Source organism: Rhipicephalus sanguineus, chromosome 7 (assembly GCF_013339695.2).
Source record: "Rhipicephalus sanguineus isolate Rsan-2018 chromosome 7, BIME_Rsan_1.4, whole genome shotgun sequence".
Taxonomy (NCBI): domain Eukaryota; kingdom Metazoa; phylum Arthropoda; class Arachnida; order Ixodida; family Ixodidae; genus Rhipicephalus; species Rhipicephalus sanguineus.
In genome coordinates, this window is record NC_051182.1 from 124,566,591 (window position 1) to 124,704,143 (window position 137,553).

The 137,553-nt window shown below is 47.2% G+C and overlaps 2 protein-coding genes and 2 non-coding genes across 6 annotated transcripts; 2 read left to right on the forward strand and 2 right to left on the reverse strand.

Annotated features, from left to right (window-relative positions):
* The first annotated feature begins 13,780 nt into the window (after positions 1-13,780).
* Positions 13,781-18,679, forward strand: LOC119398982 (basic proline-rich protein). The gene is made up of 3 exons (XM_037665797.1): positions 13,781-13,929; positions 16,866-17,097; positions 18,173-18,679. The coding sequence occupies exons 1-3, from the start codon at positions 13,781-13,783 to the stop codon at positions 18,677-18,679; spliced, it is 888 nt and encodes a 295-aa protein (XP_037521725.1).
* A 36,801-nt stretch (positions 18,680-55,480) lies between these two features.
* Trnap-agg (transfer RNA proline (anticodon AGG)) lies at positions 55,481-55,552 on the reverse strand. Its single transcript has one exon. It is a non-coding gene; the product is annotated as a tRNA-Pro (tRNA).
* A 297-nt stretch (positions 55,553-55,849) lies between these two features.
* LOC119399834 (poly(A)-specific ribonuclease PARN) lies at positions 55,850-115,327 on the forward strand. 3 transcript variants are annotated; one of them, XM_037666693.2, is made up of 20 exons: positions 55,850-55,993; positions 56,103-56,180; positions 56,250-56,317; positions 56,536-56,603; positions 57,737-57,818; positions 59,603-59,663; positions 60,455-60,617; positions 63,756-64,092; positions 70,495-70,629; positions 82,491-82,577; positions 89,836-89,911; positions 90,987-91,094; positions 92,770-92,836; positions 93,663-93,718; positions 95,046-95,132; positions 103,591-103,665; positions 105,306-105,489; positions 105,744-105,805; positions 108,723-108,784; positions 115,142-115,327. In XM_037666693.2, exons 1-19 carry the CDS (start codon positions 55,975-55,977, stop codon positions 108,734-108,736), a joined length of 1,827 nt encoding a protein of 608 aa, XP_037522621.1. In that variant the 5' UTR covers positions 55,850-55,974; the 3' UTR covers positions 108,737-108,784; positions 115,142-115,327. The 3 variants fall into 3 exon arrangements, with proteins under 3 accessions (XP_037522621.1, XP_037522618.1, XP_049273817.1); XM_037666690.2 differs by lacking the exon at positions 105,744-105,805; XM_049417860.1 differs by lacking the exons at positions 105,744-105,805; positions 108,723-108,784.
* Trnas-aga (transfer RNA serine (anticodon AGA)) lies at positions 66,186-66,259 on the reverse strand. The gene has a single exon. It is a non-coding gene; the product is annotated as a tRNA-Ser (tRNA).
* Positions 115,328-137,553: the final 22,226 nt, after the last annotated feature.

Sequence of the window (137,553 nt, forward strand, 5' to 3'; positions counted from 1 at the left end):
ACGCGCCGCAACTTGCAAGTGCAGCGAATCTCATACGACGTTGAACTCGAGTTAAGTTTTACGAGGCATGCTCGCGCGATTAACGACAGTGCATAAACGAAAAGATTGCTGTTAAGAAAGCCGAAATCATTTGCATTACACGACGAAACGGAATCAAGAAAGGTCCAGTGACGAAGGCTAGCCGTCGGCGGCCCGAATGAGCGCATTCGCGCCGTGTGCCGTTTTCTGCCGCAATCAGTCGCAAACACACTTTTTCCCCATGCACGGTCGTAATTTTCAACATTTGCTTCTAGGGAATTCGTCAAATTCTGTCAGCGTGCGGTGGCGGTCGAGAAGCGACGGCGCGCAATGTTTACAGCCGGCTGCTTCCAGCGGCCGGCTGTAAGCTGCCGGAAAAATCGTAGGCACATACGCAGGGTGGCTCATGGCATCGTTTTTCTCGTTTCCCACGAAATGCCGGCTGCATATCCTCGTGATCGCCGTCGGCAGCCACGGCGTGCCGTCTGGACTGCACACAGGGAATATATATACATATATAAACGCGTGCACGCGCGTACGAAAAGTAATCAGCACGTTGCGTTGCAAACCACGTTTTGCTCGCGTACTCACTTCACGCGTCGGACAGCACGTATCCAGCGGTTCCGTCGCTCCACTTCGTACGGCTTTCAGGGGAACCAGTAAAACGGCACATTAGGATCCTTACCCCCACTTTCGAGGCAATTAACCACGCAACAATAACGGCGGCGACCGCGCTTCGGGACCGCGCGCTGCTCAGAACCGTCGCCTGGACCACCTGCTTTCGGCACGGTTTGTTGAAGCAGGGATCGTTCGTCAAACATGTCAGACTCTGCAGGCATAGCAGACAAGTTCCTGCGTACGTTTTAAGCACTTTTTGAGTCTGAAAACTAGGCGCAAAATTAAGTAAAACGCTCAAAGCAACTGAGACCTGCGTAACACGCCGGTCGGCGTCCATTTTTGACTACCCAAGCAACTTCGGCGCACGCCACCAGGCTCCGCCACAGTACCCAAAACTCCAGCGCGTCAGCCCTATACCGACGCGGAGGTCATGGCTGTAGATTCGCCTACGCAGCTGTGCAGAGTTGATCGAGAAATAGAGAGCGACTATACTCGGGGACAACTTTCTGTGGCAATGAAGGGAAAGCTACGGGGGCGGAGCGTCTGCACATGTACTGCTACGCGCAGTATAGTCCGGTTTGACGCGCGTCTCATAACGCCGTGGAAAGTGGTGGCTAGCGTTGCATTTCGACGCAAACGCTGCTTAGCGTCTAAGGTACGGGTAAAAGGCGCGACTTTTTCAAGCACGCAAAAACGCAAAGTGACAACGTATAAAGTAAAAGAAATACAAATATCTGGCTTGTGTGCGCTGCGTTCCGTCTGAAACAGCTACAGGTAGAAAATGAAGTAGTATTTTATATATCTCACGCAGAAAATACGGACGCAATTGTGGGACTACATTCATTAGCGGTAAAATACGGGCATTGTGGTTCTGTAGCTTTCCCTTCAATGCCACAGAATGTTGAAGAGCACGCGCAGCCGCGCACACACACCACCTGTGTCCTTCCGAAGGTTATGCAACCTATCGGAAGGTTATACAGTGGCGGGAATTTTTCGCTTTAAGCATGGCACCCCGCTTTTGCGCGGTGCCATGTAGCCAAGAGAGCGTTCTGCAAAAGCATTGGTTAGCCTTCGATTTGCCGTACCAATATGTATTACCATGGTAATATGTATTACCATGCTTACGCGACCAATGCTAAGTAATTTCCAATAACGTATTGGTTATTGGTCGAACATCGATTAGCACGTCTCGATTCGCTATCGGTTCGCTTATGGTATCCTTTCACATGCATGTCGAGGCATTTGTAAGCAATTTGCACAAACTTATTAGTAATTGATAGATTATCGATTCGCTGTTGGCTTCAATATTTCTATTATTCTCTCTCTTTCTGTTTTCTTCTTTGCTTTCGTGCTCTCTATTTCTCTTTCGATGCTATGCTTTACTCTCTCCCCTCCTCCTTTCCCTCCTCCTCACCTTTACTTCCCTTTCTCACCCCCTTGCTATATTTTACTATACAATGATTCTAATCACTCTGGCGTTCGCATTTCGATTTTCCAGATGCCCGTTTTTTGTGGGTTCAACAGTGCATGCGTCCCTGGATTTCCTGGAAGATGTTTGCTAATAAAGCACAGTTGATAGTCCAGCCTAGTTTTGTGCTACTTCTCTCATTTGTCCGTCGTCTTATTGACCTGTCAGGGTTATTTTGGCGTCACTGGTTCTCGGTATGAAACTGCAACTTCCTAAAATTTCAGGAAATTTTTCGACAACACTGCTCAGCCAACCGTCATATTTTAGGTATGGACGACGACACTTTAATTCTTAATTTGTATAGTGATTGCTTTAAAAGAGAAAATGCCCCTAATTTAAGAATGACAACCATTTAGCACAACTCTGCTGCACACATAAATGACAGGCGCTCCACAGTTATGGAGGCGGAGTTAGTATTTATTGTTAGGTTGAAACCGACTATAGGAAACTCTATGACAGCGGCCTTGCCTGGAACTTTGCTCACGGGCGGCATCACCACGGCGTCTTCTTGATTCTAACTTTCTTCAGCGACTCGAACGACCCAAGGGAAGACCAATTCCGCGATCGTCGATACGCGTGTGCGGAGTTAAATTTCCGCAATGTCTATATTTCTCTTGTGGCTACAATCCTCTGTGTGCAGCCTTTACATCTTTCCCGAGACAGAGCTCTTATTCCACGACCACGACATTCAACGAAGCCTTCCCAGAAAGTGTTCTCCTCTAACATTTCATTTATAACACCGGTACAAAGTATTCTTATGGTTCAGATGCATTCAAAGTTGCAAGAGACTGCGCTCTAGTGCTGCGCTTACACCGACAACAGGTGACCGTCCAGTGGCCGCAGCACTAACGCGCAGACAATGCAACTAACTACATGCCGCTTTTGTGGCAATTCTATAACTGCAGTGGACGTTACACCATACCCGGACCTAGAGCCACTTTATGTGCTAACTTTAGGTAGCAGGATTTCGCGCCGGTCTTCCAAACGCCGCAAGCAACCATTCGTTGTGGAGAAGCTGACACTCAGGCTTATTTCTGTATTTCACGATGCCGCCGATGTATGCGGTCAACTGGATTGACACGAGTCATCGACACGCCAAAACATGTAGATCAGCGACACGTTAGCTGTGTCATCTGTAAAAAGAGAGTGTGCCTTCGCTGTATAGCTCTGGTTGCTATCCATTACCTAAAAGTAGCATATACGAGCAGAGTAATCCCATCCGGCCTTAGGTCAAGCACTTCGCCAACTCCGAGCAACCAGTCATCGTGGCGGTCGCCCTCCGGACTTACAAGGGTGGATACATGAACCATTCCACCGACCTTTATTAGCCGCTGTGGATGAATTAAGCTTATTTGTTTACGCGTGACGCACCTCTTGTGATAACATGTAAATATGTTACGCCTAAGGGCCTCTCTCGAACAAATAAAAAAATGTGGGGGTATTTAACCCAGTGGGCCAGACACCCGCTGCTGAGCCTGGGGCCCAAGGATTGAATACCAGCACCGCCAAGAAATTTTGCTTTGTTTTCCACATCATTTCTTGATAGCGGTTCGTATCACGTGGCAACGGGACGCACTGACGGACACGCAGTTTTCGCGTTGAGTCGACATAGAAACTGTTACCTATTCAATTTTGATTTGTTGGCCACCTTTGATTTCACTTCTTTTGAACTTGTATACTTAGTCGGTCTAAATACCTAATATATTGTCACGTAGTCTTGCGACTAGTGCGGTAGGAACCCGAAAACAGTCTGGGAGGCAACCACTTTTGGTTGAACATGTGCCCGAATTCCTCGGCGGTAACGTCGACAGGCGCGGCTGTTGGTAGGCGTAAAGAACACTGCACCTCGGTGCTGCGCGCTCTTTTAAAACAAGGCGTAGGCCATGTGTGACGTATCTTATCAGTACGTCAAGTGATACACAAAAAGAAAGCGGTAACATCATTAAACTCCGACACACTGCGCGCTTAGTTCTACGCATGCAACGAAAGGAACATATGCAACAAATGATAAAGATAGCGCGCCTGCAATGACCAACTGCATAGCTCACGTGGCATTGCCCCCCTTTCAAGTGACATCGTCCCGATGTTGAAAATAAACATGAAACGCATAATTGTAAGACAAAATGGTGCGAAATCTAACATGAACAAAGAAAGAAGAAGTCGAATATTAGTGTGTTGGTATCAGCGTTCATGGTAAGGCTTCATGCGGACGACATGGACCACCTCAGAGCGTGGCCGACGTCGCTGTGACGAGGTGAGGTCGTCAGGGACAACCTCGTAATCCAAAGAACCTGGTCCGAAGTAGCGTCGCAGCAGTATTTCACTCAGTCCTCGTTTTCGAAAGGGAGTCCATACCCAGACGCGGTTGCTAGGTTGATACTGTTGGTCGCTTCGGCGCAGATTGTAGCATCGGGCGTCGGCTTTTTGCTGGACTTGAATGCGTTGACGGGCCAATTGCCGAGTCCCTTCTGCTCGCTGCATGTAGACAGAGGCGTCAAAGTTCCCTTCCTCGGTCGTGTTTGGAAGCATGGCATCGAGCGTTGTCATGGGTTCTCTTCCGTAGACCAATTTGAATGGCGTCATCTGTGTCGTTTCCTGCACTGCGGTGTTGTATGCAAAAGTTACATAGGGCAACACGGCGTCCCAGTACTTATGCTCGATGTCTACATACGTAGACAGCGTGTCGGCAATGGTTTTGTTCAGACGCTCAGTAAGACCGTTCGTCTGAGGGTGGTAAGCCGTTGTCCTGCGGTGGCTTGTGTGGCTGTTGTGCAGGATTGCTTGCGTCAGGTCAGCCGTGAACGCCGATCCTCTGTCAGTAATAAGCACCTCGGGCGCCCAGCACCTCCACCAGATGTCACGTAGTCTTGCGACTAGTGCGGTAGGAACCCGAAAACAGTCTGGGAGGCAATCACTTTATTGGTCGAACATGGTGCCCGTATTCCTAGGTGGTAACGTCGACAGGCGTGGCTGTTGGTAGGCCTAAAGAACACTGCACCTCGGTGCTGCGCGCTCTTTTAAAACAAGGCGTAGACCATGTGTGACTTATCAGTACGTCAAGTGATACACAAAATCACACCATCTCCCGCTAAAGGGGACGAGGCGATGCGAAGCAGCGTTTCGGCATGTCGAGCCCGCGTATCAGAGGGGGAGGGCAGTGGGAGGGGAGATGGGTAGTGGAGTGGGGGAAAGGGGCGAGAGGAGCGGGAGGGGCAGTGGATAGGGGGAAAGGGAGAGGGGGAAAGAAGTGGAGAGGGGTAGAAGAGCAGTGGACATGAGGTGTGTGGAGAGGGTTTGCGCATTCGCAGTAAGGGTGGTCACGCCGCACACCACCGGTTTGAACTCCGCCATAAGTTGCTTCGCATCTAAAACGAAATCAGTAACATCGTTAAACTCCAACACACTGCGCGCATAGTTCCACGCGTGCAACGAAAAGAACAGATGCAATAAATGGTAAAGATAGCACGCCTGCATTCACCAACTGCATAGCTCACGTGGCAATATCGTCATACTCGCATAAAGAATACAAATAAAGGGCAACGTACCTTGAAGGCATTTGTCCGGCGTTTAGTGAACCGACAACGCTAATCAGGTGATGTGAAAGAAATTAGCGCTGTACGCGGAGAAATGATGGCGACTTTATAAATAGGTTGTGTTAGCAACTTGAAGAGGCATTTGACTCCATCAACGGTGTCAGCTATCCATGTGCGCTGCATTTAGCCGTCCCTTATTGCCGGGAAGTGCACTACCAATTGCCTCCTAATAACTACCGTTCTGTAACAGTAGATTACGTTATGTTTCATTAGAACCTAGTAATAACTTTGTGATTTTACCAATTATACGTCCCGAAACCCCGAAATGACTATGAGAGACGCAGGCTACAATCTAAGAAAAGGAATCCAGGCAGAACTCTGTTTGGGACCTTACTTGTTTTAGTGATGCGTAAGCGTAGAATTTTATTGCCGGTTGCATCCATCCCTGGAACGTTGCTTTCGGGCGGCATCCTCATGTCGCCTTTCATCTTATCTCTAGCGACCCGAAAGACCTCATGGCCGGCGCATACTGCGTCCACCGAAACGCGCGTTTACACTGACATTTCGGAAAAAATTAATAATAAGCTATGGTTAAACAGAAATCAAACACACGAAACCAGTCTATGGTGTCTGTGGAACGTTCAGATATCCCGCGTATTTCAAACATGTGTTCTTTCAATATGTTCTTGAAGGCGAAAGCCTTAGATATCCCGTCAAACGCCAAAAGTGAGCGCCAGCGTCGGCGACAACATGAGTGATGCAAAAAATCATCATGGTTTGGTGCCATCACCCTATGACGTCAACATGGCGCCACAGACTGTCAAATTTGGTGGCGTCATGATGACGTCACTTCGGCGTTACGTGATGAGGTCATCACATGACATCACCGTTTTGTGAGATGGGCCGATTCCGTAGGCAGTGCGAAAACACGATGGGTGCAGAAAGCTTTCGGGAGGGGTGTTCAATTCAATGAACTGAGAAAAACAAGAAGAATGTGGCTTTCGCCTTCCAGTCAGCATAGGCTAATGCAGAACGGACCATGTGACTTTTGTTGATCGTGGAGGTTCAGCATTGCTATCTCTCAATCGTGCTCTCCAGAGACTATGCAGATCAAGTTGGGATGCAGGGTCCATCTGGGAAGTACTGCGGAAATTGTTGAAAGAAAAGCTACTTTAAGATTAACTCTATTAGTACCCCGCCCCTTGGCTAGAGATGGGATATTAAATATTTTAATCTATTAACGATTAATCCTTCACTTTTTTGCCATTAATCCATTCAATCGATATAGGTAATGGTTTTTTCCTCGATTAATTGAATAATAGAAATTTCTGACGGGCCAAAAGGCGTAATGTCGTTTATTGTTCATATTCATTTATTTTACATTCTCTATTTAATTGTTAGATGGGCCAAAGATGAAACATACAAGCGTGCTTTATTTTGATAAATGAGGGTATTTGTTTGTAGAATACTAAAAGTAATTGGTGCTAATAGCTAGTCCAAGGATAAACAACGTATTGTATAAAAGCAAAGAACGCATAAGTCCCGGGACACCCTATATTGACACTGTAAAGTACGAGTGTCGGACAAGGAACGTTCCTGCAATGTTATGGAACGAGGTGCGAAATATATTTATAAAAACGCACTTATTGAGTGCCTATGTTGAGGTTGAGTGCAGAGAAACGACGCATGATGACGGAAAACACGAGGAGTCAGCACTGGGTCATTCTTGTGTATTTCGTATAGTCCTGCGTCGTTCCTCTTCGGTAACCAACAAGATATGCGGCACCAATTAGCCCACCGGCCTTTTTAGTGGTACTTTTTCAGCAATACACTGCAGAACTAAGTAAGAAATACTAGAAAAAACGACGCTAGTTCAAAATGCCAAACAATTCCAATGTGTAAAACGAGAACTAAAGAAGTTACAGGCTTGGGGTTTCGAACCACATGCTCATTTCAGAAGAACTTCTTGTTGGGCGAGTTGGTGCATCATTATGAACACAGGAATACAGGAATACAGGAACACAGGAATAACGATGTAGACAGAAAGAGTCTACATCTACTTTCTGTCTGCATCGTTTTTCCTGTGTTGGTCCGAGCTTTGCACACATACCCTACAATAAGTCATACAATAGGTGTCAACTGGCTGAGACCATACAGTATGAAACTCCGTGGCTGAGTCGTTCCATACGGCGTGGCCGCGCCTGAGCACGAGCACTGTAGTTTGGATGACAACCAATATAACTGGCTCTTACAACAACCAATTCATTCCCTTTGCATCCCATTCCCCTTTCATAATGATGGACTGCGCCAAGGGATGAGGTTCAGTTAACTCGTGAAGTTATCGAAGCTGAGTTGATAAATAAGCTGGGTGAAAAGTGTGTTAGCGCACCGTCTATTGCGCTTTCAAATAAAAAATTTGATTACCTAGCTCGGCTTTAGGGCATAGGTAGTTGTATGCTCGAAGCACGTCAGGTGATGTGGCGATGTTGTTATGCATTTGATTTTAACTTGATGCAAGTTGATCGACGTTTGGCTCACGCATGCGCTACCACTATTCTCTATATACCATGCCTCAATCATCACGCGCGTTTCGTCTTTCCTATGCCGGTACGAAACTGCGCATTCGTCGAATTTTGGCGTGCACTTACACTCTTGACAGTGTAAAGATAGATTACAAGGTGAGCCTCCGGTTAGCGATCTCTTATGTTCCAATAATCTCTGTTTAATGCAACGGCCCGTCTGTCCTACGTAGAAGCGGCCGCAGCTTAAAGGGACCTCATACGCCACACTTGTACGGCAATCAGTGAATTTGTTGATGTGTTTTACGAAACAAATATCGGTCCGCTTCTTGTCCTTTACTCGCTCATACTTTCTCTGCACGCACAGCGGCACAAATCTTACCTAGCTTATTGGCAGCCGTGAAAACAACATTAACGACGTATCTACTTCCTACTTTGTTTAGCCTGTGAGGTATGCAATGAATTTACGGTATACCTACGACACGTTTCTTCCCATCACTTTCCGCAACCATGCTCGGACTAAACATAATGGACTTCTTTAAACGCTCAGCGACAGTGGCCACAGCATCACAAGGATAACCTACGTTTAAAGACGCGTAACCTGTGCGTTGAAGCTGTCGCTCATTTTGTGCTCACACGACTTGGTGAGGGCATAATTCAGGCAAGACATGGCGATACCGTTTTTTACAACGCTCGAATGCTTCGACGGAAAATTTAACAGCGGTTTTGAAGATCTAGGAGAATACTGCCAGCATACATGGTTCTTCTGAAACGTTAATTAAATGTCTAGAAATCGTATTCCTATATTCTGAGGCATCTCTTTAGTAAAGTTTTAAAACGATGTTTCGCATACATTTTATTGCAAATTAATCCGTATACGTGACAAATCAGGCCTGCATGTAAGCCAAATCCTAAACAGGACGGTGCAATACAACTGCTGCGGCCTTTTACATAGGTCCTTTTCATGACATTGCAAATACTTTCATTGGTGTTATTTAGCCGTACCTGACAGTACGACTGTTTCCAGATGCATTTTAAAAAATTCACATTGCCATTTTAAGCGCAGTGAATGTATGGATGACTTAATTTCTGGTCATCTCGTGGCATCAGTTCATGCAGACCATGGTTAGCTTCACCCATATGTCCGGCAGAACTAAAGCGATATGACGCCTAAGTCAGACAAGTCAGCATTAAATTTTCTCATATATTTGCTCTGTACCAGTAATGACAACTCAGGGGTTATCTTGTGGAGCACAAATATATTTGCGTACTGCAACATGCCTACGCGACATTCCAGTTAAACCATTGTTTTCAATGTTGTTATCATATTGCGCTGAGAAATAACCATCAAAAATCTTTTGCTACTGCGCATACAACTTGGACCTCCAGCCTGGTGTTGCAATTTATTGCTCGCGATTACTAACAGAAACTCAATCTAGAATACTGGATCTTGTATTGTGCATCCACCTTGATCCCTTTTGAAGCAATCAGCCTCATCTAAACTGCACCTATAAGATGTGGGGCTGTGAAAATATTTTACAATTTCGAATCACGAAGCGATTATTATTCTATTTCATTCAGTACTTGAAACAAATGCTGCAAATTCAAAATACCGATTATTTTTCGAAAACTTTAATCAGCACCGTCGTGAAAACCCCAATGGAACGAAACGTTGAACGGCTAGGGATCATTTTTCTTGTTTTAAGTATTGAATTGCCAACATACATTCAGCTCAAGCTTTGAAGGGACTATTGTTGCTATATTGATCAACGGATGAAGGTGTTCTTGCATCGACAGTGGTTTGTTCTCACTTCACTATCACAATCATGAAATATTTCATGCTGATTCATGAAACGTTGTCCTTTTTAGCTCTCAGTTTTACTTAAAAATTGGTGACAATGTATCGCCTTAAAATTGAATTAAATGCCGTATTCAAAGAACAGTTAGAAAACATGTAGAAGGCTCTCGTCACTGATGCTTACCTCAGTTAACATAAGTGCTGCCCATTTTGTTGGTTGGAAGTAACGGTAACGATACCTTGTTAATGTTTGTGAATCTTTCTTTCAAATAAACGTGGAATTTTAAGTCTGTATTGAAAATGGTTGCCTTACTATTCGAAAGCTATTCGAATAGTATGTTTTGCAATTGATTCGGTCCTAAAATTCGCTACTCGCACGTCCCTGTAAAATAGCAATTGTATATGATAGCTCCAAGTGAGCTGAACACCTCAAGGACAAGAACAAAAAATAAGGGATAAATATCAAGAGACAATGCACAAGAAGGCGTTGATTTAGTTCAAGGGTCTCAAACACGCGGCCAGGAGGCCCTGCTAGCGGCCCCCTATGGCTCGGAGCTACGTCGACAGGCTACTAGGGCCTACTTGGCGAGCACTTGTTCTCCCTTCTGAAGGTGACCAAGTCAGGTCGATGATAAGCACCTGCGATCGACCGTGAGGATCGACTCCCCACAAGAAGTTAATCCGGACAGTTTAGATGAGAAGCATCTTATAGCGGAGTTTAATCCGGTGGTGGCGGTGTGCGGCATGACCACCCTTACTGCGCATGCGCAAACCCTCTCCACACACCCCCTCTTCCCCTCCCTCTCTACTCCACTCTCCCACCCCCTTTCCACTTCCCCTCTCCACCATCCCCCTCCCCTTCTCCTTCCCCTCTCCACCCCCCCTCTCTCTCCTTTCTCCATTTTCCCTCTCCCCTTCCCCTCTCCACTCCCCCTCTGAAACACGGGCTCTACATGCCAAAACGCTGCTTCGCATCGCCTCATGGTCCACTTTAGCGGGAGATGGTGTGGTTTCTTATCTCGTCGCAGCTAAGCGTTTCCAGGCATCAAGTCAACGCGTTCATAAACTTAGCCGTGCTATTGGGCTTCACAAGAAATAAAGTTTTTGGCTGCTAAGTGGTACCCGCATTATCTAATCAACTACTGCGATTAATAACGCTTTAATCCGGCCAGATACACACACGTGACTGGTCTCAACCCTTTTTTAACATGAAAGTGCTTTATGCCGGGGTGCACAAAGACTTCACTGACATAATTTCCGTGATGGATGTGACGTCGATAAAATCCTTATCGATAAAACCCTTCTCATCGGCCCAGGTATCACACGGACCGAGGAAAACAAAAACGAGACACAAAATGGGGTGATGCGCGAGAGGGTTATCTCTCGTTTTTTTTTCTCGAGCTGTGTCCTACCTGGCAGCGCATTCCAAGATGAAGACGTACCAACTAGCCCCTCTTGCAGCCTCATTAACCCTTATCCAACTTCATCGCAGCTTGATTTTAGCTGCTTGTAATCCTGTACAGTGTCAGGAAGTGGCATCCCCAATGTCTCAGGCAGCAGAAGCATCAGCAGAGATGCCGGGGCACTGATCACAGCAAAGGTCATCATGGGTACAAAGTCGGTGTTGTAAATTCCTAAGAAAAAAATGGCTGAGGTTTAACTCCTTTAGTAAAACTATGTATCACGTGCAAAATGTGTGTTTGATTGGTTTACCAAAGACAGTGCATACAATGTTTCATTAAAGGGGCCCCTAAACCACTACGAGTTGAAAGACGAAAGAGTGGTTTCTTTTGTCACCGTCACTATAACCCTCACACAGGTCCTAGCTCCTCCTCGCCCCTTATTTCTTCATAAAACACGTGGACAATGTCAGCATTAAGTGTTCAGCTCACGTCAAAGAGCATGTAATGCACAAACTTCCCCTATACTTGCATTGGTCGCCAATTTCGCCTATTTCATGCATAATTTAAAAAGAACACTTATCCTTCGCTTTCTGTCCGTGTCCACAAGTCACGGTAAATGTCTTGCACAAGCGCCCACACCGTTCACGCGTCCCATCCTTGTCTATGCCTCTGTCGTTCCGGAGCTCTCGAAAAGCACGTCCTTCCATTAAGCCAACTAAACACCCTTCCTCAAACAAGTGAACAGTATTACCGATTATATCGCGTATAGCGCAACCGCCGCTGCCGAAATCTGAAGCTCGTAACGCGCTTCTCTTGACAAGGCCTCGTTTAATTTCGTGATGGTGTAATGATATCGCGCTGGAAGACAGTATGTAGAGATGACATGGCAGATGCCACACATGTGGAAAATACCCACTTTGCGAAAATTTGAACTAAAAATGCGTTTACCTGGTCAGGGGATGCGCCTACCATGGGGCCGTTCCAGACGCTTACGAACGCTAGAAAAGTTATGAAAGACGGCACACCCATTGCGCCCGAAAACAATGTTTTAAGGATTGCTCCAAACTACGAGAACGCTCTACCCTCATGCATCAGTTGGATCACTACCAAGGAAGATTCTTCGTGTATTTTTAATTCAGGAATGTGAACAGCGAGGGAGCCTGGTTTCAGATAGATAGATAGATAGATAGATAGATAGATAGATAGATAGATAGATAGATAGATAGATAGATAGATAGATAGATAGATAGATAGATAGATAGATAGATAGATAGATAGATAGATAGATAGATAGATAGATAGATAGATAGATAGATAGATAGATAGATAGATAGATAGATAGATAGATAGATAGATAGATAGATAGATAGATAGATAGATAGATAGATAGATAGATAGATAGATAGATAGATAGATAGATAGATAGATTCAGTTCAATTTCATAAAGTTACATGAAAACAGAAAGCTAAATATAGAATATTCTCTCGTGGTCTAGTGTCAAATGCGCAAGAAATGCGTTAGCATTACCTTTCAGGGGCTCCAATTACGTTCTCATTCACCTTTGAGGGCGGGAGAGAGTGGGAAAGGTATATTTTAAGCATCGGCCCAGAACCTTGTCTTCGGAGGCGTAAGCGTGAGATTTATTCTAGGAAACTCTATGATATGGCCGCCTTCCCTGGAACTTTCATTTCGAGCTGCGTCTACGCGGCGGCTTCCTACTCGATTTGAGCATTTCCCGTTGCGTGCAATCTGTCGAGTCGAGGCCGATAACGCGATCTTCAAAATTCGTGCTGGCATGGAATTTTCTCGTTTTCCTTGTATTACGAAACCCCATGTCACCTTAACGCCTTGCCCTAGGGATCACTTTTATCACACGATCCCAAAATTCAACGAAGACATGACAGAACATGGGCTCCTTTCCGAGAATGTAAAATTACTCCTAAAGAGTAATGAAACTACATCGAGAAGCGGCCCGCTGCGCGTTGAGTCGTGCACCTCAGGACTTACAATAAAGTTTCGCATCCATCCATCCATCCATCGAGAATTACAGCTGGCGGAACATAATAAAATTATATCACTATTACTTTTAGATCGTAGCTCTTAGGCACCCGTCCCAGTGTTGAGTGGCGTCGCCGTCGGTAGCGTAACCGCGCGAGCGAGTACGTACCACAGGATTCGGGCAAGCCCCACTACCGCGTCCAACGAAATCGAAGTATGTGCCACAGGAACTGTGCAAGCAAAGATGAATACGTGCGTTCGTCACAGGCGCTCTGACATAATTTAAGAGTTTTCATTAAAACTACCCGGTTCTTGGCTAGCGTGGGTGTGTGCCATGGATACAAGGCTCTACTCTACCTACTTTACATTTCGCCATCGCTGTGCAAAAGAAACACTTTGAGAGCCTCCGAAACAAGTACCAAACCATGCACCAGGCCCTGGAAACGACCACCTCTGATTCAATGACAGTGTTCTGGGAACATCACAAAGTCATGGACAAGGGAGAGTACATTTTGGTTTTCCGAGCAGGTACTCCCCGTCCCACCCTCATGCTACCCCGCACCGTGCAGCAAAGGTGGGTGAATCACTTTAACCCGTAAGTGGAGTCTATCCAAGATTGAAACATGGATCTTCAGATAGTGCTTGACAGTTACGCATGTGCAGCTTCCATCCTATATTTACATTTTACAAAAGGTCATCGTTCGAGCACAACTCATTTACACTTTCCTCGCGACACATATACATTCAAAACACAGTGTTCTTTGTTCAGATTCTCCACGCTTGAAGATTGGCGCGGAGATTGGCTTGTCTTTCGTTACCTTTCTTTCCATTGTCGGTCATATTTCGATGCTGTAAGGAAAGCCAGCATGCTATGCGAAAAGTATTTGGCGAATCAAATTGAGTAAATGCTTCGAATTGCTTCCCCGAAGTAATTGCTCACACTAAAAAAATTCCAAGCCACCGAGGCAGTTTAATAGGTGACTCAGTCCACACAAATATAATTTTTAAATTGTATTGTCATTACTGTACTTCCATTACTGTAGACTTTGGTTCAGTAGTATTCACAGTTGCAAGAGTCTTGGTGTTTAGCCCAGTGGGCAAGACATTCAACTTCTGAGCGTGGGGCTTTAGGATTGAAACCAAGCTGCACCAAGAAATTCTGTTGTTTTGTAAATTCTTTCACAATAGGGATTCGTCTAACACGACTATAGGACGTATAGATGGAAGGAAATGTAATTTTCTCTTGGAGTAGTAGTAGTAGTAGTTGTTGTAATAGTAGTAGTAGTAGTAGTAGTAGTAGTAGTAGTAGTAGTAGTAGTAGTAGTAGTAGTAGTAGTAGTAAGAGTAGTAGTAGTAGTAATAGTAAGGGTAGTAGTAGTAGTCGTAGTAGTAGTAAGAGTAGCAGTAGTCGTCGTAGTAGTAGTAAGAGTAGTAGCAGTAGAAAATAAATGAAGACATCTTCGCACCAGTGGCGTCAAGCCTGAGCGAAGTGCGGAGCTGGGCAGCCTGCCTTGTTGCTGTTTATTTTTTTCTTGGTAATTCCTCTTTTTTGGCTCTCTTTATTTCTATTTCTGTTTTTCGCTCTTTATCTATTTATTTCTCTTTCTCTCTATTTCTATCTTTCTTTCTCTTTCTCCCCCTCTATTTCTCGCTTCCCCTTTCTTTCGACCTTTCTTTCTCTCTCTCTATTTCTTTCTGTTTCTTTCTTTCACTTTCTGCCGTTCTTTACCTTTCTGTTTTGCTCTCCCTTTTGTCCACCTTGTTTTTGTGTCTGTTTCTTTCGATATAGTTCTCTCTGTGTATATTTCTTTCTCTCTCTATCTCTTTCTTTCTTTCTTCCCTCTCTTCCTGTCCATTTCTCTTTCGTTTTCCTATTATCTCTCTCTTTTCCTCTCTCTCTGTACTCGTTCTCTCGCCAACCGCAGTTAATGCATCCCACGCCGGACAAACCGGCGCATGTTTTTGGAAGTGGAGAAGAAGACGAAGAAGAGGACGACGAGAGTGCGCGCTGGTTCATGATGAGGATAGTTTTCGGTTCGCTATGCACAAACTAACGGCCGGCTTAAACAGATCCGCTGTTAAAAACTTTATTTGTACAGAAACCGAATAAGCTCCTACCTCAATGCACCGCAGGGAATATGGAAGTGAAAAAATCAGTTTCACAACAAGGGCAAAGCAATGAACACCATGGCAACAAACTGTAATTTTACACGAATTAAGGCTGGGTGCTAACTGTTTTAGATCCAGTCTCGCGTGAGTTAACGAAATCTTGGTGAGAGAGAATACGACCGCTCCAGGGATAGAAGCTGATGTTGCACAGTCCATTCGCGTTGAGAGCACAGCACGTAGAAGGGTATATGAGACGTCCGCTCATGTCTGCCGAGATAGCCCGTGCGCCAGCGATCGCAACCACACCCTTCTAATCAAACTTTACAACTTCTGCTCGAGTGACACCTCCCACCCACCCCCCACCCCCGCGTGCCTACATGCTCCTTCAAGGTGGGCTTCAGTTCCAACCGACGGGAAGCCTCCGAGCGACGGAGATGGGACGGTTCGTTTGATCTCTGCTTCAGCCGCGTTCGTCGCCCCCGCTCGCGCTCTTTCACCCGCGGCCATAACATACAATGGGTGGTGGGATGTTATAGATTTGGACTTTATTCAAAACATTACGGCGATGGCGATGGCGACGCCGACGGCAAAAAAATTCACAGCATATCCACGGAGTGAATGATGATGAGTGGGCAAAGCTGCGGAGGTTCATCGGTAAACCGTGAATCTTCCGTGAATTCTGCCCAGCACATCATCACCGACGTGAGATTGGGCGCGTTTATACTAAAGGTTCGATGAGAGTTATGACGACTTGCAGCTCACTTTAATTTTACATGTACGCTGTGAATTTTCATTGTTTAGAAAACCATTGCTTTAGAAAACATCTGGCGTCTTTCGTTAAGCAGCTGGCGTCTTTTCGTTTTGCTTTAGAAACAACTGGCGTCTTTTCGTTTTGCTTTTAGAAAACATCTGGCGTCTTTCGTTGGTTTATTTCATCAATCCACGGCGTTTTGAACAAAAAATTTTTTTTCTTTAATCACGCACAGGAGAAATCTCACCAGGCCTACCTTGGAGGTAAACAATGGCTGGTAATGGGAATGAGAGACAGAAGAAGTCGGCTTTTAGCTAACACTTACACTTCTACTTCTACTAACGTTTCCTACTGGAACATGCCAATGGCTGCTAATGGGGAATGAGAGACAGAAGAATTCGGCTTTTACTTAACGCGCATGCTGCGAATTTTTCATTGTTCAACAACGCACAGGAGAAATCTCCCACCGGCACCACCTTGGAGGTCATGATATGGTACTAGCGTTAAGACTGGTTAAGCACTACGACGGGGACGAACGGGTGCCGCTTTAAGGAGCTTCGCCCGATCGCTTCTCGGCCGTTTTCTCGCGCGAGTCACCAAGCCGGACCCGGGGTCACGTTACACCGACCCCACCCCGGGTTCTACTCAAGGGAGAAAGAGAGTTCTCGTGGCACCGCCGCCCCGCGCGCGCGACCACCGCCTCCAGCTTCCGGGCCTAGCAGCCCGGAGACCCACCACCACCCCTATGCCAGGAAGCATCAGGATCCCGGTCCGCACCTGCTGTCCCGGAGTCCCCTGCTGCCCTCCCTGGTACCACCTGCTTCCGTGCGGCGCCTGCCTCGGCTGAGCCGCCCCGCCTACGAGGGTGCAGAGGAACTGCACGTAACCTGACCCACCAGATACGCCCCCCAGTCTCGCCGGCGGCCCGCCAGCGCGACACGTGGCAACACCCACCGAAATGGCAGCTTCAAGTAACCTCCCAGTGAGGGAGAATTGTTTTTTGTTTAATGCCCCTGAAGGGGGATGTGTCAATTGACGATGTAATTGATGTTGTTGAGGAGACCGCAGGCGACAACAGCGTACTAGTGCTGCAGCACATGGGGGGCTCTAAGTTCCTCGTGTGTACCAGGAACGCCAGCCAAGCTACGAAGTTAATGGTTGCTGAAGGCTTTAAAATAAACCGCGAGCACGTCGCTGTCGAAGCCGTCGGTCCCCCGGTTACCTTTGTGAATGTTTACCGGTTTCCCGCCTACCTGCCCGATGAGGTGCTAGCTAATGCCCTTGCCCAGTACGGCAAAGTGAAAAGCGTCTCATTTGCTACTGTCGCAAACAGACAAAACAAACTCAACGGTGTTCGGGTAGTGCGAATTGAGATGAGCAGACCGGTCCCTAATTTCAGCACTATTGCCGGGCACCGCGTTATGTGCGAATACCGGGGTATGCGCCGAGTGTGCGCTAGGTGCAGCAGGGGCACATGGCATCAGCCTGTACCGCCGTGTACTGCAAGCGTTGCGGGGTCTTCGGCCATGAAACCGAGGGGTGTGTGGAAGAGTGCAAACGGTGTGGCGGGAGGCACGGCACGCGCGAGTGCTTCCGTAAGCGCTCTTACGTTGCCGCGGCGCGTGGCTTCCCGTCCGAGACGAGGACCACCACAAGCGCTACACAACCAGGTAGCCCGCGGTCTCTCACGGCCGCGTCGTCGTCGTCGGGGCTACAAGTGCTGAGGCCGAGGCCACGCCCCCTTATGCCAATGAACGCTCCCGATTCCGAGGTGATCCAGGCTACACAGGAGAGAAACGACATCCGCCTCTCCCCCACGTCCCCCTCACCTCCGGCCGCTGGTGCTGAAACCAATGACGAGACGAGTATGTCAAGCTCCGAAGGCGACAGGGATTAATCAAGTGGCCTCGAATCCGGCTCCCCGGAATCCACGCGTGATTCTTGGGACATTTCGCAGGCACCGAGCTCGGAGCAAGAACTCCCCGAAGACGAGCACGCCCCATCCGACAACGCGGCGACCCCCCCGGGCCTTGATGACGTCAACTTCCCGCCGCTCGCGGCTGCGACAACCGCCCCACCCAATCTGGACGAAGCGCCCATTGTGAGCCGCGGCTACTACCCACTATCTGACTCTGAGCACCCCCCTCCGGGTCCGTTACCCCCCGCCGTGACGCAGACACCTGGCCCAACTTCAGGAGACCCTACTCCCGCTGCCACACCCATGGCACAATCAGGCCTCGTGAGGCGCGACCGTTCGCGCTCAAGGTCCCCACTAAGAGGAGACACCATGGCAGCCACCGCTGAGTCGAGCCACCCCCCGAGCCTTGACAACAAGCACCGCCGCTCTAAAACACACGACCTCAGCAGCGACAGTGACGCGCCTTCTACCGCCAAGTCCCAGAAGCTGGGTACACCCCCTTCGGGGAAAGGGCATCCACCGCCGGGTGCCGGCGAGAAACGTTAACTGGGCTCCGCGACCGGTCGGCCCGCTCGCCCCCCTCCCCCCTTTTTTTTCCGCCGCGGCCCCTCAGGATATGTCGCTTTTTACGTTCGCAACATGGAACATCAGAGGCTTCCGGGACAAGGCCAAACAAAGGGATATCCTAGCTTTCGCTCAGGCCCATGGCATCGATATCCTGTTCATCCAGGAAACTAACTTCCGTTCCCCCCTGGACGTCTCTAGCTTCCGACGCGAGTTTCAGGTAGACGCCTTTTTCTCTTTAACAAATTCGCGGGCTTGCGGCGTTGGAGTCATTTTTGTTTCAGGTCGTTACCGTCACAAGGCGTTCTGCACCTTCGGCGTGAACGGCAGAACACTCCTGCTAGACCTCTTCATAAATGGGAAGCGATGTCGTTTCGTGAACGTTTACGCCCCGGCAAAGAGGGCTGACACCAATCCTTTTTTTCAAGCGTTACGCGCGTACCTCTCGGAGCCTCTCCCACACGTAATTCTGGGCGATTTTAACTGCGTCATCGACTCGCAGCGGGACGTGAGGGGGCCGGGCCGAGGCGGGTCCACTTATCACGCCAGAGAACTCAGGAAGGTTTTGCCGCACTTCAGCCTGACGGACGCCTGGTTGCACACGCGCGGCGATGTTTTCGTCCCGACACGCACCTCCCAGCTATCAGCGAGCAGACTAGATCGGACCTACCTGCCCGACTTCCTTCTCCCTTCGGTGGTCGCGTGCGAGGTCCTCTCTCCCCCCGCCGATCTAGCAAGCAGATCAGATCACCTCCCGCTCGCAACCACGCTGAGCGGGTCCCCCGGAGCCAGCAGAAGCGACCAGGGCTGGCGCCTCGACGCGGCCTTGTTACAAGATGAGGAAAGCGTCGAGCGTATTAGAAAGCGACTGCGGGCATCTGTGGCGACTGCGCCGGGCATGACCCCACGCACCTGGGACGCCTTAAAGGTGGAGTGGAAGGCAATCCTGCAAGAAGAAGGCAGGGAGAGAAAGCGGCGTATCACGGCCAGGATAAATGAGACGTTACGCAGGATTAGAATCGTCAAAGGGGCTGAGACACTTACGCTGTGCATGCAGAATTACCTCATCACGTTGGAAGCCGAGTACATCCGATTATTACAACAGCGAGCGGATAGACCGCCGGGGGGGGGGGGGGCAAGGCACCCAACCAGGCTGATGAGTATCTTAACGAGGTATGCGGCAACGGCAGCGTACGCATCACTCGCGCGAAACGTCCGGACGGCTCACTCGCAACCAATCCGGACGAGATTACCGAGATCTTCCGAGATCACTTCGCGGCCGTATTCCGGAGCGCGGAACCAGACGGCGGACCGGGTGGCATGCGGAGCACAGAAGAGGTCTGCCGGAACCTCGTGCGTCTGAGCGAGGAGGAAGTCGCACTGCTTGACAGCGAAGTGCCTGCTGAGGAAGTATTTACCACCATCAAAAGTATGCCCCCCAACTCCGCCCCTGGCACTGACGGCCTAACCGCCAACTTCTACGCGACCTTTTTTTATGAGCTTGAGGGCCCTCTCTTGGAAATGATCAACATGGTGGTCACGCGCCAAACAAAGCCAAAGTCATTTGGAGAAGGGAGAATTGCACTGCTGCTGAAAGAAGGAGCCCCGCAGGAGGAGCCGTCGGCGTGGCGGCCCATTTCATTGTTAAACGTCGACTACAAGATTGTAGCTTCCTTGCTAAACTCACGCCTGAAACTCCTCCTGCCAAACATCATCTCCCCCCAGCAGGCTTGTGCGGTTCCAGGACGTTCCATGTACGCTAACTTGACCGCAACAAGGGACGTATTCGAGTATATGACAGCGAAGTCCCTCTCGGGAGCCTTTGTTTCCCTAGACCAGGCGAAGGCTTTCGACCGGGTCAGGCATCGATACTTGCTCGAAGTTTTACGCCACTTTGGGTTTCCGGCAAGCTTCGTCGACCTCATTTCGTCCCTATACAGCAACTTGACGTGTCACGTGGTTGTGAACGGCAACCCAACACACAACTTCGCCTATGAAAGAGGGATCCGTCAGGGGTACCCGCTGGGACCCACCCTCTTCATTCTCTCGCTCGAGCCACTCATAAGAAACATCGAGCAAAACGAGCATATCAGAGGCTTTCCCCTGACTGGTGAGGGCGAGGTCAAGGTAATGGCCTACGCTGATGACGTTTCCTTGTACGTCAGGGACCCTGCAAGCCTCCAGAAGTTCTGGATAACGTTCGCATCCTATGCGGAGGTCTCGGGCGCGGAACTGAACAGGGGAAAATGCAAGGCACTACTGTTTGGCAAGTTCCCTCACGAAACCCTGGGCGATCTCGAAATCGTAGACGTGGTCAAGGTGCTGGGCATATACTTCTGCTGTGGCGGCGTCGCAGAGACAACGTGGAAGCGGGCAATAGAACGAGCACGAGCGGCAATTGCGCGTCTCAGCTTCAAGGACCTCACACTTCGTGAGAAGGCCGTGGCTGCGAAGACCACCATCTGCACCTTCGCTTACTACGCTAGCAGGATAGCAGTTATGCCCACCAAAACGGCTTCACAGGTGACAAAAATGCTCGGGTCTTTCCTATGGGAGGGCAAGCCAGCACCCGTGCGACGCACTCTCCTGCAACTCCCAGAAAGCGAAGGCGGCCTCGGCCTCACTCACGCACTAACGATCAGCAAAGTCCTCGCTCTAAAAACGGCTAGAGCCCTCTTTCGCTCTGTGGGGAGACTATGTGGGGAGAGGCCTCATGCGCTACTGGAGCAGTACGAGCGCAGCCTTCCTCGACGCCGACCGACCACTTGGCCCTCTCGCGGAGACGCCCTCGCCTTTCTACAAGGCAGCCGCGAACACGATGCGGATGCTCCAAAGGGAGGCCCCCGACTGCGACGTGGACGAAGTCCCGCCTGCCCTCATCGCGGAGGAGGTCGCGAGACACCAGATAAGCGATGAAGAGAGGCAGATGTCTCGCAAATGGAAAAAGAAAGCGTCCAAGGACGGGCGAGGAACACCCAGGTTGGCGCAGGACTTCGCGTGGCGTAAAAACTGGGGGGTGTTACCAACCCGTCAGCGGCTTCACAAGTTCGGTATAGTGCCGTCGCCCCGCTGCCCGAACTGCCGGGCCGACGAAACGCTGGCGCACGCCCTGATGGAGTGCCCCGCAGCCAAGCCTGTTTGGCGACTCGTAGCAAGGGACTTCAAAATCCACCCCCCTCCGGCGCTCAACAGGAACAAGGGCGCGTTCGCCAAACTGGTCGTGATGTGCACCTGGTTCTCCATTTGGAAACGCCGCTGCTTAGCCGAGGCGAGGCGGAAACCTACGAGAGCGGCCTACCCAACCTTGTCCCGTGTTCGAGAGATGATCTGGCGACATCTCTCGGAACAACTTGAGTCCAGCGGCGAGGAGAAGTTTCTCCGCCGCTGGCACACATGGTTTTTTTTGATGCGGCAAGGCAAGCTGCAAATCCCAATTTTAACTCACCCACTTCTACTCCCCCCTCAAGTCAGACGGGTGGGAGCCCCAGAAGCCTAATGATACCAGTTTATCCTTTTAGTATTATTCCCGCCCCGGAGCGGCCGGGAACGATCACCCTCTACCCCCCCCCCCCCTCCGCCGCCTTTAAGGGCTCGCTAGCGGGACTCAAGGAGCGCAGTGGCGCGCTAACCCCCCCCCCCCCCCCCATCCCCCCGCGTGCCTGGAGTTATGGGTGCACACCCAGGCCCCGATTTACCCTGACGGCGTATGCTTATGTAGTGAATGAACACAAATTCAATCTGAATGTACATAGTTTTTATGAATAATCTGAATGTATAGGCATTTCAAAATGCATATTGAACAAACTTTGTATAATGATGTCGCGAGTGTCTTACCACCGTTGTACGGCTCCCGCTTCTTGCTCACCCTATGTTCACGCGTTTCCTGCCCTTCAGTTCGGGCGCTGTGTTAGTATAAGTTACAAGGTGTCCAGGCGACCCTGTTATGTGTAACCATGTGAAGAGTTACTTGTCAATAAAAATTCCCTTTGTTCGCCCCTAAAAGCCGTCGACAGTGTCCATATAATTGGTATCGCCATCAAACGAAGTTTGTCCGGTAGATTGGTGCCCCTATTCCAAAACCTCACTGGCACGGGCGATTCGTTTAGCTTGTTGGATCAGTGGTAGCTGACCGTTAAGTCAACACCGGAATGGTTACTGAATCAAAATTGTTGTCCTGGCCACATTTGAATTGACTTCTTTTCAAACTTATAGGTACTGGTGCTGAATACTTATTATTTTGACATATTCACATAAAGGATGCAAATAAAGGAGAACGTGCGTTAAAAGCAATCGTTCGGCGTTGCGTGAATCGACAGTGCTAATGGGCTAATGTGAATAAAATTAGCGCTATACCCTGAGAAATAGTAGTGGTATTCTAGATAGCTTTTGTTAGCAACGTGCAAATGCTTTCGCCTCTATAGACAGTATTATCCAGGAAGGGTTGATCATTAGGACAGCTAAGCCCATGGTTCATTCAACGCCTCCTCTGTTTTTTCAGTGCCACTGCAAACGCTCGCTCCTCAATGGGAACCGCTGGTCCACCTTATATACTTCAGGGAGTGTTCGTGGTGCGACACCACGTAAAGGGTACAACTGCTTGCGTCACACGAGCGTCTGAGCGTGTTCCCATGGAGCTGCGGCAAACGCACCGTCCCTCTCCTATATCATGCGTCTGTCAATTTGTTCTTTCATACTCCTTCCTTTGTCGCTCAAAGAAATGCCGTCGGTGCCTCGCAGCGCTCGTGTGGCATATTTAAAGCCAGCGCATGCAGCAGCTTTACAATGACGCGTACCCGTTGGTAGCCCGCATAGCTCCATGAACGGAGACGCGCCATCTCAGAACACCGCGTCTCTCAGAGAGCTTAGAGAGTCAACGTAAGAGCCAATGTAGCATCGTGAGGGACGCAAGACACTGCCTCACGGATCTGAAAAGAACTGAACGAAAAAATACCGCGTCTTATATCCGTCATGAGGCATCGCCTAAAGGGTCCTCTCCCCCATGAACGCAAAGCAGGCGCGAAAGCTAGCCCACGGGGGAGAGAAAGAAAGGTGGATAGGAGAGGGTGGTGAACGGCCGGATCGAGCGCATCTGGCTGGCACTGAAAAAATAGAGGAGGCGTTGGTTTAGTGCATAGCATTACGAATCGCTTACCAATAATAAAAGTTCTGCGACAGTAGATTGCGTAGTATTCGTTAGAACCTCCTATCGTTAGACTTCCGTAAAAACCTAATGATATTAACAATAATACACTTAAGACGAAAGCCTTATATGCCTCATGGAGCGTCAAAATTGACCGCCGGCGTCGGCGCCGTCAACACATATGAAGCGAAATGTCATCACCGAGCGATGACGTGCCCGCATGACATCATAATGGCGTCACAAATCGCCAGGTCTTGTGACGTCATCATGGCGACACATTGCGTGACGTCACATGCTCACGTAATCACAGGACATGACAAACACGGAAGTTTCAGGTAGCTTGCAATGCGTCGGGTCATGGAGGCAGTGCAAACCCCGCTAGGTGTTGAAAACTTTTGGAAGGGGGACGGGTACGATCAATACATCCACCGAGCAGGAAAAGTAGAAAAGGTATTTCGCCTTCGAGTCATCTGAGGCGAATGCATAGGGGGGCTTGTGCGCTTTCGTTTTAATCTTATGTCCCAAAACAGCTATATGTTTTTGAGAAACGCATATTAAAACCTAAGAAACGAAATCCACGTCGGATCGCATTCAGTTTCTCATTACAGTCGTTCAGAAATGTGGGTGGATCGCGAGACTCGCAGTAGCGCTTCATCTGGGTCGTTGTGTCATGTCAATGGCGTAGGATTCTCCCTTTCGACATAGGTCGGTCGTCTAACTGTAGAGCCTGTGTGTATGCCTATTTTTGTTGTGGACTGCAGCTTTCCCTGGAGCGTAGCTTTCAGGCGGCATCGGCATGGCTCCTTTAATCATCTCTCTAGCGACCGCAACGTCCCCATGGCCGGCGAATCCTGAGACCAATTGAAACGCGCCTTTTGCAATAAGTTAACACCAAGTAGGAATTTTACCGATTAGTACAATCTTCTATGTCGGCTTTACAATTTGTGCTAGAGGAGGCTTTTCATTACTCCACCACAAAATTCCAACACATCACCATAGAAAGTGTTTTCGTTTTGCATCAGTTTTGCACCCCGGGTACAAAGCATTCGTATGCTTCGGATATATACGCAGTGGCAAGTGTTGGCGTTTAGCCCAGCGGGCAAAACATTCGGCATCTGAGCGTCAGGCCGTAGCATTGAAACCCAGTTACGCGAAGAAATTTCCGTTGGTTTTAGCCCGCAGTACAGTGTACAGGGACTACCCTTTCCCACAGGCTCTACAAGTTAGACGACCGACCTATGTCGAAAGGAAGAATCCTACGCCATTGACATGACACAACGACCCAGATGAAGGCCCTACAAGCGCTACTGCGAGTCTCGCGATCCACCCACATTTCTGAACGACTGTAATGAGAAAACCCTTCCTGTTTGTGTTTTTTTTTTCGACTGTGTGTATTTTTCACTCTATTTCTTTGACCTCTTTCCGACCGCTATTTCCCCACACCAGCCCAGGGTAGCAAACCGTATTCTAATAGCTGGTTAACTTCCCGTCCTTCCTCTTCATCTCTCTCTTGGATTGTTTCGTACATTATTCTTTAATTGTGGTAAGTTAGACGGGACCGAGGGGTGGTGGACACGCAGTCTTCTCGTTGAGTTGACATTAAAAAAAAAAATTTACCGAATCAAAACTGGATTCGGCTACCTTTGAGTTGACCTCATTCGATCTTCTAGGAAGCGGCACTTTGTGTTTGCTATTTTGTAATATTCAGATAAAAGATCCAAGTCAAGGGTTGCGTACCTTAAAATCACTTTTCTGGCGTTACGTGAACCATCAATTCTAATTAGCTAGTGCGTAGAAAATTAACATATTACCCAGGGAAATGATGGTGGCTTTATGGATCGGTTACGTTAGCACCGCTTATATTCGTTTGGCTCCGTCTGCAGTGTGTCACTGTCGTTCGGTCAGCTCTGGCTAGTGCAGAGCTTAGCACCACAAATGGCCTCACTTTAATTACGCGCATGTGATAATAGGTAATATAGTACTCTGTTTCGGTTACAACCTAACAGAACGAACGAACGAACGTAGAATCGACTTTGGCACCTATGCGTTGGGACCTTAGTTGCCTATGTAATGCGTAAGCGCATAGTTTTATTCTGGCTTGTATCCTTCCCTGGAACGATGTTTTCGGGCGGCCACAGGTCTTTCATTTTCTCTCAAGCGTGCTGAAGGGCCCGTTGGCGGCGCATCCCGCGACCACCGAAACGCGCGTCTAGTATCAAATCATCCCAACGTTGGAATTTTACTGATGTGTACAATCTTCCATGAGTTTTCCATGTTAAAATAGACAGTTTTAGCTTCACGTAGGTAGTTGCTTTGCGCACGCAAACGGGAAAACTCTGCGTACGTTACGCTGCACGCGGCCGCTTTGTTTATAGTTTCATGCACGTACGCAGATGCAGCGCCACAGAGCTTCCGCATACACGGAGCTTTCGCGTACGTAAGGTTATTGCTTTCACATGCCTTTCCGTGCTCGTCGGTGGCAGGCGAAGATACTACTCCTTAAGCTGAATAAATTCTAGCTGAAGAAGCATGTTTTGGTTTCAGGATGAGCGGCGCAGATTGTCGCATAGTGCTGCGGATTGGCGGCAGAACGACCGCGGGTAGTTGATTAACGCACAACCAAGGCGCAGGCCATAAGACAAATGTTCCTTTTAAGTGCGAATGCACTTTATAAGCGACCCTGAATCCGCCGTCCCATAGCAACGGCGCGAGGAGCGGAGAGGAGCGTCTGTAGCAACGGCGCAGCGACGTCACGCCCCACGTGACTGCGCGCGCTCCGCCCTCCGCTCCGTGGCTGCGCGCGCCCCGCGCATTGCCTGTGGTGATGAAGGCCGGCGGCGAGACGCCGAACGAAAGCGTGCGAAGCGAGCCGAGCACCCCGAAGCCGATCTGGCGCGGGGACGCGCGATGCGTGAGCGAGCGCGGGCCCTCGAATTCGATCGGCCGGACGCGCGCTTCAAGCGAGACTTCCTGGACCGCAGCTTCGGATATAGCTGCGCGGTGTGCGATCGACTGTGGTTCGATAACAACCTGAGCCCCATCTCGGGCGTGCGCAACGCCGCCAACAAGTTGAACGCGTTGCGGTCTTTGGAACGAGTTCGGAAGACAGATCATCATCATCAGTAAAAGTACTTTGCACTTAAAAACGGCCAGACCTCCGTGGGTCGGCTGGCGCGTGCTCTCTCGCTGCCGTCTCCTTCGCTCGGCTCTGCAGTTTAGTCGCGCGCGCCCCCTCATAGCATCACCCCGTGCTTCGCACTTCCTCATACTCCCCTTCGGGGAAATGTGGGTTTTTTTAATCTGAAACGCGCTTTTTGCGCTTTTCTTGCCCGATCACGCCCGCCAAGAAGCAGAGACCATCGCCGAGCGGGAGACGCTCGGTCCCAGGCTGAGCCACGTTGAGGGTTGGACACTCAGTGCGCAGAAGTAACACACGCAGGAACGCGCGTAGAGACGCACGGCCGACTTAACGGTCGCCTTGTACATTCCAACAGAAAAAAATCACAGCATATCCACGGAGTGAATGATGATGAGTGGGCGAAGCTGCGGAGGTTCATCGGTAAACCGTGAATCTTCCGTGAATTCTGCCCAGTACATCATCACCGATGTGAGATCGGGCGCGTTTATACTAAAGGTTCGATGAGTTATGACGACTTGCAGCTCACTTTAATTTTACATGTACGCTGTGAATTTTCATTGTTTAGAAAACCATTGCTTTAGAAAACACCTTGCGTCTTTCGTTAAGCAGCTGGCGTCTTTTTCGTTTTGCTTTAGAAACATCTGGCGTTCTTTCGTTTTGTTTTTACAAAACATCTGGCGTCTTTCGTTGGTTTATTTCATCAATCAACGGCGTTTTGAACAAAATTTTTATTGTTTAATCACGCACAGGAGAAATCTCACCAGGCACTACCTTGGAGGTAAACAATGGCTGCTAATGGGAATGAGAGACAGAAGAAGTCGGCTTTTAGCTAACACTTACACTTCTACAGAGACAGAAGAATTCGGCTTTTAGTTAACGCGCACGCTGCGAATTTTTTATTGTTCAACAACGCACAGGAGAAATCTCCCACCGGCACCACCTTGGAGGTCAAAGGGTAAGACTTGTTACTCACTACTACGAGCACGACGAGGGACGAACGGGTGCCGCCTTAAGGAGCTTCGCCCCTAAAACACCTCGCAGCGTACACTGTGGCCTGCATTTGTTGTGAGCGTTCTCTTGGGCTGGTATTGACGACGTCCTCATAGAACGACCTCGTAGAAGAGACTACGCAGAAAAGTTATTTCAAGCTAAAAAATGTGTTCTGGGCACATCAGAATGATACGCGCAGTTTCGTAGGATAATAAGCCCGACCACATTTATTTATTTATTTATTTATTTATTTATTTATTTATTTATTTATTTATTTATTTATTTATTTATTTATTTATTTATTTATTTGGTAGGACGTTTATGCCCCGTGAGCTGAGCTTTCGCGTAATGTGAATACACTAAAAACTCGTTACTTCGACCCTGTATATTCGGAAAACACGTTAATTCGGACGTGTTCCCTCATCCCGACAAGCATGTGTATTCTTTAATGACATCAAGCTCTCGTTAATTCCGTCATGTTTGGCCGTCACCCGGTTAATTCGGAGCGCGCAAAGCACGAAGCGCCGCAAATGTGCACCGCAAGGGTGCGTAAACAGCGTTCGCGAACAACCGAAACGGTCGCGGGCGTTCAGAAGGGCGGGGTTACCATCCATGATACTCCATTAGCGAGCCACGTTTATCAGCAGCAGATTCGGTGCTCAGCAGTTTCGTTTCGACTCTGGACGCAGGCGGCGCTCGTACCTTAAGTGCTGCGCAGACGCTTTACAAAACTGTGGTCTTTATAGACCACAGATTTGCACACTTAGTAGCTTCGTCTGGGCTTCGAGCAATGAACGCGCAACGTCACAATACCAAAAGGTGGACGAAGCTGTTGAAGATGAAAAGCTTCAGCGGCGGTCCGCATGCCGGCATAAACTCGTTTGCCGCATTCTGGTGGAAGGTCCCATGAAATCCTCTCCCGTGAAATGCGATTTAGCGGGTTTCTACGGTATATCTCAACCATGCGAATGCGAATAACCGCGGTGCAGAACAAATACAAAAGGAAAATACTTTCTCTTAAAGGCTACGTTGGATTTCGCGATGGCCGAATAAAAGCCCACTCTAAGACAAGACTTAAACACATCACGGCGCATTCGACGCATAAGGTAAATGCCGACTTCGCGAAAATTTGAACCAAACACTCCTTTCTGTGGTCACGGGTTGCATCTTCCACGGGGCCGTTCCATACGCTGACGAACGCTGGAAAGACAACGAAAAAAACTATGTCATGCTGCCCGAAATCACTTTTCTAGGGACGTAGGGGTCCAACCTATAAGAAAACTGTAGGTTCACGCATCAGCTGGATATCTCCCAAGGGACATTTCGCGTGTATTTTTATTATTGGAGCGTGTACAGTGTCGGGGCATGGGTTCAAATAGATAGATAGATAGATAGATAGATAGATAGATAGATAGATAGATAGATAGATAGATAGATAGATAGATAGATAGATAGATAGATAGATAGATAGATAGATAGATAGATAGATAGATAGATAGATAGATAGATAGATAGATAGATAGATAGATAGATAGATAGATAGATAGATAGATAGATAGATAGATAGATAGATAGATAAGAGTAAACAAAATGAAAGGGGTCATTCCATATCAAGTGTACCAGGTAAATTTTAGACCTTCTCCAATCATGCTGAAATAAATTGGGCTGGTATGTGTGAATGTGAGCTGTAGTTATTGAGGCGTTATATTTCGGGGAAAAAATTTGTGTTGCCTAGAGAGCGCTTCGAACTTGGGGCACGGAAGTGAAACTGTGTCGTACATATCAATTTATGTAAAATTACTGGATTAAGCCAGTACAACGAAACAATTTTTTTTTCTTAATTTCAAGGCGCTACACTTTCACGACTATGATAGTTTATTCATTTTTGTTGCAACTTTCATTATATTTGGCCTTGACGAAGAGTCGCAAAATGCAGCATGTTTACCATTTCTTAGAAAATGCACCGATTTTTCCGCGAGTAATATATTCACATTGGGGGCTTTGTAGGTTCCTATAGTAAGTTATAAAAATACTGCGGGATCGAAAAAAGAAGAAACGTTGCCACACTATAGTGACAAATTTTGGAAAAATAGTGTTTTGACCCATATTGTGGCTTCATTTCCACAAGGTAGCGGTCCAAGTAAAAATATGACATTTGCATCGTAGTGTAGTGTGCTTTGTGTGTATGATGTGCAGGCAGCTTGAAAAGAGTACTTTTTGTTTTAAGGGAGAAAAAATTTTTTTAACTGAACAACCACAAGGTCGTACGAAGTTTTCCTTTCCCTGGCCTTCACTGCATAGCACGTCAGCGCAGTGTTCCAGCGGGGACTTTTCTTGCAGCAAATAATGCAAGTCATGCAACTGCTCGCCACTTCTTTTAGTAATGATGATGATCAAATAAACTTTTGATTTGGCGAAACAGTGTTCCCAAGGTCGTAAGCTCGGGGTCACCCTAGGTGGGAGGGTCCCTCAGTCCAGGAATCCTCTGACCGTGATCGCCTCCCGGGCCCTAGCGACGAGTCCTCGTTGGTCGTCTAGGGCCCACGCGGAGATCTTGGCCTCCCACGTCCCGGCGAGGAGGTTGATGCGAGCGTTCGTTGTGGGCTTCCTATCTTGGTGGTGCCACGGGCACTCGAGTATGAGGTGTGATACTGCTGTATATAACGTCAAAAATGGCATTAGTGCTAAAATTATGGAATGTTACTACCCCCCCTGGACCATCAAAGGGCAGGTAATATTCAACCGCTTCATCCTCCAAAGGGGCAGAATTATAATGTAGTCAATGGCCTGTAGAGCTATTCTAGGGCGTCGTGTTTGGCTTCTGATAATTAGGATACATGGTCTTACGCAATAGTTAACGGCATAATTAAGCTAGAGTTTGCTTAACTTGTTTCTATAATCTTTCACGTATAGGGAACGCGTTGGCTTATACCTGAAAGATCATAAAAACAACTTAAACAAGCTCTAGCTTAGTTATGCCGTTCATAATTGCGTAAGACAATGTATCTTAATTATCGGAAGCCAAACACGACGCCCTAGAACAGCTCTACAGGCCATTGACTACGTTATAATTCTGCCGGATACAAAAGGCAGCTACGCTGACCGCGTTGTACTTGAAACATCAAAGTCTAGAACTCTCACCGGAGAAGTACTGCCTTGTCGCGTTTACACGCAAGACAATGCGGCAGTACACAATAACGATCAATGAGCAAGCAGTTGCCCACGACCGGAAGCACCGCTGGGTGGAAGGTCGTGGGGCAGATCAGAACGGTCTATGCTGCAGCTCCACAACGCCTTATTTCTAGGTTTTGTGAGATACAGTCTTCCTGTGATGGGAAATATCTGCAAAACAAATTTGAATGCACTCCAAGGCCTGCAAGCTCAAGTTCTAAGGACTTGTCTCGGTCTTCCGAAATGTGCGTCTACAGCGGCAACAATCGTCATTGCAGGAGACCATCCTATGTCAACATACGTAACAACTCATACCCTCAGGGCGCATATTCGACACCTTGCCCGGGTACCTTCGCACAATCTCGCATCTTTACCTGCAAAAAGGCCGCATACAACATTCAGCCACATTATTGCTGCCCATAGTACTTCTTTGCCATCGAACTATACGCCTGCAGCAAGACCGTCCTCGCCTATATGGTGCCTACATCGACCCGAAATGCGCCTTACCATACCTGGAATTACGACGAAAAGAAGAATGTCATCGGTTGCCCTTAAACAGGCTGCACTACTGTATTTACATGAGGTGTACATCGCTCACACCCATATTTACACTGATGGTTCAGTTATGACTACAAGCTCAACCGCCGCCCTAATAATTCCAGCAAGATCTATCACAATACAGTTAAAAATTTTACACGCAACCTCAACTACAGCTGCTGAACTAGTAGCCCTCCATGCTGCTCTTCAATTCGCCATAGAGCAGACACCTAATTCGTGGTCTATCTTCTGCGATACCAAAGCAGCCCTCCAAAGTTCACCCACCGCTTTACGTCATGGCTCACATGAGCAGCTCGTCGTGGAAATTAGGCAAATCCACCATGAAGCAATAGAAAAAGGGCAACGAGTAATATTCCAGTGGTTGCCTAGTCACTGTGGCATTCAGGGAAATGACCAAGCGGACGCAGCTGCGCGGTCCGCTCACGGCGGTGTCAGCAGTATCACCATTCCCCTGTCAAGATCGGACGCCGCAAGAGAACTTCGTGTGCTAGCCCGTCGTATAACGTTGGACTTGTGGAAGTCATCATCGACATTTACAAGTGCACGGCTGCATGCCATGGACCCTGATCTTGAACTACGCATCCCGTCCACCTTATCACGACGTCACTGAACCCTTCTGGTCCGTCTATGGCTTGGAGTGGCCTTCTCAAATGCCTATTCGTTTATTATTGGAATGGCTGAGAGCCCGTCATGTGAAGTCTGCGGGTGCAGCGAAATAGTCGCGCACCTCCTCTGTGAGTGCACCCGCTTCAACTCCGAAAGAGCGGCCCTCTCAGCCGCATTAGGCCAGCTGGACAACCGCCCTCTCACGGAGAACAAAATCCAAGGGCTCTGGCCTACCCGGTCTTCAGCACGAGCCGCTCTGAAGGTGTTGTTGCGGTTTCTATAAGCAACCGGACTCAATGTCAAACTGTGACTGTTGGCACAAAATGTTGCTATGTAGTACTTGGACTACGGTCATGACATTGCTTTTTTGTTGTTGTTGTTGTTGTTGTTTTATCTTGTCGCGTGTTGTCGTCACATCTCTTCTTCTTCTTTTTTATTCTTTTACATCCCCTTTCCCCTTCCGACGTGCAGGGCAGAAAATCGGAGAATTCTTCTGGTTAACCTCCCTGTCATTCCTTTCTCTCTCTTCTTTCTCTCTGCCCCTTTGGACGATGAAGCGGTTGAACATTGCCTGCCCTTTGATGGTACAAGGGGGTAGTAACGTTCCCTAATTTTAGCACTATTGCCATTTTTGGCGTTATATACAGCACTATTACTAAAAGAAGTGGCAAGCAGTTGTATGACTTGCATTATTTGCTGCGCAAAGGCCCCCGCTGGAATACTGCGCTGACGTGCTATGCAGTGAAGGCCAGGCAAAGGAAAACTTCGTACGACCTTGTGGTTGTTCAGTTAAAAAAATTTTTCTCCCTTAAAATAAAAGGTACTCTTTTCAAATTTCCTGTACGTCATACCCACAAAGAATACTCCACAACGATGCAAAAGTCATAATTTTACTTGGACCACTACATTGTCAAAATGAAGCCGCAATATGGGTCAAAACGCTATTTTTCCAAAATTTGTCACTATATTGTGACAACGGCTCTTCTTTTTTCGATCCCGCAGTATTTTTATGACTTACTATAGGAACCTACAAAGCCTCCAATGTGAATATATTACTCGCGGAAAAATGCGTGCACTTTCTAAGAAATGCTAAACATGCTGCATTTTGCGACTTTTCGTCAAGGCCAAAAATAATGAAAGTTGCAAAAAAAAACGAATAGACTATCATAGTCATGAAAGAGTAGCGCCTTGAAATTAAAAAAGAAAAATGTTTCGCTGTAATGGCTCAAACCGGTAATTTTAGATAAATTGTTATGTACGACACAGTTTCACTTCTGTGCCTCAAGTCTGAAGCGCCCTCTAGGCAACAAAATTTTTTTCCCGAAATATAACGCCTCAAACACTACTGCTGACAGTAACCAGCCCAATTTATTTCAGCGTGATTGGAGATGGTCGAAAATTTACCTGGTACACTTGATATGGAATGACACAAAGCTACTTCCTCGTTTTCTAGCGTCAAATGCGAAAGAAATGCCTTACCATTGCCTTTGATTGCTTCGAATTACCCTCGCCTGCACCCCCTGAGAGTGGGCGAATGTGGGCAAGGTGTACTTGAAAAATGTCCACGTAGAACCTCCTCTAGGAGTTCTCTAAGTGATGCCTAACTTTCGAAATTTTTTCTTGGAAACTCTGTTGTGGCGGCCTTACCTGGAAATTTGCATTCGGGTGGCATCTTTTATTTTCGCCATAAACCATACAATACGTGACAGAGTTTTCAGCATGAAATTTTGGCGTTTTCCTTGTGTTACAATCAGCCATGTGGCCTGTCCACGTTGCCTCAAAAGAAAGATTTAATTCAACTACCACGAAATTCAACGAAGCCTTTAGAAAAAAGTAATTCCTTTTACGTTTCATACGTATTCATATGGTTCAGATATATCCATTGGTATTCAGTGCAATGTTCGAGCCTGGGGCCTTAAGATTGAAACCCGGCTCTGCCAAGAAATTTTGGTTTGTTTTGCACGCTATTTATTGGTAGCAATTTCTCTAACGTTGCAGGGAGACGGACGGACGCATGGAGGGGCAGTTTTCTCCTTGAGTCGACAGAGAAATTATCACCGATTTAAAACTGCGTCCCTGCCATCTCTCAGTTAGCTTAGTTCTAACTTATATATACCAGCATTTAATACATCCAAGTTCGTCATTTTCACATAAAGAATGCAAGTCTAGGGCAACGTGTCTTAAGAATATTTGTCTGGCGCTTTGTCAACCAGCAAATCTAATTAGCTACTGTAAAGAAAGACGACGCAATACCCAGAGAAATAATGGTGCACATAAAGATAGCTTATGTTAGCAACGCGTACACACATTTGGCTCCATCGGCAGTGGCCTTGTGCATGTCTCGGGAAGATTGATAAGGAAGAGCTGGAGTGGAAGTAATGCCTCGGAAGTGAAGACGAGAAGACGCCGTTTTGCCAGTGGCCAGACAAAACGTTAGCATCTAGGGACGAAAGAGCAGCCATTTTACTCACAGGCCCTACCAGTTTGATAAAGGTAATAGTTTGGCGCAGATAGTGCTCGACACGTGCATTTGTGTCACAATTTCCTTGGGATGCCTGAATGTCTATAAAAATTTGATTGGATATCAAGTCATCAATACTCACCTCGATAGGTTGCTTGCATCGGGAACAACGATCTCCTATTTTATATTTAATCTAGCGTTTATATTAACAGAGGAACACTACTTTATTTCTATGTGGGCATAAAACGAAAAGAGCATGTTTCCGAGATATCTGTCTATCTACCTATCTATCTATCTGGCCGCCTACATCTGGATGCTCTCGCGATCGCCTCCTTAATTTGGTGTTGAGCGAAATTGGCATGAGAGGGTAAGGTGGTTTGACGAATATTACTGTCTGGTCATGGCATGAATAACTTGAAAATCCTGTCGCGTACGTCGTCAAACCCTTTCCTCCAGACACGTGTAGCACATGCCCGTATACCAACGGGCCGTGGTGTACGGGGATACGCCACAGACGATTGTTTCATATCTACCCAAGAACGGCGAATACAAACATTGAAGGAAAGAAGTGTTAATTTTAAGGGCTCGTTTTCGTTTGTTATACACAATATTAATGAGCACTAACAGACAATAATGCCAAGGTAAGTATAGGAGATGTTTTTTAGTAGTAAATGTGAGGTAAATGTGAAGAAAGAAAAGTGGACGAAAAGATAGCATGCCGCGGGCAGGGACCGAACCTGCGACCTTCGAATAACGCGTCCGATGCTCTACCAACTGAGCTACCGCGGCGGCCATCCCCCCGTCCACTTTATAGGGTATATATGTACATTTAAACGTGGGAGCGTCAGTCAGCGCCGCCAGTAGCCATGAAGGCGAGTGTGGAACACTTTTACAGCGAAAGCTGTTATGAGATCATTTCACCGGCCGTTTTTGGCGCCGTAGTTGTCCGCCGCCGCCGCTACGAAAGTTGGGCATGATCACAATATAGTGCCCCAAGTTCACTTCGTTTTGATAATACAGACGGCTATTCTCTAGCGTGAGTGTTGATACTACATCAGACCGTAACTTACCATTTATACGTTTGTGTGGTCGGGCTGCCTGGTAAGCCCACGATGTGCACACAACTCTTCCATTTACAAAAACACGTCGATCCACCTCGTAACGCTTCGCTCAAGGCCAAAAAAAATGCAACAGAGAACGACCGGCTGCCCGCTTCGCCTGAAAGCGATTCCCACAAGGCGCGGGAGTCTGCCGAACTTTCTTCTTAATCCTCCTTGGTTGTCCCACATGCTATGGACACCTGCTTGTAGCTCACGGTGCGTAGTTCTACGAATTTCCCACAAATAATCACCGACCTGTGATATTATTCTATTGTACAATGTATTGTCGGTTAGAACTCGTGAAAAGAAATTCACGCAGATTCGCCTTTGGCCCCTATGCTTTGAGGCCTGTGTTGTCTAAGTAATGCTTCAGCCTATAGTTTTATTGTGTGTGTTACCTATCTCTGGAATATTGCTTTCGGGCGGCATCGACATGGCGTCTTTCATCTTCTCTCTAGCGTTCGTCAACGTGCGAAGCGGCGTCATGGCCAGCGCAGGGGCGTAGCCAGAATTTTTTTTCGGGGGGGGGGGGGGCGCTCAACCATACTTTGCGTATGTTCGTGCGTGCGTTTGTATGGGTGAGTGTATATATACGCAAGCAAAACTAAAACTTTCGGGGGGGGGGGGGGGCGGGTTTGAACCCCCTGAACGACCTGCGACCACCGAAACACGCGTATGGCATCAAATTATCGCAAAGTGGGGATTTTACTCTAGACAGACAGACAGACAGAGAGAAAGACAGACAGACACATAGATAGATAGATAGATAGATAGATAGATAGATAGATAGATAGATAGATAGATAGATAGATAGATAGATAGATAGATAGATAGATAGATAGATAGATAGATAGATAGATAGATAGATAGATAGATAGATAGATAGATAGAATCAGTTCAAATCAAATGAGAAGAGGAAACACCATAAAACGATTTCCTTTTTCTAATGTCAAACAAGAACGAAATGCATTAGCTTTACGTTTGGTTGCCTCGAGTTACCTCCTCATACACCTTCGAGGGTGGATGAGAGCGGGCAAGGTTACTTTAAAAAAGCCCACGCACAATCTCCTCTGGGAGTTGTGTGAGTGATGCGTAGCCGACGAGTTCTATTGTGGGAAATTCTATGATGACGGCCTTTTTTTTATTAAATGTGTTTAAGGAGAGGTTGGTGCCTATACGTGGCCCCGGCTACTCCTCTTCCCTCTTTGGAACGTTATTTTCTGGCGGCATCGGCACGGCGTCCTTCTCGATTCTAGCGTTCCGTGCTCTCCTTTTTATGTTTACAAGCAGAAGGAGAAAGAAAGAAGGTGGCTTTCGCGTGTAAGTTTCGACTTCAAGTCGTCTTAGGCGAATGCGTGAAGAACCCTGCAACTTTTTTTGTCGTTATTATATGTGAGTGTCTTGCTCGTCCGAGTGACCGGTGTGCCTTCGATCTCGGTCGAGTACCAAGGTGTGTTTGAGCTAGGAAGCTATAGTTTAGTGTCCGTAGCACGTAAATAGAAGCCTTGCCGTATGGAAACCGTTTACACCATGAAACATTGCTTCCGGACGCCATCGGCACGGCGTCGTTCTTCTCGATTCTAGCGTTCGTCAACGTCTAGCACAGCCCAAGGCAGGGCCCATCCAGAGGTCATCAAAATGCGTATGTGGCGTTATATTTTCGCTATTTTATTTGTTAAAATCTTCCATGTCTAACTTCATAACTTGCCCTACGGAGGGTTTTTCTTCCACTACAGCGAAATTCCCCGACGTATGAATGAAAGCGGGCTACCTTTACACTCAATTTGTACAACCGGTACAACGTATTCATATGCTTCAGATCACGGATGGCAATATTGCTCCTAAGGAGTAGTGAAATTACGTTACTAATTACTTTGTAAAGTTTTCTTTAATGTAATTAAATTACATTGCAACTTGCAGCATGCCGAATGTATTAATATTACATTACTATGACTTTTAAAATGTAATGAAATTACATTGAAAGTTCGTTGTTCATGCCAACTCAATTACACTTTGTTTACCATACATGTGCACTGCAAGAACAGAGGTTGATATTCCCACACTCTAAGAAAAAAGAGAGTCAAAAGAGGGTCATGGAACCGTGACTCTCCTCGGGTGTCCATCTGACCCCTTTTGGAAGGTACAGGCAGAAAAAAAGAGTTCGCATTTGGGAAGGAGTCACTGGACCCTCCTGAAGCGCGTTTCGATTGGCTTCGGTATACGGAAGAGCCGCCGTATACGCCATACATATCGCACGCTCGCCCTTTGGCGCCGTTGTGGCGCATTGCTCGGCGACGCAGACGGGGTTGGCGCCGGGGTGGCGCGCCGCTCTCCTCTCTCAGTCGTCTCAGTCTCCTGGTCTATTGGAATGCGTTGCGTGGATGAGTTGGTTGCGCGTCTTCGGTGGTATTGACGCCGGCTCCGTGCACGAAGTGACGCTTGGAGGGCGGAATATTCATGGAGCTGTGGATACGGACAACGGGCGCCAGTTAACGGTGAGTGTACTGCTTTCGTAGGCACTAATTATACAGCTTTAGCTGGGCGTCTGCAGCAGCTCTGCGGAAGTTATCTGCCAGCCATTTCCAACAGCAGCCTGTGCCCGCGGGGCTGTTGCGGATGGCCAACTATAGCTGTCAGTTAACGAGTTCCCACCGTTATGCGCGTTGCTGTACAAGCTCCCATAAAGTGAGCGATGCAAACAATAATCGAGAGTCATTTCTTGCTGATCGCACGTCGTGTCTGCACTACTGAAGGTGCAAGATGTCGTTTTGAGAAGCACTTAAGTCTACTTCATCATAACATTTCTATCTACCTTGAGTGTGCAGCGTGCTTCCGCGCGTGGGAACGTGAAAAAAAAAAAGCCTGTGTACATAACGCTCAGACGCACTATATATAATGGTTTTTGTTGGCTTAAAGACGGTAGTTTGAGGTGCAGATATAGTACGGTGGCTTCCAGAACGTACGCGGTAGTCATTCAAGTTGGACACGCCTCGCCGGTAAAGTGAAAAAGCTCTAGACATTCGACGGCGCGCGTTGTTGCGGCCGCGGGCGTGCACTCTTTTCCCTCGTTTCTGTTTGCTGTTTTCGTTGTTTGCATACACTGCGATGACGTTGGGCGCTATAACAGAATCGAGTGAGTGTACGTGATTGTGGAAGTTATGCGCGCTAATTCTAGCATATGACATGTCTGATCTCGACGTAGACGGCGTACGCACGCGCTGGGTGTCGTTCGGGCCCTAGTACTCGCATCTGTTTATCCGAGTATTTAAGGATGGGTTACGTTTGTAAAACATGCGGCCAATAACCGCTCACGGCATGCCCCTGGCTGCCGGAGGATGTGCTTTGTTGTTTTGTTGTTAGCCTTTATTATATCTGTGTGAACCACTTATTGTGTAGGTTTTGCAAACCTTTACTGCAATTTCATTTTCTCATCACAATATCACGTTCTGCTTTTCAGATACCGTTTTTCATGGTGCTCACGCTGGACAGGAGCGACAACCTAGCACCCACAAGTCTGATGCCTGAAGCCGTCACCACTTTTTGATTTATTCTTAATAACAATGAATAAATATGGAAACATGATGGCGATTTCTGCTGTTCATTTAGCACCATATGACACTGTGCATATAAGCATGTAAATGAGGAATACCCAAACTTCTTAATTGGAAATCACAGACCATCCTATCGCGCTTTCTATATAACTTTGCTGGAAAATATGTGTTGTTTTGACGAGTTTTATTAGAATAATGCTAAATCTGAACTATTATTTTTTTACAGTCGCTGGGCAGAACGGCAAGTATTATTGGACTTGCTTAAAATGAATACTCCACTATTTTCAACAGTAGTCGCGCAAAAATAGAGCAAGGATCAAATGAGTAGCTTAAAATACTTGTGGAGTCGCTTGATGCTTCGGTGTGGGTCCCTTGACCCCCGTAGGAGCGTTACCGGCAAGAGTCGTCTGACTCCCTATAAGTGGTAACGTGATCCTCTGGACGAGAGTCTTTCCACTCTTCCTAGAGGGTCAGGGGACTCTCCTACAGCGAGCCGACCCTGACCCACCAAGAGAGTCACCGTGACTATTTAAAGAGAGTCCTATACGTGGCAAGTCAGAACTCTCCGAAAAGAGTCACGCATACTCTTTTTTTTCTTAGAGTGCACGCTTAAGGATTGGCTCTCAGATTAACTTGTCTTGGCTAATTTTCTTTCCATTTTTGAGTAAGTAGGGTGCCATAAGGAAAGCGCACATGCTGCGCCAAAAGTAACAGGGAAAGCGTTCAGTAATTTTCTTGAAATTCCCTTGAAAATGCATTGAAGTAATTAGGTATCTTACAAAACTACCAGGCCAGAAAAGTTAATTTATTATGCTACTCATTACAACAAAAAAGGATTCATCCCCATAATGATCAGAAGTGCTGGCTGCTATGTTGCCCGAATGTGCCGATTCGATTCAATGCTGACCAGTGGCATTACCAGAGACACCATTTATTGCATTTTTGGAATTGAAATTTCGCAATGCGTATATATTTTCATTGTGTCAGAATCATCTATGTCGCCTTTACATCTTTCTCTAGAAAGAACTTTTATTCCACTGCCAGGACATTCAACGAAGCCTTCCCAGAAATTGCTCTCCTTTAACATTTGTTTGATACCACCGCTACAAAGTATTTTTATAGTTCAGATGTATTCACACTTGCAAGACACGGCGCGCCAGTGGTGCGCTTACACCGGCAGGTGACCGTCCAGTGGCCGCAACACTAACGCGCCGACTATGGAACCACATGCCCCTTTTGTGACAGTCCTATAACTGCAGTGAACGTTACACCGTGCCCGGGCCTAGAGCTACTTTATGTGCTAACTTTGGGTAACAGGGGTTCGCGTCGGTCTTCCAAACGCCGCTAGCAACTATTCGTTGCGGAAAAGCTGACAATCAGGCATATTTCTGTATTTCACGATGCCGCCGGTGTATCCAGTGGACTGGATTGACACAAGCCATGGACACGCCAAACATATCGAGCAGCGAGACGTTAGGCATGTCGCCTGCGAAAACAGTGTGCGGCTTCGCTGCATAGCTATGGTTACTGTCCATTACCTAAAGGTAGCATATATGAGCAGAGCAACTCCACGCGGCCTTATTAGGTCAAGCGCTTCGCCAACTCCGAGCAACCAGTCATCGTCCCAGTCGCTCTCCGGACTTACAAGGGTGGATACATGGACCATTTCACCTATTCTTATTAGCCGCTGTGGATGTTTGTGTACGTGTGACGCACCTCTTGTGATAACATGCAAATATGTTATGCCTAAGAGCCCCTGACGAATAAATAAACAAAATGTGTTGGTGTTTAGCCCAGCGGGCCAGACACCTGGGTGCTGAGCGTGGGGCCCAAGGATTGAATACCAGCACCAAAAAAATTCAGTTTGTTTTCCACATTATTTCTTAAAAGCGGTTCGTATCACGTGATAACAGGACGGAGCGACGGACACGCAGTTTTCTCTTCGAGTCGACATAGAAACGGTTACCTATTCAAATTTGATTTCCTGGCCTCCTTTGATTTGACTTTCTTCAAACTTGTAGCTATAGGGCCTAAATACTTATTATTTCTTCAGGCTACCATAAAGGATGCAAATGAAGCGTAAAGTATCTTAATAACATATTTCCGTCGTTTAGTGAACCGACAACGCTAATTAGGTGATGTGAAAGAAAGTAGCACTTTACCCGGAGAAATGATGGCGGCTTATAGATAGGTTGTGTTAGCAACGTGAACAGGCACTTGGTTCCATCGACAGTGCATACACGTTCATACCGGGAATTTAGCTGTCCCTTATTGCAGGGCAATTCGCTACCAATCGCCTCCTAATAATTACCGTTATGTGATAGTGGATTAAGTCGTACTTCGTTAGAACCCGGTAATAATTTTGTGATTTTATGTCCCAAAACCCGAAATGATTATGAAAGACACAGGCTACAACCTAAGAGAAGAACTCCACGCAGAACCGTGTTTGCGACCTTAGTTGTCTTAGTGGTGCGTAAGCGTACAATTTTATTGCCGGTTGTATCCTTCCCTGGGACGTTGTTTTCGGGCGGCATCGGCGTGGCGCCTTTCACCCTTCTCTAGCTACCGGAAAGGCCCCATGCCCGGCGCATACTGCGACAACCGAAACGCGCGTTTGGCAACAAATCATTCCTACATAGGAATTTAACTGGAGTGTGCAATCTTCCATGTTGACTGGAAGATCATGGAAGATCATCATATTATATCAGAAGATCATATGGTCATTGGGGGCTTTTATCATCATTAATTCATTAATCGCTATAGGTAAAGGTTTTTTCGTCGGTTAATCGATTAATCGACATTTTTTTTACGGGCAACAAGGTGTGTTCGTCGCTTATAGTTCATCCTCACTTATTTCACTTTTTCTATTTGTTTGGTATGTGGAACAAACATGAAAAACACAAGCGTGTTACTTTTTGATAAATGACGGTATTTTTAAGTTGAATACTAAACGTAATTGTTGCTAATAGCTAGTTCAAGGTTAAACAACATATTGTAAAAAATCAAACAACGCATAAATCCCGGTACACCCTATTGACACTCTAAGGGACGATTGTGGAACAAGGAGTGCTCCTTGAATGTTATGGAACGAGAAGTGAAGTATATTTATAGAAATGCATTTATTCAGTGCGTATGTTGAGGATGAGTGCACAGAAACGACGCATGATGAAGTAAAACACGAGGACTGAGCACCGGGTCATTCTTGTGTATTCCGTATAGTCCTGAGTCGTTCCTTTTCGGTAACTAACAAGATATGCAGCACCACTTAGCCCACCGGTATTTTTAGTGGTACTTGTTCAGCGAAACACAGCAGAACTAAATAAGAAATACCAAAAAAACGATGCTAGTTCAAAATGACAAACAATTCCAATCTGTAAAACGAGAAAGAAAGAAGTTACAGGCTTGGGATTTCGAACCACTCATTTCAACGGAGCAAACAGGTGTCAACTGACTGAGGCCGTACAGCATGAAACTCCATGGCTGAGTCGCTTGACACGGCGCGGCCAGGCTTGAGCACCGACACTCTTGTTTGGATGAAAACCAATACATCTGGCTTTTACAACAACCAATTCTCACCCCCTTTGCATCCCATTGGCCTTTCGTGATGATGAACCGCGCCAAGGGATGAGGTTCAGCTAACTCGTGAAGTTATCGAAGCTGAGTTGATAAATGAGCTGGGTGAAAAGTGTGTTAGCGCACCCTCTATTGCGCTTTCAAATCAAGAATTTGATTACCCAGCTGGGCTTGAGGGCATAGCTAGTTGTACGTTCGAAGCATGTCAGCTGATGTGGCGATGATGTGAGCACCTTTTCTTTTCTTGTCTTGCCCCCTCTCCCTTGCCTTGTATTTAAGAACTTTTTATTGGAATAAAACCTGTAGGAAGTCAGCGCTCTTTGCCTCTATTTGTCTCCGTCGCCTTCCACACCTTTTAGGCGCTGTTAACGTTTCGCAAGGAATGATCATCTGAATAGAACAGCAAACATGCCGCCAAACTACAAGCAACTCGAATCGCCAAACAAACAGTTCGTGAGAAAGGCCGCTCGGACGCTGATGATATCCCTGCGATCGACAACTCCATTGTTATAGATACGGTTGTTCGCACCAGAGTGTAGGGGGCGCCTATTCTTTTATTGCGATAGCAAGTTTATTGACACTCTCGGCAGGGTTCTGCCTTCACCGTCATGTTCCGTTTATGTATGTATGTATGTATGTATGTATGTATGTATGTATGTATGTATGTATGTATGTATGTATGTATGTATGTATGTATGTATGTATGTATGTATGTATGTATGTATGTATGTATGTATGTATGTATGTATGTATGTATGTATTAAAACGTAAGGAATTTCACAGTGCGGAATACAGGATGAAACACTTGAAGAAGCACACACAGACAGCGCTGACCGTGTGTGCTTCTTCAAGTGTTTCGTCTTGTATTCCGCGCTGGGCGATTCCTTACGTTATGAATCAAGACCAACTAGCCCGACTTTCCGTTTTGTACTCCGATTTTAAGCACACTCATCCCCTGCTCGTTTGTATTGTCCCCACAGGGCTGGTAGTTCTAGTCCTTTAAAAAAAAGTCATGCAAGACGTGTGTACAGAATGTCAATTGTGCACCAACGCAAGAAACTTCGGTCATCCTGCACGGAATGATTTCTAAAGTCAACAGATTATTCATTATTCTCAGCAGATATAATTTAAACGGGTTCTTTCTCTGCTTACTTATATTTCCATCTAAAGGCTCCTCAATTTAGTCGTTTAAATAAACACGTCGACGCTGTTTGCACACGGCGGTGGCTACGTTTGGCTGCTTTTACTGCCTTGGACTCAAGTTGGCTACTTTTTGGCTAATTTTTTCTTATTTCTTGGCAATTTTCTGTCTTTTAGACCTGGCAACCTGGTGGGGGAGGCGGCTTTTGTGCTCATCTTAACGGGGGCGCCAATTCCGCCCCATAACTTTATTCAGTCTGGCTTTTCATTCTATATTTTTTTAATGTTCAGCGTTATGGTGACGCATGTTTTTGGCGATATTGGCGACCACGGACCGCTGACGTTGCATTCAAGTATTTGATTACTGCCGACCTTTACCATTTCTATCCGGCGCCTCCCCCCCCCCCCCCCCCCCCCCCTGGCATAATGGAGGACCCTGCGCGCGTCTGCGGTTACATTACTCCAGGGCGCATTTACATATTGTCCCTACAGAGAGCTTTCATTATACTACCACGAAATTCATCGAAGCCTTCACAGACACTCGACTCCTTTTTCATTTTTGTACCACCGGCACGGCGTATTCGTACGATTGAGCTGCATTCACAGTTGCGAGTGTGGCTGTTTTAGCCCACTGGGCAAGAGAGTCGGCTTCGGAACGTGGGGCACGGAGGAAGGCAAATTTCAGCGCTGTCGCATTTTCAGCTTTGTTGAAACAGCGCTCACTAGACGACGACGAAGTAAAAGAAGGCACAGGACAGGCAGCGCCTGTCCTGTGCCTTCTTTTACTTCGTCGTCGTCTAGTGAGCGCTGTTTCAACAAGATGAACGCATACCAACTCGCTCAAGCTTCCATTCTTATGCATTTTCAGCGCAGCTTAAGAAACTAGGGTCCTTAAAATTACGTATGTAATCATTTTCTATTAAAGGAACACGCCACCTAATACTTACCTAGTGATGTTGCACCTCAGATATGCATGATATTTACTTTTTTGATCGACAACGTTCACAAGTATGAACAGCCGTACCAGTTCAAGACGGCTGGCCCTTGGGCAAGTGGTTCAACTTTGGCCGAGTGGCTGAATCGAGGGACGTGCCGACAAACAGAAAGAGACAGACAGACAGAAAGACAGACCAAAATTTCTGCGTTTAGGTTCCCCAAGAAAGACTATCGTCTTTAAAAAACGCCAGGCCTGCGCGAAAAGCGCTGCGCAGTCACAGCGAAAGCTGGAAGAGCGGCATTTCTAAAGTCCGTTGTAAACTATCTAGGGGCTACAAAAACAAGTACACATAAAGGTAGCCGCTACGACATTTTTTTGTGAAGTTGAGGAGCACCCAATACACCGCTATTCGTCATTCTGCGGAGAAGCGAGGTACCCGCTTCAACCTGTAAGGCACTATGCGCACTTTGTTGATGCGGCTGCTGATGACGATGAAGAATTATGGCTGATCCCATAGTAATGGGTTGGATGCTTTAAATGACCCACTAGTTATGTAATTAGCATTGTGTGACGCACGGTCGTTATTGTACTCTCCTGCCACACTATATTACATATGTTAACAGGAGAAACAGAGATAGCGGGAAAGAACTTTATTGAGGCCTTGTGGAAATGAACCATGGGGGCCTTATGGGCTTCCTTGGCAACCAGTACAAGTGCACTTGCGAGGTATACTACCTTCGGTAGAAATAATCATAATTTTTGTGAAGTACGGAAGCAGCCCCTATGCCATTTTTCGACATTCAGCGGAGAACCGTGGTACCCGGTAAACAGCTGTAAGGCATTATGTGCATTTTGTTGATGCTGTGCCTGATGACGACGAACAATTATGGCTGAGTCCTTTGTAATGGGTTGGGAGCATTCAACGACCCACTCGTTGCGCAATTCGCATTGTGTGACGCCCGGTTACAGAATTCGCGTTTGTGTGGCGCCTGGTTGTTATGTTATTCTTCTACCACGCCATATTACATATGTTAATGTGGTTCCTTCCCGACATGAAGCCTGTATAGGGTCTTTTAGATGCGAAGCAGCTTTTGCGCTGGGCTGCGTCCGTCCCTTGGCGACCGTCCCACCTAGCATAGCCACCTAAGCGCGCGCTCGCACCAAGGAGAAGTCTTCTTCCTCTTGTTCTTCGACCGCCTTATATATGATGATTTAGTGGTCTGGGCTGCCGTATGCTGTCCTAGCTTGGCGTAACGCAGACAAAACCACGTGTACTGGCACGCGCTAGCGCGGGGGTGGAGCGGGGGTTGTATGTCTTGTGCTTTCTTCCCCGTGATGTCCGCGCTGAAGTCACGGAGCGTACGAAGGTCACTTCGCTCGCTGCAGCGGCCGCGTTTGCGAAAGGAGCGCGCTGTTCAAACAGAAATAAGTAACAACTGCGACATTTAGTTCGCGCTCGTCCTGTGTGTACCTGTTCGTTCGTTTCGTGCGTCCTGCTTTATGTTTCAGCAGTGCGCTTCAAGTATCGAGCTGTGACGCATAATAGTTCGCGCTCGTCCTGTGTGCGTTCTTTTCGTGCGTCCTTTGGGCTCGAGCGACGCGCTGGCAATTTCGAGCTGCTTTCCGTTCTTCGCGCTACATTCCAATTTGTTGCTATCGCATTCATTGCCTCGCCGTTGCGGCGAAACTGTGACTTTTTTTTCAAATAATCAAGGCCTTGAGCAAGTGATCTCCCCCCCCCCCCCCAAAAAAAAAAAACAATACCTGGCTACGGGCCTGGTAGCGATACAAGAATAGATAATGGATCGCCGCATCCGCCTACGCGCAGTCTGACATTCGACGTTCGGGCACTCTGTTCTTTTCGACGCTGCTGAGCTGTTCGTTTTGGCTTGCTTTTGGGCACAAGTTAGCCCAGTGAACTACCTTTAATTTTATTGCCGTCGTAGTATGCCTTTCTGTCTGTCTCTGCGCAGGCCACCTCGCCGTCACCTACGTGACACTGTTCCCTGTACCAGACATACCATATTCATAACTTCGCTGGCTTCCATCTTTACAGGTGGTGGAAGGGCTATGAATTAATTGTACATCATTTCTTAATTGCGATTCGTATTACGTGACAGACGGCCGTGACACGTACTTCTCTCGTTCAGTCGACACAGAAATGCTTACCGATTCAAAATTGGATTCCTGGCCACGTTTCAATTGTCTGCTTTCTAACTCATAACTACTTGTGCTTAATTTTTATTATTTCGTCACATTCACATAAAGGATGCAAATCAAGTGTGTCGTATCTTAAAGGCATTGGTCCGCACTTTAGTATACAAACAATGCTAGTAAGCTACTGTGAAAAAAAATCAGCGCTACATCCAGATACACAGTGGTGGCTTTATAGATAGATTAATTTAGCAACGCGTACGGGGATTATGCTCCATAGACAGCACTGAGTACCGTCATCGCGCGATCCTGGCTCTTCCATAATACAATGCAAAGCACTAACAATTGTCTCCCAATAATTACCGTTCTGTGATGGCAGACTACATAGCGCTCCGTTAGCACCTAATAATATTTTTGGGATTTTGCGCCCATAAAACCACAAAATAAGTCCACGCAGAATCGCCTTTGGGAGTTGTCTTGTGTGATGCGTAGTTTTTTTTTTGTGTGTGTGTGTGGGCTGTATCCTCCTCTGGAACGTTGTTTTCGGGCGGCATCAGCATGGCGTCTTTCATCGCCTCTCTAGCGACCGGGAGGATTGTGACGTTCCGGGAGGGTTGTATGACGTCTTTCATCGCATGACGTCTTTCATCGCCACTAGCTACCAGAGGATTGTGTCCTTCTCTGGAACGTCGTTTTCGGGCGCCATCGGCATGACGTCTTTCATCGCCACTAGCTACCAGAGGATTGTGTCCTTCTCTGGAACGTTGTTTTCGGGCGCCATCGGCATGGCGTCTTTCATCGCCACTAGCTACCAGAGGATTGTGTCCTTCTCTGGAACGTCGTTTTCGGGCGCCATCGGCATGGCGTCTTTCATCGCCTGTCTAGCTACCAGAGGATGTGTCCTTCTCTGGAACGTTGTTTTCGGGCGCCATCGGCATGACGTCTTTCATCGCCACTAGCTACCAGAGGATTGTGTCCTTCTCTGGAACGTCGTTTTCGGGCGCCATCGGCATGGCGTCTTTCATCGCCACTAGCTACCAGAGGATTGTGTCCTTCTCTGGAACGTTGTCTTCGGGCGCCATCGGCATGGCGTCTTCCATCGCCACTAGCTACCAGAGGATTGTGTCCTTCTCTGGAACGTCGTTTTCGGGCGCCATCGGCATGGCGTCTTTCATCGCCACTAGCTACCAGAGGATTGTGTCCTTCTCTGGAACGTTGTTTTCGGGCGCCATCGGCATGGCGTCTTTCATCGCCACTAGCTACCAGAGGATTGTGTCCCTCTCTGGAACGTCGTTTTCGGGCGCCATCGGCATGGCGTCTTTCATCGCCACTAGCTACCAGAGGATTGTGTCCTTCTCTGGAACGTCGTTTTCGGGCGCCATCGGCATGGCGTCTTTCATCGCCACTAGCTACCAGAGGATTTTGTCCTTCTCTGGAACGTTGTTTTCGGGCGGCATGGCATGGCGTTTTTCATCGCCTCTCTAGCGACCAGAGGATTGTGTCCTCTCAAATGTTGTTTTCGTTCGGCAAAAAGGTCCACGCACAGTCTCCTCTGGGAAATGTCTGAGTGATGCGTAAGCGTCGACATCTATTAAGACCTTAGATTCCTCATGAAACGCTAAAATTCAGCGTCGGCGGCGTCAACGCGAATGACACGAAAAATCATCACGTGATGACTTCATCACATGACATCACCATCATGACGTCACAAATCACCACGAACAACGTCCCATAACGTGACTTCCCATCACATGAACTCGTCGCTTGGTCAAAGGTGGGCCGCGGTCACGAAGGCAATGCAAAACCAGGTGACGTGTAGAAAGCCTGCAATGCCTCCGAACCTGGAGGTAGCGCAAGACCACGTTAGGCGCAGGAAAGCTTTTGTGGGTGCATTGGGGGGGGGGGGGGGGGGGTACATACATCGACTGCGAAGAAAAAGAAGATGGTTTTCGCCTTTAAGTCGTCTAAGGCGAATGCGTAAAGAACCCCGTGAGTTCCTTGTAAGAAACTCTATGATGGCGGCTTTCCCTGGAACGTTGTTCCCGGGTAGCCACGGTAGGGCGTCTTTACTCTTGCTTCTAGCGTTCGGCAGCTTCTAGAACGTCCCAAGGCGAGGCGATCCCGCGTTCATCAAAACGCGTGCTTGGCATTAAGATTTCGTAATGCGTACACTTTCCTTGTGTGTTCAATACTCTGAGACGTATTTGCATCTTGCCCCTGGACTGAGTTGTTATTCCACTACCGCAAAATTCTACGATTCCTTCAGAGAAAGCGGTCTCCTCTTTGTATGATGAACTTTATTCTGGTTCTGAAGATCAACCCTTAGGTTGATGCTGGCGGCTCTACATTTCAGAAGTGTAGATAGCTGGGCCAGTTGGTATGAATCCATGCCAGTAAGCAGTGCGAAAAGCAAGACGATGCCTTAATGCGGGGCGGTGCCTTAATGGGCGAATAATTAAGGGAGCATTACAATTCCTTGAAAGGGGCGGCAAGTTCACATTTATCACTGTATTGCCGCCAGTGTGGGTGTACTCCTGTTTTGATTCTACGTCCATTTTGTACAAACACAGAAGCCAAAAAGCACGTGAACTTGTTGAGGCCACACACATCTCCAAACTGCCGCAACCATGTGTCAGTCAGGCGTCGGTGACATGCACTGCATGACAAGGAAAATTTCATATCTTGGAATAACATGAAGCATGGGCCATGGGTGTGCTTTGATTTTTGAGCGAGAGAGAAAAAGAAAGTCTGAAATTTTCTTTGCGCGTGCACCGTTCGGCGGTGTGATGTTTATATGTTTTACTATCTTATTGAAAAAGCGTAGTTGAATGCCAGCGATTGTTCTTGTCATTCCTCCCGGTGTGCGACGTCTTGCTTTTCGCGCTGCTTACTGCCTGGCTCTACATTTGTTTTGTAACGCCTGTAGAACGTATTCATATCGTTCACAAATGTTCAAATTTTGCAAGTGAGTATATTTAGCCCAGTGGGCTAGACAGTCGACTGCTGAGCGGGAGGCCCAAGGATTGAGACCCAGCCCAACCAGGAAATTATGTCTTGTTTTGCAGAGAAGCTGCATGTGTATGGGTTCTGGTGGCTGTGTGACATTCTGCCGCTAGTGAAAACAACACACACAAGACACGAACACGACGACATGGGCGGCAGAATGTCATACAGTAAGCAGTACCGACTAGGCCAAGAAGAAGTTCTCCTCAGGTACTGGTGGAACGCGTCCGCGGACAAAACACGCGTAGAACAACGATTTTCGGTGAACCGATGAACTCGACTAATCAAGCGTTTTTGCGTCGAAGAAAAGGACGGGGCTTAAAGGTAAACTAAAAAAAAATTGGCCGCGTATCTGCGTGCTTCGCTGCAAATGTCGTCTAAAGACGATAGAAGAGGCGCTGCGTGAGATATGGGCCATCTGGCAATACGTCGGGAAACATGAGTGCTGTGTTGCGGGCTGGTAGTCCCGGCGCAGCGGCAGGCGAAGACCGGCGGTGACCAACGCGACCGGTGGGGACGCCGGCCAGGCCGAACACGCTGTTTGGCGCGATGCGCCGAAGGAGAAGAAACGTCCGCACTCAACGAGTACTCTCCACAAACTTTACACGTCGCCTGGGTAAAACAGGAATGCCAGAGCGGCGCCCCTGTCATTCGTACAATGCAATACTGAACCGAAACCTAAACACAACATGAGCTTGTGCAGAGGGCACGGAGGAAGACAAGTTTCAGCGCAGTCGCATTTTCAGCTCACCTTAAGAAACTAGGGTTGTAACATTGTAGGGCGAGTAGGGCCAGGAGGACCGTCACGACGAAAACCTGCCTCCTCAGTCGTATTCGCCTGAAACGTTGGTGTGGCTTCGCGTTCCCTCCTCCGCTCCTGGCCTTTCCACAAAGCTACTGCTTGAGTACGAAGGCCCCTACCGTGTCCTACGTCAAGCATCCCCAGTTAACTATATGATTGAGCCTGTTCAATCATCTACGAACCGCCGTCGTCGCGGCCGCGAGACTGTTCACGTCGATCGCCTGAAGCCGCATTATGACCCACCAGTTGTACCTGTTCCTTAGGTCGCCAGGATGGCTCCTTTTCCGCGGGGGAGTGATTTGTAACATGGTAGGGCGCAGACAAGAACGCCTGCGAAAGAAGAAGACGAAGACGGTTGTTGTTGGCGCTCGCGCTTGCTCGGCTTGGACCGCTGATCGCTTCAGCTGTGGCAATCTTTTAAGTCTCAACGTTAAACGCATACCATCAAGGTCTTTAAAATTGCGTATCTATGTATTTTCTGTTAAAGGAACACACCGTCTAATACTTACCTAGTGATGTTGCGCCTCAGATATGCGTAATGTTTGCTTTTTGATCAACAATGTACACAAGTATGAACCTAGTCAGCCGTTCACGATGGCTGGCCCATGGGCAAGTGGTTCAACTTTGGCCGATGCAGTGCTCGGCTTGGACCGCTGATCGCTTCAGCTGTGGCAATCTTTAAAGTCTCAACGTTAAACGCATACCATCAAGGTCTTTAAAATTGCGTATCTATGTATTTTCTGTTAAAGGAACACACCGTCTAATACTTACCTAGTGATGTTGCGCCTCAGATATGCGTAATGTTTGCTTTTTGATCAACAATGTACACAAGTATGAACCTAGTCAGCCGTTCACGATGGCTGGCCCATGGGCAAGTGGTTCAACTTTGGCCGAGTGGCTGAATCGAGGGACGTGCCGACAAACAGAAAGACAGACAGAAGGACAGACAGAAAGACAGACCAAAATTTCGGCTTTTAAGTTCCCCAAGAAAGACTATCGTCTTTAAAAATATCCCCGAAGGGACCGCTGATGGGATGCAAAGCACCAGCGTTGCGCACGGGTGGCGTCACGGGTTGAACGGCGCTAACGCGGGTGCTGCGGTGTGCGCTGAATGATTCGTTTGAAGCGAAACTCGGTGTAGCGTTTACTGGTGTAAACGTTTGTTTGAAACGCAGACACGGGAGGCAGCCGGCAGCTGCGGCGCTCCGGCGGGTCAGGGAGAGACTGACGTACGAGCGCACCTGCGAGGGAAGCGTGCGAGGGGTGCGTCACGTCAACGCCCAGCTGCGGCGTGACCTACTTGGCACCGCTCCAACACCTGCGCTGAGGGAAGCGCGTTGCCTCGCGTTTGTGCGCACGGACGGACAGCGTTACACAGGCTAGTCAAAGAGCTGCTACGCATCTAAAAGTGTATGATTTCGCCAATATATGGCAAAATGGCGCGAAACAATTGTGCCTCAAGGACAATATCACTTGAGTAGCAAACGAACGCCATGCCATTTTTGTACTTTCGAAGCAGCGGGGTTTCTTATGCACAACTGGATTTCATTTTGAGATCGACGTTCGCCGCCGCTGATGAGATATTATGCGTTACAAGCGAGATAACGCCGAGATCTCTGAGTGTATACCTCTTTGTTCGCTCAAAATAAATATTGATTATATGTAACTTCACTATAGCAGTATTCACTAAAGCGCACCAACCAAAGTCAAAGCTTCGTTGGCTTCCACGTGTCATGGTTGCCCTACCCTGGCGTCGCAGCTCCGCTATTTGGCGCAGGTACCGGCGGCGACTCTGGACAATGTGCGTCACTTCTATGAGAAGAGCGTTCCGAGAGCGTTTCTTTCACCTGAAGCCAAGCTTTTTCAGCATCCTCTGCATCGTCGTCGTGGACACGGTCGGTAGCGTCTCGTCTTCTTTGAAACGCTGCACCACTTTAGCGATTGTTGGAATTTCGCCGTTCTCAAAAAAGCCGTGCACCACTCTTCGCAAGACGCTGAGGTCAAAATCGTCCAGTTTTTTTTTTTTTTTTTCGATCACGGCCTTTCCCACAAGAACGCGTCTTCGGTGGTAGGACTTCCCTTTTCCACCGATACAGCGTTCGCTCGCTCACCTGGGTCAGTTTCGCGGTCCGCTTGATAAGTGCATCCACACTTGCACTGTTCCCGCGCTCGACGCGAAGCCCTTCAAAAACATTTAAAGCTATCTGCTTCGCCAGCTTGGGAAAACCGCGCACATTCTAAGGATGGCTCGCTGGTCGCACAGCTTGAGAGGCATCTTGCACAGACACAACCAACTCGGGCGACGCCATGATTCCGAAAGGCGGCGCATCACCACCTCACAACAAGCCTCCGCAGAGATGCGTCCATGCGGGCTTTCTTTTAATTCCACTAATGATAAAAACACTCTACACGCTTTGAAAAAGTGAATCCTAACAATATTTTCAATTTGTGTGAGTGTAGCTTGCGAAATAGAACTGGATTGATAAAATATTTCAGGGACTATTTCCTGTGCCCCTTCAGCCCTGATTGGACGAGAGAGCTCTACCTCTGGCACCATACTCTGGCTGCACTGCCAACAGCTTGTGAAACGGAGTATAGCTCCATGGACAGTAATATGTAGCCGTTTGCCATGATATCGACAGGTGCTCGTAGCTTTTCTATCATGCAGAGAATAGTGCTACAAATGGCCTCCCATTGATTATTGGGATACATAGTGTTAGAACCTAAGAATTTCTCGCCGAATCGCCCTTAAAGGAGTACTGACACGATTTTGAGACATCGCAAAAGGGACATTTTCCGTTTCCTTGGTATGCAGTGTCAACGCTGTCCACACACCGGTGTCGGAGAACACGTATAAAATATTTTAATTTGACTTTGAAGTTTTCGTCGCTGAGCATCTGCAAGCCAGCCCCACTGCAATGGACATTATCCCGACGAGTCAAGACCCCGAGTTTGCGAGTTGCAAGTCCTGCATGCAGCCTAAATCGCAGAAATCACTGTCAGGTTCACTGGACGACAGTTCACTCATCGTTGTTCATGTGCACCACGAGCAGATGACGGATTTGCCGCTAGTACGTCGCGAGTTTCTGTATCCCCGTGACGTCATACTGATATGAAACGTCACTGAGAAGCCGCCCCCTCGATATCGAAACCGAAAGTGTCTTTTAAGGCACCAAAATACTCGTTTTAGCTTTCTCAACACCAGTATTTTTATTTAGAGCAACAATCCGAAATTTTTTTTTAAATTCGTGTCAGTACTCCTTTAAGAACCTAGTTGTTTGAGTGATGCTTAATCGTACAGTTTTATTGTGCGCGTTATCCTTCCCTGAAACATTGTTTTCGGGGGCCATCGGCATGGCGTCTTTCACCTCTTTCTAGCGTTCGCCAGCGTCCGGAACCCCCATGGCCGGCTCATACCGCGACCGCCGCAGCGCTTGTCTGGCATCAAATTTTCCCAGTTTAGGAAATTTAATTATGTGTGTATAATCTTCCATTGGTCTTCCATGTCGGCTTTAAATGCTGTGTTAGAGGGACGCTTTCATACATTACCGCGAAATTTCACGGAAGCATCATAGAAAGTATTCTCCTTTTATTGAACAAGGGTGTCAGTGCAGGCTAGCTGGTATATTTTTTCGTTAATAAATTTGTTTAAGGCGAGGTTGGTGCCTATGTATGGCTCCGACCACTCCTCTTCTCTGCATAATAATTTGCGTCACGAAGTTATCAATCGCAATAAACTAATATAATATACACGCACGAAAAATGTCCATTCACAATAGCAATGTTCGCATGTCATAAACAGTGTCCACGCGTCAACAACATTTTTCACACACTAGAAACTTCGCGCTGAACAGAAGCGGCATGTCATGATTTTCATGTTACCACTGTCACTTATGTTCGCCATATCACTCTTGTCACGGCCTATCAATTTTGGTGTATATCAATTTAACGAAACGGCCGCAAGAGCACCCAGACCGTGGCATGTAAATCATGCTGTACATGACAAGCATGTCACGATTTTCATGTTGTGACCTGTCATTTATGCTCGTTGTCGAAACGGCCAGGAGAGCACAAAGTCGTAGGCGGATAGATAGATATATTATAGATACCCTCAAAGTCGCAGAAGTTTTGCCCTTAGAGCTCACTCGAACTCAGACTCACCAAAATTTTCCTAAACTGGACTCACTCGGACTCAGATCCACTGAAATTTTTCTGAGACGGACTCACTCAGACTCAAGCTCACGAAAATATTAGTCTCTCGGGCTTACTCAGACTGACGGCTCGATATGAGCCTGAGTCAGAGTGAGTCGACTCATGAGTGAGCTTGCCGACCTATGACTGTAACGCAGGAAAAAAAAAAAAGTTAACAACTCGGTAGGTCCGGGATTAGACGCAACAAAATTACTCGGGAGGTTCTAAAAACAAAAGAAAAAAATGTAAGTAACGTAAAAAAAAAGTGGGCTCGTCCGGGATTTGAACCCGGGACCTCTCGCACCCTAAGCGAGAATCATACCCCTAGACCAACGAGCCAACTTGTCCAGTTGAGAGTTTATTTGTCGTTAAATGCCTTTTTGTATTAAGGTAAATTGTCATGGTCAGATAATTCTTGTAATATACCTTAAACTAGCGTGCTACGTAACCAGTAAAAAATATATAAGTGCCTCTAGAAAAATTTTGCGTACGTTTCTGTCATAGCAACTCGTTGTTAAAATGACGACAACCGGGTATCCCCGAGTATTAGCTTCAAATCTCAGAGGCTATGCTTTTATACGCTGCGAACGCCGTGAGCTTGAATTTTCGTAGCCGGAAACGCGTCACGACCGCCATGTCTTCGGCACCCGTCTCATTTGTGAAAATGGCGGCCGCCTGAAATCAAGCGAACGGACTTCGACAGCGCGTAGCCGTTGCGGTGTTTTTTCGTTGATGTTGCGCCGTCCCCGCGAACGAAGACCATGGAAGTGACCGCAGAAAGTGAGTTGCAAACTCGGTCATCTACGAGGCGCCTTTCTTTTTTCCAGTCGTCGTGTCTTTCTTTATCCTTAAAAACGCCGGTTTTTTTTCTCTTGCCGAACCCCTGAAGATTTTCAGGAGCAGTTCGGCGTGCTGAAGGCAGCTCTCGAAAATGCCTCGTTCGTCGCAATCGACTGCGAATTTACGGGTAAGCAAGTCGCTTCGAGGCCAAGTTAACGCTGCTCACAAGTGCATATCGGTTTTTATTTATTCGTAGGTCTGGAGTTGGAAAGAAGTACCCACGCGTATGACACACCAGAAGAACGCTACCGAAAGCTGAGAGAGGTTTGTTTGTATTCTCTCGTCGTTTCTCATGCTTGTGTTGTCGTTCGCCACTCGCTGCGTCAACTGGTTTATGGCAGATTACGTTTTTCTGACGAGTGGTTCAACGTGCCCCATCGTGTAGTTGTGTCAAAGCTCCCCGTAGAAAAACGAAACTTCGATCGTATCTACGCGATCTGTCTGTGCGTGTCTGTTTATATTGATTGCCTTTCCGGTTGTAGTCGTCTCTAGATTTTCTGGTGGTGCAAGTCGGCGTGTGCGTGTTCCAGCATGACAAGGAAAAGCGCGGGTGAGTTGATCAACACCGCCCCTGTCTTGTCTACGTGCATTATAGCCATAGGCGTGCGCAGGGTTCCCCATCAGGGGGGGGGGGGTCGAAGGTTCATCGCAGCGCCCCCTCCACCCTACTAAGTCAATGTATGGGCAGATTTCGCCCCCCCCCCCCCCCCCCCGCCTCTTAGGTGACTAGAAGGGTCAATGTACGGGGCAGATTTCGCGCCCCCCCCTCTTAGGTATTAGGGGGGCCGCCCCCCCTGCCCCCCCCCCCCCTTTGCGCACGCCTGTGATTATAGTTGTGAGTTTTGCTAGCTGGTCTGTGTTCGTTACAACTTGGTGTGACGATATAGTAGTCCAGTTGGATCGTTAGGCCCAGATTGAACGATCGGGACATTGAGAGAGTCTTGATACTTAAGGTGGTCCACTGTGCCAGCAGGTGTCATGATAACCAGCCCTGATAACCACCTATGAAAAGATAGCTGTAACTTCCATTACCTATTCGACCTAGTAGGTCTATCACGATTAACAATGAACCTCGTCTTGCTTATCTGCAATCTGATCTCCAATTTTTTCCGTGTCGATCACCCTCCTTAACCGATTAAGTCCCGAAACCTCCCGGTTTGCTTGTGCGTCTTGCGTAGTGTGGTCCTAAGGTCATTTAGTTCTAATCAAGGCACACTAAATGAGTTTTTCACCCGTTTCTTTAAAGTTCTTGTCCCTTAAAACCCTGAAATGACACCGGCCATCATTTAACTGCAAAACAAACGAGCCATGACTGACCTGGGACTATATAGGTTCAGCTGCAGACGTAAAGTAATGTATTAGTTAGCTGGGTCGTTGAAAGCGGCAATTATATTAAACCGTTTAGATCAGAGACAGTTGCATATGTTCACGGTGGTTCTGTCACTCAATTTGGACTTCACGTTTAGCCGTTGCCGCAACGCTCATCAATTTATCGCCACATTCCCTATCCAAGGCTGCGTACACCCAAACGCCGACACTCAAGGAAATAGTTTTTCTTTAAACTGATTTGTGATTGTGTTTTTTTTTTTGTATTGGGGGGCGCACATGTGTCAGACTCTGCTGTGTTTAGGGGTGTGAAGTGTTTACACGACCTCTAACAACAGCGTTCGGTTGTGGTTCCAGGTACACGTACAAGGCATTCAACTTCTACGTTTGTCCGAAGCAAACGGTCAAGGGTGCGCCCGACAGGATGTTTCGATGCCAGGCAAGTCTTGAGGAAGGTTTTCATGTTGCCTAATTTGATTTTACGACAGTGCCTTATCGCAGTGGAGGGCGGCTGGTGCTAAAAACAGTCTAAACATGTTAGAGGGTTAACGAATATCAATATTTGAATATTAGATCAGCCTTTCCGATTAAACATTTAGAAGAAAATATCGAAAGAAAACAATAGGAAAGAAAACAAAGCAACGAATTTTCTATGTCCTCATGTTGTCTGTTCTTGTCATTTTCAATCACTCAATCATGTGCATGCACAACACATACAAAATTAAGAGTTGTAGTTCAAATGTTTGACGCTGCGTGTGTGCAGTCTTCCGTGTACCCGTTCAGTCGCTCTGCATTCTATTAAAGGGGCAGTGAAAGCAAATAGCAATTTATTTCGGAGTGAGAAGCCAATGTTTGAAAATGTGTAGAATGCTAATCGTATACGCAGCAATGCTTTCGCAATTGAGGAATTAAGGTAAATGTAGGACATGATTTGCGCCACCGGTGGGACATTCTGGAGCAATATCCTGATTATGTAGTAGGGCCTTCGTTCAACCAATCACAAGCACTCAACCTACCCATGACAGAGAGCAACATTTCAGTGTATTACAAGACAGAATAAAATGCAGCTAGTGCATTTTAGTGTGATTTGTGCAAAAGGGAACTTCGTGTTACCCTTGAGAACAACACAAATTCCATTTTCACTGGGCTGTGCTCCGCTAAGCCCACTCGCTCCGCTGCGCTGCAGCAGTCGGCTGTCGAGCAGTACGGGCATGTCAAATGCTACATAACAAGGCCGTTCTCTGAGGCGAGTGGTTTGAATTGCGGTAACAATATGTGGACCACTGAAACATCGTTTCTTTTCAAACTAAGCATTTCCTTGGCAGGAAACAAGCACTACGAGGTTTCTGGAACACTATCTAAACAACCCACGTCGACTCAATGTGTGCCTTTAGTGTCCCTTTGATTTGTGCTGCTGGTCTAGGGATCATGTGCAACCAACCGGCTCTCTCGTACCTCTCGACGGGTGATACAGTGGAGGTCGAGGTTATGCATGTTCACACTAAATGTGGGTGCTAGAATAAATTAATCCGGTCCGTATGCAATGATTTCAGCTATGTTAGAATGGATTGCGAACAGAACATCCGTATGTAATTACATGAACATTCTTCTTTAGTGCGTGCTTAACTTCGATGCTTTCTCTTGGAGTGAGCTTCTTTCAACGCACTTCCACAGCAAGTTGTTGAACCGTTTTGTTTCGTTTGTGTGTACCATCGAGTACACATTCACAAATGTGTCGTAGCAGCTGACGTATTATAATAGCAGCGGGTTATTTTCGGTTTCTTAAGGCTCATTAACACCTGCGACTGGCGCTGGTTGTGTTGACCATTTCCAAATGGCAATCAAAATGCAACTCTACACAGCCAGTGTTCGCACCTGCACGCGACCTATAACCGTACCCGCACAGAATTCAGGTCTGCTGGCATTGCCAGTGCCCAATAAAATAAGCTGATGTCCTGTTCCTGCACATTTGAGATAGGTTCAGAGACTTGTGACTGCAGTCGCGTGACTGAAAAATCGAGCAGCAAGCAACTGAGCAAAAGCAGTGGCTTTATGACCAAAGCGGCCATTTGCAACTTTTTGCAACCAATTGCTTTGCGACTAACTTGGTTGAACAACCGGTGCTGGTCGCAGCTGTCAACAAGCCTTTACCATTTCTTGCTTCTGTAACTCCCCCCCCCCTTTTTTATTTTGCTGATCGTCTATGTCTTTTGCCACACGCAGGCTAGCAGTTTACAGTTCCTGAGTCAACACGGGTTTGACTTCAACAAGCTCTTCAGTCACGGTCTGAGAATTTTTCTTTTCTTTCATTTTTCTTTTCTTTCATTGCAGTGTAAGCCGTGATAACCGCTGTAGTGCACAAGCTGCAGTGTAGAGTCTGCTAGCATTCGTAGCGTTTGCAGCATGACCGTGCTGTGCCTCATTGATGGCATAGTACCTTTCTAATGCTTCCTCAAAGCAAACACAATCAATTTTCCCAAAGACTGTCTGACAGAAACTATGTCTTTCTGCATTATTAGATATTTGTGTGGCAATGAATAAATCCATTAGGTTCATTACTATACTCGGTTACAAGTCGAGAGCTGTGTAGCTTGCCTCCATCAAAGGATACCCTCCAGCCAATGGTGCCGCCGTGTCATCGTGACTTCGCGGCCGACCACCTTCGCGCCCAGCTCACAAGAGGAATCACGAAGCATGTTCTCGCGTGCTTACAGACCTCACCCGAAACGGTCGTGTCTGCTATTTGCGACAATCCGTCGGTGTCGTCAGTGAGATCACGCTCTCGCAAGCTGATTTTAGTGCCATTCTTTCGTGTCCCAATTTGAATTCCGCGAAAAGTCTTGCTTGTGTGTTGTGTGCAGTGTTCGGTAATGATGATCGCCGTTGGTGTTTTGTCTGTTGCGCAAGCGCTCGGCGCTGCCTAGAAACAGCCACCAATGCCTAACCTAACCGAACCTAACCTAACCTAACCCTAGCGCTTACAAGCGCTAGGTGTCCCAAGACTCGATCCTGTTATGGTATTGTTTTTGCGGGGCGTGTCTTGGTCTCGTGCAAGCCCCCTACATGGCATTGCAGGTGTCTCGTACCTGAGGACCGAAGAAGCCGCGCAACTGAGCCAGGCTTTGAGCGAGCGGCAAACCCAGCAGCTCAAAGAAGTTGGCTCGCCCAACAACGGCCCGTCCAAGATATCCAAGGTCGAGGTGCCCAAGGACACCCAACAGTTCATCGACGACGTCCTGTGAGTTTCTCTCCTTCACTGCGACCACGCTTATGGGAGTGTGAACGTAATGCCCATCCTGTCTGTGTCTCTCTTTGTGTTATTTTTCCTTTGCGTGTATCAGTTAAGATGTTTGAGGTCAGTTGTCAACAGCTAGACCAAATTTCTGCGTTGAATTGACAGAGTCGCTGCGATGACTTTGCCTGCGCTGTAGTGGCCACTACTGACTCCATCAGCTGAAAATGTATTTGCGAGTGATTTACAAGCTTCATCGTTATGCTGAGGCCAGTGACAATCTAGGAAGTACACGTTGGCTCTGCTATTATAGCCAACTGCATGCTACAAAAATGAAAATTAATAGTAATAATAAATAATTTTTATATGACAGAACTATGGTATGAACACGAGCAGGCCCGTAGCCAGGAATTCTTTTCGGGGGGGGGGGAGGGGGGGGGCACTTGCTGAAAACCTTGACTGAGAAAAATACCTATGTTCATTATTCATTTTTGGTAAAAACACCTACATCACCAAATTTCAGGGGTGGGCCCCTAGACCCCCCCCCCTGGCTATGGGCCTGAACACAAGGCGCTGTAATGGGGGAATCAACGTTAGTATTTTTTGCCAATCTGGGGTTCTGTAATGAACACCTGAATTCAAGTGCATTGGTGTTTTTATATTTTACCCCCCATCGGAGCATAGCTGCCTATGGCCGGGAATTGAACCCATGACCTCGAGCTTAGCAGTGCAGCACATTAGCCGCTAAGTTACGACAGCAGGTACCCTGGAAAAGCGGCACCCCCCCTCACTATTCTACGTTATTGGTTTCCTATTATTTAATCTCCTGTTTCAACTGTTCTCGCTTGTTCACCACCTGATAATCTTCTGCCATTTTTTTTTTAATTCACTTTTGTTGTAGTTTTAACTGAGGGTCCCGCTTTCAGTATTTATACTCTGGGACCCTCATCTGTATAAAAGCATTATGTAACTGAGTTTTAGTTTATTCAAGCACATGACACGTGGTTGAATAAACTAAAATAAAGCTTATGTAACCAATAAACTCAAATTGAACTGAACTGAGCCCTGGTATTGGCAACGCTGAGCTGGCACTGACGAAAAAGATGCAGTAGAACCCGACCTATAGATTCCTCACATGTTTTTTGTGTACATCTCTGGCATCTGGTCCCAGTGAAGAACCTTCAGGCACCTATGTATCTCCTTTCCACACATTGTTCGTGCAGCTTTCCTGCCTGATACAGTATGAAGTGTCACTGCGTGAGATGTGCTGAGGAGGTATGTCAGTGAGTTTCACCATGTGGACTGCGACAAGATTATACATGTGCTCGAAAAGGATCCGGTTCTGGCAGAGGTGCAGAAGAAACGCCTGATTCCTTTAAGGGCTTGTCGAAGCCGTAAACTGACGAATAAATTCTTCTGAGGTAGAGCTGTGTGCAGTCCATCTGCTTTATTATTTAGCACCACTTGTTCACAGTTTTAACCGCATGTTTTCATTATACGCTTCCCAGTTGCTGGTTTTTCTCTTTTCTGCAGTCCCATGAAAAAAATGGATTGGAAGAGTTGTACCTTATATAGGAGGCTTTCCTAACATGAAATCGTAACACATTAAAACCATACAGCCAACAAGTTAGCCTGTCCATGATGAAACTCTTTATTTGGCCGAACTTGTGGCCGGGAAGCGGAAATCAAACTACAGCAATACACACTGTACACTGATAGCGGCGAACAGAGCGTCGGCTGTCGATAAAACTGATAAGCGGTAAAGTGTGTCGGCTTCGAACATTCCAACGTTATCGCTGGTGGCGGCGTAATCTCTCGAAGAAACTAGACTATGCGCGTCCTGCGCGCAATCTTAATGGAATGAGCTAAAACATTCATGAAGCTTCTGAAACACTGCGGCGCGGTCTGCGCGGAGCGTTGCAAACAGTCTTTGTGGGTGAAGTCCAAATACACCAAAATAACACGCATGGCAATATACAGTAAAAGCTCGTTAATTCGGATTTCACGGGACCGGAAAAAATGTCCGAATTAACCGAATGCCGAATTAACGAATAAACAGGAAAAACAACATTAAAATCAAGTTGCAGAGGCATACTTTTATTTGCTGAAGTATTTTGTAATGGTCGTCTGCGTTTTCGCGCAGATTCCGGCTGACATTACAATTTTTCTTAACTCTTCCAAACGGCCAGCAGCACATTACAATTTTTCTTAACTCTTCCAAACGGCCAACAGCACGCAAACTGTTGCAAGTGCTCAGGCAAACGTCCTCTAATATCAAAAGCGCCTCCGAGACTTCCCGTGAGGTGCGACGATGAGGTCACGACATCATTAATAATTTCTTGATCGGGCAGGAGACCAGTCGTGGCGACACAATCATCAATCGCGATGTAGTCTTGAAGGGTCATATTTGTGGGAAGGACAGCATCGAAGGTCGGACAGTCATCGTCGGTGGACTCGGCTGATAACTCGTCGATGCCATCGTCAGCTACTGCCGCATGCTCGGGCCTCACATGTAAACACGGTCACAACGGGGAAAAATAAGAGAACTCCGCGAGGAGAGACGGTGCCGACACAACACAAGGGAAAATGGCGTCGGAGGCGCAAGAAAGAAGACACCGACGTTCGGTGACGCTGCGATCGCCCCCACTAGTTGATGACGATGGCGATGTCACTCAGGTTTCGGTTTCGCTCCAGTGGTGCCAGCGATGCTTTACCACACTTTGGTGTAGCGGCAGCCGTCAGCATTTGTCCAAATTAAGCGGTGCGGAGCCCAATTCTGACGAATTAACGAAGGTTTGGTCCCATAGATTAACATGCACTTTGGCCGGGACCAATAGAGCCGTCCGAATTATCCGAATTTCCGAATTAACGGGTGTCGAATTAACGAGCTTTTACTGTAATGGCTCTACCTGTTGTCGATCCGCAGGGACTCGGTCTTGATTGGTGACTCGAAGGTTGCGGGATCGAATCCTGTTCACGGCGGCCACATTTTGATGGAAACAAAATGCTCGAGGCTCGTGTAGATTTAGGCGCACGTTAAAGAACACCAGATGGTCAAAATTTCCAGATCCCACCACTATGGCGTCCCTCATAATCATATCGTGGTTTTGGGACACTAAAAAACCCCAGCAATTATTATTACAGGGAGTCGGTGCAGAAGTTCCTGGACAGCGCATCTGGCACGGAAGTCGACATGGAGGAGGAGGACGGCGTCGGGAATGCCACCTCGAAGCAGGACTCGCCCGAGGACTTGTCGATGCGCGAGGCCAGTCCCAAGAAGGACGGCAGCGCCCTGCACCTGTCCGAGTGCAACGGCTTCAAGCGCAAGCTCATCTACCAGGAGGTGAACGCGCGCTTCGGCGACAAGGTCCAGCTCAACACGGAGTCCGATGCGGACGGCATGCTCCACATCGCCGTGCGCATCACCGGCACGCCGGAAGAGCAGCGGGCCCGGCTCGAGCTCAGGCACAAGAAGGAAAGGGTGAGGGCCTAATCAGAACAGAAAACTAGATCCATAAGGTAGCGAATTGGGTGAGTTGGAAAATGTTCGTGACGGCCAGCGCAAACTGAACACTGATGAACATGGTGTCGTCGTTTTTCTCGTCCGTGTTCCGTTTGTGGTCTCTGTCATGAGTAGGTTCATAAGGAGTTCTCAGGTGGTCTAGTGGTTTCATGAACAATATGGCAGAATAGCGCTTCAGACTGGACAGTTATTCATGGGTTACAGATACGTTCATCTTTTACAACATTGGAAGGGAAAACTAGATTTGTGTCTTAGGACACAAAATGACGGCGACGCAGAAGTTGTCCGTTTTTCTTGCTTGTCTCTGTCATTTCACGCTTTAAACATTTCTCCGTTCCTTTTCATTTTGCTATCTTTAAATATCTTTCGCTATCTTGTCTCCAATGCAACTGATTATTCTGTTTTTTCTTGCAACGGAGCGAAAACCAGCATAGTTAAGCACATTTACAAACTCAAACTGTGCGCTTTGTGTACATTTTCAACTCGGAATTACCCTATATTGCCAATTATAAGCTGACGTTCTTTTTATAAAATGACCTTCCAAAGTTTGGGGGTCGACCTATACGCGGAATCGTAAAGTCGACTTCTCTGTGGAGTCCGACGAAAGGTCATCGTCCTCGGATTTCCTGCTATTCGACGCATAGATAACATCAGCCGCAGAGGCAGCGGAGTTGCGGCAACAGCTATCTCCCAACGCGCGCGCGCCACTTCCGGATTCGGACATTTTTGTGATCTGCCACGACGATCGCGAAACTATAGCGAAACCACGCGAGGCGAAACTACGGAGCACATTTAAAAATCACCGCTGTGTGGCATTAATGCGAACTGCTTGGGAAACACGTTCTCGAAAGCAGCAATTCAAACCTTTGATAGAGGGCGAACGATGCTCTATGAGTAAAGAGGAATTTACCTTGCCATGCGCCCTACAGTTTTGTTTTCATACGATAGAAACGATTCGTTGACAAACCATCGGCGTTCCACAGAAAAGCTGGCAGCGCCGTGTGGGCTGGCAACACTTCGCGGGAAACTAAACCACATGACCAGGCACATGCGCCCACAAGCGTCTTCGCGTCTTTTTGCACTCACGCCTGTTCGCGATTTCTGCATTTCGCTTCGCTTGCGAGCAGTGGTGTACGCGATTTGCGACGCTGCCAAACGGACGCCACGATTCCACCGCTATGCCTGCAGCAGTACAGCACTGCTTTCAAGAGGCAAGCAATCCTCTATGCAGAGTCGGAAAGCAACGTTGAAGCAGGGCGCAAGTTTGATGTGTCAGAAAACTGCGTGAGGGAATGGAGAAAACAAAGGACCAAGATCTTCACGTGTGCTGCTACATGCCGTTTCTTTCGCTGACCAAAGTCTGGACGATACCCTGTCGTTGAGGAGGCAGTTCGAGATTGGGTTCACGACCACCGGCACCCGTTCCGACAGCGAGCAGCAGCAGTGGCTCACACGTTGGCAGTGACCGTGACTGCGTCCTTCTCTCAAGCGACGACGAGTCGTAAGCAATATTTCACGAGCAAATAAATGTTTCTTTGCATCATTCCCTCTTCTGAAAAACTTATTGGTGAGCTATGGCTGCAGCATGAGGCTGTGTTCGGAGTCAACATTTTTTCCCCCTAGAAGGGGTTGCAAGTTGGGGGGTCGACTTATAATCGGCAATATACGGTAATTTCAATTTTGCTGCCCCTAATCGCCTCTCACTCCCCAACACCAACCACCATTTTGGCATAGCTTGTTCAGTGTCAAGAAACGCGAACCTGCTACGTTGTCACATGGTCCAAAACAATTAGAACCCACCTGCGGGCCAGGATGAGAAGGCGCATCCTTATTCAAATGTTATATGTACCACCCAATAAGTCTGCATTATTTCCATAATTTTACGGAGTACGGTAAAACCTTGTTACAATAGATGCTCAAAGCCCGGGAAACGTGTCTTGTAACCAAATATTAAGAAAGGGAAAACAGACAACCACCCTTTTGTAGCATGAAGCACAAGGGAATCTATATGGATTTCTCAGAAAGAAAGCATCTTAGTTGCCGGAAAATCCGTCCTGGTCCGGGGTTCGAACCCGGGACCAACGCCTTTCTGGGGCAGTTGCTCTACCAATTGAGCTAACGAGGAAGATAGCAGATGGCGGCGCAAGGGCGAATTCATCGACAACTCGAAGCAACTGGACACATAGTAATGCAAATGAGCTCACAAACGGGTGGTTGTCTATTTTTCCTTTCTTAACACTTCCACCATCTTGCGGGATTTTGCAGAACTCATTTGCATGCATTTCCGGTGCTTATCCGTAAAGACTTCGCTGCACTGGCGCCGTGACAGTAGCCCTCTGGATTCTCAGTATGCTTCACCGCATAGCAGCTTGTCATTGCGGCAAAGCTGACTTGAAGTTTACTACGGCTGCAAAGTGATCAAACGCTGGTTCAAACCGGCGAGATAATCAACGCAGAAGTATTGGTGGCTTCGATTAATGCAGTTTTGAACCAGCAAATTTAGCAAAAAGTACTAAAAATCAGGCTTCGACGAGTTTGAGCGTCCGAAATTTAAGATGTTCTTATACATTTACTCTTTTGGGCTTGTGGCGGTGCTGCGAAAGCATTAGAATTTTCACGCTTGTCCAAGAAATCGACAGTTGTTGCCTGCGTTTCTTTTTGTACACGCTACGCGTACCGTTCTAAAGTAAGGCCGCTTTTAATGTATTTCTTGACCTTACCGTCTCAACCACGCTGTTTCGTCACGAGCTTTCTTTTCTTAGACGACAGACCAGCAACTCGATGTTGCACTCTCGCTTCAACTCGGTCGAGACGTCGTCACAGTGGCAACACAGTGCCCGGAAGACCGAAAGTCTACCCGCCCGAGGAAAAAGATGCGGCAGGTGACGATCTTTAGGGGTGGCAACTTTTGTTTGCAGCCGAAGCGAGGGCAACACCATGCGTACGGGGTCGAAAAATTGTGCGCGGAAGCATGTTACATCTTGACATTACATTTGCCTTTGGTCGTACAGCTCTGCCATGGGAAAGACGAATTGTCCATGTGGTTTCGTAAAATTGGTCAGTGACTTTCACGTGTTCAGTGTGCCATCGGCCTCTGGTAATTTGGAATTGGGCTCGTTTTCTAGGTCTCGGCAATAGACCTAAAAAATGAGCAGGGGCATAGCCAGAAATTTTTTTCGGAGGGAGGTGGGTTCAACCATACTTTATGTATGTTTGTACGTGCATTTGTTTGTATGTGTGCGTGTATATATATGCAAGCAAAACTGAAAATTTTATGGGGGGGTTTGACCCCCCCCCCTGGCTACGCCCCTGGAAATGAGCACCTCTACATTAAACTATCACAATCCAAATTCGATCACTGAAATTACAAATTAGTAGTGCACCCAAATGACAAACAAGAATGAAGAAGTAAATACTGGTTCAGTTTTCTGGCGGGCAACTTCTCAAATGCTCTTCTGTTAAACTGCCAACTAATCAAAGTGTTGGAGGTCCGGTACGGATCTTCAAGCCTAAATCTTCATTGTCATAAGGGTGCAAAGTATCTGACCACACAAGAAATATTCGAAGTAGACCTTTCTTGTGTCTTTGTCTGTGATGTGCCTTAGGCCGCAAGCTCCAAAGATGCCACGCAGGTGCCCAACTTCAGCATGATGTGATGCATGATGATTCGGGAATTGTGAGCTGAACTGTGCTTATCTATGGTGCCAGATTGACAGGTTATGTAATTTAGAGTATGTGAGGCAGAGCTTTTTAAAGATCGTGGCTCATTTAAAGGACCCCTGCAACACTTTTTTCAGCATGTTCAGAAAACGTTGCCAGTCGAAAGTCGAGGCTCCTGAGAGCATGTGAGCCAAACATTATAGCGCAGCCTGTGGCCGGGAATTTACAATTTTCAAACTCAGCTAGAAATCACTCTCTCTTCTCTCGACAAATGATGCCATAAACCCAAACGACTGCGCTGTAAACCTAAAGTCGGTGCCCATTGGCTAGTTACCTCTGCTGCTGCGTGCCTGTGATCGCGCTCGGGATCACACTGAAAGTAAGCTGCGCGTTCAAAGAAAAAAAGAAACTACCCAAGGTCATGACACATGCTGAGGAATGGACGCATCTTCTTGCCTCCTTGTCATCCCCCCCTCACCCCTCCCCCGCTGCGTAGCTCTCAGCGTGATCGCTGTTACGAAAGAAGAGAGAAAGCGCTGAAACCGTGCGACAGATCCCTGTAACTCCGCTCGTACTCGATAGATTCTAAAAATTTTTGCGGCTGTTGATTCATGAGGCAATAAGATCCTGTAAGCACCCCTGTAAGCACTTTCGCCCTGTAAGCACTTTCGCCTTCGTGCAAGATCTTCATTGTAACGTTTGAAGATTCCTACAGGAATCCTCAGACTGGAACGAGTTAAAACTGGAAGCGTTTGCTCGCTGCTTATCCAAACGAGGTGTTGAAGAGCTCCTGTAGGTGCTCGTGGCATGCTTGATTGTAACGTGTTACTACTGCATTCGCCCATGGCTACCCACGGGCTCTCTTTTTGTTTCCTTTGTGCGTCTTATCTCTGTGCGTACCGTATTTGCTTAGATTCAGGCCAACCTTGATCCTAAATTGACCTTTGAAGTTTGGAAGGAAAGAAAACCATAAAACTTTCCTGTAATGGTAACTTTGTTGGGAACATTCATTACAGTAGTTTTTGACGCCCGTCACGAAAATCGACTACAGCGTTGACTCCCCAGCGTCCTCAATTGGTGACGAGCATTGTCACATTTGCGGTGCTCTACAGTGTCTGAGGGTTGTAGCCAGAGTGCATCTGCAAATATGAGTTGACACCAAGTTTTGGTTTTAAAATTTTTCTCCTCACTAAAGTCTCAGTCTGTATTTGAATAAATGTGGTACCTTTCCATCCCATCTTCTACACGTTGTCTCCTGCTCTTTTCATCACTCTCGTGTGATACTATCTACGATTGTGTTCCATGTTAGCAGTTCAATGATACAGTAATGTGACCGCAGTCAATGTAGGCAATGCAACTTTATCAGCGCTAACGTTATTCTCAGAACTGTTACTGACAGCTCATGGCCCTTTCGTGTCGCGCTTGGCAGTCCACCAATGAGACGATGCAACTGCTCTAAATCCTCATGAAAAAGTTAGTCATTCAAAAAGTTGCAGCCATTCAGTGCAATCAAGCCTTCTTAATTGCATTGAATGCAAAAGCGCATTATGTGGGGCGTGATGACTATCTTGATGTCCATACTGTTTCAGCGTCCATGCCACGTGACACTGTTACATGGTATCGACGTTGTATCATTGTCACATGACAGCATCTATATCTTTGTAATTTGCCATGTGCCATGGCCATTGATGCCCTAATGGAGTTTGACGTCATCATGTGGCATGATGGCATCATGTGATGGCGTAATGTCATCCATCACTTTGTTACATGATGTTATGACATGGTCATGTGAGTTTCCTTGCCATCGGGTCTCAACGCTGCTCGCTGGACGAACACTGGATTTTTTGCTTCATGGGGTATATAACACTTTCACGTAAAAGGGACACTAAAGCGAAAAATGAATTTTTTTTTTTGTTTAATAAATTACTCTTTCATGATACCAAAAAGCCGTGCTTACTGCAAGAAGGCGCTTGGTAAGCGAGAAAATGCGCAGAAAGAAAGTGTGCGTGGTGATTACCACCTTGAAGTTACTGCACCAGTCGCCGTGACGTCATAGATTTAAATGGCGTCTTCTAGGGCCTCCATAGTTCCCAATTGGTGGAAATTAAGTACATAGTCTTTTGAAGTAGCTAGAGACTTTACATGCCAAGTTTCAGGAAATTTTGTTGAGCCAGTATGGGGCCAAAATATGAAAAGTGCTTTGAAATCCATGACGCTACCTTCAGAGATTTCGGCGGGAAATTTAAAAGTGAATATGTTGACATTGCTTTTGTCATCTATGAAAAAAGCCTGTAGTGGTGAAATTAACGGCTTTATAGACAGATACAACTTTAGAAGTTCGAGGCATCTCCCTCTCAAAGGCGTATGCACACGAGCCTGCTCCACTGGGTGCACACTCCAGACGACGTCATGAGCCAGATGGCCGGTGACTCCTGCCTTGGAGAACATTGCCTAGCGCATGAGCGGGACTTTTGTTTAGCCAAGGAGGCAGTCGGCTTCCGCACTTCGATTGTCTGGGCGGGGCTTCTTTGGACTTTTTTAAGAGTTATCCGAGTATGGAGTTTTCAGAATTAATTTATCAGTCTAAACTGATTTATTGTTTCACTTTGTTGTCCCTTTATTAAGCTTATCAGTGCTGTTCACTTATACACAGAATAAGATTACAAATGGCTATTTTGTGTCGCACTTGCGCTTTTGCAGGAGGACCTCGAACTGGCGCACGGCTTCGGGCGAGTCCTCGAGCTGCTGGCCTCAAGCGGCAAGTTGATCGTGGGGCACAACATGCTGCTTGACATCATGCACCTCCTCTCTCAGTTCGTGGATGACTTGCCCAAGGTTAGTCGACGATACGGTTCATCATCGTCGGCTCATTCCGCGTCCACTGTGGGATGAAGGCTTCTCCCATTGATATCCAATTTGCTTTGGCCCACGCAGACTGATTCTATTTTATGCGAGCAAATTGCTTCATTTATAGGGGCCCTGCAACACTTTTCAGCAGGTTCCGAAAACACTGCCGATCGGTAGTCGAGGCTCCTGAGAACACGAACATGATAGCGCAGCCAAACATGATAGCGCCCGGCCTGGAATTTGCAATTAATTCTCCAAGTACGCTATAATCATTCTCTCTTCTTTCTACAAATGATGCCATATACCCAAATGATCGCTCCATATACCCAAGTTTCAGGTCCATTGGCTGGTTTGAGCATCGGGAGCTGCATAGTTGCTGTGACCGCCATGAGAAGCCGCCACATGTCCGCGCGCGCTCTTGCGATCACACTGAAAGTAGACCGTGCGTCCGAAGAAAAAATGAAAAAGTGCCCAAGATCACGATGCACACATGACGTATCTTCTTTCCTTGTGCCATCCCTCCCTGCTTAGCTTCCAGCGCGCTCGCTCATCAGGGGAACAGAAAGCAATTACAGCATGTGACAAATCTCTGTAACTCCGCTCGTACTTGACGGATTCTAAATATTTTTGCGGCGGTCAATTTGTGAGACAATAAACTCCTTTAACGAAGCCATTCGATGGTTACTAGGAAAGGTATTGGCGGGCCCCTTTAATCGCCCCATCTAACCCTGTGCCTTCCTCGGCTGCATTTCCGATTTCTCGGTATCTATTCCGTCGCCCAACATGACCATCACTTATGTGCCCTTTGGTTAAGGGGGGAAGAGGCACTTTGACATGAAGCATCTTTTTATTTAAGTTAGGATGATGAAAACTTCGGTGATCATGTATTTACATGTGTAAATATCAAATATGAACTCAGTTTTTATGTAGCCCTTACGACAATTTTTTTAATTAATCATTAATTAAAATTTCGTTTAATCACCTTTTTAACAAATTGGCTACTCGGATCCTGCTGAATTAAATGTCATTGCATTCTACAGTTATCAAAGAGTGCAAAAAGCAAATTTTATGGTTCTAGCTTTCCTGCAACAAAAGTTATGAAGCTTCAAAATCCGCCATTCGATTACCAAGAAAATGTATTTTGTTATTTTCTCTCTTGTAAAAACTTACGCTTTTCTATAGTAACATATGACACTTTGTTGCACTCACTAAACATGCAGCTTTTCAGTAATACAAAAATGATCAAAATCGAGTGTACCAAAGCTGAGAAACGCTCGCTAAAAGAATGAAAGGTGGCCAAAAAATTGAAACTGAGAAAAAAGCAAAAAACAAAACTCTCTATCTTCAAGCAGCGCTACACAAGTAAAAATGCTTTACTTTGCAAATAAATGCCTTAGAACACACCAGGAGAGTAGCTTGTCACATTTTCCAATCGAAACGACCCCAGTGCATGTCATTTCAAGCAGTTTGTTGATTGCGGAGAAGTCGACGATGCTGTAGTTAGCCGCCGACGGGTCAGAGCCCTCGCACGCTGTTGCGAGCGTGCGCAGCTTGCGCTCGCTAGCGGAAGTTGCCGATAAGCCGGAGATCTTATCTTCAGTCTTTTCCTGCTGTTGGCGCACGATCGGCGCTAGTCAAGAACGTCGTGTCGATCCTTCTACCACGCTTCCTATCACTGACACGTCGTCGAGGCGGCCGCCGACACAGGTGAAGTCGGCATTTCGACCGATGAATCGCGTTCCGCCACCACGCCGTCCTTCGCTGGATGCGCTTCTGATGCACCCGAGCCGTGATCTCGCTTTTTTTTTTTTTCGAATTTATGAGCGCTGCGCAACTTTCGATATGGCTTCGCCACGATCAAAGTTCCAAAACGCGGCCGAGAGCGTAGGCCTAATTCACTCCCGGCGGCTGCGGTGCACTTCGTCTAGCTCGCTTGGCGCCGTGCCAGTAAGCCGCCGCAACGTGCAGTCTTTGTTTAGGATGATAAAAACGCCTGCTCCAGTTTCTTGCCAGCTTGCGCGGGTTGGAACTTTACGGACGTAAATCGACGAGAACAACACAGTTATACTACGGCGACATCAACTTGCAGCTTTGCGTGCACTGTAGCAGACAGCGCGGGAGGCCCGACGAATCGGAAGGCGTTATTTAGTCACGTGGGCTCACTGTGCCAATAGGCTCACGCGGAGGGACCTTTTTTTGGCGTGAATTTTCTACGTGAATTCTGAGTGGACGGAAACAAGGGCGGCGGGATATTCAAGAAAAAGCGCGGCTCTTTCGAATGCGACCAAGATGGCTGCCGTAGGTAACGTAGAACGGCAACAGCGCAGCGCTGAATAAGCCCGTTTTTTACGCGTTCATCGCTAAAAATTTAGCTCGCTGATGGCACATAAAATGCTGTCACGGCTAAAATACTGATCTAAGACGCATGAAAATTGGCGAGGTTATGCATCAGTAGCGGCAGAATCCAAATAAAACATTTTCAAAAATTCGATTTTTTTTCTGATTTTCGGTCTCAAAGACCCGCTTCCCCCCTTAACTGACAGTACGCAGTGTGGTTGCCAGCCAACAAGTTTGACTCGATAATGACTGCACAAGAGTCTGAATCATCCAGAAGTGCATGATATTGAATTTGCCGCAAACATTCACCAGTGTTGAACAACCATGAGTGAGTCAATGTCAAGCTGGGATTTTGCCTGTGAATGTTCCAAATACCATAACTATTGTTCAAATGGGTTTACAACGTCGATTTTCATTGTGCTGCACGCGGTTCTGATTGCCGATTATTGTGATACTCTGATTTACTTTGTAACTCTCTCAATTTAGGAAAGACGTTGCTCCCCCAGAAGACACATTAAATATTTTATTATTTTAAAATAACATATTATACTAGGAAAATAATTGCATATTTCAAATTGGCACACAAATATACATAAACTCAGCAAGTTTCATCAACACGATCTATAAATAAAAAGAACGGTTGATCCCTCCGTCACGAAACGGTATAAGACAGTAGTGAATAGCAGGGTTGCCACTGACTTTCGTGTAAATGTCGTCAAAAGACGAGCAAAAAGTCGCCAAAAGTCGCCATTTTTTTACATATTTCGCCAAAAAAAGTCGCCATTCTAGATATGTGCGGCATACCTAGTACCGTATTTACTCGCATAATGATCGCACTTTTAAAAAAAAAAAATTGACGCAAATTTCGGGGTGCGATCATTACGCGGGGTAAATTTTCCGCGAAATATTTTGAGCACCGAAAACGCCAACAAGTCGCATATCGGAATTCTTACGATAGCTATCATGAACATAACCAAAAATAAAAGTAGAGTCTTTGTAATAAATGCACACATTACGCAGGAACTACATGCATTGCATATTGCCCTTTATTTTTTTTATTCACTGACCCCCTAACTTTCATTCAGAGTTTGAAGCGTCAGTGTCGTCGCCGCTCGATTCCCTGTCGGAACCGGCAGTGTCATCACAGTCGCACAGAAGGTTATCTTCCGTTCTGTCGAGCGCGTTAGATACACCTGTCTTCTTGAAGCTGTTGGCAACAGTTTTGCTCTTGCCAGTTTTGGTTTCGCGGAAATCCCGGCGCGTGCTGTTGGTAGCCATGAGCTTCTCACGCTGATTTTTCCAATACCTAATTCTGATTTCGTCGACACCGAAATGCCTGCCGGCAGCGCGGTTGCCGTGCTCGAGCGTGCAATCAACCGCCTTCAACTTAAACACGGCAGTGAAACTCGCGTATCGCCCCATCGTGAACCAGCACTCAACAAGCCCACGAGGCACATCTCGACAACGTTTCCTCTTGCTGTCATGAAACGTTTAAGAAAAGCCGCAGCGCCTCACATCGCTGCTTCACAAGGAGAAGGGCTACCTCACACGACGACGATGTTGACACTGCAGCAAGCTACCACAAATGCAGCAAGCTACCACCGAAATATCAAAACGAACCGTCTATCAAAATTAACGACAAAATACGGCCGCTGCCTCGCTCTCCGCGTGAGATGGGGCTGTAAAGAAGGTAGTCTATAACTTGCATTCCTTGTTGAAGTACGCGCCGATTGGAAGCATCAAGAGCAAATTGCAACCGAAGCGAGGATCGGTGATGCTGCCATGTTGCCGGAAATCGTCACACTCACTTCCGGGCGACAAGCGATTTTTTTGGTTTCCCAAAAACCTGTGACGCGACAAGCGACAGCGATGGATGGCCCTCCGCGACAGCAAATCCCTGTCACTCGTCTCCGTCGCTCGAAAATCGCATGCATGCGGTTGGGCCTTAACACTGCGGGATATCAAAACCACGTGATCAAAGCAAACATGGCGGCTGGCGGAGCTAAGCGAACGCCTTTTTTCTCGTAAGTCATGGAGGTCGTGAGTGCGTCATGCGCGCCAAAACAGTTTCTTCCGTCGAAATAATGAATTATTTCGTTTAAATCGGTAAATTTGCGGCAACAGCATAGCCATGTTTAAAGGACAGAAACAGAGATGGGCGCGTTCAGCTGCCACAGACGTGGAAACACATGGCGGGCATGTGGTGAAAACTACGGCATTTGTCTGTACTGCTATCCTAATACAGCACGCTTCCGCCAAGGGTGGGCAAAAATTAGGAATCTGTTTGGTGCATGCAGTTCACTTGGTGAGTCTTGAAGAGCCACTTACGTAACGTTCGACAGATGGTAAACATGATGATCATCAGCTAGACTTGGCACACGACATATCGCTGCGGCAAGTTCGGGGTGCGATCATTACGCGGGGCAAAAAAAAAATCGAATTTTGACGACAAAATTTAGGGGTGCGATCATTACGCGAGTGCGATCATTATGCGAGTAAATACGGTAATAAAATTTTCCACTCTCGTACAGCCCCATAGAATACAGTACCATCCAAGACCCTTAATTTATATTGATGTTTCTCAATGCGAGTCGTATCGCCCGCTTCACCATTGGAGTACATGGTGCTGCTTCTCCGACTAGCCGCAAGATGTGCGTGGTGGCGCAAGGGTGAATGAATGAAACGCTCATGATATCCTTCCATCTCTGTCCGCTCGTTTCAAAGGTAAAAGTGTGGTAAACCTTGGGCGAAAACCGTGAAAGCGTTGTTTGTAGACAGCTTTACGTACCCTTATATGAATTAAAAGGATTGAAAGGTTTATTGAAGGTAACACGACAGAATTCTTACAGGAACCGATCATTAGTGAGTCTTGCACCTATTAAGTGTGAACTAATATGATACCGGACGCCACCGACCATTTCTTACAGCCACTTATATCTATCTACACCCGTCAATCCAATGCGTTATTAATGAACAGGTAGACAATGTAAAATGTTATATAGCAATTGTTTTAATTGCACACGCTCACCAAGAACAGTGGAAAATGCCTGAATAAATATTTTTTTATTGCACAAATAGCCGCGTGTCCGCCTCTCTTCGCTATTTCAAAACAATATTTACGAGCTGAATTGGGGGTACAGCAACAGTGAATAAGTCGCCAAGCTATTAAGAACAGTTGGAGCTTTGGCGGAACAAATGGTCGGAACTCGTGGCCAACCCGTTGTCTAGCCCCTTCAGAAGTGAAACGTTAGAGAAGCTTAAAGCACCTAAAGCCATAAACTTATAGTCAAACACTGCCCCCTCGTGGTCTGCAAGGCAGTCCGCTGACTTACATTTTGCTAGAATATCGCTGGGGGACGTTCTACCTCCTGCATCTAGATGAATTGAGGAGACACAGACGAGTTACAGGACGGACATACCGAATGACGCGTAATGTGCACATTCTACTCGTGGGTCTAAAACCAAGAAAAATACAGAGAATGTTGCTGCTCATTCGTTGGGAAGGCACTGAGCCTAGGATGCATAACTCAGTGGAGACCTAAGCTGAAAATCGCCAAAAATTTGCCATGTTGCCATTCATAGTTTTAGGTCGCCACGGGCCTCTCAAATTCGCCAATTTGGCGAAAAGTAGCCACCATTGGCAACCCTGGTGAATAGTGTCTACACAGGCGTATAGTTTATTGTTTATTGTGCATTGATGTGTGAGAGCTTGTACAATGTCTATTGGTGTTTGGCAGCTATAGCACCATTTGATGTGGATGCACCCGCTTTTATGTCTAGTGGTACATTTCCATCCTGACAGCTAATGCCAAACATCATAACCCCGTCTGGTAGCTGAAGTAGTTAACATACACCTGGGCACAGCTTATGCTGAGTTGCGCACAGAGATGGCATCAAGAAGCACGTAACACTGGCACTCGATATGCACTCATTCAAAGCGTCGTCATTTGAGGAGAGAAACGCCAAGGTGTGCGCTCCCCAGTGCTAATAGGGTAACCTACACTGTCATGCATATACCTCACAGCGCTTCAAGAATGCGAGAGGCAGAGTTCGTAGCTTGAGTCGTGAGAAGGCGTTCCACTTCCTGCTGGCATGTCTTTCGGTGCACTGAAAGATGAAACTACCGAAGCACTCACTGTCGGTGCTCGTTAGTGTCATGATGCAGCACTTCATTGATCCCAGACGGCACACCGCCCCCGGCCAACCAGGGTCACTGTGAAACGGAGAAGGTGTGAGAGATATAAGGTGCATTTGTGAAGCCTAATGCATGAGTGTCTGTAGCGCAATGGATACAGCAACCCACACCTATCGTTGCAGACCGAGAGGTCGTGCGTTCAACTCCCAGATCATCCAAACCAACAAAACTTTTAGGGGCGAAGCTCCTTAGGGTGTGGGTCGTTCCCTCCTCTGTAGTAGTATGTAGCCAGCTCGCCTGATCGGCAACGGGCGAGGTGGATCAGCTCTACCCCCCCCCCTCTCTCGCCTCGCGAGGCCGACACAGGCAGCGTCTGCTAGTGAGTTTCTTGATTGAAAAAAGCGACTGCTCGCGCTGCACAACCGTTCACTGACCACCCCGTATATAAAGGCTCTGGATTTTGACCTCCAAGGTAGTGCCTGTGTGAGATTTCTCCTGTGCGTGATTAAACAATGCGAATTCACAGCGTACATGTAAAATTAAAGTGAGCTGCAAGTCGCCATGACTGTCATCGACCCTTTAGTATAAACGCGCCCGATCTCGCGCCATTGATGATGTACTGGGCAGAATTTACGGAAGATTCACATATGGCGCGTGTCATTGGTGGAAGGCAATTGTTCGATTTAGTACGGTGACGTACGTTAGGGGGACCGTTGTAATAAAATTCGCTCGCTGTTGGTGCGCTTTCACTTTCGCTTGGAGTATTCACGGTTTACCGATGTTCCCTCCGGAGCTTCGCCCCACTCATCATCATTCACACCGTGGATATGCTGTGGATTTTTTTCTTCTTGTTTTTCCTTGTCATCTGTATTGTACTGAAGAATTTTCATGAAGGGGTCCACCAAGACTTCACTGACGTATTTCCATGCCGGAAATGCATCAGTGAAGTCTTGGTGGACCCCAGCATGAAACACTTTCATGTTAAAAAAAAAGATGTTTTAAAGGGGCATGTTCGCCATTGAGGAGCACATCAGTAAACATCAAAGTGGTGAAATCTAATGTTCAGCTCTTCTGTGTTTTCTTTACTAAGGTAAATAACGCGATAATCAGTCACATCATTGAGACATTTGATGCACTTGGTACTGTTTCATAATGCCACCATCTCCTTTGAAAGCTTTTTATGGGGATACTTAAAGACACCTGGTTCATACCCTTGGAGTAGTGTGAACTACACTCAATTACCTCGATGGCTTAGCAAGGGCAGCATCCTGCTTTCCTCTGCTGGTGTGAGTGTTGCGCGCGTGCAACAACCCGTGCAGAATGGGCTGGTAGCGTAAAACTGAAGAGACACCAAAGTGAAACATTAAATCAGTTTAGACGGGTAACTTATAGTTTCAGAACTCTATTATAGACATTGCTTTCACCATCATAGGATACACTCAAACCTTGGAGTAACGAGCACGGATATAACGAATTATCGGTTATAACGAAGTAAATTAAGAATACAGTCAAACCTCGATATATCGAACACGGACATATCGAATTATTGCCTATATCGAACGGTTCCTATATCACATGGGAAATCGCATGCATTTTTAATTTTTTATTTCGAACGAAGTTTGACGTATAATGGATATATCGAACTCGGCCACCCCAAACCGCCCGCGCTCCGTTGACAGGCGGCGAGCTTTCCCGCCGCGCTCCGTTGACAGGCGGCGAGCTTTCCCGCAACTCTCGAAAATAGCGGTAGCGCGGTGGGCGTTTACGACTGCTGCACACATCGATGGCGCCGAGTGCGCCACTTGAACGTAGCGGCATACGCACGCCGCAGCCTTGCAGCAACGACGCACTGCACTTGTTGCACCAGCTCCTCCTTGATAGTATCGCCAGGCATCCGTCGCATCGGTCGTTGTTGTGCTCGTGTGTTAGGCCTGCCGCGCGTTGTGGTGTGTGTAGCGATGGCTGCAGACGCGAAGAAACGGACGACCCTGACTTTTGCAGCAAAACTGGAAGCAATCCAGCGCGTTGAGAATGGTGAGAAGAAGTCGAGCGTCGCGGACGGGTTAGGCATACCAAGGAGCACATTGAGTACTCTGCTCAAAAACAAAGCCGACATAAAGGCCAAGGCCGAGAAGAGTCAGCACTCGGGCGCGCGGCGTGTACGCAAAGCTGCTTTTGAAGATGTTGAGAAGTCTCTCCACAAGTGGTTCATGGACGCAAGGGCCCGAAATATTCCTGTATCGGGGCCGATGTTGCAACAGAAGGCAAAGAACTTTGCATTCATTCTCGGCGTCGAGAATTTCAGTGCGAGTAGCGGTTGGCTACAACGTTTTAAGACTCGTTTCAACATTGTCGGGAAGACTGTGTCGGGAGAGAGTGAGGACGCCAATGATGAAGAAATTCAGAAGTGGCTTGATCATGAGTGGCCCAAAGTTCTCGCCAAGTATGAGCCGAGCCAAATCTTTAATGCTGACGAGACGGGCCTGTTCTGGCAAATGCTTCCGCGGCAAACACTGGACACTCGCGGGACAAGTGCCACGGGGCAAGCAAGGCAAGGCCCGTGTGACGGTCCTATTGGCTGCCAATATGGATGGGAGCACGAAGCTGCGGCCACTTGTAATTGGCAAATTTAAAACCCCGAGGTGCATGCGGAACTGCCCCAATATTGCGGTGACTTATGCCTGGAATAAGAAGTCGTGGATGACGAGGGATATTTTCCTCAAGTGGCTGAAGGCGTGGGATTCGGACCTGGTGCGTCAGGGACGGAAGGTATGCCTTATCGTCGATAACTGCACGGCACACCACACCGATGCCCAGCTGAGCAACATCGAAGTGGTATTTCTGCCGCCCAACACCACTTCGAAGCTCCAACCGTTGGACCAGGGCATTATCCGCACATTTAAGTCTATCTACAAGCGTCGGCTGATCGACATTTTGCTTGTAAGACTCCGGATGGGCCAAGATCTGAAGATCGATCTTTTGGGCGCCATCCAAATGCTCAAGGCGTCGTGGGAAAACGTCAAGCAGTCGACGATAGCCAACTGCTTTCGGCATGCGGGCTTCGGTGGACGCACTGACGAAGCATCAGTGGAAGAATCCGAGGAAGCTGGGTTGGCATGCGCAGATGAAGAAAGCGAGCTCGCCGAAACGTGGAGCAAGCTGGAGAGCTTTGTTGGTGCGGAGCCGCAAAGCATGTGCATCGAAGACTTCGTTGGAGGGGACGACAGCACTGGTACAACGGCGGAGCTAACGGATGTAGAGATCGTCGCCGAAGCTACCGCTGAGCAGCCGAATGAAGACGCTGCCGAGGTGGATCCCGCAAGCGCTGATGGTGCCCCGCTCCCGACATCAGCTGAGGTCGTAGCCGCTTTGGCCCTTGCGCGCCGCCACTGCAGCGCGATTGAAGGCACCGGCCTTTCACTTGTGGATCGCCTGGACTATGTTGAGGACGCAGTCGTCAAACACGCCATTGCCAACAAAAAGCAGGCTACTCTTTTTCAGTATTTTAAGCCAACACAATAAATACTTTGTTTGAATCTTCAAGTGAGTATTTACTGCACCACGATTGGTTCGTTGGTTGTTTTCCACAAGTTCTTGACGCATATTTTACGTGATTTTTTATATCGAATTCTGGATATATCGAACTACTTCGCGATCGCCGTGCCGTTCGATATATCGAGGTTCGACTGTAGTCTTGTCATAGATACAGTGTTAAAAATAAACTTTTATAACGAATTTTCGGATATAACAAAGTTATCTTCATGGCAGATGTGACTTTGTTATAATGAGGTTTGAATGTAATTATTAGAAGAGGAAATGATGGTCAAAGTAGCATTTTTGAATTTCGCACCGAAAATTCAGCGCGTGAACGTCAGCATGTTGTCACTAATTTTCAAAGTCTCTGCGTATTTTGGCCACATCGGTTCAATGAAGCTTTCTGAATATTGCAACATTAAGTCATTGTTTTCTTCAGAATACGATGAAAACAATTTTTACTGATAAACGATTAGTCGGCCTTAGTAGAAGCCACCGAAATCTGTAATTTCGTGGCGAGCTCGTGTGGGAACTTCAAGGCGCCGTCACCGCCTGCATTTTCTTTTGGTGCATTTTCTCGCTTACCAAGCATCTTCTCACGTTAAGAGCGGTGGTTTTGGTAGTGTGAAATCTAGGGATGGGCGAATATTCGGGCACTTAGAATATTCGAACAAATATTACAGTATTCGAATTTGCTTCGAAACGAACTTAAATTATTCGAAATTTCGAAGTATTCAATATGAACGAATTGACATCTATAAACTAGGTCGCGGGATCGAATCCTGGCCGCAGCGGCTGCATTTTTGATGGAGGCGAAAATGTTTGAGGACCATGTACTTAGATTTAGGTGCACGTTAAAGAACCTCAGGTGGTCGAAATTTTCGGAGCCTTCCACTACGGCATCCCTCATAATCATATCGTGGTTCTGGGACGTTAAACCCCAGATATTATTATTAAACATATATAAACTGCACATAACCCCCTGTAAAGGTGGTTCCACGGCAGTGGAGGTGTGCTATACCGTGAATACACCTAACGAGGGGAAGTCTGCTCTGCCGCAAAGCCCAACTTTAAGGTTAAATTAACATATTACACTCACATGGATTTATCTTTTTTTTTTTAATATCAGTTAAAAGCTTGTTACACCGCTTTATATGTTCTAAATATAGTAAATTTTAAAATGTAACTTATTTTACAGGTTATCACGTCCATTCTATCGAAAGTCAAATCCTGCCACTATTCAGAGTTACTTCCACTTCCCTTTGAACCAAAAAGATTAACATTGGCACATGCCTTTCTACAATTTTAAAAATAATTGTGCAGGGTAGTTGGGTCATGACAAATCTGGTCATTTTTTTTTTTTTTTAATCATATGTGATATATACTATTCAAATTTGATTCGAAATTATTCGACCGAATCACTATTTGCTTCCAATTCGCTTTGAACCTAATATTAACTATTCGCACATGCCTTAGGAGCACTGTCAAAGCAGTGGCCTTTCAGTCTTCTCTTGAGCTTTTGACAACAGGAAGAAGTCTGCCAGGTTCACATCAGCGTTGATACAGCTCTGATGTGAGTTCACACCGGGTTCACATCAGAGTTGATACAGCCCTGATGTGAGCCTGGCAAACATCTTTTTAGATGTGCCGATCAGATAACTACATTATTTTTACGAGATCCAATCTCATTACTTTACAGACAGACCCCGTAAAATGGAAATTATACATAGTTGTACATATGCGGAACGCGGCTGCAACGTTTACTGACCATTCGTACGACCTCCTACCTGTTTGTGAACGGTTGAACCAAATTTAATTTACAACCCATTTCTTTTTCTTCAAGGACTACAATGAGTTCAAGAGCATGGTGAGGGCCGCCTTCCCGTGCCTGGTCGATACCAAGGTTCTCGCCAGTGACAATGCCATCAAGGTGAGTTGTTGAGCATCGCAGGAAACACTGGCATGAGCTCACTGTGATGATTGTGGCATTACAGCGATTGCAATTATACAGCGGCAACCCGCCATGGCAGTCTAGTGGTTATTGTGCTTGACTGCTCAGCCAAAGGTCATGGGATCGAATCACAGACGCAGCGGCGGCATATCGATGGAGGCAGAATGCCAGAGGCCAGGGCACTTAGATTTAAGTGCGCTTTAAAGAAAACCCCAGGTGGTCCAAATTTCTGGAGCCCTCCACTACAGTGTCCCTCATAATCATCATCATCATCATCAGCCTGTCTACGCCCACTGCAGGGCAAAGGCCTCTCCCATGTTCCGCCAATCAACCCGGTCCTGTGCTTTCTGCTGCCACGTTATGCCTGCAAACTTCTTAATCTCATCTACCCACCTAATTTTCTGTCTCCCCCTCACGCGTTTGCCATCATTGTTTTTAGACGTAAAATCCCAACAATTCATTCATTAGCAATTCAGCAGGTACTGTGTCATTGTTCAAGCTATATTCCATGGGCACGTATCCCATCAGTCAGTTTGAAGGCAGCACTTATTCACCACAGAGGTAGCGGATATCACGTGCTACACGACGCCGTGTGTGCAAAAAGAGTGTTCCACCCTCGCTGCCTTGGCTACGACTGGCTCTGGCTAACACTCCTAGGTTTACACGTGCAGAAATACCCAACAAGTTGGGTGGGGCAACGCCCGCTCTTGTAGCTCACTTGGTGGGGCATCGGAGACGTAACTTGAAAGTTGTAGGCATGGGCCCCTGCGATGGCCCAGGTGTTTTATGGTCTATTTTAATTAATTTCCATTTATGTCATCATCATTACACTATTGCAAATCAGTTCTGCGGAATCCCGCAAGGTGGCGGAAGGGTTAAGAAAGGGAAAATAGACAACCACCCGTTTGTAGCACGAAGCCACAAGGAAATCCATACGGATTTCTCAGAAATAAAGCCTCTCAGTTGCCGAAAAATTCGTCCTGGTCCGGGGTTCGAACCCGGGACCAACGCCTTTCCGGGGCGGTCGCTCTACCAATTGAGCTAACCAGGGAGCTAGCAATTGGCAGCGCGAGGGCGAATTCATCGACAACTCGAAGCAACTGGACACGTATTGCAAATCAGTTCTGCGGAATCCCGCAAGGTGGCGGAAGGGTTAAGAAAGGGAAAATAGACAACCACCCGTTTGTAGCACGAATCCGTATGGATTTCCTTGTGGCTTCGTGCTACAAACGGGTGGTTGTCTATTTTCCCTTTCTTATTACACTAAATTTAAAACTAAAAAGTGTACTCGATGCTTTCATTGACTTCATTGTTTGTTGGCTTCATTAGGTTTTATCTAACAAAGAAACTATCCCGTTGAACCGTTCCTTTGCCTTTGTTCTGCTCACAGGATGTTTGGAGCTAAATGCAACATATCGTATTTTCTTGCATATAACCCGCACCAAAAAAAATGAAAAAATTGTGCTTAAAATGTGGGGGTGCAGGTTAAAGCAGGGGTTATACAGCCGAACCCGTTTATAACGAACTCGAAAGTACCGCGAAAACTGGTCGTTATATCAGTAGTTCGTTGTAAATGGACTCGCCCTCAAAAACATGCACTTTAGCGACCAAGCCGCTTTTTTTTTTCTGCGCATTTTTATTGAAAAGTGCCAACAACCACTCCAGTGAGAAGTTGGGCCTTTTCACATTGTGAAGCGACGCCCGCTGCGTGGACGAGTTAGTTAAACCATCTTTACAGTGAACCGACACCATTTCACTGAACCGTGGTACCGCCACGTGGAGCCGATCATCCCTGGCTAGTTGCGTGCAGCGCGTCGCCTACTCGGCTCACGCCATCATTGTCGGGCCGCTTGCTGTATATTACCGTAATTACTCGAATCGAGGCTGACCTCGATTCTAAGCCGACCCCCTAAAGTCCGAAGCCCGAAAAAAAAAAACTTACCTCAAATGTAGGCCGGGTAAAATTCACAAAGAGAAAACATTTATTGAATATATGAAGATGAAACGGAGCAGTTGGTTCATCATCAAGATGCCGCGCTCATTCCGAGTCATCGTCGCTGATCTCTTTGTCGCTGTCCTCAAACAGTGCGCAATCCTCGGTGCCATCAAGCGCATTTGATATGCCGCACTTCTTCAAAGAGCGCACGTTCAAAGTTCCTGGGATGTAGTCCCACGCTGTAGCCACCCAGCCTGCCAACTGAGACAGTGGGGTTCTTCGATTTTCCACTTCTGGCTACCCGCGGGCTGCCAGAGCCAGCCAGAGCGCGCTCGTTTTTCTCGGGTTGCTCCGACCCCCCCGCGGTGCACTTCCGGTTGGCGTTCGTTTTTCTCGGGTTGGACGGTTCTGGCGACCCGCGGGGAGCCCGAGGGTCGCCAGAACCTTCCAGGACAATTTAGTCGTGGAAGCTCTCTGGAAGGTTTCGGGCTAGCAGACGCCGAAAAGAGACGATACGCGCTCGCCGCCATCTTTGTGAGGACTCGACGGATTGCAATGCGGGCGCTTGCGGACTACACCTTTGCTTGTCCTTACGCTCGGGCCGCTCGGCGCCGTTCCGCCGTGCGAGATGGCGCGATTACGAGTGGCGGCGAGCATATGGAGCTAATGTTTATTGCTTTTTCTTATGTGTCCCGCGAAGTTTCCTTCCGTGAACAACGCGGCGAACTGTCGCGTTCTAACCATTCTAACTGCGTCGTGCACATGTCCCTAAAGTTATGTACACGTTCGTACGAACGCATGGAGACCCCTTTCGAGTTTATTTTTTCGTAGTAGTATTCGATTGTGGTGTCGTGTGTGCTTTATGTGCATTTAGCTGAGACGATTGTGATCGAACTAGCTATTTCGCTCCGTCGTATGTTTGCGTGCGTGAACCCCGTCAGAACTTAACCATTTCAACTAGGTCTTCGATGTTGATAAAATGCACTGGTCGAATAAATGCGATCGCGACATTGTTTTTTGTGTGATCCTCGTTGGTCGCGAACGGCGTGCGAGCGTGCTTCGATCTACGGGCCAGTATATGAGGTATATGGTATTATGTTATGCTACGACGCGTCGATGTGAAAAAACGAAGATGAATTCAGAAATGTATACATCCTTTTGTTGCTTATTTCATCTTCGGCTTTGTCTTTTTCCACTTCTTAGTAATAATTCCATGCAGTATGTACGCGGTTATCACCTAGTAGCTGAAATAAAAGCTGAGCTAGTACATGAGATTTTTGGAGTGCCACTTTGGAAAAGAGACTCAGGCAACATCTGCCAAAACGAGTCGACGACGTATACATCTTTTTGTTGCTTATTTCATCGTCCGCAGTATGTACGCGGTTATCACCTAGTACCTCAAATAAAAGCATGAGCTACATGAGATTTTTGGAGTGTCGCTTAGGACTGGAAAAGAGGCTCAGGCAGCATCTGCCAAAACGAGTCGAAGACGCGTCACACGGAAGTCCATTTTAGATATAACGCGCACTCGTGGTACCCATACCGCCGCGTGTCTCAAGTTATGACAAAACGCAAGCTGGTCAACGCGTGTGTGCGACGTAGTACGCAATAGATCCTCGAGCTCTTTTGGGGACACGATCACTTTCGCGAGATTTTCGCGTCGTGTTGTGCAGCGACTGCCACACGTATTAAGCAGACGTGAGCTGGTTAAGCCGTTAGCGGCGCGGTAGCTCACCTTGCATCGCTTTCGTGGCGCCGTGCGCCAGCTGGCTGTTTTGTTCGCGGACGGTGCGAGTTGCGCACGATTTTGCGAACGTACGTGATCGTATCCCAAATCCGTATGCTCGAGAATGTCGCTTCAGCTCTTCAGCGAACCTAGCCACATATTTTCAAGCGGGCAATGCAGAAAAACCAACGCGCACGCGGCGCAAAGTTTCGTTTGCTGCCACGGCGGTAGCGTTTGTTTACGTTTACGCTGGCTGTCCCAGCGTTCGATTTTGTAATCTTGGGGCAGCTTCGGGTTGTCTCGGGCTTCCCACACACGTGACCAAGACGCTACTTCCTGTCCCGACCGGAACTAGCTGGCTGACCCTCTGGCTATCTCTGGCTGCCAGAGAACTGCCAGAAGTCGGAAAATCGAAGAGCCCCAGTGAGGCCCGCTTGATGCGGCCCGTCGGCATCAGCTGGTGGTCCTCGGTGCTTAACCAGTCCGTGTATTATCCCCGCAGGCGATCCTTGAACGGCTTGTTGATGCAAACATCAAGTGGCTGCAATAGGCCCGTCATACCACCCGGTATCACGGCGAGGTCGGTGTCCATTTCAGCCAGCGCAGCCTTGACGCTGTCGGTCAAGTGCCCGCATACGAGTCCAGCACAAGGAGAGAATGCTTGCACAGGAGGGCGCCTGGACGCCGCCGCCATACGATATTCAGCCACTCCTCGACCATGGCGCTGGTCATCCAGCCGTTCTCGTTGGCCCGCACAATGACGTTTTGCAGGAAGGCCTTTTTGGCGGGCAGCGTGTTCCTCTTAACAACGATATAAGGAGGGAGCTTGTGCCCGTCCGCTGTGCAGCACAGCATAACAGTTGCACGCTGCTTTTCATAGCCCGCAGAGCGCACCTTCACTTCCTTGGCCCCTTTTTCTGAGACTGTGTACGCCACCGGCATATCAAAATACACCGGCGTTTGGTCCACGTTGCCGATTTGGCCTCGCAGATACACTCTCGCTTCTCTCTTCCAAAGCACGAAACGCTGGAACTCCAGCAACTTGTCTTCATAGTCATCCGGTAACTTTTGGGCAATGGAGGTGCGACAACGGAGGCCGAAGCCAAAGCGCTTCATGAATTTCTGCAGCCAGCCTCGGCTGGCTTTGAAGTCTGCTGCCGAAACACCTTGCTCCCTTGAAAGCACTCTCGCCGTCGCCTGGAGCACTTCCGTTGTCACTGGAAGGGCAGCTGCTCGCTGTGTCCGAACGAAGTCGGCAATGCCGTCTCCATTTCAGGGTGACGGCCTTTCCGTGGACCGGCAAAAGCCATCCTCGTTGCGGCGCATGCGAAGAGCTTCTCCCGTTGGCCCCTCCAGCGACAAACATTCTTTTCGTCCACTCCAAAGTCCCGCCCGGCTTGAACATTGGAAGACGACTCCGCGGCTAGCACAACTTTCCTTTTATACGCCGCACTATAATGACTACGCTCATTTGGCGCCATTGAGCTACGCCACACACAGCCCACTCGAAGCGAGACTCGAACTGACGAACGGCTCGCCTCAACACTCGCCACAAAGATAAAAATGGCGGCCTCGCGTGCGTACTTAAGCCAGGTGTTGTCTCGGCTACTAACGGCTACAATACTGTCTAGGTGGCGCTAGTTTTGCAACACTTTTCTCGATGAAAAATGGCACGTTTTTCAAAATCCTCGAATCTAAGCCGACCCTGGAGTTTGATACAAAGAAATTCCGAAAAAACTATCGGCCTAGATTCGAATAAATACGGTATGCACATTTGGGCACTCTTTGTGCCCGCTTCACCTGTTCGTTCAACGTGGCGAAGACAAGCGCTTTGCAAGCAACGCACACTCTACATCTCCGCGATGCTCTGACAGTCCTGCACTACAGGCGCTGCGCACTTAGGTTGTCACCTAATAAAACACGCAGTATACGCTTGCTATAAGTGCATCGACGTTTCTCGGTGCCCATGCCGCTCAACACCAGCAAGCTACTTTCGTTTCTACGAAGCGACGCGCACTTTATCTCGCACGGCGCGGCGGCGGCGAACTTGCGAACGGCATCATTGCACACTTGTACCGCAATCAATCAGAACAGTGTACGCCACACATGCAGCTGAGCCGATAGCTGCAGATGACTGTGATAAGGCTGTCGGCGATAAGTCATAATGGCACATTCATCGCCGCCCGCCACATCCCCTTCGCTCTCGTCTGATGCTTATCCGCGAAGGCATCGCCGCAATCGCGCGGATGTCATCATTGATTGGCCGATCTCTGCCGTTACCGAAAAGACGAAATACATTTTGCAGCACAGTGTGGCGTCGACGCAGTGAACTTTTATGTGCCGAAAAGTAATCGCGGTCATCGCTTATTGCATTTTATGGCTTCTTGCGTTCCAAGGCATAGGTTCATCGGAGGCGGTCGTAGCTGCAGAGAACGGCGCCAAAAAGGTTGCTGTGCAGAAGCTGCCTGCAAGGCTTCGTGCTGCCGCCTATTTCTTTTTTTATACCTCACTGCCATTCTGCCACTGAAATAAGAAATGTCAGGAAAGTGAGCGACCTCGCTCGCAGCGTCCGAAATCAGCGTGCGGTGGTCATCGACCTAGGGTATCTTCATCGCGAGTAAACTGGAGCGGGGCACGCGCGAGCATGCGCCTCTGATGCTTTAGAAGGCCTGCTTTAACTTTTTTTCGCTTCGTATACACCATATCTTTACCGCGACAGTGCCTAAAGTGTTCGTTGTAAAAGTAGGAGGCCTTGAACAATGTTCGCCATATGTGGACGCAATTTCAATGGGTAGCATAGGAAAATCGTAAGTGCACCGAAATACGGCCGTTATAACTGATAGATCATCATATCTGGGATCGTTATAAGTGGGTTCAACTGTATCTAGTTTTTTTTTGTAACTGTATCTAATTCTGGCTTTCCAGTCATTATACGGTCGTTACCATGCGGTTTGCAATGATGGCGATGCGGACTGCGCCGCCTTGTTTCGGTTGTCCACGAATGTCATTTTCTCTCTTTTTCGCTGCACATTTGCGACGCTTAGCACTCGGCATGCTCCCAAGATTGTCCAAATTGACCAACTTGGGTCAGACTTACGAGCTTTTACTGTGATGGCTGATAGCTGACAGAAATCAGGAGCGGCGTTTGGATTGAGGCACTGCTTGCCACGGGGTGTCGCCACGTGCTGGGGTAGGAACACTAGTGCGATGTGGATTCACAATAGAACAGAACGAGCGCATTTCATGATGCGTGCTCAAGGTCATGACACGCACTGATGTAGCTTCTTTCCCCTTTTGTCATTCCTCCCCCTGTAGCTTCCAGCGCACTCGCGCCGGGATGAGAGAGAAAGGGGTTGAAGTGTGCGACGAAACCCTGTAACACCGCTCGTTCTCGACAGATCCAAGAAATTTTTGCGGCCATTGATTCGTAAGGCAATAAGCTTCGACACTGTTGCCGTTCAATAATTACTTGGAAAAATGGTTCAGGACACCTTTAAAAGTCTTGATGTTGCGTTTAGTTCAGTGAGCACAGTACATTACTTTTTTTTACCACTCTGCCCCCCCCCCTCTCTCAGGACTCGTTCGTCACTACTGCCCTGGAGTTGCTGCTCAAGCAACTTCGCAACAGACCATCCTGCGTGCCGCCCGTGGGTGAGTTGCAAGTATTAGTCCCGCAGGCCAGTACCGTAACATTTTTGACAGCGGAAACTGTTGTGAGATCACAACAGCAGCCAATTTTTATGCTGTAGTTGTCCGTCGCCAGTGCCTGTAAGCACTATCGCGCGCGATAAAGAAAGAGATATCCAGGAACGAGCGGGATTTGAACACAGGTCCGTCGCGTGGCAGTCAAGTATTCTACTACAGATTCACGCCGGTGCTCGAATCTCCTTCGCAAAATGACCCTGTGCAGACTTCATGTCGATAAAGGAATCACGTTAGCAAATGGAATATAGCGTAGTAGAAGTGTAAAATAACAACCAGTTTTCACAGAATGCGAATTGCGTAACAGGCGGGTGGTTTAAAGTTTCCCACCCTTTACAAATGGCTCAGCCATAATTCTGCATCGTCATCAGCCACAGCATCAGAAGTGCACACAGTCCCTTACAGATGTGTCGTGGGTACCTCGCTTGTCCGCAGAATGATGAATATAATTGCATAGTGGGTACTTCTCTACTTCGCAAAATTATGATGATATATGGCTTAGTGGGCACCTTGCAACTCTACTCGCAGCAGTCACCCCAAGAGAGTTTACAATGGGCTCTAGAAAGGCCACTCCTTCAGCTTTTACAGTGACTGCGTTGTGTGTTTTGCACAGGCCTGGCAGTTTTTTATGATTAGAGAAGGTTGTGCTAGTTCGTCAGAATTCATCTTGTAAGAAAGTGAGGCATGTAAATTTAGGTTGCGTCATGGATTATTTATGTTTGTGTAGGTCTGTTGCCGTGCAGAGAAAATCTCAAATGAAAACACAGGGCAGTACGCTCTAGAAGACGAGCCTGTGAATTTTCTTGGCTTCGTATGCCTGCACTGCTGAAGAAAGTGTTTATTGCATTGCTTTAGTGTCGCAGTAGCTTTTTTTTTTTTTAATTTTCCACGGGTTGTAGTTGGGGCCGCAGGTTGTATGCAGGGGCGGCTTATATGCGAGAAAATAAGGTACATTCGTGAATCCAGCTGCGTCCAAACAGCCAGTGGCGCCGCAAACTACTTTGTCTGCTCCCCTTTGTCCCAGAGACCGAAAACGGCTACGGCTACAGCTTGAACCAAGCCAAGTACCATGAGGCCGGCTATGACGCATTTGTGACGGGCATGTGCTTATTGGGCCTCTGCCAGCAACTCGGTAAGTCTGTTGCATGACCACTATCGATGTAACGAATATGGATGTCACAATGTAACTGCGAGCGTGTAGAGTTGTCGAGCAGAAAACGGGGCAGGAAGGAGCGACAGGACTTCGGCTATGCGACTGGACTAACAGACGTAGTTGGCAAAGTACAGATCAACATGCAATTGTTTGTTCATTCTCATTATTGGTTCTCTAACAAAGACACAACTAGCCTTTAAATTTCCCTTCTTTCGTTCCTTCATAGCGAGGGGTTATTGGTCAGCTGCCAGCTCGTCAAAAGATGATGTGCTTCATGATGACAGCAGGCAAAAGAAAAGTGCTCCATACTCGCCGTCGTGGCTACAGCTATGGGCCAGTTATACCCAATAAAGTGTTACACCCAATATACAGTTATACTCAATAAAGTGTTATACCCAATACAGTAGAACCCCGCTGATACGTTTTTGAAGGGACCATAGGAAATAAACGTAAGAGACGGGAAACGTAAGAGCCGAAAAACAGGAAAAACGGCAAAATATTTAGTGGTACAGAATTTTATTTCAATTCTTACGAGCAGCACGAAAATTGGCGCGCTCAGCCGCGATCTAGTCGATGGATAGAAACGCGGAGCTTAGGACGGCCTTATCCACAGGAATGTAATCAACGTATGTGATTTTTTTAACACCAGCAGCTGTAGGCATGAAAGAACTAAGCACACGCAATCACGACCGGCGTGGCGAGTCCGACCGCGAACCGCACGCACGACCATGCGAGCTCCAACCAGCTCGAACTCCTCCCGTTCTCCGACAAATAACGATGATGATGAGTCTACACCAACGCGATGGCAGAAGTGAATGCCAATCTCGAAGGCCTTGCTTTCGCAAGCAATTACGTCATACATGCCATGTTTGTGCAATGCAAATCTCAGAGGCTATGCTTTTGTCAATAGTAAATGCCAATCTCGAAGACCTTGCTTTCGCGAGCAGTTACGTCATAGACGCCATCTTTGCCATTTGGATCTCGAAGGCCATGCTTTTGTTTGCATCAATTGAAAGATTCTGTTGCTTGCGCCTCTCATGCGGCTAATATTACGGTCAAACGAGGCCAAGCTGCGTGAAAATGCGCCATGGCCGCTCTCTTTGGTAGTCACTCGGTCGGCTCCGGGCGCACTTCGCGACGTATCATACGGGAACGGTCCGACAGTTACGACGTAACAGCGGGGTTCCCAATACATTGTATCCTATGGGAGCTATGCCGGGACCGGCGGAAAACGACGTAACAGCCGGGAAAACGCAGCAGTGAGGAACGTAACAGCGGGGTTCTACTGTATACAGTTATACCCGATAAAGTGTACGGGACGACGACCATCGCCGTAGTTCATTTGGTAGAGCATCACACGCGTTATTTGAAGTTTGCAGGTTCAGTTCCTGCCGGCAGCAAGTTATCTTTTGTCCACTTTAATTTCTTCAGATTTATATCATAATTACTAAAAATAACATCCCCTATAGTATTTTCCTTCACTTGACTGTCTGTTGGTTTTCATTAAAGTTGTTCTAAGAGTCTGTCACTTGGCTTCACTTGATTGGACTGCAGTCCCATCACCAGCGGGTCAGACCCGGGTAGCATTTATTCAATTATATGATTTGTGAAGACATTTGTCAATGTCCATGGCTTGTGTTTGTCACTCACACAGGTAAATACAAGGACCACTCCGTCGAGCTGAAAGAGACCAGTCCGGTCTTGAAGCCATATCTCAACAGGTGTGTGGTTTATGTGTCACCTCCTCTTCAAGCTCTTATGATCTGAGAACGTTTTGTGTGTGCATGTGTTTTTGTTTGTGTGTTAAAGGCAGCACTTACAGAATTAAGTGTTAGCAGTACTTCTTCAAGTATGCACGTGAAACGCACAAACACCTTTGCAAGAAATCCAAGTGTTTGGGAGAGAGAGTTTAACATTTGTGACAAGACCAATTGGGCCTAGGATTCTTTTTTAAATTACCGGACATCAGTAAGCTCTAAAAAAAATTGAAGCATGAAGTTTACAAATCTGAAATTCTACACTAAACACAAATATGGCAGGTTTTGTAAACTTGCACCCCCCCCTCCCTTGTTTTTTTTAACTCGTTCACTGATGTGGCTCGCACCTGGCAGAGAAGCTCAGTGGTAGTGAAGAACTCAGTGGAGTGCTCAGTGGAGGGCGAAGCTCAGTGGCGTGCGAAAACACCTGCATACAGTCAAATATTGTTCTAGCGAAGTTGCACCGGAAACAATAATTGTTTCGTTACTTCAAAATATTCATTACAAACATCTATTCGTAAGACTGTAATGGCAAGACTATTCTTCATGTACTACTGTGTTATAACATATCATTCGTGATATTCATGTTCGTTGCACCAAGGTTCAACTGTACATGGATCTAGATACATGTTCAAAGTAACCTGCAGACCCCTGGGATCATTTCTCGTGTAGTACCAGTGCTCCTTTGGCACATTCAGTCCTGTGAATCCAGTAATGAGCCAGTTGTCAATTAATCAGTCAATCACTGAATCAATCAATCAGTCAACTATTTTTCCTGTTCTCTTTGCAGGGTCCACATGATGCAGTCTCCAGACATTCCCACTCTAAATATGGCTGGAAACGAAGGTGAGTGAGGTATTCCGGCTGTGGAAACGCATGATGCGGCACTATTCCCACTAGAGTGGCAATATGATAATGCATCTTTCGAATGGGAGTTGTGTGCTTAGTACTGTTACTTTTGAAATGCGTTGATATTTTTGTTTACACTTATTAGCAAGTTCGAGGCAATATGTATGCACACACACAAAAAAAAACTAATAAAAGTACAGATATATCAAGAGCACAAGTTACCCCCTCAGTGACGGGAAAGCACCACTCCCCCCACCTCTATGCAACACTGGCCTACTTGAATACCACCCAAAAGCCCGATCTCTGAGCGCCTGCGCCTGAAATTTGTCGTCAAAATCCAATCTTGCTTTCCCACACAATGATCGCATCCTGAACTTGTCGCGCCATGACAATTTTCTGAGTCCCGCGAGCAAAAGCGTGGCCTTGGAGATTTCTATTCCAAGGTGGTACCTACGACAACGTAGTCACAAGTAGTGCTTAGAGCTTTTGCATTGGCTCATCATCAGAAGTGTTTCCATGCCACGCTTCCTTTAGTCTGATCGTGTTGCCCTTGTGTTTCTTGTGTTCGTGAGCCGTCATTCTGAGGTGCCATGCTGAGGAAGTCCTCATGCACTCCGTTTTTTTTTTCCCCCAGGGATAACCTTGCTGCCGATTTCGTGTGCTACGCTGAAACCTCGATATAACGAAATATCTGTTATAATGAAGTGAATGAGGAGTAGTCTTCCAATACATACAGTGTTAGGAATACACCTTTATAACGAGTTTTCGGATATAACGTAAGTTATTTTCATGTAAGATATAACTTCGTTATAATGAGGTTTGAGTGTGCTCGTTTGGCATCACAACCAGAAGCACCTACATATGGAAGCTGTCCGCTCGTTTAAAGAAAGATCACGTGCTACGTGACGCCAGCTGGCAAAAAAAAAAAAAAGAATGTTCCACACTCGCCATCACGGCTATAAGCGGCACTGACTAACAATCCTAGGTTCGCATGCACATACATACCCGATAAAGTGGACGAGAAGACGAGCGCTGCCTTAGCTCAATTGTTGGAGTAGCGGGCGTGTTATCCGACGGTTGCAGGTTCGGTCCCTGCCGGCGGCAAGTTGTCTTTTCGTCCACTTTACTTTCTTCACATTTAGATCATAATTACTACAATACAGTTTTTGTACGATCGGCATCCCCCATACCTTTCTTGGCTTCGTTATCGGTTGGTTTTCCTTAAGGTTGTATCATACAGGGAAATGAGCCCTTGAAATTTTTTTTCTTTCGTTCATTACACGTGGAAAATTAATTCAATGTCTTCAACTCTTGTCTGCCGCAGTGATACCGTCTCGGAGCCACATTTTGCACGCGACTTTCCCCGCGGAGTGGCGCGCCAACGACCTCTACCAGTTGTTCAACAGCTTCGGTGAGTTGGGAAAGGGTTGGGCGGGGTGAGAACTGAGCTGAGTCGCCAAGATGACATTTCCATTTTCTTTTTACATTTTTTGATGGTCATTGCTGACAAAGGGGACCTTTTGGAAAGCCAGTGACAGTGCTTGAATACCAGGCATCATACTTTTTGTTTCACATGTAAAAAAAATCCTTTAAGAGAGCTTGTTCCCGCCTATTTACTATAAGAAAGAATTGTTGCTATAAAGTGAAGCATACCATGTGGAGCTGGAACACAAATGCGACGAGGTGGATGCCCGACGACATGACCATTGTGTCGTCTTGTTTGTGTTTCTCTCTTGTGTTGCATGTGTCTTTTATTGCGATAGCAATTATATGGACAGTCTCGGCTGGAAAATGTCTGTCCCCGTCGCCGTCATGCACCGTATATGTATAAGTATGCATATATATATATAAAAGCCCCAAAGAAAAATAATTCAGAAAAATGCATCCGAAGCGCGGAATCAAACCAGGGACCTCTTCCTCCGCAGCGAGAGGCGCTAGCCACTACGCCACGAAACGCAGATCCTCCACGTAGGTAATGGCGAGCGTTATATACACATCCTTTACCGCTGGACGGACTCAGAGACGGCTGCGCTTATAAGCGTTTCTTCATTACCAGCGAGATGGCGTTAGGAGCGCGACAGGCGCATTTAAAAGTTGTCGGCGAGCTCGCTCTCTTCTTATTATACTTGCGCAGGTAGAACCTTGCCCTTCCGCTGTCTGCTGGCGCGGTTTTCTTGTGCTGAGGGGAACAGGGATGTTTCACGCTTTCACCGGGATGTCCGCGCTCATGTTACGGAGCCTACGAAAGTCACTCGAGCTCAAGGGACGCCGCTAAACAAACAAACAGAAGATGAGCGCGAACTATCAAGTGTCACAGCTCGACACTTGAAGCACGTTAGTTTCATTCGCTGCTTCGGCCGCCTTTGCAACAGGAGCGCTGTTCAAACTGAGAGTATCCATTGGCGAGCCTCACTTCATATAGCATTAGTTTCTTGCTATCGCATTCATTGCTTTGGCCTTGCGGCGAAACTGTGACTTTTTTAGTGGCAACGTAGTCTTGCTAAAAAAAATGTTTGTAGAAAGAGGAGAAAACATGAGGATGTGTGTGAATTTTATGAACTTGGACATGAAAGACAGCGAAGCTGTTAAAGGGACACTGAAGGCAAATATGTGGCTTTTTTTTTCTTTTTTCAAAAAGAGCCACATGCAGGAACCGAAACTGGGCTGCCGTATTTACTTGAATGTAACGCGAGTTTTTTCCAGATTTTTGCTACCTAAAGTCGACCCTCGCGTTACAATCGAATACCGATATAACAATTCTTTGTTCCTGGACGCAATGAAAAGTCACCCCTCGCATTACAATCGTGGTCGCGTTACAATCGAATAAATACGGTAAATGTCACGAGAGCGTAAAGCGCGCCTAAGTACCTTTAACTTACTGAAACAGTTAGAATCAAAATGGGGCCATTCCTGATTGTAACGTGAATTCAAAAAGACAGTTTCTAATCAAAAATGAGCCGAATGCTGCATCTGTTTCAATCAAACTGAGCCACATTGATTAAACCAGCGCTGCGTCAACAATCGTGACCGAAGCAACCAACATGGTTTTATCCAATCTGTTTCATTGGTGTGCTCATTGCTTTGCTATCGTGTTTACGTTCCACAATTAGTTTTTCTCGGGCGATTTGGCACTTACTGATGGACATGATGTTGTAGGGCAAAACTCGAATATAAAGAGTAAAAGGCCGACTTTCCTACTTCTTTTTGCCTCTTAGTGTTCCTTTTCAAGTTTAGCGCTGCAGTATCATGTCCTTCTTTCGCTCGAAGACGATATATTTGAAATAAAAGATATGTGAAATGAAGATGCTGGGTACCGATCTATTCCTTGAAGAAGAAGTTATCCGAAACGGCACGGCATAAAACGAGCTCCGAAGAAGAAGAGCTGGAGGTTTTTTCAAGGCCTTCAATAGATGCCAAGAACAAGAAAACGCTGCCGACAATCCAGAATAGTGCGCCTTTTGCCAGGAAGGACCACTCGTTCTTCAAATCTAGTCGTCGCCATTACACGCATGCGACGGAGGACGGCACCGACAGCAGCACAAGGATGATGTTAATTTTATCACAGAATATTGCTATGTCGTACATTCGAATCGTTTTAGACTTCTTTTATGAGCTAATTCAAGCCCAAATGAAATGTTCCAATCTGTAAGAGCCAAATACAAACTTTACTCCTGAATACCGACGACAGTGGGCTATATAGATTTTAGCCACAAGACACATTTGACTTATTTAGCGGACAGGAACACACTGGCAAAAAAATTGTTGGAGCAGGCCCGACCATATTGGCAGGAGCAAAAAGTGCGTTTTTCTCAGTTTCAGGTAAAGTACATTTGGCTCTTTTAGCAAAAAAACGCCACATATTAAGTCAACGTTGATAGTTGAAATAGCGGTCCAGAAACCTCGTAGTGCTATTTATGTGCCAAGGAAGTGCTTATTTGGAAATAAAATCACGTTTTAGTGGTCTGCATCGCGTTAGCGCACTTTAAATCACCCGCCTGAAAGGAGTCTTTCTCACGTCACTGTTGCTGTGCCCAACGCTGCCCGCCTTTACTGCGCATCGGCGTGCACTGGCGGCGTGCACCATTCGGGCATCTGGCAACATCACGTGCGTGCAGCATTTTGTTGAACTTTCTGTCAGAGCGACTTTCACAAGCGCGCAAAGCACATGTGGCAGTATGTGATACCGAAACTACCACTGAGGTGCGACCGCGTGAGCGAAGCAGGGCGCCGGGCGAAACGCAGTTTGGCGAAAATGGAACGTTTGAACCATGCGTGCCGTTCCCCATGGCAACGCCAAAAAGGTTCTTTTTTCCATGAATCAAACAGAAACGAACAAGCAGCATTTTATTACGTCTTTTGATGCACGGAAGGTTCTTTCTTTATTGCAGCTAGTTTGATTACGAGTGATTAATTGTAGGCAGACTCTCATACGTCATCGGGATCAATTCCAAGATGTCCCACTCGTGGCGCTCATCGTGTGATACATTTAGCTTAATTTCTCAGTAAGTAGGGCACTGCTGTTGATAATATTGCCATTTTAGACGTCGTACATTGAGCTTTCACTCTGACATGAATTATTTGCCTTTAGTGTCCCTTTAACAAAGGAGTTCAACATAATCAAACAGCACACTGGGTATTCTTTTGGGAGCTTCACAATGTTCAGAAATAGTTCTATTTCATCATCGTTATTGTATTAACCCCTCCTGCCCCCTCCCCCCCATCGTTCGCCTATGTGGCGAAGTTTTTTTTGTTTTCGTTCAGTTCTGCCCCATTGCCGTTGATTTTTAACGAGTTCTCTGTCCCTTACGGGCTGTGGCAATAAATATTCCTGAACCTGCAGTGTGTTTTAACATTAATTGAATTCAACTTCTAAAAATATTCTGCGGTTCTCAGCAGCTCTCTGTTTTTTTATTTTGCATATGCGTTTCAGATAAAAGTAAGTATGCGTCTGAATCAGCATGTGTCAGCATTATCTCTGTGCTCTATGTTCTTCGAGGCCATAAAAAGGATGGTCCTTATCAGCGTTCCCTAGCATTCTTTATGGGAAAGGAGCAAGTGCCAAGTTTCCACGAAAGGACACATAGTCAAGCAAGTCAAATGATGATGATCGTTGTGTGACAAAAAGACTCTCTTCATACACCTTGCTTTTTTAAAATGTCCGTGTACCACTCGCTGCAACCACCATGATGGTCGATATTTCATGGTTGCCATCGACATGATTGTCGATGAGGCTCATGCATTTGTGAATGCACGTGGCCAACGAACGCCGAGTCAAAACTAAACTATTGTTTACCATAACCGCTGTGGACGAAACTGCGGCTGCTATTGACGCGATCACAGATGGTGATTACTCAGTTCGGAAGGCAGATGGTCGAAAGGGTGTCGTGCAGGGTGTTAAACACAGGTATAATGGCAGCCAAGGAAACAGTAAGGCTGAACCACCGTGGAAAAAAAACAACGCTGCTTAAAAACACTGACAAGAAAGAACGCACGAGGATGGGCGCTGTCCTCTTTTGTCCGTGTGATGAAGAAGCAGCGTTCTTTTTTTTTCATGATGGATTTATACCAACAAGCTTGCATCCAAACCCCCTTTTAACCCCTTGGCCATTTTGTTTTTTGAGAGTTTATCTGGCTAAAAGCTTATTTTTTTTAATTTGGTATTGAATATTTTGCTTATAAAAAGCATGTTTTGATTGACGAAAAAACAAATTGCTGCGTGTGTTAAGTAAAATGAGCATAATGAAGTAAGCATAACGATGGTGTCCTCTGAGCAGTCCTCCTCGTCTGATGAACGGCTCATACCGATGTCATCATCACTATCGCTCTCGCTTCCAGAGTCAAAGTAAACTTCGGTATCTGAATAATTTCTGCCTGAAGAGCTGGACGATGATGAAAAACTTCTTTTCCGGGACGATGCATGAGCAATGCACATGTCGCCTTCGTTGGATTCCATTTTCTAAACGCTAGTCCCCAGGAAATGTGAAATGGCAGTTAAAAAAAAATAAAAGAAATTGTCGAGCAGGTGCTGCCACCTTTGAAGCGATGCACGAACTAGCTTGGGAAGGAGTGAGTCTCGTTCAGAACGCTCATGGGGAGATATCACAAACAGATGAGCCACACTCGTCCAAAACGGTTAAGGGGTTAATGAGAATGACATGGAGGTGAAGGGGGACAGTGAACAGGGTTAACATGCACCCTTTCCCCTGGTCTTCTTTTTGTTTCATCTCGGCCCTTTTGGTTCTGGTGTTTTGTTGAGGAGATTAGCCAGCGTGCTATTTCGGGGTCACGGGGAGGGGCGATACCTCTGCCGCCATCGCCTGTCTATGCACGTGGTTTCCTCGATCGCCCCATGTCAACTGTGAACATAACCCCAACGTCAATTCACGGTGAAGACTGAACTATAGTCGGATACAACTTAAGGGGGGACGCGGCTTTCGTATCGCGCAAAATGGCAAAAAAATCGATTTTTTGAAAATCACATTTTCAGTTTCTGTAGCCCTTTTTCTATCTGATTCCAAAATATCTTCACTGAAAACCACCTAGAAGTGCTTTAAAAAATTTGTTGCACGTGCTGAGTTGGCGAAAATTATTGTGGAGATCGCAAAAAAACGGTGGTTTTCAAAAAAGTCTTGCTCCGCAACGGCACAACCGGGCGCCGCCATTTTGAGCTCGCCGTAAAGAGCATTTCTTCGTTTTCAAATTCCCCGCCTCAGCTGGCTCCTCCCTTTGAAAACAAGCGCACAAAAAGCAAATCTCTGAAGGTCGTTTCGAGGCCTCCAATTGGCCGCGTCCGCCATGTTGCTCCAGCACGCCTCGTCATTGGTCCGATGCTCGCTCCGAGAGGACAGCCGTCTGCTGCTTACGCGTCGCGATGTTACCTGATGTTACGACTGTCGAAAATCGCGCTACTTAGTGACGCGTTCACTCGTCCTGTGTGCACGGGTCGACGATAATTTAGAATATGATTACCCTGTAGTTTGACAGCTGCAAGCGGAAGCGCAGTCATCAGTGTACGATAGACGATAGCGTGCCGCGCTCGTCGCGAACATCGCAGATGCGCGTCTCGGGTAGAAGTTCAGCTTGTCAGCACTTCGTACTCCGAGACGAATAACTTCGCGCTACTACTCTTTGTACTCGCGATCGAACATGACTTGCTTTGAAACATCGGGCACCGCGGCCACGCACACCGCGACCGAGCTTACTGCTCGGAGTCGTGGCTAGGCCTAACTCCGCTCACGGCGCTGGTTTACGAGACGAATCCGAACTTTGCGGGCAAGGACATCGCGCTAGCGGACAAGCCGCACTGTGCTTCGTCACAAGCAGCAAATCGCATCGTCCGCTGGCTCCTCGAAAGTGCGGATGGACATTTTACGAATCGGCAGCGGACCTCCCGGCCAAGCTCGTCGCGCATTGACCGCTCGGAACAGCGGCTAGCGATTTCGCGCGTCGGCGCCGCAAAATGCGAGACCAAGCACGTTATGTGCGCCGATGTTTCGTCGCCGCGGCTAGGAGCATTGTGCATTGTCACCGAATGCCGCCAGCCAGCATATCGTGCGCCGACTTCCCGGACCCCGCGGCCGAGTACATCGGCTTGAAAGAAAGCGCTGGTGACGCAATTTAGGCACGTTTGGATTCGTGCTTGGTATCCCCGCTAGCTCTGATGAATCTTCGAAAATAACGAATGCCTCGCAAATTACCGTTTCCGCGACCGAGTGGATGAAGGAAGGCATCACAGGCGGGGTTTGCAAATGAGCGTGGCGTGTGTGAAGCAGGGAGTTGAATTTATATCTGACCAACTCGCGTTATTGAATAAACTGCTCAGATATTTGATCTCAGAAATGTTTGCAATAACTGTGCCAATTTTCATCAAAACCTACGAAGGAAAATGCCACGTCCCCCACCTTAATTTTATACAGAAGGTCACTGGAAAGAATGACCTCCGGTACGCATGCATTGTTTGTGATGAAGACAGTGATACTTCCCTCACTCTGAAGAAAGAACATACAGATTTATTCCACTGGCTAAAGAAGACTGTATAAATCATGTCAAAGAGAGGATGGGTACAGCTCTCCAACACATGTGTCAAGAAGCAAGAAGGATAGACTAGGAGGATGGGGCAGCCTGACTGAAGACCTGATTAAAAGACTGACTAGTTGTTATGGCATGGCTATCCGTGACAACATTGGCCTGACGCAGGACTTGATCAAAAGGCTCACCAGCTATTATGGCCTAGCACTGCGAAGCAACACGGACGTCGAAGATATGAAGAAAGCAGTGATGGCCACCTTTCATAATGTTTCATCGACAGATGCAGAACCTCATCAAGAGCTCTGTCCTTCCGGTGCCCGCAGCTGGTGCAGGCACCGTGCAGCAGAGGCAGAGGGGAAGCCACAACTTCCACACACGTATAACCTGCCCAACAAAGTTGTTGAAGCGTTGCGGCCAGTGTACCAACGCCTGTCTGACCCTCAACTGCAGGCTCGTTGCAGTGGCAACAAGACACAAAATGCCTCTGAAAGCCATCACTCGGTGATTTGGTCACTAATTTCTAAGCAGCAGCATGCCTCCCACTTCACTGTGGACGTAGCAGTCCATGAGGCAGTTGCGAGGTACAATGCAGGCAACTTTCAAGCTTACACCAAGATTTGTGCTGCAATGGGTGTGCACCTGGGGCCCTTACCCTCCACAGGGCTGCTAAAAAGACGCTCAGCGAGCAAGGAAGTCATCGCACATGCATGAAGTGAAAGGGCAGAGACGCAAAAGGTTGCCTCTACACAAGAACACCAAGGACTACAGTGCTGGTGCCTTCTAACAAATGTAAACAACTTCGAAAACTTTGATAGGCTTTTTCTCACAAGTGTGTTTTGGACATTGTGCATTGCTCGTGGAAAGAGTAGCACGGGAATGACTGGACCGATTTTGATTCTGTTTCTTTTTCCTGAATCCCTGAACACTGCTTGTGGGTATGACATTCTTCAATTTCTTGTTTATGGCCCAGTTATTTTTCTAGATGATGATTTGTCCATGACACTGTTTCTGACAATGTGTGTCAGCAGCCATGATGATCTCTAAAAAAAAAGAGAATTTACTAAACAATTCTGAGAGTGTCATACCCTGTAGTCTTCTTTTGAGTAAAGATCAACACCATTTGCAGCTTCCTGGCATGTTTTGTTACAGCGCTAGGCTTTCCACAAGCAGACCATATAATTGGACCATGTAGCATGATGTAACTTGAGAACTACTCAAGGTATCATGATGAAACTGCATATTTCCCTATACAAGACACTTATTAGTATGCATGCCAAATTTCATTGCTCTAGGTCAACAAACAAAAAAGTTTTTTTTCAATGCCACCTCCCCCCTTAAGAAGTCAGGAGAGGCCCTGCTCAGACGACCGAAGCGCAGCAGCCGATCGCCTCCGCGACTAAAGAAATAGTCCCACCCATGCAGGCGCCAATGTTCTCCGAAGGTGGAGCCAACGGCCGTCCCACTCATGACGTCAGTCCCGAGTGCGCACCCCATTGGTGCAGGCTTGTGTTCATCCGCCTTTGAGGAGGAAATGCCGCTGACTTCTACAGTTGTATCGGACTATAGTTGGTCCAGTCTTTACTGATTTGCTCCGAAACATTTATTTGAATTTCTTTTTGCATGCGTGAGTGCATCACTTCGACAAGAGCGCACATCTAAGGCATTTATTTCACAAGTTTTGGTTGCTTTCGGATATCCAAAAACGCAGCTTTAATTGTAATCTACCTAATTAGCTTCAAATATATGTTCCACCATTGCTTTCGTGCTTTTGTAGTGCTTATGTCATTCGTATATTTCTATTTTTCTTCCGATTATCACCCCCCCCCCCTCCAAATTTTCAGGTCAGATCACCATCCATTGGATCAACTCCACACAGGCATTTGTTGCTATGGCTAGCAGCCCTCTTGCGACTCAGGGTAAGCTTTTTTTCTTGTTTTGTTGCGTCTGCAAAATCTCTGCAATTGTCTACACGTTAAAAGTTTAAATGTGTAAGCATTTCTCTGCCAACTCAATGAGAAAGCTGTATGTCGGTCCATCACGTTAGACGATCGTCGCTATAAAGACATGAATGTATAAAACAAAAAAAAAATCAGTTTCACCTCAAGAGCGAAAATGAATGCGATAGCAACAAATTGTAATGTTATACGAAGTAAGGCTGGCAGCTAACTCCTTTGGATCTGGTCTCGCGTAACTCTATGAAACGCTGGTGTAAAAGAATACGGCTGCTCCAGGGAGAGAAGCGGATTTCGCACAGTCTCTTCGCGTTGAGAGCCCAGCACATAGAAGGGTATACGAGCCATCAGTTGATGCCTGCCGACATAGTGCGCATGCCAACGATCTTGACCGCACCCTTAGAATCAAAGTTCACAGTTGCTGCTCGAGCGACACATCCTCCCCCCCCCCCCACGTTTCATGCTCCTTCATGAAGGGGGTGGAGTAGGGGGTCGTTTCCTCTCTGCTTGAGCCACACTCAACATGCCTCGCATGCACGGTGATGTGATCACATGCGCCCCTCCGTGCGACCGAGATGGGTCGGCTCGTTTCATCTCTGCTTAAGCCGCATTCGTCGCCCCTGCTGGCATGCGTTTTCCCTCGGGTAGGACATACGATGCACAGGGGGATGTTATCGATTTGAACTTTATACGGAACATGACGCCGACGACGAAAACCTTTCGAGGGTGTCCATATAATTGCTATCGCAATGATAAATTTTCTTGCCGGTGCCAGGTTTGAACCCAGGCCCCCACACTCCGAAGGCCACTGTCTTAACCATTGGGCTGCGCAGCCATGCTTGCAGAATGAGAATGTGTCTGAACCATATGAATGCATTATACCGGTGATGCAACAAAGATCTGTAAAATGGTAACGCTAGCTGCGAAGGCTTTGTTGAAATATTTTATGATGATGAAATAAAAGCCCAACGTAGTGTACCATATAAAGCCAACATCAAGCACGTGGCAGGAAACAATCTTTTTTTTAATCTGGTTTTGGACTTCACGGGGGTTGGCTTAGATTCGAGTAAATACTGTAATACTAGTACCACCGTTTTATTTCCTTATCCGCCAAGGCATTTCGAAGGGGGCAAAATGCAAGAACACCCATGTGCTTAGATTTAGGTGCCTGTTAAAGAACCCCAGGTAGTCGAAATTAATCCAGAGTCCTCCACTACGACGTGCCTCATAATCATATCCTTTTTGGCATGTAAAACCCCATAAATTATTATTATTATTATTATTATTATTATTATTATTATTATTATTATTATTATTATTATTTCCTTGCCACAATGCCTCTGAAATTCCTGAAACTTCAGCCAAATGCCAATGTCTCCACATGCCAAGCGAACATTTTCTTCAATTCTGTCCTGCCAAAGACGGCACCTGAATGGAGCCACCTCCCGACCTCCGTCTCCAACAACCCAGGCCATTCATCTTTTCAAGCTGCTTTGTGTAACATTGTATAACGTGCATGTATTAACCACTCCTCTCTGTAGTGCCATTCGGCGTTGCGAGTATTTTAAATAAATAAATAAATAAATAAACTCTTGAAACTGCAGCTCTGAAGAAACTTGGCTCCAGCAAGACGTCGACCCAGGAGTCCTATCGCCTACAGAGCTACACCACTTACATGACAAGGCAGTCCCGTCAATCTGCGACTGCAGTGACGGGGAACAAGACGACTGCGCCGCGTGATTCTGACACGACTGTGGAAGACTCTGGCGTGGCTCGCAAGCGGAAGAGGTTCGTCGTTGTTTTCCTTTCCATGATTTTAGTGTGTATAACCTGATACTGTATTTACTCGAATCTAAGCCGACGGTTTTTTCGAAAAAACGATGCGCGAAAGTGAGGGGGTCGGCTTAGATTCGAGTGCCATGATACAGCTTTTTTTTTTCTAACCTTGCGAATTTCGGGGGTCAGCCCACAATCGAGGGCTGCCTAATTCGAGTAAATACGGTAATTGTTTCCTTTTAACGGAAGCTTTTATACACTCACAGATTTCGGTGCCATACGCGAAAAGCCCGACGCCAGCGGGTGTGCAGAAATGCAGAGTTCAAAGGTGCGCCGTCACATGCCTATTTGTGTTGTGTACTTGTCGGAGATAAGCCATCTCTAATATGCTAGTCTGATCTTTTATTAGGGTGACTTGTCATTTCACGTCGCCACATTTCATTGTTGCCTGGATATGAACGCATGACCGTTATTATTGTCTATGGTAACTGAAGTGTTGCGCCGCTATGCATGTGTATGAAGGTCCATTTCTCGACATGGAGGAATGAAACGGTTAGGAGGCATCATTGCACAGTGCGATAGAAAAAAAAACTAGTACAGTAGAACCCCGCTGTTACGTTCCTCACTGCTGCGTTTTCCCGGCTGTTACGTCGTTTTCCGCCGGTCCCGGCATAGCTCCCATAGGATACAATGTATTGGAAACCCCGCTGTTACGTCGTAACTGTCGGACCGTTCCCGTATGATACGTCGCGAAGTGCGCTCGGAGCCGACCGAGTGACTACCAAAGAGAGCCGCCATGGTGCATTTTCACGCAGCTTGGCCTCGTTTAACCGTAATATTAGCCGCATGAGAGGCGCAAGCAACAGAATCTTTCAATTGATGCAAACAAAAGCATGGCCTTCGAGATTCAAATTGCAAAGATGGCGTCTATGACGTAACTGCTCGCGAAAGCAAGGCCTTCGAGATTGGCATTTACTATTGACAAAAGCATAGCCTTTGAGATTTGTATTGCACAAACATGGCGTTTATGACGTAATTACTTGCGAAAGCAAGGCCTTCGAGATAGGCATTCACTTCTGCCATCACGTTGGCGTAGACTCATCATCATCGTTATTTGCCGGAGAGCGGGAGGAGTTCGAGCTGGTTGGAACTAGAGTTACTGTATATGCTACCTTTTACCTAAAGGTAGCATATACAGTGACTCTAGTTGGAGCTGGTTGGAGCTCGCATGGCCGTGCGTGCGGTTCGCGGTCGGACTCGCCGCGCCGGTCGTGATTGCGTGTGCTTAGTTCTTTCATGCCTACAGCTGTTGGTGTTAAAAAAATCACATACGTTGATTACATTTCTGTGGATGAGGCCGTCCTAAGCTCCGCGTTTCTATCCATCGACTAGATCGCGGCTGAGCGCGCCAATTTTCGTGCTGCTCGTAAGAATTTAAATAAAATTCTGTACCACTAAATATTTTGCCGTTTTTCCTGTTTTTCGGCTCTTACGTTTCCCGTCTCTTACGTTTATTTCCTACGGTCCCTTCAAAAACGTATCAGCGGGGTTCTACTGTATGTCAGACACATACATGCCAAACTTTGCTTGCCCCCGTTTTCCTGGCTCCTGATTTTTTTTAGCACGAAAGTGTTTTATGCCGGGTTCCACCAAGACTTCAGTGACGTATTTCCGTCGCGGAAATGACGTCGAAAAACTGCACACTATCAGATGGCAAAGAAAAAACTTGAGGAAAAATATGTTCTATCAACGGGAGTCGAACCAACAACCTCTCGGTCTGCGACAACAGACGCCGGGCACACTATCCACCGCGCCACCATCACACATTCAAGATACTTTAGAAACGTGCTTTTTATGTCTCACACTTGCCTCTCACAGTACTTTTGGTTGGTGGAGTGGTGTCGCCGTCTGAGAGCGGGAAAGTGAAGTAACACATCATGACCACAGCCTTCACGATTAGCTCCTGCAACGCGTCGTTGCTGCGCGCCCATCCCATTCGCCATGTTTCCAATAGAAGTGCAGTTTTGTCAATGCCTTAACACACCGACTGGTGGCAACCTTAGCCCAAGCCTCTACCTCGCTCATAGCATCCATACATATTTAAAATATAGCTCTGCGACGCTTGCTTGCCTCACCTTATCGTAACACCGCATTTCCTGCTTACAGTTGCCCCGAGAGAAGTAGCGGCCGGGCTAGAAGGGAGACACGACACGCGGTGCGTTTCCCTATAGCCCAGCCGTGGTGTGATTTTTTTTCGTTGACTCTTTAACATGCAGCGGGATGGCGACCTTAGCCCAAGTTCTGCGCCTAATCAGCGAAGCTCTTCTTGCTGTCACACTGCTGTCTCTGATTACGCTCTCACTCTTAACTACTACAGCTACCACGAAGGTTTAATCATTTATCATAGATGTTAGTCGTCAGGATGGAGGTGTACCACCAAACGTCAACAGGGGTGCATCCACGTTAAACACTGCTGTAGATGCCAAACACCAATAGACATTGTGCAAGCTCTGTTATGTCAATGTACAATAAACAATCAACTATACACCTGTAAGGACACGTTTTACTTTAATGTTATACCGATTCCTATGATGGAGGGATCAACCATGTTTTTGTCTTCCGTTACGGTAGTAGCTCCGAACATATCTGTATGTCTATCACCGCACTACAAGGCTGACTGTGTCTCTTCTTCTCAGTAGTTGTTAAAGCGTGCTATGAAATACATTGGCATTCTAGTGGAACATGCCTGGAACCATATGTGTAATAGTTCTCGGTGATCTTTTAAATGTAGCGCGTTTTCGAGGTAAACATTTCACAAGTGGTGTTGGCTTTGGGATTTATGCTAAGCAGGCAGAACTTCGACATTCTCATCTATGATGTTGCTATTATCCATGTGATCTAATTAATCAACAGGTTATTTAGCATGTTTTTGTTGATTACCTCTAATGTCGAACATTTCCTTGTCATTATTGTTAGTCTAGTCATGTAGCCTGTCTGCAAGAATGGCAGCGATTTAGATGTGACAGTTTCATTTTAAATTTTTTATCTTTCGTTTTTATCTTTCATTTTCAAAATATTTTTCTGCAGTGTCCCTTAGTTTGTTAATGTTTTTCATAGTTTAAGCAAACTTGTTGACAGAAAGAAATAGTAAGTGAAACTGAAAATCTTCGTTGCTACTTCTCTCATTAACTTGTTTCTGTTTCCAACGCATCTGCACAAATCCAGCGTTTTCTGTTGACCCACAGATCTGCCTCATTGACCTCGTTGACGTCCAGCAGCCCTCCTCGGATGTCAAAAGAGGAAAGCGGTGAGTACATTTTTGCAGCATTGCATCACTTGAAACGCAAGGCAGACGTAAAGCAAATGCAAAGCAAGAGAAAGTGATTTTCACAAATGTCTTTGCGGACGTTGATGGGGTTAGATGTTGGGCACAGCCGCGGCTTCCCAGGCAGCACGCCGGCATTGGACCAATCTCGGAACAATGTTGGTAAACATTGGCAGAAATATTGGTCCTGCGTTGGCTTTTGGGGGTTTGCTACACCTAAATGTGCATTGGTCCAATATTGGATGCCAATGATTTTCCAATAATGGCAAGGATGGCTGTAGCCAACATTGTCCGTCCAACATATCGCCAATAATGGCAAGGATGGCTGTAGCCAACATTGCTCGTCGTACGTATCGCCAACATTGTATAAATATTGGCAGCTCCAATATTTTTTGCCAGCCTTTATCGTTGGCTGCACCATCGTTCTTTCATTTCCAGCGTTTAACGCTGGAAATGAAACATTTTCCACTGAATGTGTAGTTTAACGTGAGGTAGATTTTTGTGCACGTAAATAAATGCATGTTGCCCACGCTTTTGCTTTTAGGCAAGCAGCAGGGGTAATCAGCGTAGAAAAGGTGAGAGTACACACAAGTTTATTCTATACATATGGCAAAGATACTGCAAGTTTTGAAAATAATTTCGCATTTCGCGCTTTGTTCTGCTGACCGCTTGCTGGCAGATAACAGCTGCACAGAACCTACACTAATTACCTTCAATAAGTCCTTATATTAGAAATCGGGGAAACGGGACCACTCACAAACACACACAGCCTCCCTAGGTGTTAGCGCTTATTGATTTGTCAGTTCACCGAAGGTTCAAAAGGAAGTCAGTGAAAAGTGAAGCGTGATACAAAATGAAATAAATGAACATGTACACGTGAACAGACATTCGATACAGCCGAGATCCATAACCACCTTGAACTACCAGAAAGTTCATCGCCTATTTATTAATTAAAAGGTGACTGCGGCAAGAGCTTGAAAGTCTGCGACAACTTCACAACTAATAAAAATTTGTGTGTTACAAATCCATCATTTCTTTGCGCGAATCCAACGGCGAAGGGCAAATGAAAAAAGAGTGTTAAGCTGACGCACTACAACGCGAGAAAAGAACAAAATAGCACACGCAAATGCTGACAACATCGCTGAGGGCGAGAACTTAACCAACCTACTTCGAAGCGCACAATAAAGCCCCCCACATCGGTATTCACAAACTAGCAAATTTTAAAAAACTTACGCGGTAATGTAGACAATAATAAACGCAGCACACATTTCACTTACGAACAACACGGAAAGTAACATGCGACGAAGGAGAAAAACGACTTACTTAACGCGATACGAACACAAAAATCCGGCGGAAAGTTTGCGAGTTGTCAGAACACATCGGCGCTCATCTGCGGATCGCTCTTCAAAAGTCAAAACAGTCAGGTCCGATGAAGAACAGGGCAGTTGCCTTCTCACTGTGGCATCGCCGTCGAATCCCGGTATCCGTAGAATCGTGGCATCCTGTCTCGGTATCCGACTCCGTTTTTTCCCGATGACTCTCGACTGAATACTAAGGGGTGCGCGCCCGCCGAAGCTGGGAGCCCGAACGAGGGAAAGTAACCGCCACTGACTGACGAAGAATAGCCGCCGGCCAGAAGGGGCCGAAACGCGTACGCATCTTCCGAGCTGCCGTTGTCTCCCGCCATCAACCTCAACCCCCCCCCCCCTCGTTGTCACAGGCATTGAAGCGAACCGTCGTGGGCGGAGCAGCCGTCAAGTGACAAGTGTTTTATGACCAGCGACCACCGCGCTGCCCCACTGCCGCGAGGAGAGGACGAATTCCGGAGCAAAACATGGCGCCGCGCTGCTTCTCCGGCCTCCCGATCACCGAGAACATTTATTCAAAGTGAACACGTCTGGTTGTGTGAAGCGTTGAAAGTGCAAACATAACTCATCGATCATTTAAAGATTCCGCGGGCGATACCGTAGTCTTGGACAGCACGTCGCTGTAGCGCGCACACAAAGAAGTTATAATCCTGTAATTCAACCAGTCGTGTAGCAAACACGAAAATACACAGCGTGGTTGAAGTCACATGAAATGTTTTGATTGTTTGCCGCTAATAAAGCCGTGAGAATAATTTCGGTGCGTGTGCGGTGCGCAGAAGGCGCACCAGCGCAGAGGCCCATTGTGAAGCAGATGACTTCTATTCTACTCCATTAACTCGTCAACGCTATGTACAGCTTCAATCAATGTAAAAGTAGGGTTTTTGGTTGTTTTTATACAGTTGCGATGTATACGCTGGCTGTATCACACAATTAACGTTAACTTTCAACAAGCATTGCAAAGTGAGATTTTGTTTTGTGTTTCCTTTCTCATAGATGTATTTCCAACAGCGCGCAAAACTCAGTTGAGAACTTGGTACTTATTTTACATTGCTCAACATCTGTAAAACGAATTTTGTCCAACTATTTTGCATATATTTTGTGCCACACTAAATGCCAACCTAAAAATCGAGACCCTGTGTGCGCCATTGTTCCCTTTCTTATAGATTGGAATTTGCAGTTTTGTTTGTTGGCTGACAACGATGGACTGTTTTTGCCATCTTTATACAGTAAAAGCTCGTTAATTCCACACTTATTAATTCGGAAAGTCGGATAATTAGGACGCGTTCTCTGGTCCCTGCAAGCATGTTTATTGTTTAACGGCATCACACTCTCGTTAATTCGGCCATACCTGTCCGCAACCCGGTTAATTCGGACGAACCTCTTAGTAGGGTGGGGGACGCTGCGACGAACCTTTGCCCCCCTCCCTAATGGGGAACCCTGCGCACGCCTATGGTGATAAGTAACCAGAAATCTTCTTTGAGGTGCGCTGGATGCCGGACAAAGTGATTTTCATAATAGCGTGCATGCAGGTGGTGGCTCGATTCGGGCTAACCTTCCCTCAGTGATGGTAAAATGGGAAAAAACATTCTTGCCGATTAATCATGCATATGCTTCCCAGTGTTTAAGACATTGGAGCGACAACGTGTAAGTCTGGACAATATTGTCCGGCGCGTAGCATTGGCCGTCCAATATTGTTTAAGCAGTCAGATTGACTGGACAATATATCCAATCTACTGACATTACTTAACCAATATTGTTTTACCAACGGATAAGCTGGCCCAATATTGCCATCCATACGGCCTGGTTCTGCCAATATCGTATTTACATCGGGAACCATGGGCCGTTGTTGCCAACCTCAAAGAATAGCACGGCCAATATTGTATGTTGGCTGGCAAAGATGGACCATTATTGGCATCCTTGTAGGCTGGCTTGCCAACATTGGTTTATAGTGGTTTGTATGGACCATCATTGGGCCATCATTTGCCAACGTATAAACAATATTGGACCAATGTGCTGTGCTGCCTGGGTTGTGTGGTGAGGCAACTTCGCAGACATGCGCACTGTCAATCCTGGATGTATATTACGAACGCACATGCACTCAAACATCATTACAGTCTGCTCTCGTTACAACGGACCATCATAATCCGGCAAAATGAGTCCGTTTTATCCGAAGTCCGTAATATCCAAACTTCGCGGGGGGGGGGGGGGGGGGATTGCGTTACCGTGTGACGATCGCTCCGATTTCGCTCAGCAGCAGCCTAGTTCTGCTGGTGAACGCTGAGTGCATTCGCCAGCATGTTTACAAAAGACTTAATCACTAGCAACGGTTATTAACAAAATTGCAGCGCAGTGCCGTTACAGTAGATGCAGGGACGCCATGTGGCTCCTGCTCAGCAACGAAGCTTAGCCCGATAATAAAACGTTTCTAGTAGGCTTTTTCATACGCTCCTTTTGATCGGCTTCGAATAAATTCTTATTTGTGAGGACGGGAAGGCATATCTGCTGAAGTGGGGACGCCTATTGCCGGGAGCGCAGCCCCCCCCCCTTCCCCCTCCGTTTCAAGGATCGCCGGACGGCCCCAAGTTCATCTGAGAGTTTTGAACTGAGCAGCACCAAGGAACCTCTCGCATTAAAATTCTAATTTGACAGCAGAACTCACCTGCTCGGAGCACCGGAACGTCTTGCTTTCAAAACATAGGTCGCGATGTCTAACAACGTTACTGCAATGAGTGACGAACATCTAATACAAAACACAAACTTTTTATTTACAGTTACTTTGAAAAGAAATTAGTGATCAGCGATTGGCGAGCACCCTTAACGATGCTGTTATCACTTTGCGCCGCATTTCACTCAGCTGCAACACTTCAACACTGCGATGTCCTCCTGCTTCTCACCGTGAGCGACCGCGTTTACTATCTTGAGCTTGTCGGCCATCGATATTTGCTTCCGCTTTCTGGAGGCCATTACCTCAAAATTTGCGAACAGACAGAACAGTCAAGCACGGGAACACAACGACAAAATAGCGTCAACTAGCTACGTCCGTGCATAACCAAAGTCGCCAACGTGCTCTCAGACTGGCTTGGCTGGAGGCTTGGCTTGGCCGAAAGCCACCAATGTTGCCAGCTGCCATTTAAAATTACCGTGGCTTTAGCTCGCAGAGAGCGGCGTGGTGAAGTCTGTTATCAGCCCGCGTCAACATGGCAAAAGTCCGCTTTATGCGCCCAATTGCGACAAAAAGTGTCGATAATTTCGTCCACTGTAGCCGATAGTCCGTTGTATCGCGGTCCGTTAAAACCGAACTTCGCTCCATTAATTTAATACACAGACCAAACTTAGGCTGAATAATGGTCCGTTGTATCCGAAAGTCCGTTGAATGCGGGTCCGTTATAACGAGCGTAGACTGTATAATGAAGTATGAAAGAAGGGGAATTGTCCGAGGGCCTCGTTTTTTGTATTATACCCAAGTAATTACACTGACAGACAATTAAGCCAAGGAAGGCAAAGGGGACATTATTTGTGGTCTCTTAACCGTAAATGATTCTTTTTAATTGAAAGGAATTAAAGTGAATGAAAAATCGCCCTTTTCGTCGATGGGATCCGACGCTCTACCATTTGAACTACAGCGGAGAGTGCTCCCCCGTCCATTTTCTTTTTGTAGGGTATTTATGTGTGCTTAATACCTGGGGGTATTAAGCACACACTTGGGTCAATCTTATGTCATCACCAGCAGTGTTTATCCGCACATTATCAGCAGTTTCTCCCCACTGCATTGTTTTGCATTCGCTGACATCTGTCACTGACAGCTGTCAACGGAAAAGAAGCGTAACTCTGGCTCCTTGAAAGCATAATTTAAAAAAAAAAAAAGTTTTTTTGTCTCATATTAGTAAGTGACCCTTCTACAATACCGAATGTACCGCTCTCGCCACGGGAATACGCTTCGTAAGCGAGGATACACGCTAAAGGAAAATACGCTGGCAACGCCACCTTGTAGTTCCTGCAGGAACTTTCTGTGACGTCGCAAATCTTGACGGCATCTGGAAGGGCCTGCACAATAATTCCTTCTCAGTAAAGATTACTTGCTTTGCGTGCTAATAGAACCTGAGACTTTACACAGCTAGTTTCAGGAAACTTTATTGAGCTAATCTGGCCAATACACGAAAAAGAAAGACTTGGAAGTCAAGTGAGTGGTGTTTTGGGCTAGCTGAAGCAATTCGGTCATGACGGTACTAAGCGCATTCGCAACACGGGAAACAAAGAGAGAAGAAGCGCCACGTCTTTCAAATCCGCAACATCGCACTGACGTTCAGACACTAAAGTCTCATCACAAAAGTCAAAAGCAGGACTATCATTTTATCCTCCGCTAACGAATCATTGATGGGAAAATTAACATTGATGAAGTTTTCAAGGGATAACTTATCAGCAATAACTGACCTAGTGTAGGACTTTATAAAACTCTCTCTTTAAATAAAATTCTTCGTAAGTATGTCTCGTGAAAAACCCTCCGCAGCTGCACCATAATGTCACGAAGTGGGGACATCATGCGCAAGTGGCGACCAGTTTTTTTTTTAGCAGAGCTGTTTTACCTTATGGTAAGTATGGAAATATCGTGTCATCATGGTCGGGACGTTAGCTTTTTTTTAGTCCGCCAGGACTTTATCAGACACTTTGTTTATTTCATCACGTTACCATACGCAATTGCGTATGGTAAGTTTTCAAAAATCGACGTGCCGACCATGACGGTACAGTATTTCTGTACTTATCATACGGTAAACCGCCCCTGAGTACAGCATTTCTGTACTTACCGTACGGTAAACCGGTGCTGCTAAAAGGCTCTTAATCTCTTTCATCACACTTAACGTATTTCGCATTCGCTCCTTCCCCCAGGCAAACTGAAGAAGGTAAGCAGGTGGCGCTGTATGCTGTCTTGTCAATGCCGTGAAAGCGTTTAAAAAAATGCATTGTCCTGTTTCAGGTGAGTCAAAGCCGAAGCTGGTGAAAAAGACGACGACGACGGCCGTGCAGATTGCAGTCACCGAAAAATTCTTCGAAGAAAACGACGACTGGAGCTAGGGACAAGTGCGAGAGCATTCATCCTCCGCCCGTCACCTTTCATTCATCCGCATGCGCTCGTCAGCATTATATAAAACCCATTCTCTCAGACATCCAGTGTTGCATTGACGTTATCTTGTTGTACGGTGATCTTTCAACTCTCGGGGGGGTTGTCGGGCTTTCAGGAGAGGAGTACACTCAAACCTCGATATAATGAACACGGATATAACGAATTATTGGCTATAACGAAGGAAATGAAGAATAGTTTTATCATATATACAGGGTTAAAAATATACGTTTATAACGAATTTTCGGATATAACGAACTTATTTTCATGTCAGATGCGACTTTGTTATACAGAGGTTTGAGTGTAGTGGTATAATTGCATACCAGTCAACACTCCTGTTTTGCCCGGTAGACTCCCGATTTCTGACCAGTCCTACTTGTACAGTCATTACCATGCAGTGAAATCTTGATATATATAACAAATTATCGGTTATAACAGAGTACATGAAGAATAGATGTGTGATAACCACAGTCCAAACACAGACGTACAGGAAATGTAAAAAAACGTCACACAGCGTGAATGTTTCTACTTGCGCATCACCGACTTTGAATCAATTTCTTCTCAGTGCTCGTTTACGTTATTTGAGGTTCTCATAGCTACTGTGTGACATTAAATTATTTACGAGGCATTGGCAACAGTACAGTACGAAACTTCCAAGTGTGGACCAACATTGCGCAGCTTGCAATTCTAATGCAATGGAAATGCAGTCCAAACCTTAATTTCAGGTAGGAGCGTACATTAACCCATCTCCACACTTCTGTCTCTGTTGAATATTTTCTTGCTGCTTACATAAACATATTTGAATGGCTTCAAATTTCTGTGATGGGGCCGATGAGCGGTAAGGAAGTAAAAGAAAAAAAAAACAATTCTTCAGAAGCAGAACAGTGTTCTTAACAATAATTTGCTAGTATGAAAGCACTCATTTTTTGTATATTCAGTGCACCGGTTTACATATATGCACAGACATGAAGGAAGTTCTTTTAAAGCGGTGCCTGTGTAGTGCGGTTACTGCGTTCCTTGTGCACATTTTCTGTCTGTTCCTATTCAAGAAAAAAAATTATTGCATTTTGATAGGAAGCACTCGTAACACAACAGTGAAACGAGTCTCCATAGAAGTATTGGAAGCCGTGTTGGTTGTGTAGAAACGCATTTAGCCCACTGCATTGTCATTGGGCCGGCATGGCAGCTTTCACCGTGGATGCATGCATGTCGACACCCACTGTCACATCTTCATCGGGCATTTTGGTCCGACTCCATGGTGTCTTCGCCAGGCATGTTGCGATGCAGTGAGCTTCACAAATGCAAGAGGCACAGTTGTGCTTAATAATAATAGTGATGTAGGCAAGTTGCTTTACGTTCATGGTGATGGTGAGCTGTGCTTCACGCTGCTCATCCTCACCATAAGCAGTTGTGGGTGTATAGTGTCTCGCTGGTGCAGCAGAGCTGTGTCAGTGCCAGACTGCGTCAAGACGCTCCCACAGTGCTAGGCACAGTACTTCGCTGCACTGCTCCTGGATGGGGGGCGACATACCTGTCAGGTGTGGGAAGCATATTGTCACGTGGTCGTGACGTCGACGAAGACAGCAGTCAGCACGTCCGAGATGAAACTGTTTATTTGGCCGAACTTGTGGCCGGGAAACTGAAGGTCAAACTACAGCAATACACTGATAGCGGCGAACGGAGTGTCGACCGTCGATCAACTGACAAGCGGTGAAGCGCGTCGGCATTTATGCATGTGCCGTAGAATATTCCAGCGTTATCGCTGGTTGTCGCGCAATCTCTAGAACAAGCTCGAGTGTTCGCGTCTTGCGCGCAATCTTAACAAAATGATCTACAATCATCGCGAAGCTTCTCGAACAATGAGTCGTGGTTTGCGCTGAGCGTTGCTGACAGTTCTTTGTGGGCGAAAACCGAATACAGCAAAAGTAATAATAAGGAACGCACGTGGCAATATGTGGGAAGCATATGTGCACATGTGCATATGGACATGTTTGGATTTCGCTCTCTTGGAAAAGCATAGTGGCTTAGATTAGCATAAGACTACTGGTGGTTGACAGTTGCGACTCCTTTTGACAGAACAGTGCCATGCACGAAGTTTCCCCATCCACTTGCCGTTAGGGGGCCAGAAATATGAAGGGTGCTCATTCGAGTGATCCATTTAACAGTGGACCGTACTGTACGTGCCCTGAGTATATTATACAGGGTGCCCCTGCTAACGCTAGCCAGAGTTCAAAAATATGCTGACGCACTCTATGACGATGCAACCATATGCATGTTGCTCGTTATTGGATGGAGTTAATTTTGCCTAATCAAGGAATGAAACATAACACAATAAATACTGTGACACATCCCATGCAGTAGTAATACATTTATCGCCTCATCATAGAGCGTGCTGGCATATATTTAAACTCTGGCTAGAGCTAGCTGAGGCACCCTGTATGACCTATTCACGCCGTGAGACCTGGGGTGCTATTCTGGACAATATCAAATACCGCCATTTTGCCAAATTTCATACTGCTGGCATTTTAAGCCAATCAGAGAGGCCGTAGCAGCCTTCCGGGCCAATCACAGCTCACCAACTGCGGAATTTGACCAACATGGCGGAATTCGACAATGTGTAGAATACCGCCCCCGTTTGCGTCCGTGGCTGGTTGCCACTGGGGTCGCCTTCTGTGCTCAAAAGCTCTTGAGCCAGAAGTTAGATCGCCTTATCGCTTGACTCAGCCAAGTTTGTTTTTCTTTAAGACGATAGTCTTTCTTGGGGAACTTAAACGCAGAAATTTTGGTCCGTCTGTCTGTCACCCGATTCAGCCACCCGGGCCAAAGTTGAACCACTTGCTTACCGTTCACCCATCTTGAAGTGGTACGGCTGTTCATACTTGTGAACGTTGTCGATCAAAAAGTAAATATTACGCATATCTGAGGCGCAACATCACTAGGTAAGTATTAGGTGATGTGTTCCTTTAATAGAAAATACAGAGATACGTAATTCTAAAGACCCTAGTTTCTTAAGCTGCGCTGAAAATGCCTATGCGCGCCGACGAACGCCCTCTGCCATGGAGGAAGGAAACCCTCTGCACAAGCTCATGTTTCCCGACGTATTGCCAGATGGCGTCCATATCTCACGCAGCGCCTCCTCTATTGTCTTTACACGGCATTTGCAGCGGAGCACGCAGATACGCGGCCACTTTTTTTTTTCTGAATTTATGGCCCTTCCTCGTATACCTTTTTATTGACGTACCGTAACGGAAATCACGTGTCAATTGGCTCAATTACTGGTGGAGAATGTGCAGCCTTTGCTGAATAAGTGAAGATTCTACGGAAATTAATTTTCTGCCTGCGCGCGCCATGAAGGTACTTTCTCAATAGTCACTCATGAGGCTGCTAAACAAAAGCTTGAAGTAAACTCTGTATTCGGACTGCCCGAGGAATGTTCGCTCTTTTCTTTCTTGAAGATTATAGCACCCACTACGTGCCTCCGCCCCCTCACCCCGAAGGTTGCGGGATCGAATCCCTGCCGCGGCGACCGCATTTTTGGTGGAGAGAGTGTTATAGGGGTCCCTGTACTTATATTTAGGTCACGTTAAAAAATCCCAGGTGGTCGAAATTTCCGGAACCTTACACTATGGCGTCCCTCATAATCATCGTGGTTTTGGGACGGAAAAACCCAACAGTTATATTAAATCCGCCCCCCTCACGCTTGCACGCACACCACAGACTAAAAGTGAAAGTAAATGAAGCTTAAGGTTTCGCAGTGAAGACGCCTAAGCAATGTCGCTTCGGCTAGTCCGCCCTTTCCTGAAGCAGGAGGTAAATCAGTACACTTTGTTATACTAAATGTAATAGCTGTGCAACAGACAAGGACTAGCGGGGAACACGCACACACAGCATTGTGTGTGTGTGTGCTTCGATACTCCTTGTCTGTTGCGCTGCTATTGCATTTATTACGTCATACCAAGATGCCCATGTTTCCACCCTACACATTTTCCTATTGACATAGCCAAACAACTAAAAGCTTGTCAATGAAAATCGACAGACAATAAAGCCAAGGAAGTCGTATACGGGACTTTTTTAGTCTCTTTTACTGTGGAGTAGTAATTATGACACGAGAGTGAAGAAATTAATGTGGACGAAAAGACAACTTCCCGCCGGTGGGGACCCAATTTACACCCTTCGGATAATGCGTCCGACGCCCTTTTGGTAGCGCACCGGACGCGTTATCGGAATGATAGTGAAGGTGAGGAGGAAAGGTGGGGAAAGGATGCATGAGGAGATAGATGTATGGACCGAGGGGACAGCGCAGCGCGGGATGAAAGACTGATAGCGAACAGACGCGCTGAGCCGTGCGCAGAGGAGGAGGTGGCCGAGTAAAGCATAGCCTTGTATAGTACAGCAAGAGGGTGGGAAAGGGAAGTGAGGTTGAGTAGGAGGGGAACGCCATCAGCTCCGCTGTTTTCTGTCTTCGCGCTACTTTTGCGTAGCTGTCGCAATTTTTGTAGCGTTAGCTACACTGGCCTAGCCGAGCCGGTTTCGCGTGGCTCCTCAAGAGCCGTGCTGCGCATGCGCGAGGATCAGTGATGTCACACAACTGGCGCATCGGAGCCGGCACCTCCCGCGCACTCCGCCGCTGCCGCGCGCGACTCGCTGCCGCCGGTCCGCGCTTTCCACAGGAGTGACGTCGTAGCCTTGGCAGACGTACTGGCGCCGGCGCGCGCGCAGCTATTCGCCTTCGCTGTGCAGTCGCCGTCTGACACTGCGCTGGAGCCGCTTGATAGCGCCTCTGACTGGCATTTGCCAATGTCGTTTAGCGCTTGTTTGTGTACGTGTCTCTCAGTCCTCAGTCCGGGTCGCGCTGCCCTCAGCAAACGATGGTCAACTACCAACTCGCCCAACTTGCCGTTTTCAGCGCTTGTTTGTGTACGTGTCTCTCAGTCCTCAGTCCGGGTCGCGCTGCCCTCAGCAAACGATGGTCAACTACCAACTCGCCCAACTTGCCGTTTCCAGCGCTTGTTTGTGTACGTGTCTCTCAGTCCTCAGTCCGGGTCGCGCTGCCCTCAGCAAACGATGGTCAACTACCAACTCGCCCAACTTGCCGTTTTGAGTCGTTTAGCCATGGAGAAGGAAAGCGCAAATGCTGCTCAACGGCGCAGAAGAGCGGATAAGCTTAACTCATCGGATCCCGAAGTAGTTGCCTGGCAAAATAAATATACATGTGCCACATAATACGTATACCGTGTGTGTGTCATTGGAGCAGCAGTGAGCATGATAATCAAGCTAATCCTAGACAATCAGGAAAGCTAAGAACAATCATATCAACCTTTGCTAACGCTACGTTATCCTGGCATAGCTGAGCTAAGCCACTGCAACATTTTTTTTTTTTAACAGAGGAGTTGTTTATGCCGGTCGTAAAAACTTTGGTGTCCGCAGAAAACCACAGTTGGGTATGCGCCACAGGAATTGGGCAAGCCCTACTACCGAGTACAGCAGGTGCGAGCGTTAAACGAAAGCACCGCTGGGCGAAGTGGAGCACGTGGAAACACGTGAAAGAGAGAGGAAGATAGATGTAAAGAGAACGAAACAGAGAGAGATAGAAAGATCGCGATTTAAGGAAAAAGAAAAATAGAGCGAAATGAAGAGAAGAAAGACGTAAAAAGATAGAGAAAGAGGCACGAAAAAGAGATAGAAAAACAGAGCAAGACCGAAAGAGAAACAAAAAAGTCACAGTTTCGCCGCAAGGGCGAAGCAGTGAATGCGATATCAAGAAAAGCTGCCCATGATGGACGCGCTGCTACGCTGCAAAAACATCTGCCCCGGCAGCAACTACCGCGCGAGCATATAGCAGAAGGGCAAGGTTCTCCCTGCGCAAATATTAGAAGAAGCGAGTGAGCTGGCCGACTACTTTTAAAGGGGTCATGAACCACTTTTCCAAGTACTGATCTAATGACCTCAGTATCGGAGTTTACTGCCTCCCGAATCGATTGCCGCAAAAATTTCTCGAATCCGTCAAGAATGAGCGGAGTTACGGGGGTTTGGCGCACGCTCTCAGCGCTTTCTCTCTTTTCTCGTGCCGACGAGCGCACTGGAAGCTACATAGGAAGGGATGGCACGGGGGTAAGAAGTTACGTCTGCGAGCGTCATGAAACGCGATCGCTCTCCCGCTGTAATTCGCGTGCGCGAGTGACCGTGTACCGAGGAGTGCGCGGCGCCGGCAAGTGGCGGCACCCCGTGGCAAGAAGCGCATCTGATTCGAACTCCGCTCTCGATTTATGTCGGCAATCGGCCAATGAGGATGCTATGTCTTTTGCGACGCGGCGATGCAGATCGCGACGTCAGTCGGCAGACGCCCCGCCCACCGACGAGAGTGAGAACCGGCCTCTGTTTGAAAAGAGGGCGCCTGAGAAAACAGCAACTTTGCGTTCCGCTTGTAGCCTTTACGCGGCGCGCACGACTGCAATATTTGGCTGAGCAGTTCATATCCGTGTCAGCTTTCCGCAGGATGTGTTTTTTTCAACAAGCCGAAGGGGTGCTTCATGACCCCTTTAAATGCGCCCGTTGCGCTCTGCGCGCCATCGCGCTGGTAATGAAGAAACGCTTATAAGCGCCTGCTGTCTCTGAGTCCTGCCAGTGGTAAAGGGTGTGTATATAACGCTCGCCGTTAGCTACCTAAAGGATCTGCGCTTTGTGGCGTGGTGGGTGGCGCCACGCGCGGCGCGGAGAGAGGTCGCTGGTTCGATTCCGCGCTTCGGAAGCACTTTTCTGAATTATTTTTCTTTGGGACTATGATATATATATATATATATATATATATATATATATATATATATATATATATATATATATATATATATATATATACTTATACATATACAGTGCATGACGGCGGCGGCAAAAACCAGCTGAGACTGTCCATATATTTACTATCGCAATAAAAAGAAAGAAGCAGAGAGAGAGAGAGAGCGAAAGAAATAGAAATAGAGAAGTAAAAATAGCAACAGGTACAAAAAACGGAGAGAAATAAAGACAACAAAAAATGCCACCCCAGCTCCGCTCTTCCTTCAGGCTTGGCACCACTAGTACGAAGCTGCCATGGTTTCTTTAATTCATGGTGAGGCTATAGAGAGGCCTCTGTTTTGAAGAAGGGCCCCAAGCTTTCTTACCCGGTGAACGTTTGCGCTCGTCCCCGTACCCTTCCATGTGAACGCGTCCTTATTTCACGAAACCTTTTGCTGTCAAATATGTTTCCCACACTTGACCCCTCGCACGGATAATCCATGGTTAGCGGGACGCACACGATCACGGAACATCACGACAACGGCGAAAATTCGTTTGAGGGTACATACCATTGCTAGCTGTGTAACATGATGCTTATTTAAAGGGCTCTTTATCAATCCCCCATTTTTTTTACCGTAATTACAGCGAAAGTCTGTGTGACTAGGCGAAGCAGAAATTCGTCCGTCCTGTGGGTGCAAGAACTCCTTGAGGGAATGGGCTACAGAAATTGGGCAGGGCCCCACACCACTGGTCCACTAAAAATGAAGAAATCGTCCGCAGGCAAAAAAAAAAACGCATGTACCACAAAAATTGAGCAAATCCCACTACTCACCACTGGTCCACTAAAAGCGAAAGAAGCAACACAAGGGCGGCAAGCGCCAATTAGGATTTCTGTACACACTTTATCAATAAGTGAGAAAGACTTAAATGAACCGTTGGGATCAAGCCAAAGATAAACACCGGGGCCGCACGTGTCAGGTTCGCTGTTTAACCATATGTATGGAGTGCCTGGGCGCTTTTTTACTATCTTTTCTTCATTTTACGCGTACTTAAGACTGATTAATCTGCAAAAGAGGTCAGCGTACTTGATTAACGACCGGTGTATCACATATTTCCATTTATGCTTTTCTTTCTATCATAATATAGCGCGGCTCTTGGCCTATCCTCCCGTTGTGGGTTTGAGCCATTGTTCGAGGAATTATCATCGAGGTGCCTCCGGGGTGTCGGCCGGGGGGTTGCTCAAGGCATCGGTCGCCATGGACAAGGCACCGCCTCCTTCGGGCGTGGACCCCGATTACGCCGCCTTCACCGCGTCGCTGCAAAGCGCCTCGGCCCGGAGCAGCTCAACCGCGCCCCACGAATCCGGTGGCGGAAGCAGAAGCGCATCGCAGGCGAGTCGTGATGCGTGTCTGTGTAAACACACCTTTTCTTTGAACGCTTCCTGGGTGCCGCCATAATCCCATCTGGAGTGTGGTAAAAATGATTTATCTCCCCCCCCCCCTCTTCCTCCTCCCCAAAAAAGCACTGCCGAGGCAGCGACGTGTGCCTTTGTACTCCCGTGCCACAGTCCAGAAATGAGATGCTCCCCGTCTCCGTTAAAAAGGTCTTTAGCAGTTAAAGATGAATTGATGGGCATGCAGGTCTCACGGCATTCCTGGGTTGGGTATTCTCTTGTCCTTGCGTAACAACACAACAAGGAAGTCGCAGTTTCGCCGCAAGGATGAATCAATAAGTGCGATAGCAACAAATTGGAATGTCATAAGAAGAAAGACTAGCAGCTCACGCCTTAAGCAAACACGGCCGCTGCAGCGAGTGAACTGACCTTAGCGCGGTCTATGGCTTCAGCGCAAACTTTGCGGTGAAAGCACAGCGCGTAGAATCCTGTGAGCCATCTCTGCTAAACCCCCCGCACAAGATTAGCGCCTGAACACAGGCGACGGCGCCCTGTAAGTCAAAGTATGGCACCGGAGGCGCGCAGCCCTTGAGCCGGATGCCCTTTAAAGGGCCCTTCGAGCTTTTGCGCCATCTCGCGGTGGAGAGTGAACAAACTTCTGCCGCCTAAGAAGTTCGCAGGAATAACATGGAATCAGCTCGCATAGGATAGGGTCAACTGGAGATATGCCTTCGTCCTGCAGCAGACCTAAAATGGCTGAAATTGATGACGATGATGATGGCGGGGCAGAAATATGGCGGACAGCAAAGAAACTCGAAAAGAAGTTCAGGACCGCGCAGCTTGCGATGGAAGGAAAAGTTGTAGGCGTGTCATTAAGCGATAAAACGAAAGCAGCGCGGATCAGCGAACAAGCGGGCGTAGCCGATATCATTTCCTTGTTGTCATTTCAGATGTCGTCGTACCTATATATATATATATATATATATATATATATATATATATATATATATATATATATATATATATATATATATATATATATATATATATATACACACCCCTAGGCGTGCGCACAGGGGGGGGGGGCAGGGGGGGCGGCCGCCCCACCTAATGACCTAAGAGGGGGGCGCAAAATCTGCCTCATACATTGACTTAGTAGGGTGGGGGGGGTCGCTGCGATGAACCTTTGCCCCCCTTATGGGGAACCCTGCGCACGCCTATGTATATATATATATATATATATATATATATATATATATATATATATATATATATATATATATACATACATATATATGTGTGAATATGGTGTCATATCCACAGAAGAATAAAGGACACAGAGGGGTCACGTAAGGCGTGGACAGATAACCGATGGTTATTCGGCAACCCCCTTTCACCCCCCCCCCTTCCCGATAACTATGCCTATGGTGATTGTTCTACTGCGTTCGAGGAAGACAGGTGCATAGCGAGGATCTTGTTTCTGGAAGGATACGATCCCTACATATGTGTATGTTGTTCGTAGGCGTGCGCAGAGGGCCGAAGGGGGTTTTTGAAGCCCCATGTGGATACGTCTGTGCGGGACGCCGATATTTGACGACTGCTGAAATATGCTTTTGACGAGAGTTTTTTTTTCTGTCTTGTTCCTCGCAGACTGGGTTGGCAGATGCGTTGAACGCGAATCTCCTGAACCCGCTCTTCGAAACGTACCGCCAGGGCACCGAGATGGTGCAGACGAACGTCGTCGATCCCTTCAACTACGTGTACTCGCATATGACCGCCGACAACGCGGCTGGAATCGTACAGGTGAGCCATATGGGCTATGCATACGAGCCACACTTTAATTGTCACATTCATCACGCGAAGCTTGTTATTGAGTTACAAATTTCTGTGGCGGGGTTGTCATACGCGAAGAACCCGGCGCCGGCGGCCCTTGAAGGTTCGCCTGTTACGTGCGTATTTGTATGCGCCGTTTTTCAATAACATGCTCTGTCGACCGTGGGCTTGTCGGTGATCAGCAGTTTCTGATACGGCAATCTGATCTATTATCGAGGCTATCGAGGTGACTTGTAATTTCACGTTGTCATGTTTTCATTCTTTCCTGGATATGAACGCATGACCGTCGTTGTTGCCTGTAGCAACAGAAGCGTTGTTCTGCTAAAGGCCTGGATGACGGTCCGATTCCTGGCGTAGAGGAACAGTTGGGAGGGAGCATTGCGCAATGTGATAGAAGGAACTAAAGAAAGAAAGAAAGAGAAGTAGTACGTGAGACACGCACAAGCTTTGCTTGCCCCCATTTTTCCGATAGGGCAATTGTAAGGGCTCCTGAATTTTAACAGCCAAGCTGTTAAAGCGGACAGTAAAACGTCTGTTTACAAAAAAAAAACCCTGCTGCGCCGTTGCTATAGCAACCGCCACAGCGGCGCGCCACCGCGTGCTAAAAATAGCCAAGCCACCGCCGCGCTGCCGAGTTGTCGTCATAGCAACCGCCACAGTTTCTTACGCCGTGGCTCAGGGACAGCAATCTGAACATTCAGAGTGACAAGCTTTGCGCGTATTCTGGTGGATCTACCCGTCACCGTCCTTTGGCTCCCGCTTCTTCGGCCAAGCGCGCTGGATCCATGGCAATCGCCGCCGGCATTGTGATTCCCACGCTGTAGCATGACCAGTTGAGGATAAACCAGCCTCGCTGTGCCAAGCTTCGCGCAACTTAGTGCAAACTTCCCGCATTTTTTTTTTTATTTCTCCTTCGCGGTTATATAGCCTCTGCGGGTGACTGAGATGATTAAGGTGACAGTATGTGCGTCCCGATTCTCGCAGACTCATGTCGTTGACCCGGTGAAGCACATGTCGACCAAGGCGACTGAGCTGGTGCATCATCACCTGGTGAAGCCGGTGAATGAGGCGTACGAGCAAGCACCTGCCTACCTTCAGGTACGCGTCATATCCGTATACGTAAGAACAACTAACCGGACACATATGCAGACAGACAGGACAAGCGCTTCTCCTGTTTGTATGTTTCATTTGTTTATCGCTGTCGTGTCATGAGTGTTCCTCCCGCTATATCTCCAATTTCTTGCTGCATGCAGTCTAGTGGACATCAACCTTGAATTTAATTTCTTCTCAGCTCCATCAGTGTTTCTGTATGAAGTTCGAAGTTTATTGAATATTCAGGACAGATGCAAAATTATAGACATTTTAGTGCAGAAAAAGGTCCCATAGTGTAAATACTGTAGCGAGACCTTATTATAATGTCCCTTCCGTTATGGGAAATTTTCTCAGCGCGCACACAAGAGACAAGGACGTGAGCAACGTGCGCACTGAGAAAATTTCCCGTAATGAATTCATACCAACTCGCCCAGTTTTCTACACTTTTTCATTATATAATGTCCTTTATAAAGGAGAAAGCCTTAGATGCCTCATCAAACGCGAAAATTGACCGTCGGCGGCGTCAACTCTAGTGATGTAAAAAAAAAGTCATGTATATGAGGTCACCATATGACATCACCATGACTTCACAAGTCGCCAAAACTCGTCGCTTCATTATGACGTCAGTACGACGTCACATAACGTGAAGTCACATGATGACGTCATCACTCGCATCGTCGAACGTGGGCAGGTCACTGACACAGTGCAAAACCAGGTGAGGTGCAAAAAGCTTGGGATGCGTCCGATCCTGGAGGCAGTGCAAAAACCACGTTAGGTGCAGAAATCTTTCGGAGAGGAGGGGAGGGGGGAGGGTAGGATCAGTACGTCGAATGAGAAGAAAAAGGTGGCTGAGGCATAAGGGACCCCGTTGTTATTGTTGTTTGACAGAGCACCGTGGTAGACCCGATCAAGGGCGCGTACAACCTCGCAGCCGACGCATACGAAGAAAACGTGGCTAAGCCAACCGCCAAAGCAGCCGGCAGCTTCACCAACTTCCTCAAGAACTACGGCCTCTGGCAGGAAGACGACAAAGGTACGACGGGTATGGCTGATAAGTTACACGTCCTGGAACTCGGAGGTATTTAGTGAAGCCCTTGTGCTCAAACGCCATCTGATCAGCAATATTACACGCCGGAAAGATTCTTAAAGGGATATGGTAAAGGTGAAAATAATTGGACCTATTAGGGCATTGCCATTCCACAACTTGACAAACAATCTATTGCGACGATAAAGCTTTGCATCTTCTTATTTCCTTAAGGACCCTTCTAGGGGATGTAACACGAGTGCACATACTTATAATTCAACGATGGTAACCACATGTTAATTTCGCGACAAATAATGTGTTACACTTCGAATAAATAATGTCGGACAGGTAATGCGCTCAGTATACGCCCAGGTAGTACGCTCCGGGTAGGCTAGAAAGGACAAATTGTTGCAGTTGGCAACACTGGAACTCGGGCTGTTTAAAATTTCGAGAAAGCTGTTCGAAGCCTCTCGGAGTTTGTATGTACAGAATTACTGGCCCGACTATTGGAGGGACGGATAAGTCTGTATTCATGAACGCGTCCATCGCAGTTAAGGTGGTTATAGTGAGATATTATATAAACATCGTCTTTTTTAGCTCGAAGGTTGATGAATCAATTTCTTTGTATAGGTGTCTCATAAATCATTGTACTAAGGCTGCTAAGGCAGTTGCAGAAGTAGTCCTTGCTGCAAAATGTCATCTTGCGATATGTCACTTGTTGTCTTTTTCTTTGAAGGATAGTAAGACCTTAGCAATGTAACGTGGTGTACCGTCTTTTGCTTCCATGCTCCAGCCTTTCTTTACTTTGTAGGACGTATAAACCGATATAAAGTAATTTAATGCCAATCTATTGTTATTATCTATGCCAGGCCCGTAGCCAGGAATTTTTTCGGTGGGGGGGGGGGGGGCGCACTTGCTGAAAACCTTGACTATTTGAGAAAAACACCTGTTTTTATTATTTATTTTTGGTCACCTACTTCACCAAAATGGTGAAGTAGGTGAAGCGGAGGGGGGGGGGGGGGGGCTAGCCCCCCCCCCCCGCCTGTCCACGGGCCTGATCTATGCTGTTGGTAAGAAATATTGACGTTTGTTAGCATGCAGACGAATGTCGAGTGACTTTGACAAGTCTGATCGGTGTCTGCATACCTTTGAATGCCCGTATTTTGTGCCTTTGGGGTATTACACATCGTGGATTGTCGCCACATGCAGTTTTTCGTTTCCTCTCGTGACAGGTGCGCCCGCGTCACATCACCCTCATTCTCAATAATAATTTAACGTCCCTAAACCACGATATGGTTATGAGAGACGCCGTAGTGGAGGGCTCCGGAAATTTCGACCACCTGTGGTTCTTTAACGTGCACCTAAATCTAAGTACACGGGCCTGAAACATTTTCGCCTGCATCGAAAATGCAGCCGCCACGGCCGGGATTCCATCCCGCGACCTTCGGGTCAGCAGTCGAGCGCCATAACCACTAGACCACCGTGGTGGGTCACCCTCATTCTCCTGCTCACCGCAATGAACGCGAGTCACTTTCAATACTGTCTTTTTTTTTTCTTTTCTCTTGCGACTGTTTCGTGTATTTGTTTATGCTGACATGTGGGTTTGATCGCATACAGTAAAAGCTCGTAAATTCGACCCCCGCTAATTCGGAAAATCGGACAACTCGGACGTGTTCCCTGGTCTTGACGAGCATATGTATAGTTCAGTGGCATCAAATAGCTGTCGTTAATTCGGTCATATTTGGCCGCAACCCGGTTAATTCGGACCATCCTCGGAGCGCGCCAAGCACGAAGCGCCGCAAATGTGCGGCGCAAAAGAGCGAAAACGGCGTTTCTCGAACAAGAGAAACGGCCGCGGGCCTTCAGAACGGCGTTGACGCCATCCGCCATCTTACGACAATCGCGTTGTCGGCGACCAAGGCTTCAGCGGCTGCGTAAAACATGTTTCGTTTTGGATTTTACTCTGCGCACGCGACCTGCGTGGGCCCTGTCTATGATTCTGATGGACGAAATATCAGTTGCTGGCCATTTTTCCAGCGAAAAAATTATCGTCACGTGCGCGTGGTGGTGTTGGTGGTGGCCGTACGTAACAACGGATGGGTTCAGAGCACGTTTCGGCTTAAGACATGGTGATCGTTGTGGTCACATTGTTAACAAAGTCGCGGAGAACGAAAATTGCTGCTTTTACACTGCTCTTGTGCAAAATAATACTAGATTTACGTATTCATCAAGAAAATGAAAATGCATTGATGCAATAGGTATTTGTTTATTGTTTTTTTAGATAATTTCGATAATTCGGCATTCGGTTAATTCAGACATATGTTCCGGTCCCGTGACATCCGAATTAACGAGGTTTTGATGCATATACTATAGATGCGTGTGGTTCTTTCTGCGCTTTGACTTGTTAACAGGAGCTGACGTTTCTGTGTTTGCGCATATGTGTAGGTGTTTTGGTTTGTTTAACTAGACTTTTCCATGGCAAAAATTAATTCTTCAACAGTATACTGTGAGATGCGGCGTACGTTCACTAATGTTAAAGCCACGCTCATTGCTAGGTAATTATCTAAGACACTAATAAACCTGCCTATTATTTACTTTATAGGACATATTACCACTGACGAATTGTAGTCGAGGAGATTGCAAGACACAAATTGATTTTATAAGGGCGGCGCACATTTTGAAAAATGTGCCACCAAACTAGCCGTGAAAAATGAACTTTTGTCCCACTTAGCTTTTCGAACAAAGCTCTGCTTTGCGCATTGAACTACAAAAGGAAACCGGAACACCCATGTATTTCGTAGTGACGAGATTAACAGTTATTTTGCGAGTACAGCTAACCGCTCTCCATTGGCGAAGTTCATATAACGTACGCAAAGTCTTTCTCGGAGTATGGGCAAGCGGACGTGTAGGGCGCACGGACATAGATAGATAGATAGATAGATAGATAGATAGATAGATAGATAGATAGATAGATAGATAGATAGATAGATAGATAGATAGATAGATAGATAGATAGATAGATAGATACGATACATACATACATACATACATACATACATACATACATACATACATACATACATACATACATACATACATACATACATACATACATACATACATACATACATACATACATACATACATACATACATACATACATACATACATAAGGGACACACAAGAGAGAAAAACACTGCTTGCACTGCCATCTGCCGGCGCCCTCAGCGCCAACATGCGAAAGCCAACGGCGCAGCCGCGGCTGTTTTGGGAAGGATGGGCAGTCGTTGTTCGGAATGGAGAGAATGTATGCTGTAAGATGAACAAATTGTGTTTCCACGAAGCATTCGACGACAGTTTACATAAAAGATGTGTGATGCTTAACAGGGCTGTTATGAATACCTAAAAGTGTTTGCTTATAGACTTAGAAATATTTAACTTTTAGCCTCTCTCACCGGGATACAAACTTTCGATTCTTTCGAGGTTGCAGTATCTGGAGATACTGAATTCTCGATACTGCGATCGTACAGTAATAACTATGCGGACGGCTAAAAGTACTTCGTTTGATCAACCCTAACGCAATTGTAATCTTTTGGTATTTTGGGACAGCGTACGGCTCTCCCGTAGTGGAGTATTAGTACTCATAATTATCTGCCATTTTTAGTGGCACCAGCACCGAGTGAAACTCTTGTTTCTCATTTGGGGGACATTAGAGTTACTGGATATGCTACCTTTAGGTAGCAGAGTTGCGCATCTGTCTTCCAAACGCCGCTAGCAACCATGCATTGCGGAGAAGCTGACGCTCGGGCCAATTTTTGTAATTCTCGACGCCGCCACTGCAGCGAACCGAATTAACACTAGCCACTGACAGTCAATGTTTATCGCCGGTCTTCGACACGCCAGACAAGTTAATCGGCGACATGGAAGACATGTCGCCTGCACAAACGGAGTGCGACTTCACCGCACAGCTGTGGTTGCTAGCCGGACCTATGCGCAACTCGGCTACCTAAAGGTAGCATATACAGTAACTCTAGGGGACATGTGCACGTAGCGCCATCTCTCGCTGGTAGCCGCGGTGGCCGGCCGTAAATGAAAGGGGAAATAGGCGAAAGAAATTATATCTAAGGAAAAAAGGGGACCATGAGACGATGCGAAGCAGCGTTTCGGCATGTCGAGCCCGCGTTTCAGGGGGGAAGTGGAGAGGGAGGAAGTGGAAGAGGGGAAGGGAGAGGGAGAAGAGAGGGGGAAGTGAGAGAGGGAGGGAGGGGAAGTGGGGAGAGGGGGAGGGGAAGTGTGAGAGGGGGAAAGTGGGAGAGAAGGTGTGTGGAGAGGGTTCGCGCATGCGCAGTAAGGGTGGTCACGCCGCACACCACCACCACCACCGGTTTGAACTGCACCATAAGATGCTTCGCATCTAAAAGGACTCCATGCAAGTTCTATACAGCAGATACTTACCGGAACATTCTGGTAAAACTTCAGTGTCGCGCTACAAATCGCGTGGCTGTCCTGAGTATTTATTACTTTACAATGCGGCCCCATTTGTTTCTAATGGGCGGTGTTCAACTGTCTTGAGAAGCCACACGCTTTGTAGTCCGATGCTGCAATTTTACCAAAACATTCCAGTGGGTCTCTTCTGTATAGAAGCGGGAGCCCTTTTTGGTAACTAGCTTTCTTCGTCAGATATGATTTTTTTCGCCTGTTTCCCATTCAGTTACGGCAGGACGCCGTTGCTGCCGCCAAGAGATGGCGCCACGTACAGATGCCCCCAATTCATGGGAACGAGCACCTCGGGTCGAACACTTACTTACGGTTTTGCGAATATTGAGAAAAAAGTCTTGCAAAAATAAAACTTCTCAGAAATCGATAGCTCTGGTTCAAGTTAAGAGTTATGCTGGATAGATATGATATCGGAGAGTAAGGTTACCTAATATAAGAGCCAATTGTTCATCGCGATATTTAATGAAAGTTAATTTAATGAGTTTATTGAAAGCGCTCACGGTTTTTCTGTGAGCAGCTGGGATCTTGCGGCATCTGGCGGTGCAGATCTGAACCACGCGCTTCTTCCTACATGGCCTCCGAGATCCGCTTCGGCAGGGCGACGAAACACGAAGTTAAACCAATGAATACACCAGGGCACACGAACGCCGATGTGTGAGTGCCACTACCAGCAACTCAAGTCAATGATTAGGGTCGCCTACAAAGTTTTTAGGGATACCTTCGTGCCTCAGTAACGTGTATCGCAGTCGCATACATCATAATTATCATGAAAATCATCATCATCATCATCATTGGAAACGCCCCTCAGTGCATTGTACTCTAAGCGTATTTCCTAATATCTAGCTTGGCAATCGTGATAGTCGCGTGTAGATCACGTGCCGCGCCACGACAGTGTCCTTTAAGGTGAATAGAGAGTTTTAGCTGGACACGCAAATACGGTACGCAAATACGCTACCGTATGACGGTACACCTCCTCCTTTCCAGGTCGTCGACCTAAAGCCCCTCCATGCGTTTTCCACCGGAAAAAGCGGCAGCAGACGCGATGGAGGGGCTTTACGTCGACCTTTTGTCGGTGAAGGCACCCTAACCCCACAAAAGCTTTTTTCAAAAATTACTGTGGGGTTGTCACGCCTCATTGTTGCCCGTCAGACTACGCATTGTTAGCGAGACACCTGTCGTTTGGGGTACGCATTGTCACTGGAACGGGGAGCGGCAAAAGCACAACCAGCGGGAAAGGAGGAACGCTACCGTACTGCCTTACCGTATTTGCGTACCGTATTCAGTAACTTGCTAAAGGTGGCCTTCTAACGGCATTGGTCGGCTAGCATTACATAAGTTATAAACGCTCACGTATCCCTGGTGTTTGTGCATCACGCCCTGAAGACCTTGCAAATACTATTCACGCTACTTCATCGCGATACCTTTAAAGAGGTCATGAACCACTTTTCCAAGTAATGATCTAATGACCTCATTATCGGAGTTTACTGCCTCCCGAATCGATTGCCACAAAAATTTCTCGAATCCGTCAAGAATCAGCGGAGTTACGGGGGTTTGGCGCACGCTCCCAGCGCTTTCTCTGGTTTCTCGTGCCGACGAGCGCACTGGAAGCTAGACAGGGAGGGATGGCACGCGGGAAAGTAGTCACGTCAGCGCGCGTCATGAAACGCGATCGCTCTCCCGCTGTGATTCGCTTGCGCGAGTGCGGCTACCGTGTACTGAGGAGTGCGGCACCCCGCGGCAAGAAGCGCATCTGATCTGAACGCCGCTCTCGATTTACGTCGGCTATCGGCCAATAAGCATGCTATGTCTCTTGCGACGTAAACTAGCAGATCCGCGACGTCAACGTGCAGACGCCCCGCCCACCGACGAGAGTGAGAACCGACCTCTGTTTGAAAAGAGGGCGCCTGAGGAAACGGCAACTTCACGCTCCGCTTGTGGTCCTTTACGCGGCGCGCACGACTGTAATATTTGGCAGAGCAGTTCATAGCCGTGTCAGCTTTCCGCAGGATGTGTTTTTTTCAACAAGCCCAAGGGGTGCTTCATGACCCCTTTAACAAGCACCATTATTCGGGTATCTGTGGACACCATAATACCGGGTCGACCCGCGGCCGATGTAAAGTAGGCTTCCCACTGGGAAACACCTGGTGAAATTATCCATTATCTGGTATTATTGGTGGTGCCTTCGTTGTCGTCTCGGCACCTGGCTCACACCCGTCTGGTACGTGTTAAAGCAATTCGAAAAGTGCTTGCCCATTTTTTTCTTTTTTTTTTCAGATGGTCATAAAGGCGGAGACCACGAAGGCAAAGAACATAAGGGCGAACATAAAGCGGGTCATAAAGGCGAGCACGAGGGTGGCGGGCACAAGGGTGAGGACCACAAGGGCGGTGAGCACAAAGACGGCGAGCACAAAGGCGGCGAACACAAAGGCGAGGAGCACAAGGGAGGTGACCATAAGGGTGGTGAGCACAAAGGTGGCGAGCACAAGGGCGGCGAACACAAAGGCGAGGAGCACAAGGGAGGTGAGCACAAGGGTGGTGAGCGTAAAGACGGCGAGAACAAGGGCGGCGCACACAAAGGCGAGGAGCACAAAGGAGGTGACCACAAAGGCGGTGAGCACAAGGGCGGCGAACACAAAGGCGAGGAGCACAAGGGAGGTGACCACAAAGGCAGCGAGCACAAGGGCGGCGAGCACAAAGGCGAGGAGAGCAAAGGAGGCGACCACAAAGGCGGCGAGCGCAAAGGCGAGGAGCACAAAGGAGGTGACCACAAAGGCGGCGAGCACAAGAGCGGCGAAAACAAAGGCGAGGAGCACAAGGGAGGTGACCCCAAAGGCGGCGAACACAAGCGTGGCGAGCACAAAGGCGAAGGGCACAAGGGAGGTGACCACGAAGGCGTAGAGCACAAGGGTGGAGACCACAAGGGCGGAGACCACAAAGGCGGCGAGGACAAGGGCGGTGAGCACAAGGGAGGTGAGTAGAAGGGTGGCGAATCGAAGCCATCAAAAACGGGTGTCAGTCATAGATCATTGAAGCCGTAGCGCCGGTAAGGCAGGGACCACAGAAAGAGGACGGGACGTGCACACGTCCTGTCCTCTTTCTGTGGTCCCTGTCTTATGGGCGCTATGGCTTCAATGAAGGTAACGAACCAACTAGCGCAAAAGTCTGTTCTCTTGGATGTCAGTCCCAGAACCAATCAACCGCCGTATGAACCAGATTATTGCTACGTGTCTGCTTGCTTTGTCACTCAATTAAATTATTCTTAATTTACGTCGGTGGCCTCGATTATAGGCCGACTCACTATAGGATTCCGACTTAGAACCAACATTGAGTTTGAGCCTTACTGAGTGTCTGAGTCAAAGTATGTCTTCGTTAGTCAGAGTCTGAATGAAAGTGTTTTAAGCTGTACCGATCGAAGGCGAAACTAACCAAATCAATGAATCGTTCGATCAATCGATATGCGCATCGCTGCTGCTTCTAGAATAAGCGATTGGTCGATTGCTTTTGGTACTTGATAGCTTACAATTGATAACTTGGTGACTAGTCGACTCCATTGACACTCCAGAGCACATTTAAGCCGGACTCTCAGCAAGTCGAGACGAAGCGAACCAACTTACCTGTTTCATCGAAGTACATAACATTTATATATTAGCTAACATTGTATGTGTAATGAAAATCATGTTTCTACCCCCATCCATAATGCCTTTGGCCCGGAGTGTATTATGAAATGAAATGAAATCCTAACGTGTCTGAGTATATGTGAGTCGAAGAGATTCCCGGTAAACCCGAATCTGATTCTTCGTTGTCAGGTGAATGGAAGTAGGCGCTTGTCTGAGACGGAACTATGGGGTAAGTAAGGATACCTTTCGTGCGAGTCTGAGGAGCGCAGGATGCCTACTAGTGTCTTCTCAGGTCCGTTGAAAGTAAAGGGGTCATGAACCACTCGCCGGGCTTGGTGAAAAAACACATCCTGCGGAAAGCAGACACTGCTCTGAACAGCTCAGTCAATTCTTCAGTCATGCGCAGCAGGAAGAGTTCATAGAAGCGGAGCGCGAGGTTGTCATTTTCTCAGGCGCCCTCTTTTCATACAGAGGCCTGTGCTCACTCTCTTCGGAGCTGCCGACGCCTGCTGTTTGACGTCGAACAGCAGATAGCACGCTATTCGCTAATAGCCGACAAAAATCAAGAGCGATGTTTGTATGAGATGCGTTTCTTGCCATGGTGTGCCCCCACGTGCCTGTGCCGCGCTCCATAGTCTGCTAACATGACACAGTAGCCGCGCTAGCGGGCATAGAAATGACAACGCAGAGAGCGATCGCATTGCATTAAGCGTGCTCAAGGTCTTGACGCTCAATGACGTAACTTCTTATATCCGCAGGAACCGACCGCGGTAGCTTAGCGGCAAAGGTTCTGCGCAGCTTAGCTCGGAGGACACGGATTAGATTCTAGCGTCCACGACGACACCGTATCGATTTGCATAGGACTTGCGAAAACACCTGTGTACATGAACACGATTTTTTTATAGTTTAAGCAGATGGTCCAGCACATTCTCTGGGTCGTTTGGCATGGAATGACCCTTATTCGATAATTTCACGGTCGCTCGTTCATTCATATAGGCAGCTTAGAAGCGCTTCCTGTCACAGAGGGCTTCCCTTGCGAAAGTTGTCCTCATTTTCCATGATCTTGTTTCACCGGGTTCGGACGCTTAGCCGGGTCCTTGCTAAATCGTTTCAGACAACCTGCAAGGGCGCCTCCTGCTGCACATGTATCGGACAGTTACGTCTCAGTACATGGGCATCCTTGGCTATAAGCCGTTAAGCGAAGAACGGATCCAACAAGTCCATTACTTAGGTAGGTCACTCGGAGACGATGGCTCGTGAAGATCGTGATGCCAGCCACGTAGGCATATAGTAGCCACATCGCTCGTTGTACGAGGTCCCGCGTTCGCTTCACTGCTATGGTTGACGCAGTCCGAGGATAGTGAGGCCGATCTCGAGGCAGTGCCTTACACAGACCCAGAGGGGCCGAACGCGATAAAAGTGTCATATCTAAAATAGTGCTAAAAACACTAAGGTATCATTGTGTTCTTAGAGCTGTCCTGTAAGGGTGCCCTTAAAAATGAGAAAACGAGACGTTAAATTCCATATTCTCTTGTTTTGAGGGACGTTACGCTTATTTGCATATTTGTGTGAACCTAAATAAGCATGGCATGTGAGGCATGACCAAGGCAACGCAGTAATTGTGTCCTTTGGCGTCAGAACCCAGTGTCCTGGTCGTCATTTTTCTTTGTCCATGTCCGTTGTGCACGTCGTTCAATAACTAACCCGCTCCGTCTTGCCACACTTTCCGTCGTTTTGAGTTGCTAACGAACTTTTGTCAGCACAACGCCATTTACTTTAGGCATATCTTCTCGTGGTTTTCGCCACACAGAGGTGGTCCATGGATGATATTTCCGATAATATCACAAAAAAATGAAAAGCGGTGTTTTGTAATTTATGGCACCGCATCTACACGTAAACCTCACAAAAGCGGGATTCGCTCATACGACGTGTGTGTAGTCGTGTACAACTTAAGAAGTCTGCGGCATTTCCTCTTCAAAAACGAATTTACATAACCCTTTATGTACATTCCGAAACAACTTTATCTCTAAACGGGTACCAC

Bases quoted from the DNA above. Each gene is read 5' to 3' on its own strand.
- LOC119398982 (XM_037665797.1), top strand. From the start codon at position 13,781: ATGCACCAGGCCCTGGAAACGACCACCTCTGATTCAATGACAGTGTTC. The intron at 13,930-16,865 runs GTGGGTGAATCA...GTTCTACTCAAG, and splicing joins CCCCGCACCGTGCAGCAAAG to GGAGAAAGAGAGTTCTCGTG. The intron at 17,098-18,172 runs GTAACCTGACCC...GACATTTCGCAG, and splicing joins AGGGTGCAGAGGAACTGCAC to GCACCGAGCTCGGAGCAAGA.
- LOC119399834 (XM_037666690.2), top strand. The intron at 57,819-59,602 runs GCAAGTCTTGAG...TGCCACACGCAG, and splicing joins ACAGGATGTTTCGATGCCAG to GCTAGCAGTTTACAGTTCCT. The intron at 103,666-105,305 runs GTAAGCTTTTTT...TTGAAACTGCAG, and splicing joins CAGCCCTCTTGCGACTCAGG to CTCTGAAGAAACTTGGCTCC.